We start from the raw sequence: 144,179 nt of genomic DNA on the forward strand, positions 1-144,179 counted from the left end.
ACGGACACAATAGTAAATTGATCAGAGTAAAATGTGCCGAATAGTACAGGTAATATGTGTGCCCAATTCGGTGTTCTTTTTCTCTTATAGGGATTAACACAGCAACGCGACAAAGGCTGTGAGGGATGCCTCTGTCGACATCTCGGAAAATTTGGACCATTATGGGTTCTTAATCTCAATTAGCGCCTCACATTTGAGACACGATTTTGGCCTCCATCTAAAAGCGGCCGCCGCCATCAGAATTGAATCTGCGTATTTATGTCCAGCAGCTTTAGTTCTTTGCTTACAGCAGACACTATGCTTCTTAGAGGGCTACTTTTGCGAAAAAACTTGTGTCAACGTGCCAATAAAAGAGCCCAACATGCAACCCACAACATATTTTGAATGTGTGCGAGATGGCTTGGTTTACGCGAATTAGGAAAACGATACCATCAGTTTGTGACGAGCCATTACGATTTCAAACAAAGCACAGCGTTGTCAAGCGGTCAGCACTTACCTAGGCACTTGGCCATCAGCAGGGTGTCGTGGCGCCAAAAACATCTCGTGCTCTTGATTCGCTTCTAAATGGCATCAATTATCCGCGGCGTTCTGGACTGCAAAAACTAGGAGTCGCAGTCGCCATAGTCCATTTTAACGGAGCTTCGACATCAGGGAGCTTTGGTCTGTTTTTGTTGTGACAAGAAAGGAAGAGCACTGAGGAGTACAACAAAATGAATTGGTACCATCCTAGGGCTGAGAAGGGGTTCTCATTCGTGACCATCGGGTAACGCGTTCATGGCTTACCGTGATGAAGCGCTTCGCGCCGCTTACGTTGTGCTGCGCGTGGCCGTGCACTCTTGGTGACGCCTCCTGTTGCGTGCGAAAAATTAAGTTCGTGTTTCATGGGCTAGACAGCTATCTTCGACGACTCTCGGGCTCGGCGTCATGGAACAAAGCGTGCAATCATGTCTGCCTGATGGCGGCAGATAAGCTGCAAGTTTACCTTATTTATCGAGAAATAACTTTCTGTGGCTACGTGCTGCATGATACAAGCGAAGCGTCTTTCCAAGCTTGTTTTGAGCGAACGCTGGTATACACATGCTATCAGTAATGTGGCTGGCGCTTGTCGTAGCGTGAACCACATGGTTGCGGAAACTTGTTCGCAAGCGTTCGTTCGCGCAGCATTGTGACCATGAACTTGTGGGGTAAAGACCTTTCATGTTTTCGCCGGCGTTCTTGCGCCAATTACGTTTATTTGGTTTGGATTATGAGGGTTTGCAATAAAGCAACTTGGCCTGTTTAGAAGGAGGGCTCCATTTACATGCACCCACGCACGCGGCGGCTTGCTTTAGCCTTCACCGACAAAGACCGCCGCCGCTACGAATGTGATAATGAGGGCCTCGTACACAACTGTCGGAGTGCCTCAGCCGGAGTACCAATTATTGTTCGAACCCAAGCAAGCCAGTCGCGTTTGCATATAGAGGTGAAGTGTAAAGGGTGCCGGTTTGCTGAGCCGTTTAAACCGCGGTTAGCTCTGGCAGCGCGCTCGGCGCTGACCGCAGATGCCATGGCTCTACATTGTCCTCGAGCATATATGCCGACCCCAGGCGGCGAAATGAGCGGAGCCCATGCAATGCTGAGGGTTTCATTATTTTAATTCGTTAGTATAACACACCATGTTTGCAGAATCTGTCCGCGAAACGTGTCATCAGAGTATTTGCCCGCACCCTCAAAATTCAACCGCCTGGCCACTCGAAATTTTACCTGGTTCGAACTTAACCAAAATAGTTCAATTTAGGTTAATATCAGCAATTCAACGGTGACCTCTAAATGTGGGTGACCCACCCAAATCTTGGCCACTTCGACCCCCAAATTTCCCCTTCGCGCAAATTTGATGAGCCTATGTTCATGACAAGTTCACCACCAAAAGAAAATATATAATAAAGCAAGAATCCATAGTGCAGTGAAGGTAAACAATCAGAAAGGAGTATAGAAAATGCAGTTACGAGGTATATGTTTTGTTTATGCCTTGTAGAGTGCTGGCTTGAAAATGAAATAATACACAAATAAAAAAGATCAAGCTAGGCTGATTAGAAATACAGATGCACTTTAAGAGGTGTAAGGGTCGTAATATAGGACATTCGGTAAAGGGCACCGTATCATCAGACCACCATATTAATTCGTGTGTATGGTACCTACCACGGTTTTCTTTTCCTTGCGTTATCAGCGATGTGACGTAATTTCACAGCACCAATTTCCTTGAGTTGAGGGCCGTTTTTTTCATCACTGTTTGATAGCATGATGCATGAACTTAATCATGTAGATAGGCCCTAGGTCAGGTTTTGAAATACTGTCCTCCTGCGTGCGTCACACTCAGCATATAAATGCACGCGCATTGCTGTTTTGTATATTAGTCATCTTGGCAGCGGTTATTGTGCTCCGAAGTAGAAATAGTTTAGTGGGGAAAAATGGTAAACGATAATTTTGTTTTGCGACAAGACGAATTCCAAGCGCGATAGTCATACGCTAAGCTCTCTTTTCCAGTTAGTCATCTGAGCTCCAAACTTCTAACACCATTTCGCTTGTGCATACATGCATGCAATTATGTACAGGAATATTTCTTCCCTGAATTCTCATTGAATCATGTATATTTACTTGGCCTTCTGAGACATAGAATCATCACCGCATTTCAAGTTATCTGGCAATAATATCGGAAGACAACAAACATTTATAAATTCAGCTGTCGAAGCGGCTTCTCGAATAGCACAGTTTCTTTTTCTATTACGCACAGCCATATCACAGCCACCACAAAATACAAAATTATGTAATAAAAAGTCAGCCCAGATAATAAGAGACACACGTGACATCAGTTAACCGGGTTAGAAGCTTGCACCAATAATCAAGAGAAAAAAAGAAACCATAATCAAGCCTAATATATTCATCTGCTTTGGTATAGCCTTCGCCAGTGTGTAATATTAAGCATATTTAATAAATACAACATTAATTTTTGCTCTAAATGTCAAGCAAGTAATAAAACATTTTGAAATTTGCAATCAAATCTATGCAGTACGGTGTGTAATGGTAACCATAATATGCGTTCTGCAGTAACCACCCAGTCGAAAAACGACAGCTGATTCCAAATTATTTTTAGTTGGACCAGTGGGCACTAATTGGCATTTGGTCCTAATTCCAAAGGGTGCCAACTGCTCTGAGAAAACCCACAACTGGAGATTGCCCATGCAATCTTTTTGTTTCTTTTTGGACATTGCCGGGTTTTATCTAGAACGCCACAATGTGTCTTTCGAGCCCGTTGTTGGTAAGTAGAATACGCGGAAGTTGGAAAAACGGCTGTTTCATTTAAAGAATATATATGTTCCAGTTAATATGAGCTCGTTCCAGTTAAAAAGACTGAAATACGCCATAAGTGTAGCGTTCCACGTAGCGCAAACTTATAACGTCTTGTTAAAGATAAATTATCTGGAATAAGTGATTTATCTGGAATCCATGTGGAACCTGTGGCGTTTATGTGGAACGAGAATTAAGTGTGTAAGGGCGCACCTTTGACAGCTGGTCAGGAGGGAGATTATCTCCGCTGTTACGCCAGACCACCACACAGATTCACGAACGAGGGCCTTGAAGCGACTGATGCCCTGAGCCCTTCATGCAGAAGCGTCCAGACTACTGGCCTCATTGCTGCAGGGATCACGAGGCGAGTGCTTTTGAGGAGAAGATCATCAAAAACAGAAAGTTCATCCTTGACTGATTCATACTTTCACACTTGAAGAGGAATGTTTGAATTCTTTGGCCAGCCGTGCTGGCAGAAAGAGATGAGCTTGGTGCATTATTAGTCACAACTTTGGGCATGCCTGATTTTCCGCATCTTCACAAGAAGCACATTTGGAGCAGAAGCCATGACTGCTGTAGCAAAATGTTCCACCGTGTCTACTGGATGCACTTTGGTAGGGATGCGGGACAATGCATTCGCTGTAGCCAACAATTTTCCGAGCACGCATATGATCTCAAACTGGTAAGGCATTGCCTTAAGCCTGAGTCTTTGCACTCTCGGAGGAAGCACGTCAAGTTTCATTTTACGAACAATGACATCAGCGGAAGGTTATCAGTCTCTATGGTGATGGTATTGCCTCTGATGAACTGGTCGAACTTCTGGATGGTCCACGCTGTAGCCAAGGCCTCTTTTTCTGTTTGACTGTACCTCTGTTCTGTGGTCGTCATTGACCTTGAGGAAAAGGCCTCCGCTCACCAGTCAATTGCGCTTGTTGCAATACTGCTCCGAGTCCAAACGAGCTGGCGTCGGCAGAGACTGTTGTGGCATCTGATGGGTGGTACTTGACCAAGCATCATTCGGACCTCAGAAGTTGCTTGACATTTTTGAATGCAGTTTGATGTTCATGCTGCCAAGTCCAACAAGCATTCTTGATGAGAAAGGTGCGTATCGGAGCAGTGATTTCCGAAATATGAGGCAAGAACCTAGCAAGATGATTTACCATCCCTATACTTTGTTGGGCGAGGTGGTACTTATTCGTTAATAATTTAAACAGTGCGAACAAGAACACAAAGGACAAATAAAAGAAAGCCACAGTACAAGTGCTTGTACTCGATCTGGCTTTCTTTTATCTTGTTTTTTGTCATCGTGTTCGCACTGTTTAAATTAATAAGGAATAACATTCCGAGTAAACGTCTGACACCTGCAACGTCTGTGGGAGGTCGCATTACATACACTGCATCAATCATGCCCGGGTCTGGCTTGATGCCTTGTGCTGAGCCGGCGACACCTAGGAAGGAGACTTCGGAGACCTCAAACCAAAACTTGTCTTTGTTTATTGTGACACCTGCCGTTGCGAGACAAGTCAACTCTCGCTCTAGTCTTTAATCGTGTTTCTGATTGGTACGTCCAAAAACAAGAAAATTGTCAATCCTGTTGACAACATCCTCCTGACCTCAAAGGATCCTGGCCATTTTATTTAAATACTCCAGAGCGGAAGTGATGCCGAAGGGCAGTCGGCAAGAACAATTGCGACCGAAAGGAGTGATGAAAGTTGTCAATGCTTGCGGGTCTGCTGACCGCTTGACTTGGTGGAAGCCTGCAGTTGCATCCAGCTTCGAAAAAATGGCTGCATCACCGATGAGACCAACAACTTGTTCAACGGTAGGCAAATATGTATTTCCCTTAGAACCACTTTGTTTAGTCGAGCCGGGTCCACACACAAACGGTACATTACATTTTTTTTACAATGCCACCAGTCCGGCGCACCATGGAGTTGATTTATCAATACGGCTAATGACGGCGTGGCTTTCGAGTTTTTCAAGTTCTTGCCGAACAACTGAACGCCACGGGATTGGTATCCGTCGAGGGGCACTGAGTGAGACAGCACATCTTGTTTCAAGCGAATGATGTACTCCTTTCTGAGCATGCCGAGGACGCAGAACAGTTCAGCATAAAGCTTTGGCTCAAGAGTGTTGACAGTACACAAAATGTTGACAGTACCCAAACTTCAAGAGCGTGGATCGCTGGTAGACCCAGTAAAGGTACTGAAAGTGAGTGAATGCCGTAAAGACGCTGGCAGAAGATCTTCCCTTGCCGAGATAGATGTGCCAAATACGATTTCCTACAAGCAGAGGTTAGGCACAGGGCCCTGTCAAAATAGCATCAACCTTGGCGAGCTCAGCCGGCCATCGGGGAAGTGACTTGAAACTGCGGAAACCTCGGCACCTGAGTCTACTTTGAAGTGAGTTGTGTAGTTGTCGACTGTGAAATGCACATTCTTGGCTTTAGCTGGCTTCTCGAAAGTGTGCAATTGGATAGGACTGAGTTTGACCTGCCTCGACTTCTTAGAGCGGCAAATCTCAGCAATATGACCTGTCTTACCACAGCAGTTGCAGACAGAGCTCTTTGGCAGGCAGTCTGAGCGTCTATAAAATGCGCGGCCGCAGAAGAAACACACCAGAATATCACGATAGCGTTCCGACTTCACATCCAGTGAGCGCGTTCTGGCATCGACCGGCCGTCGCGAAAAATTTTGAGTCGCAGTATTAGTGTTGACCATGCCTGGCGAGGTAGACTGTGCGAGTGAGCGTTCCTTGTCCGCATCCTCGGACTGACAAGATTGCGTCCAAGATTCTCTCAGAGTTACCTTCGGGAAGCAGCAAAGCTTATTAGAGAGACGCATGTCGAGCAATCCAATGACAAACCTGTCGCGGATCAAGCGTTCTTCCACTGCCGGTGACTGGTAGTTGCAACGTTTGATTATCTAGAACAGCTCGGCGTAAAATTCGCCGACACTCTTACCTGGTTGTTGAATGCGCTTGTGAAACCGAGACGACTCATAGAGCTCATTACAGAGATGTTCGAAGTTCTCGGAAAAGTGTTTGACAACTGCGTCGTAGGCGGCTAACGTGGCAGTGTCGAATGAAAAAGTGTCTAGCAGCGAGCGAGCTTCCTGCCCATACAGTACAGAATCGTATGTACTTGCGTGTCTAGCGGAGTGTTTCGTAGACCGGAGAAAGCGGCATAGTCCTCGAAGCGAGACTTCCATAAAGACCAACTTGCAGGGTTGCAGACGTCGAACGCGTCTAGCGGTTGCAGAGTGAGGCCTAGCAACTATGCCTACTGGGCGCTTTCGTTCGTGAGCATCTTTTTGCCGTTGAGGGTCGTTGAGAGCTGCTTCAATACGAGTTTAGCATGCTGCTGTCATTTCTGACACTATGTTGTGTGGGCGTTCCCGTGCTGTCGTGCCGGGAGGCCGACAGAGAAAGATAGCCAGGCAACCACGCCGCTCCTGAACCAAACACAAACTGATTCATTCCAATCCCCCTGACTGGGCTCCAGTTAAGACGGAAGTTCATATGTGGTGACCCCAACGAAAATAGGGATGACAAAAAAGAAGTGTCCGAAGTTTTTTTGTCGGAGAAAGAAAGAAAGATCAGTTGGTGCAATGGTATTGCACGAGCAATGGAGTGGGAAGTGGCAAAAGGGGTTAGAAGATTATTTTATGTATCACTTGAAAGGTCGTGAGTGGTATCATAATTTGATTATAAAGAAATTGTGCCCCAATAGAAAGCAAACATTAAGGAAAGGGGGTGTGCCAACTGAAAACGAATGGCCAAGCCCCATTATATGGACATTAAAAAGGGTAAGCTTCGTTTTCAAAAAATGAGGAGAAAGCCGCCATAAAGAACCACAGTCGTATAAAATGCTGGTATCTAGTTTATAAAGGACAAAGTTTCGGCTTGCTTGGAGAATGATAGTGTGATAGAAGAACTGCAGAATGGATCCCAAAAAACAAAGCAAGTGAGAGGACAATCAGTTCTCACTTACTCAGGGTACTCATATAAACAAAAGAAATGCCGGTTCCTGTGAGTAGCTTTTCTGAAATAAAGAGGCATGCGACAATGGAGTTCGATCATTTGTGGGACATACTGGGCGCACTGGAGACGGAGGCTGGAATTACTTTCTATTCGTTTAAAAAATATTTGTAAAGGTACAAAGAGATACAGCCATGGCTTATAGACGAGGATGTTCTTGTCATCTTTGTGTTTTTGGCACACCTACAAGGACTGCATTCCAAACCAGAGAACACAGCAATATTCTTCAAGCGTTTTTTCAATCAAGACGCACAAATTAATCAGTAATTACTAGGACTGAGGCGCCTTGATCATGTAGTCCTAATGACTGATAAATAAAAACCTTTCCGCCTGATAACAGACATCCGTGGTACAAGGACAGAGTAGATCCCAAGTTTACCAATAAACAATGAGCACTAAGGATTTTTATTGATAAAGAGGACGACAAATACAGGTTATTGGCAAGTAGTGGCGGTGACAAGGCCGTATACAAGAAAAGAGCACACAGGCGTGATAGTGCTGAAATTAAAATTGGCCTGGCCTGCGCCCGCGAAAGAACTAAGCAACTCGGCGGTGATATCAACAAACGTGCTCGTCGATCGTTGAACAAACAATACCTGTCGCACTCATCAACGCTCAATTTAAAGGCTGCTCAGAAGCATCTATAGATAAGGCCCCAAACTGTTGCTAGCGCTACAACTTGGAACATTGCAGAGACATACGCGAGTCATCGAAATCGTCGAGACACATCTCGGCGCACCTTGCGCGACAAAGAAACTGATAAAATGAGTCTCGCGACATCGAGATTTAGCAAACAAAGAATACAGAATTGATATACGTGCCAGAACCAGAGTGATAACGCCGCATGACAACGGCTCCTAAAGAACAACAAATACAGTTTTGAAGATTTCGCGCCTTTACTCCCCCCTTGAAAAACAACGCCTAGAACGCCTTTTTGTTCCAAAATACACAAAGCAACTTATTCATAGAGTTACAAAGTTTAAACACCACGGATTATTCAACGCGCGTAATAAGGCTTCAGACGAACAACATGTACAATTTCTGGGCGCGTCTGCCGACGTTGTGATGCTCTCGTACTGTCAGGAATGACTTGATAGTCGAGTTATTCAACACAGCGAAGTATTTGGTATGGCCCAAAGTATCGTGCGAATAACTTTTCGCTTAGCCCATGGCGGCAAATTAGAGTTCAAAAACATAACTGGTCTCCTGGCTTGTACTCTGCGCGGCATCGTCATAAGTTATATCGCCAGGTGTTGATGTCGCCGTTGATCTTTGATAAGCAGCCGTAGGAGTCGTCGGGCTTCCTCTACACGCGGCAGGTAGGCGGCGATGTCAAAGTTGTCCTCGTTGGTTACGTGCGGCAGCACTGCGTAGAGCGTCGTTGTGGGCTCCCTGCCGTGCACAAGCTTGAACGGAGTCGCTCTCGCCTTCTCCTCGACTGTCTTCTTATACGTGAATATCTCGTTCGGCAGGATGGGGTCCCAGGTCTTGTGTTCGGCGTCCACGTACATGGTGATTATGTCTGCGGTCGTTTTGTTGGGGCGCTGCGTAAGCCCATTGCCCTAGGGATGGTAGGCAGTTGTCCTAAGCGGACTCGTTAGACTGTAGTGCAAGATGACCTGCGTGAGCACCGCCGTAAATGCAGTTCCTCTGTCCGTGATGATCACCTCAGGAGCGCCTTCTCGCAGAAAACTTCTTTCGACAGAAAATTTAGCAACTGGTGCTACGGTACCATTAGGCACGGCTTTGGCTTCGGCGTGACTGGTGATCAAGCTGGGAAGGGGCCTAGAAGGTCCATCTCAATTTGTTGAAAGTGTTTACTCGGCGGCGGCATGGGGCTCAGCCAACCACCAGGTCTCGTCAGGGTTGCTCTGCGTCGCTGGCATTCACAGCACGGTCACACATATTTAACAAGGTTTGCAGGCAACCGCGACCAGTAATAATTTTCTTGTATCATGTGTAACGTGCGCGCCAATCCGAGATGCCCTGCTGTCGGTTCATCGTGCACCGCCTGCAGAATCTCATGTAAGAGGACTTTGGGTACTACAAGAAGCTGTGCTTTTATGTTGGTTGCGCAGTTATAAACGACGACGTCGTTGTACAGGGCGAGCGACAATAAATGATGCCGGAACACAGCAAGAGGGGTAGCGATCTTTCCTTCGAGGTAATCAGCAAGGTCTTTTACCTCAGGGTCCAAGTGCTCCTGCTGTACAAAACTGCTGGCGTTACCGGTCACAAGAAGGCATCTTCGCCTTGTTACTTCGGTAGCGCATCAAGGGGAGCTCGTCACAAGCAGTCTGCTTCAAAGGTCTTGCAGCTCTACTTATAGACGACTGTGACGTCGAGTTCTTGAACACGCTAGGCTCCATCCTGCAAGGCGTTCGGAGTGATCTTTTAAGTTCGCGAGCCAGCAGAGAGCATGGTGATCGGTCATAACCATGAATGGTCGTCCGTACAAATAGGGGCAAAATTTTTATGTCACCCAAATGATGTGAAGACATTCATTATCCGTTGTCGAATAATTGGCTTCAGCTTTCGAAATTGAACGGTTGGCATAGGCGATATCTTAATCCTGTCCTGCACTCTTCAGAACGAGAACCGCGCCTAGGCCCAAACCGCTTACGTCGGAGTGAAGTTCAGTTTCGACGTTTTCATCAAAGTGGACAACGACAGAAGGGGACTGTAGACGGCGCTTAAGCTTGACGAAGGCTTCTTCTTGCTTCCCTTCCAATTTAAAATCTACGTCAATCTTTGTAAGCTGCGTCAACGGCTTGGCGATGTGCGAAAAGTTCCTGACAAATTGTCGATAATTAGCGCATAGCCCAAAGAACCTGCGTAACGCTTTCTTGCCGGCGGGAGGTGGAAAGTGCGTGATCGCAACCTTTTTCTCTGGATGGGCGAACACCTTCCTTGCTAATGATAAAACCCAGGAATCGCAGTTCCTCGTAGGCAAAGTGGCCCTTCTCTGCTTTCAAAGTTAGCCCTGATGACTTGATAGCTTCTAGCACTGTCCGAAGCCTTTTTTAGTGGTTTTCGAAGCTACAGGAGAAGACAACGACATCATCCAAGTATACCTGACCAATCTGCCACTTCAAGCCCGCCAGAACAATTCCATTACTCGTTGAAACGAGGCTGGTGAGAGGCCATATGGCATCACATTGAACCCGAATAGGCCGTCCGGTGTGATGAATGCGGTCATCTAGCGATCTCTTTCATCGAAATCATCCCGCCGGGGTGGCGCAGTGGTTACGGCGCTCGACTACTGCTCCCAAAGACGCGGAATCAAATCCCGGTCTCGGCGGCCGCTTTTCAATGGAGGCGGAAAGCAAGGCGCCTATGTGCTGTGCGATGCAAGTGCACGTTAAAAACCCCTGGTGGTCGAAATTTCCTGAGTCCTCCACTAGGGCGTCTCTCACAGACTGAGTCGCTTTCGGACTTTAAACCCCACAAATCAACCAACCAACCAATATTTTGTCGAAATCAATTTGCCAATAGCCGCTATACATGTCAATCGATGAGACACACCTTGCACTACATGTCCTGTTCATGTAAATTTCTTCCTGACTTGCACTAAAATGTCAGTAACTTGAGGTATTTCTCTGACCCACTCTGCAGGTTTCGTATCTCTTAATACTGCCCGTACCATTTTACATTCCATAGCCCTCTGCTTATTCCTCAACTTTAGTAGAACCCCCTTGACCTCGACGTGTTAGCCCTATAGGTGAGTACATGTATATGCAACTATGTAAACGTTCGTCTTGAGCGATACCGAAAAGCTGCTAGTCATAAACTGCGAGTGCTAGCCAAATACTCTGCGTCCCGATCTTATTCTCCTTGTTATTTCCCTTTCAAGGTGCGGATCTGCGGTTACTACCTGCATTAAGTAGACATATTCGCCTAATATTTCCAGTGATTCGCTACCTAACGTAAACTGCTGTTTCTTCCCGAGGCTGTTGAACCTTACCTTAGTCTTCTGCAGATTGGTTTTTAAGCCAACTTTTGTAATTTTCGTATAAAGGCCATGAATTATTCTTTGCATTTCTCCCGAGTTACTGCATGGCAATGTCATCAGCAAATCGACAATTACTGTAGTAGTTTCTATCTACCCTTACCCTTAACTGCTCTCGTTGAAAATCTATGGATACTTCTTCCATTCAAGCTATGAATCGTACTGGGGAGATCGTGTCTCCTTGCCTAACACATTTCTTTATAAAAATTTTGTTACTTCCTAAAACAGGACTACAGTTGCTGTACAGCCAGTATATACATCGTCCAGCACTTTCACGTACGACTCGTCTACACCCTCATTTCGCAATGCCTTTATGACCGTCGAGCTTTCTACTGAATCAAATACGTCCTTCGTCACTGCGGGTAAGTCTGATTGGTTTTCCCTACCGCCAACCTCATCATTGTCCTGACCTCTCTGGCTACGGCAGAGAACACTATAGAACCCCTTGGCAACTTTGACTATCTTGACCATATTCATGTTGACATTGCCCGCCTTGTCCCTCAGCGGATACACCTGATTTTTGCCTATGCCTCTTTTCTCCTTCATCAACTTCAGGTTTCCCCTACTCTTTACAGCATGATCAATTTTCTCCATATTATGCTTCCTTACTTCGGATAATTTGGGCTTATGGATTAGCTTTGATATCTCTACCAAATGTATCTGGTCTGTTGAATTTGAAGCTTTCTTACTTTGGCGTTGCCTAAATAACTATTTCGTCTCCTTAGACAGCTTACCGGTATCCTCTCTAACTATCCTACTGCCTACTTCTAAAGCGCACTCAGTAATGATATCTGCGAAATTATTGGACATTGCTTCTAGGCTAATGCTGTCATCCTCGGTTAGAGCTTAATATCTTTTTTGTAGCGAGATCCTGAACTATTCTGCACTCCCCCTCACCAGTAATGCATTGATGGACTTCTTACTAATCTGTTTCGTTCCTTCTTCAGCTTTAGAATAAGTTCAGACCTTACCATCCTGTGGTCCCTGCATTGCACTTTCCCTATTACATCTACATCCTGCATAATGGCGGGGTTAGAACACACCAAATCAATTTTATTATTAATCTCCCCGTTAAGAATTTTTCATGTCCACTTCCGGTTTGCTGAAGAAAATGCTCATCATTCGTGAGTTATTGCACTCTTCAAACTTAATAACTGCCGCCCGCTATTCGTAGACCAATACCAAAGTCACACACTGCCTGCTCTCCTGTCTGCTTTTTCCTTACCTTGGCATTGAAGTCGCCTATTAGTAAAGTATACGGCGTCTTTCCTTTCCGCAGTTCGTAGACGATTTCAACTGCCTGGTCATCATGACCACATGTAGGTGAGTATTCCTGCACAATCTTTAATTACGAATAATTAAGCCTAATTACGATGCCCTTTTATTAATGCTATACGCCACGTGCGCTGTTATGAGGGCACTACCATTGCGGGAGCTCTAGCATCACCTACCGCACAGCCGTTCGCATTATGTCTGTTCCGCTTCCAGCGCGTATTTCGAGAATGGCAGAACGAAGCGGCAGTCGCGTGCTATTTCGCGGATTCAGGCGAATTGAAAACGTTGATGTGAGAGAGAAAAAACTTTATTGTTGAGACTAGTGTTACTGGGTCTTAGTGGAAGAGCAAAGTGGCCGTTAGCTGGTGGCTTGTGGCGGCTTCTTCAGTGCGGTTTACGGCGCCCAATTGTATATCGGGTCTCGCATTATGAAGCACTTGCTTCCAGGATTCAAATGAGGCAGCTTCTATGAGAGTCTTTCAAAGGTACCAGTGTGCAATCTGGCAAAGATATGTATGCTTCTCAGCCCGTTTACGGCGTTCGCGAAGAAATTTCCAGCGCCGTGGGGCTGTCCGATGTAATCGCAAAATTCGTGATCGAGATGAAGAGCGTCGACTACGACATGCGGCTAGAGGTAGCACCTTGCTTTAGCTATTGCAGAGTGTGTAATTTCGTATTGTGGTTCCTTATGCTTTTGGACATTTTCGGAAGATCGTGAAAGCCACCTGCACCTGCAAATCAAAATCGTGAAGACTGCTGCAAGCTCGCCGCTGCGTTGGCTGTTTATATTATAAAGCCACTATCATGCGTCGCGAACGCACCTGCCATGGGCGTGGAATAAGCAATCATCTCGCCCGAATCTTGACACGAAGAAGTTGATAAGGATTTATTTTCAGTTGAGAGCAATACTGATATTTACGACGCTTGCCAGGTCAATAATTGCCTCCTGCAGGTCCTTCACCTTCTTCCTTGCTGCTTCAAAATCGAGCTTGATCTTGCGCTGCACCTCTTTCTTCCAGATGTTCTTGAAGTCGTTGCAGAAGGGCACCCACGGTGCAAAGAACTCCTTGGGCCACTTGGACTCGTTCTTGGACTTTGGCTGCAGACTGAAGTACTCCTTGGTCTCCAGGAATTTTAGCCGGCATTCCTCAAGGTTCTCTTCCTGCTCCTTGTGCTCGTTGTAAGCCTTCTTGAGGAAAATGTTCATCTGCTCCTTGAAGGGTTCCTGGTGTTCGGCGTCGGAGTTTGCCAGCACTTTTTGTACCTTCGTCTCGCAACCTTCGACCTGGGAGTGAAGCTTCTTAAGATCTGCCCTGATGTCATCGAAACTGACTAACCCAGCCCGCTCCATGTGGCTCGGCTCAGGCAGAGGAAATTTCAACTTCTCCCGGGTGATGTCCGCTCTCTCTTGGAACTTGCTTATATAGACTCTGACAATGTAGTGAAGAAGAGTTAAAGAGTTGTCCTTGCTCTTGACGTCCTTCAGCTTGGCCAAGATCTCGAGGCCAAAGCCATCAGCCTGTCCACGACTCCTATTCCCTCCGTTCATGTAGTTACCGAGAGCCAATATAAGACCCAGAATGTTGTGGACCTCCTTGTTGTGCAGCAGCGTCTCGCATGTCATTTTGAGGTTGTTGAGCTTGTGTTCCACACTACTGATGGATTCTGTGTACGTCGACTGGAAGATAATGCAACCCACACGGTCGGCATACTCGGGGATGCGAGACAGATGGAGCAGAAAGCGCTCTGGCTTGTCCAAGGGAATGTCGGGCTTCAGGGCCAGATGGTCTTGGATCAAATTAAGCTCCTCACTCGTGGGGCGAATTTCGTACAGAACTTGCAGAGTTTCCAGGCTTACAATCGATGTGTCAAAGTTGTAGATAGCATTTTCGACGTCTGAGATTTCAAGACGAAGGCTCGATATGAGAATGCCTACATTTTGTGACCGCTTCTGGACAAGAAGCTTCGCCACCTCTTTCCCTTTCCTCTGGTTGGTCTTCGTTTTGGCAGTTGGCTTCTTCTCCTGGATCTGCCTTGAGAACAGGTTAGCAAACTCATCCCAGTCTGTAGGAGGAGTCTCCTCCAGACACTCCCACAATGTTTTGTGGTCTTTTTCCTTCTCGGGAGCTTTCTCTGGCTGCTGTGCGGGCACCTGAATTCTCGTCCAGTATAGGGGCTTCATTAGAGCCTTGGGGTTCACGGGTTGCTTGCGGGCTATGGCATATGCGCTGTGCCAGCCGCCCACAGGGGGCGCTGGCAGCGGTGCAGGCCCCATTCCTGGTGGGGGAGGAGGTGGTGGAGCTGGCATGCCATGGGCAGGCGCCATCAGCGGTGGTGGGGGCGGAGGAGGGGGCATGGAGGACATGGCTGGGAAAGGCCGTGGAGGTGGTGGTGGTGGTGGGGGCGCCATGCCCATGGGAGGAGGGGGTGGAGGATGAGGAGGCGGGGGTGCGGCCCCACCCAGAATGGATGGCGGAGGAGGAGGTGGAGAGGGAGGAGGCGGGGGTGCAGCCCCACCCAGAAAGGATGAAGGAGGAGGAGGTGGAGGAGGCGGTGGAGCGCAAGGAAAGGATGATGGTGGTGGTGGCGGAGGGGGAGGAGGCGGGGGCTGCACAGCAGCAGGGCTGGTCACAGAGACTGAAGTTGGACTAGGTTCTTTGCTTGTGGGCACTTCGTCTGTCTGGCACTCCCGGTGACAGGTGTCGACCTGCGCCTGAGACTCTTGCGTTGAGCGCTCCACCTCGTCCGTCTGAACCATGCCCACAGCAAACCTCCACTGCGCCTGCACCCCTTTTTCGCAGGTTGCCATTGCGGCAGTCTGTGCCTCGCATGACCGCAGGGACACGAGGGTGGTCTGGACTTCCCAAGACCGCTGTGGTACAGCTTGCAACACGGGGGCCCGTCGGGGCACCGCGACTGCCTGAGGTGCATCCAGATCACGAGCCTTTCGGGCCAGCTCCTCAATGCCAGCCAGAGTTTGGTACTTGTCAATCTGCTGCTCCAGGCGAACAACCTGGCCTTCGTAGTCAGTCGGTTTCGCAGCTTGCTCACCGCGCAGCGAGAAGAAGGCTAGCTCGTGTTCTTTCTGCAGTTTCTCCAGCTGCGAATTTCAAAAAAGGCTGTTTTTAAAAATAAATAACAAATCGCTGGATTTTTTCCGATGAGTTTTACTTTGAACGAATGCTCGGAAGCATTTGTTCTGCACATTGAAAACATTTGTCAGTGACCTTTCTAGCCGTTTCATGCCCCCTTTAACACTGAGGGGGCGGAGCGGCCGAATAGATGCACCCAGTGAGGGAGTAAGACCGTGAGAGAGGGACGTGTCTGTTGAGGGCGTGGCGACCGTCACTGGGCAGCGTTGCACAATGTGTGTTACTCCGGAGTATAGTTCACTATACTCCGGAGTGAGCAGTCGTGTGTCGCTCACGCGTCCTCAACTTCGGCATCTCCCTTCACATCAGTTACTCCCCGGCGTTCACAGATAGCAGACGTTCACGCGTAGTGCTCCCTGGATCTCGGCTCCGAGCTGCTCGCTGCGTCGTGAAGAAGCTTAACTGAGCTCACCTCCGAGCCTCAACTGGAGCTCACCTTCAAGCGCGCTTCCCTCTCTCTCTCTCTCTCTCTCTCCCCCACTAATCCCACCATCAGACCTTTCGGAAGGACATTGTAAAGAAATACGTTGTGCCTGTAATAATAATAATAATAATAATAATAATAATAATTATAATAACAACAATAATAATAATAATAACGGCTCACTGGAAGGGAAGGGCACAGTATTTGTCACACTTGCTCTGTCGACACCTGACCCGCGCTGTAAGGGAAGGGAGGCAAGGGCGAATGAAAGTAAATAGAGAGAAAGAAGAGCCGTAGTGCAAGGCTGCGGAGTAATTTCGATCACCTGGGGATCTTTACCATGCGCAGACATCGCACAGCCCCGAGATTCCTCTTCGATCGCCTCCATCAAAACGCAGCCGTCGTGGTCGGGATCGAACTCAGGTACTCCGGCACAATAGTCGGGCCTCTTACCACTGCACCACCGCGGCGGGGCTGCCTGTTTTCGCTCATTTCTGAAGACGGTAAAGGAAAAGTTCAGGACACGGCTGGACTGCGCGTTTGCTTCGCGTAGCAGTGGATGACGCCTGCCCGTCTGGCACAGCGGTGCAGGTTTGAAGGGCTGAAGTACAACGGTTACGAATAAAGTGGGAACGTGATTCTACTAATTAAATGGCGCAAGAACCTCATAACAAAGTGTAAAATGCATGAAAAGTACAGCAGGGATAAGGAGTGTTACGCACCTACTTCGCATTTGATTAAATATGCAAATCTGCAGTATTTTGTTTCTATTCCCTGTGCAGTTATCGCCTTCAGCTCTTCCTGCAGCTCAATAGGTCCTGGATATATCAGCAGATGATGTGGCCTCCACAATCATTTTTATTTTTCACACTCATTTAGAGCAATCCAGCAACAAGAATGTTTATGTGTAGACCTTCACCATTATGTGTGATATTTAAACAAAATTGCTTGAAACAACCAGACTTAAGCTCTGATGAAAGAGTTTGTTTTCAGACTATCGCCAGTTTGAAATTAAAAACAGTTGACAGTAGCATGCGGACATAAAGTGCACCATTATGTGAAAGAACACCTAACATGCATATACATAAACACACCCTCTTATCTCCGACCTACGAAGATTAGGAAACAGGCCTATGAAAGGTCGCTCTTCATGGCCTAGTCAGTGGATTCTGTTACTCGCAACTATGTGCCAATGGTTAAAATTATAATAAAATTTTTGGATGCTTCTACTTCTTTCTGGGAGTAAAATATAATTTTTAAATGAAAATTAGAAAGCGCTCAAGTTTTACCTTAAGAGCAGACGTGAGGCGACATTACACCATGTTTCATTACGAAATCTTTTTGTTTCTTTTCTTGTTTAGGTAAAATTTATTTCAAAAACGTTATTGCTGTAACATCAGTGCACATCTAAAACACAGGTTAATAAGCCATAGGCAGCAAAAGCGCTCTCTACATGCACCTCTAACTTGCGCGGCACCAAGGACCCTATGTGGAGGCACCTATCTCTTTTGTATCCAAAGCTACAACTGGATAGTCAGCGGCGAATTTCGCGTAATCGTCGCTAGTCACTACAACGCATGTACACGCCATAAACATGTCAGCGAGTTTCCCTGGGCTTCAAAAGATGAGGAGAAGGGAAGAATAATGAGCGAGGAGAAGAAGACTCTAGTAAACAGGAGCAAGAAGTCTCGGAAGACGCCTAGAACACGAGCAATCCCCGATCCCACTATAGGTCTTGCAGCCAGTGCATCGGGACTCAATTATCAGACCCTGGTGCAGTCTGCTTTCCGGCAGAGAGCACTATATGCATTTCTAGTGGTGTGATTAAACTATTATACGCTTCATTCACACTGCCACTTCTGGAAAGTTTTTTTCTTCAGCAATATTTTTATACTTTAAGAAAATGTTCGCGTATTGATGTGCTAAAATGTATTTGAAATATATTGTATTCATCTCCAAATCTGTGCTGTCTTACTCCCTGTATCCTGTCGAAAGTGCGCGCTTTCTTTAGTGATGATGTTTCAACCGACCCGGCTACTCTCCTTGATATCTTTAGTATCCAGTCGTTGCATCCATTCTCCTGAATGTATAGCATTAGGATTTGTATTTGGTTAACCTTTGGTACGGACATTCCTTCCACATTCATATCGATTTCTCGCACCTCAATGATTTTGCGTTCACGACTAGAAGTTACGATTTCTACGGTGACCATGAATGCCCCCTACTAGCCGCGTAGTCCGCTACAGTGTCTGCCGCTGCCTGCAGCTGTCTCTCAATGCTCGCATTAGACCCCTGGTTTTTCCAGAGATTGGTGTCGTACGCGTACATGCTAAATTTGAGCCCTTCGATGTTACTCAGCGCTTTTGGGAGACCCCTTATCGCCACGTTGTAGAAGAATTGGGAAAGAAGCGACCCTGCGGTATGCCCCTACTTCCTAGCTGCAATATGGGAGACTCAATATCTTGGAAACTAACGCAGGCTGTTCTATCTCTTAGGAAGTCTCTTATGTAGTCATATATTCTGGATCCCACTCCGATCTCCTAGAGACAGCAGAGAATAGCTTCTTGCCTGACGTTGTCGAAGGCTTTTGTTAGGTCTAGTCCCATGTGTACTTTGACGTTCCCAGATCGTTAGTCTAATATTTCGTGTTTTAGTCACAGTATCACGTCCTCTGCGCCAAGCCTGGCCGGAAAACATCCATCTCGTCCGCCCATAGGTTGGTTTGCTTCATGAAACACGCAAGTCTCGTTTGTGCCATGTGCTCCATAAATTTCCCAACACGCAAGGTTAAGGAATGGGTATACGTTTTTCCCGTTTTAGGGGCTTGCTCGGTTTTGGCTTTACGATTACGTTTGCCGCTTTCCATCGATTCTATTCCCACAGAAAGGCTCTTCAGTGCAAGAAAATCAGGCGATAGAAAGGTTTGGAAATGCAAACCTCCCCCGTTAGCGTGGCTCTCCAAGCGCAGTTAAAACGACTAACTCTGTTCCTCTGGGTCAAAAATACAAGACCACCAGATCTCCACATTACTCATATTTCGTAATGGTGGTTTGTAAATGCGGCACAAGTGCCAAATTGTGTCCAGCATAATTGTATAGTCAAAATACCGTCGCTAACGCAAAGCTAAATCATGATTGGGCCAATCGGGCGCGAACCTTGACACCCTCCGCAAAGGAAGACCACACTCCTTCCCAGACACAAAAGCAGTCAAGAATTATACCTAAAATGCTCATTCCTTCAAACAGAAAAAAAATTATTCGGGTATGCGCTTTTGCGTGAACTCTATGAGAAGCAGCTGCTTTTAGAGGTATTCTCAGAAACCTCCGGCTGAGGTATACATCCTGGACATAAAAGTTTTTAAGCTAACTCTTCTGGAACGTACAGCATGATGCCATCAAAATATGCTGTGATACGCACACTGCCGCAGCCTGGCATCAGCAGTCCTTGGAGATCTACAGCCACGAAGAAAGGCTTTAAAGGCTGCAATGCCAGGACAAAGGCAGAGGAGGGCAGAGTGGGAAACCAAGACGAATGGCGAGTGTTAAAAATCGGCCTTCGCGCGGCCATCAAAAGAAAATATGCTGCGAATTGTTCTATAAATCGCCTTTATTTAATCGCTGAACAGACTTCATGCTAGAAATTGTTCACACTGTTGTTTTACATCAAGTTACATGATGTTAGAGGTAGTTACGCCTTTCGATGTTCTGGTAATATTTGCAAACATTACGTGAGCGCGATGACCAAAGTAAGGAAAATTTTCGAACCGACTGAGCATGCTTACAATTAGTACACAAATCATTTATAACAGTAATTACAATTACAAATAATGAATAGCGAGAATTCACGACAGCATTATGCACACGTGTCAGGGTGTTGAGCCCTGATATGCCCAGTGTAGAATCGAACCCGCATCCAGGGGGTTTCTAGCCGTCGTATACATAACTATTCCTACGTAGGCAGCGTGCGGACACGTGACTGTGCTTCCATGAGCGCTAAGCAGATATAGGAACTTCAGCAAATGTGTGTGGGTAGCCTGCGTTGACCTAGATGACGTTTTCGCAGTTAGAGCACAGCTTTCTGTAGCAGGCGCCTTCAAATATTACATTGGGGACATTGGGGGGGGGGGGGGGGGTAGTAGGCATGAATGCCAGTCGTTCAGCCCCATCTCGTCTGATATGAGCGAAATCAGTAAAGCTTATGCGGCCTCATATGCACTTAAAGGTGGCTTTCCCATAAAGTGATCTCATAAAAGCTGCACCTGCCTCAAGTAACCTACAAGAAAGTGACTTGGATAGCATGCAGGCACGCAAGACTTTTTTTTCTTCCGCCACGGCCCCAGTTTTGCCGAGGCAATCTAATGAGGATGGCTTCATTTCTACTGCATCAGTTCTTTTCCACAGTGACCCCATCTTTACTGGATCTGCTGTCAGTTATCTCACAAGGAACCATTATTCTGAGTGTGTGCTTATTTGGTCGGCATTAGTCCGAGCAACCACCATATCGAATCCGTGGGGCATAAATAGAGCAGTGCCAAATAGTTCTTGCGTAGTAGAGTCCTGTTAGGGACTAATGCAGGTATTGCAACGATTGCCCAAATTCTAAATGCCCTCACAAAACCACAAGAGGTCCCCTGTCTGCATCGAGTTATGTACGCCGCGAGTCCCCATATTGCTAGTGTCAGAATGGTCAAGGACATGAGTGCTGACTCAAGGTAAGCGAGACCTGTCCCTGCAAAAATAAGCACTAAAGCATATTTAGCTGCCGCTTCAAGGCCGCTGCCTGTGCTACAGTGGTCACAGCGGGCTGAACACAGTGCATTGCCTGAGTATTATCTGCATGCAATTTTGCATCCCTTATTTCTGTTATATGTGCCCTAAATTATTATTACGGCCGATTTGTGTAACAGTTGGAAGCTTCTATATATTATAACGAAATTTCATTCGCCTTGATTATTGCGACCTTGTAAACGTTTCTGAAATGAGGGGGAATTACTCACACCTAATTGTTAATATATGAGAGGCTAGTTTAGGGAGCCTACTAATTTCCGTAGTGTAGTATAAATAGAACTATAGTTCTATTTAGTACACACAAGATAAGAGGTTGAACTAGGCATACGTGCTCTCCCGTGTGTTTGTTGTATCCATGTTTTCAATAAGTGTTCTTTACAGACATACTAAGTTCACCTACCATGATATCAATGCTGTTAAGATCGTGTGGCCGATATTATGTGCGAGCAAATTGGCTTGCACCAATAATTCGAGTCCAATGGGTCCGCATAGCTTCATCGTCCCTAGCGGACAATGTACTATAATTAGGCGGCGCCAAGAGGCTATGCTGCCTATCCGCGATATTTTGGAACGATAGGACGTTTCGCACTCAGTTTATGCCCGAACTACAAAGGTCCCGAAGTCTAGCAGTCCCGCAGTCAACACCTGTGGGGTGCGAATGTCGTCTGGCACGCAAGTAATACGGTATTCGTGGACATTGTATTGCTTTACTTGCTTCACGTGATTGTTTTCTCAATGACAGTCTCGCACGCCTCTCAGTAGTGTCAGGAACGTTCAGTTTATGGCTAAAGCATTGCGCACCTGTGTCGAATGAGTTTTGTCGCCGTGTCGTGCGACCAACACTGGATCGTCTAAGTCATGAACTGATGACTAATTTTCTGAACACTTTTATAGGAGCAGAAGAGTTTCAGATGCTATTAACCTGATGTTTATTGCTTTTGTCCACATCCTAACAAAAGCCCATCAATTGTCCACATAGGCACGATATGCTAACAACCTGAGCAAATATACTTGGACCCATCCTGGTGGAAGTTGGAACCCACGTCGGTCCATATTATTATGTGAGTAGCCCGCCGAAATCAAAAGGAAACTTTCATCCAGAGTGGCGACCCACATTGGTCCAAAGTAAAACCATCAAGGGAAATAGTCAGAATAGCACATTTGGAAATTGGAGGAAAATCGGCAGTCCAACATCCGCTTCCTCTATCTGTGTCAAATGGGACTCATTCGGATGTTTGTCGGCAGCCCACGTTAGGCCTTGACCAGTCTCCATTGAAGAAATTGCATTGATACACCAGGGCGCACCCGTGTTGTTCATATTAGAACGACCGGTGCCCTCACTTTACACCCTATGTTATGCTTTATGTGTCATAGGTGGGAATCTATGAAATTAGATAGGTGCAAACAGGCTGTAAGCCGCCAAAATGTCCCTAATGCAAATAAGTGTCGCCATGTGGGCCTCATGTACATTTTGTTATCTGTTCAGTTGTTGAAATTTTACATTTACCGGAAAAATGTTTTGACTGGATTTGGCTTTCTCCATAGTATACTGCAGATGGCAAAACAAAGGCAGTGGCTCCACCTGCTTACGTTTCGACCATTTTAAGCCACCTTTTGGGCTCTCATATTGAAGCGAATCCCGCTTGTCATGTTGAATTTATACATTTTTTTTTCCTTCGACGCTCATAACCAGTTGCTTTAAACGCAATTTAGCATCTTGATTTAGCAACACAAAATTTTCAGGTAAGAAATGATTTTAAAATTTAGGAAAGGTACCAAGTGAAATACAGGTTTTGTGTCCCGCCGATATTGAGAGACATATACAGAGGGAAAGACGTCTTTAAAGAAGCTATGATGAATGTTATCATGCTCTACGAATAATTTGAACTTAGCGTTAGGAAAAGGAATTTTTTTCTGCACACATGGTAGGTCACACACGGCATCTCTCATAGGGTAAGTCGTTTCGGGAGTGCGACCCTATAATCCTTTTCTAACCAAACAGTTTGCGTTCGTTTGGAGCCATATGCCACAAGAAAATAAATTGTATAATGCATTTCATGTTTAAAAAAACTGTTGACGTCTAATTTTAAGCACCATGTATATATATGCAACGCTGGTTGAAATGGGATGAAATATATTGAGAAATAAGGCTGCAAGAATAAATGCTATAGTATTGAGAACTGCAGTATGAAATGTATGCGCGATAATGTATGGGAACTTATTGTGCACAATACATATATAAAAACGCAGGTCGAGCTATTACGCGGGACCACGTTGTAATGGTCACTGATCCTGGTTTCGGAGAAAAATGTGGGCCTACATTGTAAGAAAGCCCCACATTCATACATAAACGGAGCTGAGAAGTTGCTTTTTAGAAAACAGCCACTCTTATTCACTGCGACCGCAGCTCCGAAGAGAATCCGCCGTGGTGGCCCAGTAGCTGAGTGCTCTGTTGCAGAGACAAGACATCCGCATTCAAACCTAGCCGCCGCGCCCGAGTCTCGATGGCGGCAACTCCGAAGTTCCTCCCATTTACTGCGCGATGTCAGGCCAAGCTAAACAACACAGCTAGTCAAGTTAACTCGCATTCCTCCCTTCAAAGCCTGAGCCGCTTCAGTATATTTAACCGCACATACGATTACCGATGCTGCCGCCTATTCTGGTACATTGCTCATATGCGGAGAACTGCAACTCATCATTCGAAGACATGAAGGTCGTATCAGATACTCAGATACCACAGCAGAGCCATAACGCGAAGGGAACATTAGCGCGGCCAGTAGCCTGTCTTTTTGATATAGGTGCGAATCCAAATCATAAAAGCGGTACCCGGAGGCAGCACACGCACCTTGGTTGGAGTGACCCAGGCTTCAGAGAATAATCAGCGTGAGAACAACCGATTTCGGATCAAGAGCTTTGACGATCGACCGTCGGTTGCCAGCGAGTTCTTCTTCTTCTGCTTCTTCCTTGATAAATGGCCCATACTCACGAACAGGGATTGACCAGTGTTCCGTGTGGACTTCCAATTGTCCTACAGATGCTGAATTAGTGTAATAAATTAATTGTCAACTAAACAAAAACTAAGATATGAGATCACAAATCTGAATTAAAGGAAAAAAATACGAAACTAAAAATTTGAAAATTTGGAATACATTAAGCAAGAAACTGTCCGTAGCCAAAATGTAGTTAAGTAAATACTGACAAATTTGAGGCAACGCAAATCCTTTCGCACTCGCACCGAAGGAGAGTAGAAGCGGGACCGACAACGTAAATCCCAATTGGGCTACTGGAATTTCTGAATGCGCCCTCCTCTCATGTCAAATCCTTCGCCAAGCGAGAAAGAAATGTTCAATGTTTTCAATCTCACCGCAAGCCTCACAGAGGTTGGTATGGCTGAACCCACATCTGCATAAGTGAAAATTTAGACGGGGAATCCTGCATCTCATGAGAGGCAGCGTTACCTCACACGGCCGTGATTTCAATGAACTTTACATAAGTATGTGAGATGTTTGTATTCTGTTGTAGATAGCAAAGAATCATTGCATGAGCCGGCTATGTATTGATAACGCTGAAAACGGGACATAACAAATACAATGATATTAGGAATGGTGCTTGGAGCAGGGGCATCAAGAGCTGATTTAGCCAAAAAGTCTGCCGCCTAGTTCTGGAAAATGCCGAAGCGACCGGTGACCCAGATGCAGCGTATCTGTTTCACCCATCCTTATAAGAAATACTTTAGTGAGCGCCAGAAAACAGCGTTCCGTGCTGACACCAGTGACAATAAAACAAAAAGAGAGTCTGGTAGAAAAATTATGTTTGACTTTTTGCCAGGAATTTTTAATAGTGAAAGCCCGATTGCCATAAACTCCGCTAAAAAGATCGGTGTGTAATCCGGGACTCACAGCGAAAGACTCCAGAAAAGAGCCTGAAAAGATTGCAATTGCTCCTTTTTACGCAGTCACAGATGCATCAGTGGCGATTACAGTGTGTTCAGGGAACTTCTCAATGTGATCAGATAGGAGACTGTAAATAGACTTGAAGGTAAGTACTTCACATAGGATGGAAGTAAAGAAAAAAAATTGATATCGACAATGGACGTTGAGCAACCAATAGGAGTTATAGTACCGAGGTTAACACCATGTTTGCTAAAATGCTTTGCGTAAAAACAACTTAGGGCAAACGGAACCTTGACCACTGGTGAGTGAGTAAGAGGGCCGGGTTTGACGCAAAAATAGGTACAGCCACCCTGGGAGTAGCCTCATATGACCGCGAGAATATTGTCACACTTAGGAGGAGGAAACGGGAGTTAAGGTCCGGAACGCGGACCCCCAAATATAGAACAGTGGTTGGTACTTATTGTGGAAGCCCTTGGCAGAGGCGCAGAGCATGTCGCTCTAAAAGCAGCAAAGGATACAGCTTATATTTCGGAGACAAGGAGAAAAAATAGCGCGGCCAAATTTCAGCATCGTTCTCACATAGGCTTTGTGCAGAAGCCAAAGAGTATCTCGATGCATTCGAAATTTACTGTTACCAATATGAGCCTACAAAGTGCATGCTCACCTTTCGGAGCATCAAACTTGATGTGAGGCCTCAAATCGATACTAGAAAATGCGTATTGCCTAAATACCTCACAGATTCCTCTTGAGGTGTGACCTCTGAGAGGTAGTTTAACGAAAATATAAGGGGGTTTCGGCACACTACTTTTGCACTCATTTAAAGCCAACGTAATTTTGTCAAAACCTGGCCTCAAGTGCTGTAGTGAACGATAGAGGGCATGAATATGATTTGCGGAGGCGACGAATCTTATGTCATCTGTATATACTTATATAGTGACATCAGGATGAACCGTAACAGCGCACATTATTATATTAAAAAGGAGTGAAGAGAGCACTGAGCCCTGGGAGACCTCTCTTGTCTGTGCATAGTTATCTGAGAGTAATGAGTCTGAGAGAGTCTTTGCTCATTATCTGAGAGTAATGAGCAAAGTTGTATCGAGTGAAAGCATTCCGGCGCGTGCTACATCGTCCAAGCGAGGCGCCAGCTAGCACCGATCAGATGACAATAAGGGAGGTGGAAGAAAACAAAGAACAGTTCTCAAACCCTCGGCTTACGTGGTGATGATCGTGGCTTGAGTCCACAGAAGCAAGCTACTGTAGTGCGCCCAAATGGCTCTGGGAAAAGCAGTTGCAGGTCGGGGTCTCTTTGCCACTCGCCGTCCTCTCCGTTGTCTCTTTTGTTAAATACCTTTCTCTCTCTGTTTTTGGTTATGCATAATGAATGTCAAAGGCCGAAGAAACTTGAAACAATTTAAACCGAAGTGTTAATACTGAAAGAAATTTAACGGAAAGAAACATAAAACTGCCGAAAAAAACTTGTGTCTAGGTATGTTATGGGACCAGCGAACGATATTATTACTTAGGAAATCTTTATCACTTCATTGTTTATTAATGGTTGAATTTTTTCTTGCAGGAAAAGGAAGGTGTGGCCTGTAATATTCCCTTGCCTCGAGTAAAGACATCAATCTTTCCTATGATAGGGGGTGGAAAGGCCGACTCTGGGAATCTGTTTTTCCCGTGGCAGAGCTAATAGTCACGTTCTGCAGAAAATATATATTCCCCGCTGTCGGTGTTGCAAGTGAAGTATCGCGGACATGGCTCTGGCAGGATTGTAGCTGGCACCTAACTGACACGTACGGCTATGCATCTATTCTTCGTAAGGTGACGCTTCGTCAAGCGACCACGTAACACAACTCATTTGGCAGGAGCTGAAAACTGTGGGCCCTCACCTCAAAGGGCATGCAGGGTTAGTGGATTCGAGCTCACAGGGCCCTTCCATCAACTCCAAATTATACCGACTGCTTCTAGGTCACGCAGGCACGTTAGTACGTCTTTGTAAAGCGGGTCTTTATATGTACGTTTTGCGGACTTTTACATAACGTCACTGCTTAGTACGATATGCTCAAAAGCATACGGATTAGAAACAAGTTCACAAATAACACGGCTAATTTTAGGAAAAATAAAAAAGAATAAAGGAGAAGCAGTGCGTCCGCACAGAAATTCACACCACTATTTTCGGCACGCCCATCGGAATGCGCCAACCACTGCCCCATGCCAAGACCTCCGAGACGATGTCGTACATCTCCTTGTCCAGCGGTCTTTCGCACTCAGCATACTTTTCACAATTGTAGAAATCCCGTTCCCAGTTAATCCATTGCTCTCTAAGCAGGCTGAACCATTTTGATGGGTAAAACGTGCCTTAAATGCCCCACATCGTTATTACGTATTTCTTTATGCGAGAAACGTTTATTATTATCCAACTTAATCAATCGTCATATTTTTGTCCTAGATTTATTACGGATATTGTACAAAGAGACGAAGATGATATCTACGCAAAGTAAACGAAAAACGAGAAAAGGTAAAAGCAGAGCCTCCGTTTGCAAGCCAGAGTTGGGCGAACAGAACCTGTCTTCGTCTTGACAGTCAAAGGCAGTCCTCTTCTCGAAGCTTTGGCCTGCCAATCTAGGCTCCACCTCTATCCTTGTTCTGTTTTCGTTTATGTTCCAACGCATGCGTAATTTCTACTACGTAAACGTATATCTAGCAAGCTAACGAATGTCAGATTGGCCTTTTAGCTTCACATGGGTCACCAGAGCAATGACACCAATAATACAGCTCCGACAATACTTTCACTGTTGTAAGCTATATGAACCAATCGTTGAACGCACTGCAGCTAGTCTGGTTCACACCTAAAACGGCCACAGTGAAGAATACGGAACATAGTGTGCAGAACACGCTGCATTTCTTTAGCAGCTCTTAAGCTTTACTCGGTGTTCATGTCGGTCTTCAGGTTGTGCATAAGCTTAGCCTTGCTTTGACCGTGAGATGCCGCATAGCAACAACACACTTGGAAAACGGGTACAATTCAGGCTAATGGAAGTGCGCACGCCCACCACCTGATGTGGCTTAACTAAGCTCCGAACGAGAAAATGGAAACTTGCACGCCGACACGGTGTTGATACCGAGCAGTTAATATCGCTGGATCTCATTGCTCTCGATTGAATCCTAACTTCTTCGCTATGGATGACACTGGGCTTCAAGGAAAGTACGCTATGCGACTGCCTTGGACCCCTGCGGCGACGACAAACAGAGCTAACGCTGTATAAACAGGTTCGGCTACGATTGAACAATACCTAACTTTTTATCATTTCCGTACTGCATGCTTCACCAGCTTTTACACCTCTTGGAGTGCTCATTACATTTGGCCGGTATGAAGCGATAGTGTGTTTGTCCTAGCTACTTCGTGCAGTGTGTAGCCTACTGTGGCTCAGACTGCCTATTTCGGAGATCACCGCTGTGTTATAGTTATGTCCTTGAATGTTTCTTTCTTAATGCTGATGACATTCGCGTAACAAGCTTTTCTTCTATAATCGACTAACTGATATGAAGCTGTACCACAAGATCTGATGACTCTACTAAAGAAGTCAGTAATGAACCATGCGGTCTCATCGGTTATCAGCGCTGTATAGAAGAATATATTGTTGGCCTTCTTGATGCAAGACTAGTAGATAAAAGGTTCAAGGGCAGACAGAACACGGCATATCCGTGTCCATTATTTCTTCTTCCTGTCCACTCTTGCCCCTGGTATCTACTAATCAGCGCTGTACAGGAAACAGGAAAGCCACTCCTGGCATGGTTTCAATTTTTTACAGGCAAATAGGAGCAGCATTGACCATCGCGGTTCTTTTAAGATCGGGCTTCCTTGAATACGGCTTATTTTTATTAAGGATGATTTTGTGAACACACATCTTAGAGACAAGGAGCAACCTCGCAGTGGTAAGTGTATGTATGCGAATATTGAAACAGTTAAGGGTAGCGTGAGTGAGAGAAGATGATGTATTCATCCCTCAGTCTATGAAGTGGCAAATACTTAAACAGGAGCTATGAATAGAATTAAAGACAAATTCGAGAGGAACAAGCATTCTTTATATTATTGTAGCCGTAACAAGAATGGAAGAGGAAAGCAAGAAAAGGATGGTAGAATGTATAGGTAGTGAAATCCACCACCTAGGTAGAGATAATTATAATAGGGGATATTAATGTGCACAGATACAATCCGGATGGGTGCATAAACTCGACCGGTAACATGCAGCTGGGTGTGTCTCGGATGTATATCGTAGCTGGATTTTTAAGTAGTGAGAACTATGAAAGGCTCATATCATGGAAGGTTATAGGCCTGCATTTGATGATATATTATGCGCTATAGCCACATAATATGAATATGTTATGAGTCTTTACCATAAATAAATATTGCTCCAGAACTTTAAGCAGTGATCAATAACGTATTCCATTCAGTTTCAGAGAAGTAACTAATGTAGGAACGGGAGATAATGAACAACCAGAATAAATATTTTACTTGAAGCATCAATAAAGTTGGAACAGGAAGCTGTTTTCGAGGTTGCTATTGCAGTATGGACTCACAGGAAGTTCACACGACTGTTTGATCTACAACTAGCTAATATATTGTTACGTGAAATATTCACAGTACGGCAGTGGTCCACACCACTGAGGATGATCACAGCACAGCACTCGTCTGCGTCTTCTTCTGGGAGTCTGTCGCACTCCTTTTTCGTCAGCACGGCCAGCGAATACCGCTCAGTAACACTACCCCCCCCCCCCTCGGGAAAAGCACAGTCCCGGTGCGTTCTACGTTTGTGAACCAGGACGTGCATAATAGGGCTTCCGGCGGGACACATACACTATTTCAGAGGATGGCGCTCTGGACAAGGATTTCGGAGGCACCGATTCAAATTCGTATGTGACGTCTGTCACGGGGCGCAAAACTCGGTAAGGGCCTGTGTAACGGGGCAAAAGGTTTTCACACAAGCCCACGCGACGGCACGGGAGCCACAGCAAGACGAGTGACCCAGGAGGGTAGTGGACATCACGGTGGGGACTGTCGTACCGGAACTTTTGAGAGTCTTGGGATGCAGAGAGCCTAGCATGAGCTATCCGGCGGGCATAATGAGCGCGGGCTACGGCCTCACTGGCGTAAGTACTGGTGGCGTCTGCCGCGGGTAGTGAGGTGTCGAAGGGCAGTAACGGGTGGCGGCCAAATATCAGATAAAATGGGGAGTATCCAGCGGTAGTATGGACAGATGAATTGTAGGTGAATGTCACAAAGGGTAGATGAACATCCCAATCCCGGTGGTCGTCAGATGCATACATGGACAGCATGTCTCTGAGGGTACGGTTTAGGTGTTCCGTGAGGCCGTTGGTCTGGGGGTGATAGGCTGTGGTGAATTTGTGACGGACGGAGCACGAACGGAGAATTTCGTCAACCACTCGCGAAAGAAAGCAGCGGCCGCGGTCAGTTAGTAGTTCACGAGGGGCACCATGATGTAGAATCACGTTTTCTAGGAGGAAGTCAGTGACGTCTGTGGCGCAACTGGTCGGGATGGCTCTGGTAATAGCATACCCTGTAGCATAATCGGTGGCGACGGCGATCCATTTGTTCCCTGAGGCGAAAACTGGAAAGGGCCCAAGGAGGTCAACACCTACACGGCAAAACGGGTCAGTGGGTATGGGGATCAGCTGCAAATGGCCTGAAGGTAAAATTTTGGGCTTCTTTCGACGCTGACACAATTCACATGCGGCGTTGTATTGCTGGACGGAGCGGTAGAGCCCCGGCCAGTAGAAGCGTCGGCGCAGGCTGTCGCATGTGCGAGAGACACCCAGGTGGCCAGCCGTTGGAGCATCATGAAACTGGTCAAGGATGGTGGAACGCAGATGTTGAGGAACGACGAGCAAAAGATCTGCGCCGTCTGGTCGTGTATTGTGTCGTAATAGGGTGTTCTCGTGGAGTACATATAAGGCAAGAGATGGATCAGGTCGGTCGCAGGTCAGACGGAGGATAATGGAATGGAGCAAATGATCTCGGCAATGTTAGAAAAGGCCGCCACAGACAAGACACAGGCGTCATCGTCAGAGTCGGTAGGACTAGGGGAGTCGACGGGATGACGGGACAAGCAGTCTGCATTTTGGTGAAGCCTGTCGGACGTGTACACGACGGAAAATGTATACTCTTGTAATCGAAGAGCCCAGCGCCCAAAACGGCCTGTAGGATCTTAGAGGGAGGAAAGCCAACACAAGGCATGATGGTCTGTTATAGCAGTAAAATGCCGGCCAAACAAATAAGGGCGGAATTTTGTAATAGCCCAAACAAGTGCCAGGCACTCTCGCTCTGTGATAGAGTAATTTTGTTCGGACGTAGATAAGAGGCGGCTGGCATACGCAATCACCCTTGTGCGGCCGTGTTGTCTCTGGGCAAGTATAGCTCCAATGCCATGGCCACTTGCGTCGGTGCGGAGTTCAGTATTGGCAGATGGGTTGAAATGGGCCAAGAAGGGTGGAGTTGTGAGAGCAGCAATGAGTTCCGAGAAAGCTGCAACTTGTTCAGGCCCCCAGGAGAATGAAACGTCTTTCTTTAGGAGATTGGTGAGAGGACGAGCTAGCGCTGCGAAATTCTGGACGAATCGTCGGAAATAAGAACATAGGCCTATAAAGCTTCGAACCTCGCTGGATGAACGTGGAGTGGGAAAATCTCTGACGGCACGAATCTTGTCGGGGTCAGGCTGAACGCCGGCAACATTAACCAAGTGACCAAAGACTTTGATTTGTCGGTGACAAAAGCTGCACTTTTTGGAGTTTAATTGCAGTCCTGCGCGGCGAAAAAGCGCTAGGATTGCAGAAAGGCGACGGAGATGGCTTTCAAATGTAGGCGAGAAAACTATTACATCATCAAGATAACACAAAGAAGTGGTCCACTTGAAGCCTCGGAGCAAAGAGTCAATCATACTTTCGAAGGTTGCTGGGGCATTGCAAAGGCCAAAAGGCATGACTTTGAATTGATAAAGGCCGTCAGTGGTTGTGAACGATGTTTTTTCACGGTCTCTATCGTCGACAGAGATCTGCCAATAGCCAGAACGAAGGTCGATGGACGAAAAGTAGCTGGCTCCGTGCAAAGTATCAAGCGCGTCGTCTATACGCGGAATAGGATACACATCTTTTCTGGTTATCTTATTTAAATGACGATAGTCAACGCAGAATCTCCAACTGTTATCTTTCTTTTTGACCAACACAACAGGGGAAGCCCAGGGGCTACTGGAAAGCTCAATTATTTCGTTCGCCAGCATTTTGTCGACCACTGTTTGGATGACGCGTCGCTCGGCAAGCGAAACACGATAGGGCCGCCTGTGAATAGGACTGGCGTCACCGGTGTCAATGCGGTCACTGACAATATGAGTCAACCGAAAGGGGGAAAGAAAATAAAAACCCGACAGCTAGTGGGATAGATTGCTTAAGAGGGCCACTGAGAAATATTTGGAAGCTTCCAGGAACATTGATATTCTATGCAGAGAGGAGAAACAACGGCTGACGTAAAGCGAGAGATGAGATGACTTCATAAACTGTTCAAAGAAACCATTCCTTTTAAGTCTAGGAAAGTTTAGAAAAATATTTTTTAACCGTTCTAAGGAATAAGCAAAAATCTTTAAAACAGCCTCAAGTGCTCTCGACATCTCAACTGCTAGAGTATTTAGACCAGCCTAGTTCTAAGTTCATAATTAGCACTCAAGAGAGATGATTGGGCTTGGAAGACTGAAACGGGAATTGTTGTGTGGCCGTTCCCGTGCTGTCGTGCCGGGAGGCCGAGAGAGAAAGAGAGAGCCGGGCTACCGCGCCGCTCCAGAACCAAACACAAACTCAATCACCCCTGGCTGGGCTTCAGCTTATTGAGCGTCACTTTTAGGTTCATAGGTGGCGACCCCAACATCTTCTTTCTCAGTCACAAGTTCCAGCTGTCCGATGGTACTACATGGCGGCCGCTACGGGCAGAGACAACACCATCACCAGGACGTGACGGTACCGCTGTAACAGGCGGCAGATGAGGTGTTGCAGCCTCTTGAGTTCGAGGGTGAGGCTGGAGAAGTGCGGAATCTGCTACCCTCAGCACAAAGGTACAAGGTGTCAACAATTCCGCTGCAAAATCGTTCCTCGCTCCGTTTCGACAACGAAGGACATTGGACGCTGTGCCTTGCTCAGAATTGTAGCACGCACCTAGTCGGTTCGAACCCAGACCTGTTCACCGTAATGATGTAATGGCGATCGCTGTGGTGATGACGTCGGTTGAATTCCTTTTCAGTCCTTTTCTTGAAAGAGTCATGTCTGGGGGCTACCAAATCACTTTCGGGCCAGTGTGGACGAAGCTTTTCATCCAGCTTTGGGACTCAAGTTCTCAGTCGCCTTCCCATTGGGAGCGGAGCTAGGCTGAAGCCACTCACAACTGGTGTATCCCTTTAGCTGAGAAGGGCCATGTAAGCATCGTTTTCCTTACGGAAGATGTGTTTCACAGTCCGGAATATTAGTTCTGCCTCTCCATAAGACTGTGGGTAATGGGGGCTACTGGCAATGGGGTCGAAATCATAAGATGCAGCGAATGCATCTAATTCGCGTTAAACAAAGGGCGGATACCTGTTGCGGTATCCCATGACGGGCGAAGAGACTTTTGAGCCCCTCAGTGACCACTGGAGCTGTTTTACTTTTCAGTGTCACCACCTCTAGGAACGGGGAGTAGTAGTCCACTACCATCAAGAGTGTTTGAGAGTTGTGGTGAAAGAGGTCCATGCTCAAAACTTCCCAGGGACGAAGAGAGAGGTTTGTAGGAAGTTCATACTAATCACGTAATATTATCGGAGTAGATAATATTTATGAATATCGCTTGTTACAAATACATATTTCGGTTCGACAGGTATGGGAAATTTCTTTGTAAAACTTGCATCTCTTGAACACCGCACTGCAATAGTACACACCAGATGCACTGACACGTGGTTTCTAACACATTTTAGTACAGACTACGAGTTACAATCTATGGCTCATAATGTTCCCGTTTTTCTCAGCAAATAGAGATACTGTTGGTTTAGTCTTAAGCAGTTTAGAACGTACTTAGTGCAAATATAAACTATTCGTATATGTATTTTTACTTTAAATATTATACTCGCCTTTACGAACTTTCTATCTTGTTTAGCTTTTTCCATTGATTTTATTATTGATCAACTTTTTTTTTTTTCATATCGTGCTGCAATGACGTATGCATGGTATAACACTTTTGTATGTCATGATCGTATTATTAATGAACTTCTAAAACTTGCTGTTTGCTCCTGCTATGTTGTGTACGGGTTTGCTGGGCCCTTGTCAAGCTGTTTGTATAGCTTTTAGCCCAGGCGACTCTACATTTGTTGGAAAATAAAATTTAATTTTATTCGATTTGAGTGGTTACCATGAATTCACTTGAGAACATCCTTAATCAGGTTCCACAAAAAGTTTCAGTTTGCGGATTTTTTTAAACGTTCCGCTTATATGTCTGAGGCAGTTTTTCAGATAAAAGTAAACTGAATATGTGGAACAACGTTCCCGTTAAATTCTAAAGGTTTCATGTTGAACATACATGTAACTGAAACATCGTTCCACGTTTTCTTCACGGTGCTTCAACCTATTTTATGGCTTTTCTCCTCGAAAGCCCGGCTCAACAGGGGTGCCCAATGTTCTTGGTGGTTGAGCTATTTGATGGCTGCACTGCTCGAAGTCGCTGCCGGCAAGAGTGCCCAGCTTCTTTCTTGGTTGAATTTCTTCATTGCTGCTCGACATCACCTAACAGAGAGCCAAACGTGCTTGGCTCAGGTTTGCAATCACACTGCAGTTTTTTTGTCTGCTGGGGACACGAATACTGATTCAGTCTCAGGCATTATTAAACTGCATTACCAGAGCTCTTGTACATGCTAGACAAACTTTTCCACCGTCGACATTACTTGGATAGCGAGAGGTATAGTGTTTAATGTTTACTCTCCCCCCCATCTGCTCAGAATTAACTATTGTTAGCGGCTGCTGAAGCACTTACAATGAGAGGTAACAAATGTGCAGGGGTTTTGTGAATAGCAGATTGAAATAATTAGAATTTTGTTGATCAAATAGAACGATCAGAATTTAGTGCACAGTTTTAAAGAAAAGCGAACAATTCTACAAAGTGAGCGTCAGTTCGCAAGCTAACGATTAGACATGGTACCTCTTTTGCTGGGCATGACAACCTACACTGGCATGGCTCTTGTACATTTTGCCTCAAAAAGAAGAAATGTGGTCGAGGGCAGACGAGCACGACAAAAAATGAAAGAATGTTTTCTTGTGGATGATATTTCATTACTGAGAACCCGTGGTTGAGTGACTTGGAAAATAAAAAAGCAACAGCATAAGAAAACGCGCAAGTCTAGATACACTGTGACGTAAAGGCACCGATAAAAGCTTACAGAATAGCAAAATTTGAACAAAATAAATTAGCCGCCAATCTAAGCTTACAGCAAAGACCTGAAGGGTGTTTTAATTGCTTCCTTGTGTGCGCTTTACAATTCACCTCTCAACGTCGGGCAGAGCTTTTAAATAAAATAAATGTATTTAGCTTTCCTTTGTTATACAAATTCCAAAAACATTTTACATTTCCATGCTGCTGTTGTCTTTTTATTTTCCTTTCTAAGTAATCACATTCTTCACCCGGCATAAAGTGAAGTAACAGGTTTTGGAAACAAGTTTTTGAGAACCTCTGAGTTCAAACTATTATTATTTCTATAGCTTTGACTTATATCTTGCAAACCACAGCGTCAACTATTACGAACCAGAACCGTTAAGTGTAGTGAGGCACTAGAGCTCGAAATAACGAAAGCTACATATAAGCTGCTATTTAATAAAAGCTATGCGGACAAAAACATTTGTCATACGACTAAAAATGCTTGCATGTGAATTATAACAAATATGAGCAAACGATTAAACGAATGCAATCTCAAATGCTCGTGTTTTCCGCTAACTGCAAGGAACGAAGAGGTTACACCAGGAATAAGCCTTGAATTGTGGCTTGTACTATCATTCAAGGAAATAATTTTTTCTTTCAATTACATTATTTATTTTTGCTATGCGGTAAAGCGATATTCACGGTACGTTTCGTGATTTAAAGGAAGGAGATGCGATATTTTTGAAAAGGCACAAGGCAAGCTGAAAAAGTGGCTTAACCATGAGGGATGTAACACTATAGGAATAACATGAGGAAACATGAAAATTGAGGAAGCAATGGGATACTATGCTGTGGCTGGCTGGCTAGTTCATGACACAGAAGTATACCGTGCAACTGTGGAAGGAAGAGAAAAGGGGATGTAAATACACTGCCTGTGTGTGTGGCCCATATTCTTTTTCCTGTGATTAGTTCGCTGTATGTTTTGAAAAGTAGGCAGTATGAATTTATTATAGTAGCTACACTTGCAAGAATTTGAGTAGGAATACAAAGATGTGCATGACACAAAAGTAGGTTACAAAGTATGTTACAAGTATCACTTACTTCAGCATTTTCATAGATTTCTGATCACATGCGATTTATACGCGCATGTCTTATACGCATTAAAGACCGTCACATTGCAGAGAAAAAACTGGTCTTTCTAACTAATCTGTAAACCAAGTTTTTATTTTAGCAAAACTGTGGCCTGCAGAAACTGCCGCCAAATTTTATTTTGGTGTCCATTTTCTGGCTCATAAAGCAATCAATACCTTACAAACAGCATATCAAAGATTGCAGACCTTGAATAAATAGAGCATTTAGCTTAGCAACAAAACTTCGAGGATAGCTTTTACTATTATACCTGAGAGGCACTTGAAGGTTTCGTAATCGGTGCGCACGTTGCACCTAGAGTAGTTCAGCTTCTCCAAAACTGATTCCAGCTTTAAGTCATGAGACATATTGACGTTCAGAGAAAACGGTTTGAAGCAATCCCAAATTTTGGCCAAATAAATTGCGGTACGCCAGGCCGAGGATGAAGTGCATGGTCAAACACAACAACTAAGCTTCTTCAATGCTAGTCTCCGCTGCCAAGCAAACAGTGTTTCTCACTCATGACAGAGTTTTCCTTTGTCATAGAAATACACGGATCAAGGTGAAGCTCCATGATCTGCCTTTTTTAATATCAAAAATTTAAAATTGCTTTTCCTAATTTGGCCGTTTCTGCCCAAAGCTCACAATACATTTTTAACCTCCTGTCACCAAAAAAATTAGCTGGAGTTTACCTTTAGTTAAACCCGGTAGGTTGCGTAGCAAAGCCGAAGTACCTTCTTTTTGTGTTCTTGCTTCTTTTTTTTGTTTTTTTTTTCTGTTTTCTTCTTCTTAAGGTGAAAGGTGAAACGTAGCTACCGGCCGGGTTCACGCGATGGGCTGAAAAGTCGCGTAGTATTGCTTACGCAATAAAAAATGTATTTCTTCAGGTAACATTTTTCTCCACGGTTACAACACGTGGTCAGTCGCAGCAGAGATGAATGTGTTCCCGTTTGACTTATACCAGCTGACTGTATAAAAATAATTTCATCCGTTACAATATAATAAACGGGAGTTTCGTTATTTCAATGCTAGATATGTATCTATACCAAATTATGAATATTATAGCGCTGTTAGTTTGCGAAACAAACAACAATGTAGAGTAGGAAATAAGTAATTGCCTGCATGAAAAACTTAGCTCTATACGCCATAGCATTGACAAGTTAGTATTGTTAAGGTGTTACCTATTGGTGTTGTGCCTACATACTTCTTCCATCCAACCTTCTGAATAGCTTCTTCCAACATGTTGTGAATAAGAGCAAGCAGATGCAGACATGAGAGAGAATCGCAATAAGCTCAAAAAAAGTAGCCGCAATGAATAAAACTGAGCCTAGACATGAAGTTCTCCTCCTAAAGAGAAACATTTACTTGATCCGCAATATTTCCCACTCTCTTGACAAAATTTTCTTTCATTGCGCGGCTTTCGAATTCATAACATGTTAGATGCTGATAAAAAAGTTTTAGTGACACTGAGCAGTCATAATTATTCTCTTTGCAAAGTTTCAAATATAGTTATGTAATACACTCCTCGCCCCAATATTTTCTCTATAGGTATTTTATATTTAGAGTAATAATGAATTCTTTCCATAACTTGTTCTTCACTACGACTCTGACAAGCATGACGATTTCCAGCCGCAAACGGATACAAAACGCAGACACACGCTACAGCGTTTCACACACAGGGATGATGGTTTTTGTCTTGAGTTTATACTTTGGTTTTTTTGTTATTTATTAATTTTTTTACACCAATACTTATACGGGCAAACATAGATTATCCATTCTGAGCAATTTGGCATAATGAGCAATCTTTCGTATTAGAATTTTTAAAATAGGTAGTTCATCAACTACACACTAAATTTTCTCATTTACCATAATCAAGCAGTGGCTTTTCATTGTGAACTTAATGACACATTTGATCCCTCCTTTTTGTTTTTATTTCCTCAATTATACCAATTATTTGATCAAGTAAACACTCAAAAGTTTGTTGTTTAGCATCCTTAAGTATTCGCTTTTCACTCTGATCATTTTGACCACTTTGATACCTATTTTTCAATTATTTCAATTTTATTGATTAATCAGATAGTTTAAATTTTTTTATTACCATCATCAATAATCCACTTTTGATTTTGTGCATTTCGACACATTTGAACCATACTTTTCGATTTGTTAACATTTTTATTTCCTTAATGGATCAATGCAGTATAATTATTTCATAAACATGGTCATTTCATATCAGCAAAATCAACCATAAATCAATACAACGACAAATTACTACAATACAATTTTTTTTTCAACGCAGCCCCCGATTATTTCCGAAAAGCGCTAACTACTACTACAACTACAACGCCCACGGCTTTTCGGCCAAACGGGTTGCGGAAGCTCTCGCTTAAAAATTACTTCCCTCGTCTGTTAAAAATTATCTCACCTGCTAAAGGTCCATGCGCCACAGGCGAGTGTCCTCAAAAAATACACCATCCCAAGGGCAATGCAGCATTGGTCACCAGTTTCATGGTGCGTTTGAAGCTACATGCATTGTCATTCACTGTAGCGGCTTCTTCGCTGGCCATTTATATTTTTTGCCACAGTCCAAGGATTAATTCTTCGATGAAGGGTGTTAGAATGGCGGATTGTAGCGAGATATAAAACACAGCTTTGAAAATGTACACAACCATATGGACACAATATCACTTATCGACTAATATTAGGAGTTGCCAAGGAAATATATCATATGCTGAGATAACGAGTTGTGCTTGAGTTGTACATGACCAATTCAAAAATAGATTGGAATCCTAACAGTGTACAACTTTATACCTACGGACACAATAGTAAATTGATCAGAGTAAAATGTGCCGAATAGTACAGGTAATATGTGTGCACAATTCGGTGTTCTTTTTCTCTTATAGGGATTAACACAGCAACGCGACAAAGGCGGTGAGGGATGACTCCGTCGATATCTCGGAAAATTTGGACCATTATGGGTTCTTAATCTCACTTAGCACCTCACATTTGAGACACGATTTTGGCCTCCATCTAAAAGCGGCCGCCGCCATCAGAATTGAGTCTGCGTATTTATGTCCAGCAGCTTTAGTTCTTTGCTTACAGCAGACACTATGCTTCTTAGAGGGCTGCTTTTGCGAAAAAACTTGTGTCAACGTGCCAATAAAAGAGACCAACATGCAACCCACAACATATTTTGAATGTGTGCGAGATGGCTTGGTTTACGCGAATTAGGAAAACGATACCATCAGTTTGTGACGAGCCATTACGATTTCAAACAAAGCACAGCGTTGTCAAGCGGTCAGCACTTACCTAGGCACTTGGCCATCAGCAGGGTGTCGTGGCGCCAAAAACATTTCGTGCTCTTGATTCGCTTCTAAATGGCATCAATTATCCGCGGCGTTCTGGACTGCAAAAACTAGGAGTCGCAGTCGCCATAGTCCATTTTAACGGAGCTTCGACATCAGGGAGCTTTGGTCTGTTTTTGTTGCGACAAGAAAGGAAGAGCACTGAGGAGAACAACAAAATGAATTGGTACCATCGTAGGGCTGATAAGGGGTTCTCATTCGTGACCATCGGGTAACGCGTTCATGGCTTACCGTGATGAACGCTTCGCGCCGCTTACGTTGTGCTGCGCGTGGCCGTGCACTCTTGGTGACGCCTCCTGTTGCGTGCGAAAAATTAAGTTCGTGTTTCATGGGCTAGACTGCTATCTTCGACGACTCTCGCGCTCGGCGTCATGGAACAAAGCGTGCAATCATGTCTGCCTGATGGCGGCAGATAAGCTGCAAGTTTAGCTTATTTAGCGAGAAATAACTTTCTGTGGCTACGTGCTGCATGATACAAGCGAAGCGTCTTTCCAAGCTTGTTTTGAGCGAACGCTGGTATACACATGCTATCGGTAATGTGGCTGGCGCTTGTCGTAGCGTGAACCACACACATTGTTGCGAAAACTTGTTCGCAAGAGTTCGTTCGCGCAGCGTTGTGACCAGGAACTTGTGGAATAGAGACCTTGCGTGTTCTCGCCGACGTTTTTGCGCCAATTACGTTTATTTGGTTTGGATTATGAGGGTTTGCAATAAAGCAACTTGGCCTGTTTAGAAGGAAGGCTCCATTTACATGCACCCACGCACGCGGCGGCTTGCTTTAGCCTTCACCTATGTGTACAAAGACCGCCGCCGCTACGAATGTGATAATGAGGGCCTCGTACACAACTGTCGGAGTGCCTCAGCCGGAGTACCAATTATTGTTCGAACCCAAGCAAGCCAGTCGCGTTTGCATATAGAGGTGAAGTGTAAGGGGTGCCGGTTTGCTGAGCCGTTTAAACCGCGGTTAGCTCTGGCAGCGCGCTCGGCGCTGACCGCAGATGCCATGGCTCTACATTGTCCTCGAGCATATATGCCGACCCCAGGCGGCGAAATGAGCGGAGCTCATGCAATGCTGAGGGTTTCATTATTTTAATTCGTTAGTATAACACACCATGTTTGCAGAATCTGTCCGCGAAACGTGTCATCAGAGCATTTGCCCGCACCCTCAAAATTCAACCGCCTGGCCACCCGAAATTTTACCTGGTTCGAACCTAACCAAAAAAGTGCAATTTAGGTTAATATCAGCAATTCAACGGTGACCTCTAAATGTGGGTGACCCACCCAAATCTTGGCCGCTTCGACCCCCAAATTTCCCCTCGCGCAAATTTGATGAGCCTATGTTCATGACAAGTTCACCACCAAAAGAAAATAGATAATAAAGCAAGAATCCATAGTGCAGTGAAGGTAAACAATCAGAAAGGAGTATAGAAAATGCAGTTACGAGGTATATGTTTTGTTTATGCCTTGTAGAGTGCTGGCTTGAAAATGAAATAATACACAAATAAAAAAGATCAATCTATAGGCTGATTAGAAATACAGATGCACTTTAAGAGGTGTAAGGGTCGTAATATAGGACATTCGGTAAAGGGCACCGTATCATCAGACCACCATATTAATTCGTGTGTATGGTACCTACCACGGTTTTCTTTTCCTTGCGTTATCAGCGATGTGACGTAATTTCACAGCACCAATTTCCTTGAGTTGAGGGCCGTTTTCTTCATCACTGTTTGATAGCATGATGCATGAACTTAATCATGTAGATGGGCCCTAGGTCAGGTTTTGAAATACTGTCCTCCTGCGTGCGCCACACTCAGGATTTAAATGCACGCGCATTGCTGTTTTGTATATTAGTCATCTTGGCAGCGGTTATTGTGCTCCGAAGTAGAAATAGTTTAGTGGGGAAAAATGGTAAACGATAATTTTGTTTTGCGACAAGACGAATTCCAAGCGCGATAAAGTCATACGCTAAGCTCTCTTTTCCAGTTAGTCATCTGAGCTCCATACTTCTAACACCATTTCGCTTGTGCATACATGCATGCAATTATGTACAGGAATATTTCTTCCCTGAATTCTCATTGAATCATGTATATTTACTTGGCCTTCTGAGACATAGAATCATCACCGCATTTCAAGTTATCTGGCAATAATATCGGAAGACAACAAACATTTCTAAATTCAGCTGTCGAAGCGGCTTCTCGAATAGCACAGTTTCTTTTTCTATTACGCACAGCCATATCACAGCCACCACAAAATACAAAATTATGTAATAAAAAGTCAGCCCAGATAATAAGAGACACACGTGACATCAGTTAACCGGGTTAGAAGCTTGCACCAATAATCAAGAGAAAAAAAGAAACCATAATCAAGCCGAATATAGTCATCTGCTTTGGTATAGCCTTCGCCAGTGTGTAATATTAAGCAAATTTAATAAATACAACATTAATCTTTGCTCTAAATGTCAAGCAAGTAATAAAACATTTTGAAATTTGCAATCAAATCTATGCAGTACGCTGTGTAATGGTAACCATAATATGCGTTCTGCAGTAACCACCCAGTCGAAGAACGACAGCTGATTCCAAATTATTTTTAGTTGGACCAGTGGGCACTAATTGGGATTTGGTCCTAATTCCAAAGGGTGCCAACTGCTCTGAGGAAACCCACAAGTGGAGATTGCCCATGCAATCTTTTTGTTTCTTTTGGACAGTGCCGGGTTTTATCTAGAACGCCACAATGTGTCTTTCGAGCACGTTGTTGGTAAGTGGAACACGCGGAAGTTGGAAAAACGGCTGTTTCATTTAAAGAATATATATGTTCCAGTTAATATGAGCTCGTTCCAGTTAAAAAGACTGAAATGCGCCATAAGTGTAGCGTTCCACGTAGCGCAAACTAATAACGTCTTGTTAAAGATAAATTATCTGGAAGAAGTGATTTATCTGGAACTCATGTGGAACCTGCGGCGTTTATGTGGAACGAGAATTAAGTGTGTAAGGGTGCACCTTTGACAGCTGGTCAGGTGGGAGATTATCTCCGCTGTTATGCCAGACCACCACACAGATTCACGAACGAGGGCCTTGAAGCGACTGATGCCCTGAGCCCTCCACGCAGAAGCGTCCAGAATACTGGCCTCATTGCTGCAGGGATCACGAGACGAGTGCTTTTGAGGAGAAGATCATCAAAAACAGAAAGTTCATCCTTGACTGATTCATACTTTCACACTTGAAGAGGAATGTTTGAATTCTTTGGCCAGCCGTGCTGGCAGAAAGAGATGAGCTTGGTGCATTGTTAGTCACAACTTTGGGCATTCCTGATTTTCCGCATCTTCACAAGAAGCACATTTGGAGCAGAAGCCATGACTGCTGTAGCAAAATGTTCCACCGTGTCTACTGGATGCGCTTTGGTAGGGATGCGGGACAATGCATTCGCTGTAGCCAACAATTTTCCGGGCACGCATATGATCTCAAACTGGTAAGGCATTGCCTTAAGCCTGAGTCTTTGCACTCTCGGAGGAAGCACGTCAAGTTTCATTTTGACGAACAATGACATCAGCGGAAGGTTATCAGTCTCTATGGTGATGGTATTGCATCTGATGAACTGGTCGAACTTCTGGATGGTCCACGCTGTAGCCAAGGCCTCTTTTTCTGTTTGACTGTACCTCTGTTCTGTGGTCGTCATTGACCTTGAGGAAAAGGCCTCCGCTCACCAGTCAGTTGCGCTTGTTGCAATACTGCTCCGAGTCCAAACGAGCTGGCGTCGGCAGAGACTGTTGTGGCATCTGATGGGTGGTACTTGACCAAGCATCATTCGGACCTCAGAAGTTGCTTGACATTTTTGAATGCAGTTTGAAGTTCATGCTGCCAAGTCCAACAAGCATTCTTGATGAGAAAGGTGCGTATCGGAGCAGTGATTTCCGAAATATGAGGCAAGAACCTAGCAAGATGATTTACCATCCCTATACTTTGTTGGGCGAGGTGGTACTTATTCGTTAATAATTTAAACAGTGCGAACAAGAACACAAAGGACAAATAAAAGAAAGCCACAGTACAAGTGCTTGTACTCTGGCTTTCTTTTATCTTGTTCTTTGTCATCGTGTTCGCACTGTTTAAATTAATAAGGAATAACATTCCGAGTAAACGTGTGACACCTGCAACGTCTGTGGGAGGTCGCATTACATACACTGCATCAATCTTGCCCGGGTCTGGCTTGATGCCTTGTGCTGAGCCGACGACACCTAGGAAGGAGACTTCGGAGACCTCAAACCAAAACTTGTCTTTGTTTATTGTGACGCCTGCAGTTGCAAGAGAAGTCAACTCTCGCTCTAGTCTTTAATCGTGTTTCTGATTGGTACGTCCAAAAACAAGAAAATTGTCAATCCTGTTGACAACATCCTCCTGACCTCAAAGGATCCTGGCCATTTTATTTAAATACTCCAGAGCGGAAGTGATGCCGAAGGGCAGTCGGCAAGAACAATTGCGACCGAAAGGAGTGATGAAAGTTGTCAGTGCTTGCGGGTCTGCTGACCGCTTGACTTGGTGGAAGCCTGCAGTTGCATCCAGCCTCGAAAAAATGGCTGCATCACCGATGAGACCAACAACTTGTTCAAAGGTAGGCAAATATGTATTTCCCTTAGAACCACTTTGTTTAGTCGAGTCGGGTCCACACACAAACGGTACATTACATTTTTTTACACTGCCACAAGTCCGGCGCACCATGGAGTTGATTTATCAATACGGCAAATGACGGCGTGGCTTTCGAGTTTTTCAAGTTCTTGCCGAACAACTGAACGCCACGGGATTGGTATCCGTCGAGGGGCACTGAGTGAGACAGCACATCTTGTTTCAAGCGAATGATATACTCATTTCTGAGCATGCCGAGGACGCAGAACAGTTCAGCATAAAGCTTTGGCTCAAGAGTGTTGACAGTACCCAAAATGTTGACAGTACCCAAACTTCAAGGGCTTGGATCGCTGGTAGACCCAGTAAAGGTACTGAAAGTGAGTGAATGCCGTAAAGACGCTGGCAGATGACCTTCCCTTGCCGAGGTAGATGTGCTAAATACGATTTCCTACAAGCAGAGGTTAGGCACAGGGCCCTGTCAAAATAGCATCTACCTTGGCGAGCTCAGCCGGCCATCGGGGAAGTGATTTGAAACTGCGGAAACCTCGGCACCTGAGTCTACTTTGAAGTGAGTTGTGTAGTTGTCGACTGTGAAATGCACATTCTTGGCTTTAGCTGGCTTCTCGAAAGTGTGCAATTGGATAGGACTGAGTTTGACCTGCCTCGACTTCTTAGAGCGGCAAATCTCAGCAATGTGACCTGTCTTACCACAGCAGTTGCAGACAGAGCTCTTTGGCAGGCAGTCTGAGCGTCTATAAAATGCGCGGCCGCAGAAGAAACAGACCAGAATATCACGATAGCGTTCCGACTTCACATCCAGTGAGCGCGTTCTGGCATCGACCGGCCGCCGCGAAAACTTTTGAGTCGCAGTATTAGTGTTGACCATGCCTGGCGAGGTACTGTGCGAGTGAGCGTTCCTTTTCCGCATCCTCGGACTGACAAGATTGCGTCCAAGCTTCTTTCAGAGTTACCTTCGGGAAGCAGCAAAGCTTATTAGAGAGACGCATGTCGAGCAATCCAATGACAAACCTGTCGCGGACCAAGCGTTCTTCCACTGCCGGTGACTGGTAGTTGCAACGTTTGATTATCTAGAACAGCTCGGCGTAAAATGCGCCGACACTCTTACCTGGTTGTTGAATGCGCTTGTGAAACCGAGACGACTCATAGAGCTCATTACAGAGATGTTCGAAGTTCTCGGAGAAGTGTTTGACAACTGCGTCGTAGGCGGCTAACGTGGCAGTGTCGAATGAAAAAGTGTCTAGCAGCGAGCGAGCTTCCTGCCCATACAGTACAGAATCGTATGTACTTGCATGTCTAGCGGAGTGTTTCGTAGACCGGAGAAAGCGGCATAGTCCTCGAAGCGAGACTTCCATAAAGACCAACTTGCAGGGTTGCAGACGTCGAACGCGTCTAGCGGTTGCAGAGTGAGGCCTAGCAACTATGCCTACTGGGCGCTTTCGTTCGTGAGCATCTTTTTGCCGTTGAGGGTCGTTGAGAGCTGCTTCAATACGAGTTTGGCATGCTGCTGTCATTTCTGACACTATGTTGTGTGGGCGTTCCCGTGCTGTCGTGCCGGGAGGCCGACAGAGAAAGATAGCCAGGCAACCACGCCGCTCCTGAACCAAACACAAACTGATTCATTCCAATCCCCCTGACTGGGCTCCAGTTAAGACGGAAGTTCATATGTGGCGACCCCAACGAAAATAGGGATGACATAAAAGAAGTGTCCGAAGTTTTTTTGTCGGAGAAAGAAAGAAAGATCTGTTGGTGCAATGGTATTGCACGAGCAATGGAGTGGGAAGTGGCAAAAGGGGTTAGAAGATTGTTTTTTGTATCACTTGAAAGGTCGTGAGTGGTATCACAATTTGATTATAAAGAAATTGTGCCCCAAAAGAAAGTAAACATTAAGGAAAGGGGGTGTGCCAACTGAAAACAAATGGCCAAGCCCCATTATATGGACATTAAAAAGGGTAAGCTTCGTTTTCAAAAAATGAGGAGAAAGCCGCCATAAAGAACCACAGTCGTATAAAATGCTGGTATCTAGTTTATAAAGGACAAGTTTCGGCTTGCTTGGAGAATGATAGTGTGATAGAAGAACAGCAGAATGGATTCCAAAAAACAAAGCAAGTGAGAGGACAATCAGTTCTCACTTAATCAGGGTACTCAAATGAACAAAAGAAATGCCGGTTCCTGTGAGTAGCTTTTCTGAAATAAAGAGGCATGCGACAATCGAGTTCGATCATTTGTGGGACATACTGGGCGCACTGGAGACGGAGGCTGGAATTACTTTCTATTCGTTTAAAAAATATTTGTAAAGGTAAAAAGAGATACAGCCATGGCTTATAGACAAGGATGTTCTTGTCATCTTTGTCTTTTTGCACACCTACAAGGACTGCATTCCAAACCAGAGAACACCGCAATATTCTTCAAGCGTTTGTTCAATCAAGACGCACAAATTAATCAGTAATTACTAGGACTGAGGCGCCTTGATCATGTGGTCCTAATGACTGATAAATAAAAACCTTTCCGCCTGATAACAGACATCCGTGGTACAAGGACAGAGTAGATCCCAAGTTTACCAATCAATGAGCACTAAGGATTTTTATTGATAAAGAGGACGACAAATACAGGTTATTGGCAAGTAGTGGCGGTGACAAGGCCGTATACAAGAAAAGAGCACACAGGCGTGATAGTGCTGAAATTAAAATTGGCCTGGCCTGCGCCCGCAAAAGAACTAAGCAACTCGGCGGTGATATCAACAAACGTGCTCGTCGATCGTTGAACAAACAATACCTGTCGCACTCATCAACGTTCAATTTAAAGGCTGCTCAGAACCATCTATAGATAACGCCCCAAACTGTTACTAGCGCAACAACTTGGAACATTGCAGGGACATACGCGAGTCATCGAAATCGTCGAGACACATCTCGGCGCACCTTGCGCGACAAAGAAACTGATAAAATGAGTCTCGCGACATCGAGATTTAGCAAACAAAGAATACAGAATTGATATACGTGCCAGAACCAGAGTGATAACGCCGCATGACAACGGCTCCTAAAGAACAACAAATACAGTTTTGAAGATTTCGCGCCTTTACTCCCCCCTTGAAAAACAACGCCTTGATGTTCCAAAATACACATAGCAACTTATTCATAGAGTTACAAAGTTTAAACACCACGGATTCTTCAACGCGCGTAATAATGCTTCAGACGAACAACATCTACAATTTCTGGGCGCGTCTGCCGACGTTGTGATGCTCTCGTACTGTCAGGAATGACTTGATAGTCGAGTTATTCAACGCAGCGAAGTATTTTGTATGGCCCAAAGTATCGTGCGAATAACTTTTCGCTTAGCCCATGGCGGCAAATTAGAGTTCAAAAACATAACCGGTCTCCAGGCTTGTACTCTGCGCGGCATCGTCATAAGTTATATCGCCAGGTGTTGATGTCGCCATTGATCTTTAATAAGCAGCCGTAGGAGTCGTCGGGCTTCCTCTACACGCGGCAGGTAGGCGGCGATGTCAAAGTTGTCCTCGTTGGTTACGTGCGGCAGCACTGCGTAGAGCGTCGTTGTGGGCTCCCTGCCGTGCACAAGCTTGAACGGAGTCGCTCTCGCCGTCTCCTGGACTGTCTTCTTATACGTGAATATCTTGTTCGGCAGGATGCGGTCCCAGGTCTTGTGTTCGGCGTCCACGTACATGGTGATTATGTCTGCGGTCGTTTTGTTGGGGCGCTGCGTAAGCCCATTGCCCTAGGGATGGTAGGCAGTTGTCCTAAGCGGACTCGTTAGACTGTAGTGCAAGATGACCTGCGTGAGCACAGCCGTAAATGCAGTTCCTCTGTCTGTGATGATCACCTCAGGAGCGCCTTCTCGCAGAAAACTTCTTTCGACGGAAAATTTAGCAACTGGTGCTACGGTACCATTAGCCACGGCTTTGGCTTCGGCGTAACTGGTGATCAAGCTGGGAAGGGGCCTAGAAGGTCCATCTCAATTTGTTGAAAGTGTTTACTCGGCGGCGGCATGGGGCTCAGCCAACCACCAGGTCTCGTCAGGGTTGCTCTGCGTCGCTGGCATTCACAGCACGGTCACACATATTTAACAAGGTTGGCAGGCAACCGCGACCAGTAATAATTTTCTTGTATCATGTGTAACGTGCGCGCCAATCCGAGATGCCCTGCTGTCGGTTCATCGCGCACCGCCTGCAGAATCTCATGTAAGAGGACTTTGGGTACTACGAGAAGCTGTGCTTTTATGTTGGTTGCGCAGTTATAAACGACGACGTCGTTGTACAGGGCGAGCGACAATAAATGATGCCGGAACACAGCAAGAGGGGTAGCGATCTTTCCTTCGAGGTAATCAGCAAGGTCTTTTAACTCAGGGTCCAAGCGCTCCTGCTGTACAAAACTGCTGGCGTTACCGGTCACAAGAAGGCATCTTCGCCTTGTTACTTCGGTAGCGCATCAAGGAGAGCTCGTGACAAGCAGTCTGCTTCAAAGGGCTTGCAGCTCTACTTATAGACGACTGTGACGTCGAGTTCTTGAAGACGCTAGGCTCCATCCTGCAAGGCGTTCGGAGTGATCTTTTAAGTTCGCGAGCCAGCAGAGAGCATGGTGATCGGTCATAACCATGAATGGTCGTCCGTACAAATAGGGGCGAAATTTTTATGTCACCCAAATGATGTGAAGACATTCATTATCCGCTGTCGAATAATTGGCTTCAGCTTTCGAAAGGGAACGGTTGGCATAGGCGATAACTTAATCCTGTCCTGCACTCTTCAGAACAAGAACGGCGCCTAGGCCCAAACCGGTTACGTCGGAGTGAAGTTCAGTTTCGACGTTTTCATCAAAATGGACCAGGACAGAAGGGGACTGTAGACGGCGCTTAAGCTTGACGAAGGCTTCTTCTTGCTTCCCTTCCAATTTAAAATCTACGTCAATCTTTGTAAGCTGCGTCAACGGCTTGGCGATGTGCGAAAAGTTCCTGACAAATTGTCGATTATTAGCGCATAGCCCAAAGAACCTGCGTAACGCTTTCTTGTAGGCGGGAAGTGGAAAGTGCGTGATCGCAATCGTTTTCTCTGGATGAGCGAACACCTTCCTTGCTAATGATAAAACCCAGGAATCGCAGTTCCTCGTAGGCAAAGTGGCCCTTCTCTGCTTTCAAAGTTAGCCCTGATGACTTGATAGCTTCTAGCACTGTCCGAAGCCTTTTTTAGTGGTTTCCGAAGCTACAGGAGAAGACAACGACATCATCCAAGTATACCTGACCAATCTGCCACTTCAAGCCCGCCAGAACAATTCCATTACTCGTTGAAACGATGCTGGTGAGAGGCCATATGGCATCACATTGAACCCGAATAGGCCGTCCGGTGTGATGAATGCGGTCATCTAGCGATCTCTTTCATCGAAATCATCTCGCCGGGGTGGCGCAGTGGTTACGGCGCTCGACTACTGCTCCCAAAGACGCGGAATCAAATCCCGGTCTCGGCGGCCGCTTTTCAATGGAGGCGAAAAGCAAGGCGCCTATGTGCTGTGCGATGCAAGTGCACGTTAAAAACCCCTGGTGGTCGAAATTTCCTGAGTCCTCCACTAGGGCGTCTCTCACAGACTGAGTCGCTTTCGGACTTTAAACCCCACAAATCAACCAACCAACCAATATTTTGTCGAAATCAATTTGCCAATAGCCGCTATACATGTCAATCGATGAGACACACCTTGCACTACATGTCCTGTTCATGTAAATTTCTTCCTGACTTGCACTAAAATGTCAGCAACTTGAGGCATTTCTCTGACCCACTCTGCAGGTTTCGTATCTCTTAATACTGCCCGTACCATTTTACATTCCATAGCCCTCTGCTTATTCCTCAACTTTAGTAGAGCCCCCTTGACCTCGACGTGTTAGCCCTATAGGTGAGTACATGTATATGCAACTATGTAAACGTTCGTCTTGAGCGATACCGAAAAGCTGCTAGTCATAAACTGCGAGTGCTAGAAAAATACTCTGCGTCCCAATCTTATTCTCCTTGTTATTTCCCTTTCAAGGTCCGGATCTGCGGTTACTACCTGTATTAAGTAGACATATTCGCCTAATATTTCCAGTGCTTCGCTACCTAACGTAAACTGCTGTTTCTTCCCGAGGCTGTTGAACCTTACCTTAGTCTTCTGCAGATTGATTTTTAAGCCAACTTTTGTAATTTTCGTATAAAGGCCATGAATTATTCTTTGCATTTCTCCCGAGTTACTGCATGGCAATGTCATCAGCAAATCGACAATTACTGTAGTAGTTTCTATCTACCCTTACCCTTAACTGCTCTCGTTGAAAATCTATGGATACTTCTTCCATTCAAGCTATGAATTGTACTGGGGAGATCGTGTCTCCTTGCCTAACACATTTCTTTATAAAAATTTTGTTACTTCTTAAAACAGGACTACGGTTGCTGTACAGCCAGTATATACATCGTCCAGCACTCTCAAGTACGACTCGTCTACACCCTCATTTCGCAATGCCTTTATGACCGTCGAGCTTTCTACTGAATCAAATACGTCCTTCGTCACTGCGGGTAAGTCTGATTGGTTTTCCCTACCGCCAATCTCATTATTGTCCTGACCTCTCTGGCTGCGGCAGAGAACAGTATAGAACCCCTTGGCAACTTTGACTATCTTGACCATATTCATGTTGACATTGCCCGTCTTGTCCCTCAGCGGATACATCTGATTTTTGCCTATGCCTCTTTAATCCTTCATCAACTTTATGTTTCCCCTACTCTTTACAGCATGATCAATTTTCTCGGCAGTCGCGTGCTATTTCGCGGATTCAGGCGAATTGAAAACGTTGATGTGAGAGAGAAAAAACTTTATTGTTGAGACTAGTGTTACTGGGTCTTAGTGGAAGAGCAATGTGGCCGTTAGCTGGTGGCTTGTGGCGGCTTCTTCAGTGCGGTTTACGGCGCCCAATTGTCTATCGGGTCTCGCATTATGAAGCACTTGCTTCCAGGATTCAAATGAGGCAGCTTCTATGAGAGTCTTTCAAAGGTACCAGTGTGCAATTTGGCAAAGATATGTATGCTTCTCAGCCCGTTTACGGCGTTCGCGAAGAAATTTCCAGCGCCGTGGGGCTGTCCGATGTAATCGCAAAATTCGTGATCGAGATGAAGAGCGTCGACTACGACATGCGGCTAGAGGTAAGCACCTTGCTTTAGCTATTGCAGAGTGTGTAATTTCGTATTGTGGTTCCTTATGCTTTTGGAGATGTTCGGAAGATCGTGAAAGCCACCTGCACCTGCAAATCAAAATCGTGAAGACTGCTGCAAGCTCGCCGCTGCGTTGGCTGTTTATATTATAAAGCCACTATCATGCGTCGCGAACGCACCTGCCATGGGCGTGGAATAAGCAATCATCTCGCCCGAATCTTGACACGAAGAAGTTGATAAGGATTTATTTTCAGTTGAGAGCAATACTGATATTTACGACGCTTGCCACGTCAATAATTTAGCGCATTTTCAAAAATGTTCACCTAAGACGCTCACTGCCAGCGCCGGTACTGCAACCACTCGACACAGATGTCGATCACGCGCAATTTCCGGTCCTCAGTTCGACATTTAGGGATGTCCTTGGTTGCAAAACTCGTGCTATACAAGGTGAAGGAACACCACCCTCAGTTGCGGTTGAGGAGACAGCAGAAGCAGAGTCAAACGGTCAGTTGATAAATGCGATCCTAAATAACAAGCGACCATGACTCACCACGTTTAGGGTGCTGTCCTTATCATTCCTAAGGCTGGAAAGGTGCAAAATGCTGACGGCGGTCTCCACGACCGAAACCACCTTTTATGAGAGGTTTGTGCAGAAAAGTCTCACTGAGAGCACCGAGATTGCTTCGATACCCTGGGCCAAGCAGATTTACTACATAGGTTTTGCTATCGGTTTACACTGAATGTGCGACATCTGGTTGCATGCACAGGCCTGTGCTAATTTACTATGCAAGCTTTATAACATGTGGCATCTAGAACGATAGCTCCGGGAGACCAGCTCCGAGGCTCAATGAAAAAAGAAAGGCGGAGTGAGTTTGAAGCCCTGGCAGACAGCCTTGTAAGGAGGAGAATTTTCTAAACTGCTGCTACTTTATATGATAGGGAACAGCGTGCAAAATATTTTAGCATCACACATGGCATCCTATTTTGAGCTAGTGTAGCTTTTGTAGTGCAGAAGAAGAGCTGAGTCGGCTATTAAACTGAAATGATTTTGTTTACAATCCTTAGGAACGCCATTAAAAAATATGGCGTACTGTATACTTTGCTAAAACAAGCGCACTGCGAGAACATACAGAAACCGGCGAGAAGACGCAGCAGAAGCCGCCAACATACTCTTCGGGTGATTCCAGACAGATGGCGAAGCCACCACATTGCTCAGCATAGAGCATTGATTTCAAAACACGCGCGACAACGATGTGAACACTTGCGTCAAAGTAGAGTAGTGATATAATAAAAACATGAATAATTCCGTAAGGAAAAAATATCCTATAGATAGAGATCCTCGACACTTATAAAGGAACTATATCTCACTGTGCAGTGAGATGACGTTTTCGACTTAAGCCCTGGCTGCATAGCCAGAAGTAGTTTTCCGGTGGTATAGGGTGAAAACAATGGGGTTTATCGCGTCGGGTCTACTACTCTGCGAGGAACTTGAGATTTTGTCAAATGTGAATGAACGTGAGTGGTTAGGGTGCTTTCGTTCCCCAAAAATTGACCTAAAGTAAAATATAAAACAAGTGCGTAAAGAAAAGGGGCAATTACATGCGCAATCGCGAGTACTTATACAGCAATCTCATTCGTAACCATAATTACAGCCATCATAGCTTTTGTAGCCTTGCGAAAGCGTGCAAAATTATTCTGGAAGAGCTTTCGCTAAAACCACCAATATTTGTGTAGGTCATCTGTACATCATCACTGCAACATCAAAGGGATTATAAAAGGTACGAGAAATATTGCATGGTTAACCCTATGTACTAAAACAACTAGCCAAAAGGAACATTGTGAGCCCGATGATATAAAAGCAAAGAAGTGGACAAAAAAATTAGCAGTGGTTTAGCTCAGCGATGCCAGGATATATGTAGCGAGAGGTATGTTCTTCTGGCATAACTGAGCTAAGCCACTAAGTTTTTTCGCTCACTTCGCTTGTATATCATCCGGCTCAGCTATGCCAGAATATACGTAGCGAGAAGTACCTTCTCGGGCATAGCTTGTTCTGGTTATCATAGTTTAGCAATAAGAGTCAGATCTTGTGTTGTTTCCCATTGACTGAACTCTTCCAAAGGCCCCATCTCGGCGGTTATGTCTCCGTATATTACGCTCGGCACTCTGGCATCTCTATTTGGCAAACCGTTCCTCTCTCTGTTCGGACGTCTCCGCTGCTCTCGTCGCCTTCTTGCTCTCATTCGCGCTTTGTCGCTGCTATGTGCCTCTTTTTACGCTCTGCCGGCGGCTGCGTTTCGATTCAGGCGAAATGAAGTTCATGTCCTATGCGATGTCAGTCAACGTTGATGTCTCTGCACATTAAATATCTCCAGGTGATTTAAATTACTTTGTATACTCCACTACGCCTCCTTTTTCTTTATTTCCATTTTCTTTCCCACCTTCCTCCCTTCCTTTAAAGCGTGGGTCAGGTATACACAGCAAGTGCGACAGATACTGCGCCTTTTATTTCCTGAGAAACAATTTTTTATTAATACTATGATTGTTTCGCTTTGATCTTGGCGTCTCCGCTTGGCAAGGCTTTCTTCGCTTTGTGTTTGTTCACCTTATCCTGGCTGCTATCATCTTCGACCACCTGCGGCCATGGCGAGGCTCACCATCCACGCGCAGTGACGTTACTCGCTCCTGGCGCATACTCAGTATGGTCGCCGTAGAGCCACGCGAAATCAGCGAGAATATGGCCAGTGTAGCGCACGCTACAAAAACACCCTGGTGCAATATTCTTTCTGCAGTGTAAGCCTTGGATAATGGTCTATGCTAATCGTGGCCAAAGGTTCACTTTTATGCCATTACACGATTATTTTTCTTGATTAGAACACGCTTTATCTCGTGTCCTATCCCGTGTACCTTCCGTACATGCACCAGGTGCTTCAATGGCAGATTGCAGGTACTGCTGGTAAATATCAGTGCCCCTGGCAGCCAGTGCACATTTACCAATCTAAAATATTTGGCAGGAATGTACAAAGTGTCTCAAACATTCCACCGTTCATTTCCATAAGGAGAATCTGTACAGAAGGAACATATACACGCAATTGTTTAAAAAAAATACAGCACAACTCGGCCTTTTGAAAGCTTATTTGTGACTGCTGGATAAAAAAATTCGCCGTAGCTTAGATCAGCTAGGTCAGAGTATACGTATCAAAAGCAAGTGTGGCCGGTGCTAGGCTGCCCACTCCTCACCAAAAGGTTCTATAACGATCCAATCAAGTCTAATCCGATCCAGTCCAATCAAGTACACTCCTTTCCAGTCGAATACAATCCAGTCCAATACTGCCCAATTCAATCCGAACCAGTCCAATTGAGTCCAATCTAATCCTGTCAATTTAATCTAGTCTAATCCTGTCCTGTCGAAAGCGTAGTACACGCTCGTCCGAAATGCGCTGCTGACAACTCTATCATCCTCACTCGAATCATCCACTCGCTGGAGAAGGGAATTGAGATGCCGTACTCAAGACCCGGGGTGTGGCGCAGTTCGCACAACGTTTGCTTGAAATCCGAGAGATGGAAGTTCGATTCCCGGTGTAGTCATTTTTTTTCATGCCGACATTGTCCCAGCAGTGTGACGTTATTTCAGAGTCGCTTTGAGCCCATGGCTTCCTCTAGTTCTGGTGGTTGCTAGGCAACGACTCAGTGACTCCTCGGAGTGTAGCGAAATGAAAGGTTGGGGGCCAGTGTATATTTCGTTTCAAAAACTTCTCAATGACTCTCTAACTTTAGGTTATCATTTTTATGAGTGAGAGCTGCGCTACGCTAGACAGAAGCGCATTTCGTCGTGTGTCAGTTTGACCGCACGTGGTCATGAACCAAACGATAGCTGCATCGCGAGTGAGGTTCGGCGCCCAAACAGAGTCTTAAGATATCTTGCCAAGCGGAGACGATAAGATGCAGAGCTGTAGAGACGCCCGAAGAAAGGGAACACCTTGCCAGAAGCAGATGTCAAGATGCAGGGCGTAACAATAATAATAATAATATTATTAATTACAATAAAAATTGGTTCATAGGAAAGGAGAGGCGCAGTATCTGTCACACTTGCTCTGTGGGCACCTGACACGCACTCTCAGGGAAAGGAGGAAGGTGGGAGAGAAAGTGGAAAGAAAAAAAGGAGGAGCCGTAGTCTAGGGCAACGGAGCAGTTTCGAACACGCAGAGATCATTAACGTGCACTGACATGGAACAACACATGACCGCCTTTCCGTTCCTCCTCCATTGAAACGCTATGGCCGGCAGAACATAAACAGAGGCGCAAGCTGCAGCAAGAGGAGAATGAGCGTAGCAAGGCTAAGCAAGAAGCGGAAATGCCCGCGCATAAAGAGGTAACGGTTTTCCAAACGGCGATGCCAGACTGCCGAGCCTAATAGAGGGAGCATAACCGCCTAGATGGGGCCTATAAAAGAGTTCAGTCAACGGGAACCAAGGGAAGGGGATCTGAAGGCACCTCGTGTGGCTGATCACTCCTATCGAGGTTCCGAAAGTGCAATGTGACCCATGCAGTCTTCGTCTCTGTCAAGCGAAATGAATAAAAGATGTGTATACCCAAGGGCTCTTATTGCTAAACATACATGACAGCAACAAGCTCAGCCGGGGAAACGCACCTCTCGTTGCGTATCTCCTGGCATAGCCGAGCTAGTCCGATGCGATTTGTTGTTGCAACGCTCACTGCGCAACACTTTGTTAACGCAAACAAACCTTCACCTCGCAACATTTGTCGCGGTTTCCGTGATTGTATAATCCAGTATTTGAAAAACAAAACATGCATAGCAGATAATACCAGCAGAAGAAATTGAGGGAATGTGAAACAGTGACAACAGTGCTGAGTCGGAAGTTCATCATCACGTATGAACCATTAAATATACATTAGGTTGCAACACTTCTCTTTATATAATCATGTAAACTGTAAAGAAGAAGTTCCGATTAAGTGGGTAGATTACCGAGAAGGAGGAAGAGGAAGTGATTTCGCGGACCAGCTGACTGCAAGTTAGGCCACCCCCGCCCCGGTCCTGCTCGCTACCAGTGCCCGCTACCAGTGCCTGGATCCCCGCTTAACACTTGGTGGAGGTCGCGGGATTTCTCTTCCATTTCCTCGTCCTGGAGCTCCGCAGCGGCCGAATTCCTACCTCAATGACAGACTCCAGCACTAACACCACCGGCCCCGCTACCTCGGCCCCTTCTATTCCATGCTCCGGGGTGCTTCGCCTGCGGGACCCGCCGGTCTTCAGCGGTACCGACGAACAGGACGTGGAGGACTGGCTTTCATCGTATGAACGTGTACGCACCCACAATAAGTGGGATGACATCTTGAATCTTAACAACGTGATATTCTACCTCACACAAGTCGCAAAGTTGTGGTTCACAAACTTGGGCCTCGTTCAGATCTCGCTTTGTGGATGTCTTCGGTCGCCCTGCGGTCCGCAAGCTTCACGCCGAACACCGTTTGCGCGAGCGGGTGCAGCATAAAGGAGAAACCTCCGGTAGCTAGATCGAAGAGGTTTTAGATTTGTGCCATCGTGTAAATGCATCGATGACTGAAGCTCAGAAGATTCGCCACATCATGATGGGCATCCATGAAGGCGTATTCAACATTCTCATGGCCAAAGAGCCCCGCACTGTAATGACGTTGTCACGATGTGTCAAAGCTACGACGACCTTCGTCGCCAACGCATCGTCCCTCGACAACCTGAAGGCACGATCGCGGTATGTCCGATGGCACTGTCAGCTCTGCACTTATTCAAGAAATTAAAGATTTCGTACCGGAAGAAGTTGCCCGGCAATTATCATTAATTTTAAACGTTCCGCAATGCAGCTCACACCACGCTTCGAACATACGCCAGGTTATTCAGGAACAAGTTGCCGAAGCACTTCCGCCCCCTCGACAACCAACTATTCATGCCGCACCACTGCCAGCTCCGCTCATTCATGCCGACGCTGTCCCGACGCCCGCACACACTCCACTCGTATGCTGAGGTTGCCGCAAGACCACCACCTCCTACGCCTTTTCCATCGTATGGTTCGCCAATTGAATAAATAATTTACGGCGGATGGCACACGTATTTTCGCATAAAGCAAAAAAGCGGAAAGGAAGGAAGGGGAAGCACAGCATAAAGCTCATTTGGTTAGTTGATAACCCTTATGAAAATGGACTTTGCCTTTTTACTTCCTTTGTTTTTCATTTTTGCTTCCTGAACAGCCTTCCTATAGACCTTTCCTTTCTTTTGAGTAAAGGAAGTTTCCTTTGAACTCACCTTGTTGAGACTTTCCTTTCTTTTGACAGAAGGAAGCTCATTTTTAAACTGGCTCTCTTTGGCAATACCAATAATGACCTTCCTTGGTTTGTCCCCAAGTAAAGAGGAAGTAAGTTCCCTTTATTCTTTATGCATCATAACCTTCTTTTTTGTTCTTAAGTGAAAACATACGAAGCTCATTCTTTTCAGCTCTACTTCTCGTTTTTTTTCTTTCATAAGTATCCCTTGCACTTTTAAACTTCTGAACTTTTTAGAATAAACCAATCATACATTTATCAAAATATACACAATCGCATTCCTTTCTTTGCTGTGCAAGTAAACATCATTTTCATTTTTTTTCATTTTTTTTTCATTTTTTTTTAAATCCATGGTATTTTTTTTTCATGCGCTAGATCTTATTTTTAGCGCGAGTTTCTTCTTAGTCACCACACAAGGACCAAGAATATTCGCCCCTTCCTCCCTTTGTCCTTAAGTGTAAAGATAACTTTCTTTTCATGCATTTCTTGTGCTTATTTTTGTGTGTGTGGCATTACTTGGTCTATGTCTTGCCCCTCTGAATTTTTTTTACATAAAATATAACACATTCAAGAATTTTCATACATGTTAAAGAATGCCAGGTGGTTCAAATTCATCGCTTTCGCAGCCCGCTGCTTCAATGGCGATGCATGCGCGAGACGGCGTCTACATCTGTGACCGCTGCTTCAGCACTCTGACACGGACCGCAACGAAGCTCGGCGTAGGGCTGGCAGGGTTCTTCAGTATTTGGGTCGTCACTGTAGCCTGGCAACGCTTAGCTCGCAGCGACGCTGTTAGCAAGCGCGGCCTGCTTCCGTCGTGATTTAGTGCACCTCGGTACGGCGCGACGTTGACGTCGCGCAAGTACGATTTTACCGTGGTGGCACTTCCAGTGCGTGCGACAGGTAGGCGACGGGTAGGCGGTTATCGCAGCACCATCGATAACGGCTTCAAAAGCCTGCGGTTAAATGCACTTCACGATATGTCTAGTGCCGGATGTCACACTATTCACGAAAGTCAAGCTCGTTTACCTCCTATCACAGTTTAAAGACCAGCAATTAATACGTCGGCGACGTCGGTACCATCGTGCACAAAAAGCCCACGCACCGAGGTTACCAAGTACTGCTAGTAAAACCAACGTTCTCACGTTAAGTAAAACCAATGAAGATTGACACGCACCACACGAATTCCGCTTCAAAAAAAAAAAGAGCGCTGCTGTTGCTAGTGTCAATAATTTGCTTAAATTATTTGCGTTTGTTACGCATCACATATTATTAGTAAAAAAACAAACTCTTAAGGTTGTTTTTAATTATAGTTTTTATTTTAAAAGTTTGTTAAATTTGCAAAAGTGAATTTAAAATTTTGATTCGTTCGAAATGGCGCTTGAGACTCTAGCGCTATCGTTTTCGTGAGAACAGCCGGCGGCATACTTCACTATGTATTTCATGACTGTAGGAAGTTGATTGTTCGCGTTCGTTGTGTTCGTCGTGTTTTCACAGCGTGAGTAGTGCAAATGGCCGATCACGTCTTGGTTAAATCGGCGACCGCTCAGAAGTGGTACGCATACCCCGTAAGATTCCTACAATCAAAAGAACTGCAGGCGTAACTGGTCGATAATCCAAAATACTGGAAGATTATTCTGAACCAAGGAGTGCTACATGTCCAATGGAAGGAGGGGTCGTACTCTTCTGCGTTCAGCCTCGGAGTGGGTAAGTAGTCAAACGTCTATTGTCTCTTTTCGTTTTCGTAATAATGTTCACCGGTGAAAACACCTTCCTTTGCTACTCGCGGTGAGTCGTGTCGCGAAGTCGTTTACATGCCCGCATTACGACCGCATTGTGTTAACCAGCAGGTGACAGTAGTCCACATGGTGCACGGGGTAGACAGACAGCTGATGCCGGGAATTACGTGAAATAATAATAAAAAAAAGCCTAATGAACAGAATTTGCGGAAATAACAAGTAGAATAAACGCGCCTGCTGTCGTTACGTGGACCTGATTCTCCCTGTTTACACAGCAAATGGCATTTCTAGGTGTTTCGTGATAACAGGAGTAGGCTTCCAATTTGGGCTCCGTAAAAAGAAAAAAAAAGGATTCTGTTCTTACCGTTGTCTCGGTACGGTGCGGCATAGGGAATGGCAGCTCCTTGATTATTGAAGCTGATTTAGAACAAGTTTTAAAGATGCCCAGGGTGCTCGTTCCGAGACAACTGGTAGTGTAGCAGCGAAACGGACGCTTTCACAGCTGCAGGCGACTGAAGTTTAGGCAGATAAAAGCGCCCAACGTTTTGTCGAATGGGTCGCTAGGTCAGAGCGTAGCAAGACAAGCAGTGATATCAGTTACCAACAGCATAGTGCTTAGTGGGTGGAACAGCACGAAAAGACGAAGCACACAAGAAGAGAGTGTGTTTCGTCTTTTCGCGCTGTTCCACCAACTATGCAATTGTATCAACTCGCCCAACTGTCCATCCTACTTCAAAGCATAATGCTGCAATGATTTTTAGCTGCCGATCTAAAAGTTGCTCCCAGTGCATGGGGTACGGCCAACAGGTGGAAGAGCACCGCTCTCTCCACTTCATTTTCAATGCTGCCGTTGCGCTTTGCCACTAGTTCAGGACGAGGTTGTCTGCCACGGGATCGCGTGCTCCCTTTCATAAAGCTCACGACTGTACATGGGTACAATCCCAGCATTCATGGCCGCATTTCAGTGGAGGTGAAATGCAAGTTGACTCTGTACTGTATGATGTCATTTGCACATTAAAAAACCCCAGGTGAGCCCACCACTACGGCATCCCTCATAGCTATAGCTTAAGTCGCTTTGGGACATAAAACACCATGAACCTACCATAAAGCAGAGTGGCTATGTTTTACGGTATGCGTGGGAGCTCAAACTGTTTTTCTGGAAATGCATCCTTTGTTTTGTCCACTACTGCTCAAGTGGGCATTCTGCCCACTTGAGCAGTAGTGATGCTGGATGGTGTCAGCTCGCAGTTAAACATTACCGTGTCCTTTTATGTGCCAAGGTTTGCTCAAGGGCTAATGTTCCTCCTTAAGAAGTGTTGCTTTGAACCCTAAACAGTGTCCATGCTACGTTTCTCTTGTCAGTGGTCTTCATTTGGTCACTATTTTGCTAATCTCATGTATGGAACCAGATATCTGCACAATGCGTTATACTGAATCATTTTTGTATGATGCATTTGAGTGCAAATACAATTTAGTGAATAGACCTTGCCACATGTCGTTTTGCAGGAAAACTGCAGCTGTGACGAAATGTCTAAGCCAACAGATGCAAAAAAGAGAGTCCTGGAGCTTGAGGATGAAGTGGAGTCTGCAAAAAAAAAAAGAATGAAGAAATATAAGGCCGCAAGAGATGAAGCACGTCAGATGCTTGGTATGTGATCGCTTTTTTCTGAAGCCATTGGAATGCTGATCTCCATTGCCATGAGAGTGAAATTATTTGCTGTGTCACCAGATGCTACGTGAAGCATAACAAATTCAAATGCTAACTCTTAAATGAATAAGACCTCTTGGTCTGTAGCACGTCCTAGTAAAAGCACCAGTAAGATTATGTTGCTGCAATAAGGTTCCCCCTGCACTGAGGATTAGGATTGGTGTTCTTCCTGTAGTTGTCTTTGCAACACATTATAGGTGGTGTACAGTAGTGCTCAGCTACACCTTGGCGCTGCTGCATGACGCCACCAACCACCATGCTTGCAGTGCACGTAGCAGATGAACTGCTGGTACTCCTGCTCTGCAAGCATGCATTGTTTGTGTTAGTGACTTGCGTGTCACATGTCATTGCTTGGGATCGGCATGCATCTGAGATTGAGCCTGTTGTCGTATGTGATAGCTGCATGAAAATGCATGGTAAACAAATGCCACTCAAGGTGAGCACCTGTGCTGGTTTGTGCTGCTCAAGCCGAGGCCGAAAAACAGGCGCGGGATCGGGTTCCTTTCTGTTCTGGAGTGGTCGGTGACAACAACGCTCCAGTGAACCCGGAGAGCTGCATTAGGTCTGTGGTGCTCTTGCATTACTGTGGACGGCGTATCTGAATGGAACCCTTGATTCCCTCAGATTTTAACCTCAGAGTCTCCTGCAAATGATGAGGTGCATCTAGAATGAACGCAGGAGGGACACCAAAAAATCTAAATTTGTATGAAATTATCATATGTGGCCTCGTCCTGTCTTGGACCTTGGAGTCCTTATGGCATGCGCTTCATTTTCCTGTGCCATTTTGGTCACTTAGGTGGTGTTTTTTTTTTTTCACAACAGGAATTTTATGCTTGTCCAAGCTCGGCACCTGGCTCAGCAATCTGCCTAACTTAACTCGGTCACTACACCATGTTAGCAAATGTCAACACGAAAGACAGACACGAGATAGGTGAAGCATGGGCTATCGAGTATCAGCTACACACTCGAGTGTCAGCCTTTGTCCAAATGTATGGCGTATTGCTGCCGCCATACATGTATATTGCATGCTGACCTCTTCAAGGCCCTTGCTACCGACAAACTGTTTCAGGGATGTGATCTGACTAACTTTGTTAAAGCGCTCACAGCTATCTCGTCATCATCATCCGCACCCATGAATTCATTCTAAGCTATAGCAGCACCCGTCAGTTGCACTGTAGTTACAACGTCCTCCGCAGTTAATTCAATCCAGGCATTTCCACAGCGAACAAAGAGATCAGAAGTGAGATGTCAGCAATGGCTTCATCAATTGCTATCAGCATCCCCTAGATTATGTACCGCTGATAGGGTGCCTTGAGTGCGTGAGTGATGCCATTGTCTAGCAGCTAAATTTTGAATGGCGCATTTGGTGACAGATAAGGGTTGGTCATGCAGTCAAGTGCGAAGAAAAGGCTTTTCTCCTGTGGTGAATGTTACATGGGCTGCTGCTGCTAGTGATGAAATAGTATGTTTTGTTTCAGCTTTCCTTTTATTGTTTTTTTTTTCAGATGTTGCTGAGCTGGTCAATCAACTGACGGAATCCGTTAATAATGCTGCGTGTACAACACAAGCAGTTGTGCCGCCAACCAAGGCTCAGGTTAGTTGCTTTAGTCTAGTGTCTGCATGGTTGTCCTCATTACTGCCTTTCTCGATGAAACGTTTTTAAGGGTCACACAAGAACTTGGTTCTAGCTTTATGATAGCACTGCCACAAGTCATGCACTTCCATTGAGAAGTGTGCAGGGATAGGGAAACGAGGAGCTCATTATCCATGTGAATGAAGTCAGCAGTCACTGAATTCAGAGATAGGCAAAAAGAAATGCTCTTTATGATTGGTTGGCTCTTAGGGTATAATGTCCAAAGCGACTCAGGCTATGAGAGATACTGTAGTGCAAGGCTCTGGAAATTTCGACCACCTGGGGTTCTTTAACGTGCACCGACAACACAGAGCACACGGGCACCTTGCGTTTCGGCTCCACTGAAAAGCGGCTGCCGTGGCCGGGATGCTCTTTATGAGGCTGGGCTCACAGACTGCATAATTAGTTGCATAATGATATTTTAAATGAATGTCAATTTAATAGAAACGACAAAAGACAGACAGTGCTATTTTCTTAAATTCGTCAAAACAACCATGAAAAAAAAATCCCAACTGCTTCCTTTCGTTTTAGTTACTGTTACTTCATTCGTGTGTACATTGATTTGGAAGAGTTTTTGTGAAAGCTGTATTGATCGGAAGTGCATGGTTACTTTTGTTTACGCTTCCTGTTGAGCATACTTCGCTTGGGCTATAGCAAAGCCCTTTTCATCAAAAAAGAGATTTCCATTAGCTTGTTTAATATTCAGCAATTTCTTAGGTTATCGATCTCGCAAGGCCATCTTTTTGCACTACAACTCGAATGACGCAGCTGGTGCTCCTCTAATCAGTCATTTTAGTGACTTGGGCCAGTCATCATAGTATTCAAGCTAATGTGCAGATAATCCACTTGCACCTGACAGCCACCTGCAATGTCACTCTGGCAAGTCAAAGGCAATTAACCACCATGGTATTGCCAGGACAGTCTCCTTTGAGAAGGAGTTGTGGCGTCTTAAGCTGATCCAACAATAGTTCAATTTCACTTTAACCCCTTGAGCACTATTATTTCCAGATTTCTAGCTAAAATTGCTTAAAATTACGATATCGTTAAAGGTCCCATTACATGAAAATTTGTTGTCTGTGTTGTGAGTGAAACATCAAGAGCATGGCGCTGGCAAGTGGCATGGCCGAACACACATTCTTCGATGATTTGTGTGGCTTAACGAGACCACATGATATCCAAAAGTTAGGAGGAGCTGCTAACTCCGGTCGTTCATTTGAGGTGGGAAGGTGAAATACGAATCAACATTCCAGTGCTCTTTAATGCTGAGTCAGGCTTGCTACACCTAGGCTACGCAGACATGTTGATACAGCTTGGTCAAAGCAGGGCTTTATATGTTGGGTGGTAGCCTACACTGGTCGCATCATACCCTTAAAGGCGGAGCTTAAGTATCCCTTTAGTTTTTATTTTTACTGCTGGTTTCTATTGGCAGTGTAATAAAAAAGAGGTATCCGAGACAGAAATATTTGAACCAGAAACTAAGTCAAATGAGCGCAGTGAAGTTTATTGCTCATTACGTGAAAAATCAACTGCCCGCCAATAAGCAGCAATCTAGTCGAGTAACATATAGCGAGGTAACTGGAAATGTTTTACAAGGGACGACCAAGAATGGAAGCCCAGGGGGTTTCATCGGAATGTTGTCAATTTTCATCCACTGACACAGAACTCGCAATAGTATCGTCTGAGCTGTCATCATCTTCGTCGGAAGAACTACTCATGTCATCACTGTCGTCTTCACTTCCCATAAGAATGCAAAACTTGGTGTCTGATCCTTCTTCGGATGGCGAGAATGGCAACGAAGAAAAGCTTCTTTCCCGCGATGACGGGCCAGCAGTGCATGCGTTGCCTCTACCAGGCACCATTTTTCTCATTAAGGCTGCTTAAAAGGGTTTCAAGCGGTAGAACAAAAAGCAGTTAACGGGTAAGTGGTGCCATCTGTCAAATGGCACATGACCTAAGCCACAGAGGAGCGCTGTACTCGCCTAAAACTCTCAGGGTGAGGATCTATCCTGCAAGGACAAGCTACACTCGTCCAAAATGGCTTGAGGGCAGCTTTACAAGGACGAGCTGCTTGTCCAAAGCGCTTGAGGGGTTAAATTATGAAAGCTACCTGTGCAAGCTGGAAACTAAATGTTGCCTCAAAGTAGCACATACAGAGCAGGGCGTGCATGCTTTTACTAAACCTTCATTGGCAGTTTTTTTAATTGGTTGAGCTTTGATGTACGAAAAGGATGTTAGTATTTTTAAACAGGAGGTGACAATGTGGACACTGTGCTCTGTCTAAACTGGCTTTTAATGGCCTTTGCAATGTTAATGATGAGTAAATCCCTTTATTTTCTGACTTAAAATCTGTTTTTTTTTTTTATTGTTGCAATGCAAGCATAAAATAGGTCATTACAAAATCTCTTATTTCTTGTTTTTCCTTCTGCTATAGCAATGCACTATTAGCGCTCAATCCTTTGCGGGGCATTATGTGCCCTCTTTTTGGCTAGTTACCTTAAATACATAGTACATAATTGTCAGGTGACGCTAATAAAAATGTTAAAAGATGTTTGGCATCATTCAAAATTAGATCAAAACACCGCTCGGGAAGGTGTCAAAAACATCCAATAGTTTTCGTATGCATTCATTGTTGTACATGTTAAAGTACGGCTTCTTGAATGTGTATTTTTTACTTGCAAACAAATGACCTTAATTATGCGTTTTGAGGTTTCTTTGAATGTTCTTTAGCTGGTCTAAGTTTTTTGTTGTTTGTAAAGCCCCTTCATTTTCTTATTGCATATCAAGGAATATTGTTGTATGTTACAATACTGGTCATAGTACTAATATTTGCTTTTTGTTCTTGCAGGTGCACATTGGCAGCAATATTATGGTAAATCAGCAGTTGATTGACCGCATGAAACTCAGTTCGGGCAATCAAGCAACAAAGTTTGCGTGTAACTTGGTGCGGGTTGTGTTCTCACCCCAAGAACTGGAAGAGAGCTCACTCTATGGTCGTGTCTGCAATGCCCGCAAGGAGAAAGCTCCAAAAAAGGCATTGGGCTGCCCGAAATTGGATGCTGTTATCTGTGAGTCCTCGAGCTCATAGCCTGTGCATGTGATGCAAGAGCATTCTGAAATATTGTCCAAACAGCTGACTTTTCAGTAATGATCAGGGCCATAATGCTTGCCTTAATGCATAATGCTGTGGTGCATGCATGGCGCTCACACTGTCCGTGCTCTATATATTTAATTTACAAAAGCTAAGGAAGGCTGGATGGACTCTAGCTTGTTCATTGCAGTCATGCTTCTAATGTATTTTTTTTTCTTTTTTTTACAGCCTACACCTGCTTGCTCAATGGAGTACTGGCCAAGGTGGTCAACGGCAGTTGCGCATGTTTGCACTTGGATTGTGGACAGTGATCCGATTTTTTGTCGCAGGGTCTTCGAAAGCAACCTAATTGCAAGGCCTAAACACAGGAAGTACATATATTCAAATAAATATAAGCTCATACAAACAAATGTCTCAGTCTGAACATACTTCCTTCGAACATCCACCAAATATCCCATAGTCATCATTCCTTCGAACTTCCTTTGAACCAATAATTGGCCACAGCCTGTGAACTCAACTCAAACTGACAAAGGTCTGTTCACTGGGAGTTCAAAGGAAATTCACAGGATGGTCAGAGAAAGTTAATTCACAGTGAATTCAAAATCAGTAGCCAATTTCAGTTCAGAGGAAGTTGCTTCCTTCTGACTTTTTTGAGTTCACATTGAACTCAAAGGATGCTCCCATTTTTATAAGGGAACGGCAATAATCCGTGTTTGTTTTCTCGTTGGTTTTGCCGTTGCTGGGTCCCACATGAGCAGCTATGTATGTTGCAGTTTCTTGAAGCCTCCCGGCTCGGAACAAATCTAAGGTGCCAAGAAGAGCAGAGGATCTATCCACTCACTCCTGCACCATTGCAGTACCAATTCTGTGAGCTGCAGGTAATGCGTGCGTCAAGGATACAAAATAGATATCCCGCGAAAGCGTGTGTTGCAAGGTTACGTTAGTGCAAAATTCGATTGATATTATTTGTCGTTTCAAGAAGTTACCGAATAAATGAATGATTACTTGAATTATAAAAAAAAAATTATAAACGCAAGGCGAAGAGTTACATTCAATAATAGGCTTGCGCCGGAGATCCTCCAGACAATTGTGTGTTTTGAAGATGCTCGGACGTGGATATCAGCCCGAAGCCCTTTTCGCAAGCGAGCAAGTCGCGAGCGTAGGCTTCAGGGTCGGCTGCCTCGTATAGGGTCCTCAGTAGACGTGCCTCTTCGGGAGAGCCCAGCTCGCGGTACTCGCACAGCCTGGCATGGCTGGCGTAGCTGTCCGCAGGTACGCGGGCAGTGCAACTGGCGTTGCGGCACTTGACCTGCGATTATCGATAGAGATTATTTCAGTGCGCGCAGTAGTGCATCTGCACTAGTTTCTCATTTTGAAAGCGAAAAGGAGGGTGACCTTATTCGAGAACCAATCAGAAAAGTTAAGCGTAATTTCTACCTCTTCGCCTTTCTTTGTTAACGGACACCAGCAGTCGACGTTTGTTCACATGTTTGAACCATGTAAGCTATGGAATTCCGCCGTTTGTTTGTGTATAACATGTTGTCAATTGGCTTAATAGTACTGATAGTTTGCTCCTAGTTTGCAATCAGCAAAATCTAAAAGACAAACTCTCAAAGTTTGCTAGAGCAAGATATTGGCGATTTGTACTGAGCTCATTCGCAAGTGTTTCACCTTATAAAGGCCTCGCAACAGGCTGCTGGACACCTTGTGGTCATTGAAAGAACGTTGAATCTCCGGCAGCACAAGGAACCACAACTGGTACCTCCAGAATACGAGGCGTACGCTCCATCCACAGACCACCATAAATTTGTTCCTTTTTAGCCGATAAAGGGGCAACGCTTCAGTTCACAAAATGGCTGCTTGTGCAATTTACACACTTGAAGTTGATAAAGGAACGCGTTACGGGATCCCTCATTGCGACGAATTTGTCCGGAACCCTTTCACCAAGCATTCTGAGAAGCACATTATCAGGACTAAGGATATTGAACCGATTGCAGATGTGGTAAGTAACCAGCGGCGCCTAGGTAGGAAGCTGGTGACTCCCGAATGCGAAGCGGATGCTATACTACATAGCCATCACTTCGGTTTAAAGAGGGCGACATATGTTCATTTTGCCGCACGAGCTGTATTTAGGAGTGGCTTACTCTGGAAAGAAACACTGAGCCGGAAGCAAAACGAGTTCGTTCGACACAATTTTCCCAAGTCCCCTCTGCAGTGCTTCAGTGCTTGGGCATCTAGACTGCTCAACGCAATGGCGCATGATAGAATGCCGGCAGCTTTTAGACAGAGGCGAATAGAGAGGCACTCGTATAGTGTGCGACGCCAGTGGGTGGTAATAACCAGTGCGATAGCAATTTCCGCAGCCCTCTACTACAGCATCTCTGAGAGCCTGAGTCTCTTTGGGAGATAAAAGATCATAAACCAAATAGGCCAATTATTTCCTAAGCCTTTAACCTCAGCCGAGGAGAACATCAGGTCCAAGGAAATAATATACCATTTTGATAGCCCGGCCCCACTTACCCACTGAGTGCAGGGTACCAGAATGGGGTGCCACCAACCACACTTCCGAACTAGTCTAGTTTAATGGACTAAAAATATTCACCTATATTATTTTCGAGTGTCTGAAGGCCATAATTAGCGCCGAAATACTCTGCCGTATTGTCTGCATTGATATCTCAAAAAAATAATCAAATGGAGCTCATGAGGCTCTCTTGCGGGAATATGAACACAGTTCCGTGTCTAGTAACGCTAAGACCTCATTCTAATTTCATTTTATTAAAATATATAAATATTTTTTTTGTATAATTTATTAAAATTTTTCATTCCAATTTATGTCTTCGAACGACTATTACTAAAACAATTCTGTGCACTTTACTTTCGCCCATATTTACAATATAAATATGTTTCATGAGTACTGAAGCATATATAAAGCATGCACACACACACGTTATTCGAAAGCATGCAGATATGGAAAATATGGAACCACTGGAAACATTGCATCCTGCAGCACACCCTTTCCGTAAGTATTAGTTTAATCTGGTAGTTTACTGGACTCATGTATGGCTAGAAATTGTCAACACACTACCAATATTTTCAGCTTATTAATGCTGCTTGGGTGACTTAACATTTTGCTTAGCCTTGTGATCTCAAGTTAAGTTTTACTCCATGCCTCCATGGTATACTCCATGGTATACTCCATGGTATACTCCATATCTATACCATGGAGTTTTACTCCATGGTATAGATATCGTATTGTTTTGCACAAGCATCAAAGCGCAAGAAATTAACGCGCTCTTGATTACGGCTGTACACCATAATGCATGACTATTCTATAAAATAAAACTTTAATAGATCAGAGTACTAACTCTTTGATTTGTTTTTCAGCAGTGACGGCTTGCACTAATAGCCAAGAAAGGTTTCATCTAATCAATGGCCCATTTATGTTAAGCCACGGCAGTAGTGCATATTAGTTGCTATAATTTTGTCAGCCTGCACACAAAAGCAACTGGCGCTGAAAAGATATGCCTGCAAAGAACTCTTTATGCGCTGTTTGTTACCACTCTCATCAGCACTCACGGGGCAGCAGTGAGCAGGTATCAAATAGCGCATATGATTCTCCCTCTAATCGTCATCTCCAGCCAGCATTAGTTGCTTATTTTTTCTTTGAACATTCAATTTAGTCACATTTTATAGTAGAGCCATATCTGAACGTGCAATCGTACATATAGTTATTCTATACACAGGGCGAGTGTACAAGACGAAGATGCAATCGTAAACCAAGAAACCGAACACCTCCAAATCAAGTAGGGTAACTGCAGACAGGAAAATGGTTCAAGAAGGCTACAAGCAGCTCCTCGAAAGGAACGATGAATACGTCACAAAAAAGGCATCCCATTTGTTGTAAATTGTCTGATATAAGAGATTTGAAGGAGCCTCTAATTTGTCATTTAGGAGCATATTGCGCCCTTTTAGAAACTAAGTTCATGTACCATATCTTGTCTCTATATCTATGTTTGTTCACAGTTTGCACGCAAATATTCTACTGGGTCAATTGAGTTTGCATCATAGATTCACTTGGTTCACATTGATTCCTATAAGTCAACCGACGTCAATGGTCTATTGGATGCATGGAAGTATTGCAGCCACACGTTCAATTCCCACTCCAACAATGGCAATCAAAATTACTGTTTGGTTTGCGGGGTTTAACCTCCCAAAGCGACTCAGGCTATGGGAGATGCCGTACTGGAGGACTCTGGAAAATTCGACCACCTGGGGTTTTTTAACGCGCACTGACATCGCACAGCACACGGACGCCACTCCCTTTTGCTTCCATCGAAACGCAGCAGCCGAGGCCGGGATTCGATCCCGCTTCCTTGGGCACAGCAGGCGAGGGCCGTAACCACTGCGCCATCCCGGCGGGGTCGAGAAACAAAGAGGCTCCAGCACATAACAATGGCAATCAAAATTTCTTTCAGGTGAATTAGTTTCACTTCGGCACAGGAAACTTGGAGCGAAATGAAAATGTTTAACCTCATATTGTAATTTATTTCGCTCCTTCGAGGTTCTGGCTCACGCACAAACGTAGCCATTGATTGCTTTGCTTCTTTTAACTCGGGAGCGCAAAGCACATGTAAAAGAAGATCCAGAGACATTTCAAAATTGTTTGGAAAGGTCAAGAGCGATAAAAGAATAGTTTCACGTTCATCTGGCATGATACGCTTAGCTTCCATTCATGTACCGAGCATCGATTTCATCATTGTGCATTGTTTTTTTCCTAAAAATCTAGAATACATAAGCAGAAATAAATGCCCCATAAATATCTGCTTTAAAAACGGCATTTACACCATTCTTTTAGTGTTAAACCAGGATGCATATTTAAAATAAAATGTACTTTAGTAAGGTTAGGTGCACCAGGTGCTGTTACCTTTCGGTTCTTCCGCCTATTCTGAACGAGTGGAAGATCGGGATTGAAGACTCCGATGTCCCGCTCGCGGCACACGGGGCAGCTGTTGTCTGTGCGAAGCCATTTCTCGATGCACTGGCGGCAGAAGATATGCCGGCAGTGGCGCTCCACCTGCTCCCGCAGCACCGAGCGGGAGATGGCGCAGATTAGGTCGTCGTCGGGCATCGGGTCGTAATCTTCCAGAGTCAGTTCCGCCATTGGGGCCCAGTTTGAGGCTAGTGAGTAGAATCGGGTGCAGTGTTATGAAATATTTCTACAAAATTTGTCACATTATAAATGCCAGAAGGAGAGCAAGTCTTTGGTGGAGCACACTCGATCAAGAAGACACAAAAGGGAAAACAACGGTAACATCTTCAATAAATTCAGAAAAACCCATTTGCTGAAACCTCAGCTTCTTAACACGGAAGAATACGAAATATACCAAAGTCTATAAAAGAATATACACAACAGAAAACGATATACCATAAAAAAAGATGCCGACGATTACGATAATTTCTAATGAGAAATTTGAGCGCAGCTCATTAGCTGTTTGAGCTTTTCGATAAATCGAGGCAAAGAATTCGAGCAAGTTACGCATGTCCAATTACAGACAACTTTTTTTTCGTACATATTTTATGCCAACTACGTTCTCTTCCGCGAGTTACCGAAATTGGGCATTTCCTTTTCTGTAAACTAATTTAATGGCTCTAAGTTTCGATAGGGGCAAAACGATGGGACGTCCGTCTCATACGGACGTCTCATACGGGCAATACGGAGTCCTCAGCTACTGCACCCCTTTCACTCATCTCGCCTTCAGTCTCATCTGCCTCCCTACCTTTACGGCGTGGTTAAGGTGTTCACAGAGTGGGATGGATATTGCGCCTTTCTTGTTCTGTTAACTATTTATACTATTATTGCCCCTCATTGAGTTTATTTTGATTTAGACAAAACTGTCTGGGTGAAGAGGGCTAAAGGTGACACGCGTGGTCACCTGACTGGGCCCTAGACACCCTGCATTCAATCAGACAGAGTTTGGAACACAGCAAGAACACAGCAAGTTTGGAGCATAGCAAGAACACAGCAAACGATTTCATGTTGCAATATATACATAGGAAAAAAAAAACACCTTTGTTACAAAACAAACTGAAGTATCATGTGATCGCATTGTGCGCGATTGGTATGTAGTGTCACGTGATACTGTGACGTGTGTGAATGGCAACAAGGTCTCGATGTTTATTACGGCAATAGGCAAGAGGGCTTACAAGACGCTGAAGACTTTGCTAGAGCCTAAAACGCCAGAGGACAAGACTTATGCGGAACTCGTAGAAGTGCTGGGAAGTCATTTCACCCCAAAGCCCATGGTCATCGCAGAACGATTCAAGTTTAATCGGCGGTACCAGCATCAGGGAAAGTCCATAGCAGCATATGCAGTGGAGTTGAGGCGTTTGGCAGCTTCATGCGAATTCGGGGAATTCCTCGATGAGGCTCTTCGAGACCGCTTTGTAGTGGGCCTCTGCGACAGTGCAACGCAAGCAGAGTTGCTGAAGAGAAGCAAGTTGACGTTTTCGGACGCCTGCGATGTTGCGAAAAGCATCGAGCTAGCGCGGAAGGAAAGTCGGGAATTTCAACCGACCGGGACGCAAGGTACAGTCGACGCAGTACGTCATAAGCCAGGCGGTGGGAAACGCCAGCAGCAGCGTTCAACCGGTGCAGGACTAGCAAGGGACCGAGTGTCTGAATCGCCGGTCTGTTTTCGGTGTGGCTCAGCGCACGAAGCATCGAACTGCAAATTTCGCAAGTATCGTTGTCGTGCATGCAAGCGTTACGGACACTTGGCGAAAATGTGCAAGTTCAAGTCTAGAGACGCGGCTAATTCGGTAGCTGTGGAGGACGCGGATTGTGACCAAGTGTTGTTGTACAATGTCTATTCTTGTGCAGAACGCCCAGGGCATTATGAAATCTGTCTCAAGGTAGCCAAGAAGGATGTTAACATGCAAATAGACACGGGTGCGTCTGTTTCCATTGTGCCAGAAACGCTATACAGGAAATTGTGGCCCAGTCTACCAAAGGGCCTTGCCACATAAAGCTGAGGACATACGGTGGGTCGCCGCTAACAGTCACAGGGAAGTTGACGGTTCCAGTCGAACATAATGGTCAGTGCAAGCAACTTCCGCTCATTGTCGTTAAAACCGACAACAATAGCGACATTGCGTTGCTAGGGCGTGACTGGCTGGAGGCTCTTAAGCTAGACTGGTCAAGTGTGCATGGCGTGTGTTTAGACAAAGTTGCGGCGCTACTTGAGAAGTACGCAAAGGTGTTCGAGCCCACTCTGGGGCTGATCAAAGGTAGTCCAGTCAGGCTGGTTTTGAAGGAGGGGAGAACCCTGTATTTTGCAAAGCGCGATAGGTGCCATTTTCTTTGAGGGAAACCGTGTCACTTGAATTGCAGTCTCTTGTGAACAGGGGAGTGTTAGTCCCTGTACAGAAAAGCGACTGGGCGACGCCCCTAGTTGTTGTGCCTAAGGCGAACAACAAAGTCAGAGTGTGTGGGGACTTCAAGGTTACATTAAATCCGTGCCTGCGAACTGACCATTATCCACTTCCCGTGATGGAAGATTTGTTTGCAAAGTTGTCAGGATGCAAGTATTTCACAGGGCTTGATTTGTCGACAGCGTACCAACAGCTGGAACTGCATCCGGAGGCACAATCAATGGTGGTTGTTAATACACACCTGGGGCTTTTCAAGTACACGCGCTTGCCCTATGGCATCACAAGTGCACCTGCTATTTTCCAGTCTGTCATGGATGATGTGTTAAAAGGGCTTGAGCGGGTAAGCTGCTACTTGGATGTTGTGCTTATCGCAGGTTCAACATTTGACGAATGTTTTCATCGAGTGGAAAGGGTGTTGACACGTTTTCTAGAAAGAGGCATGCGATTGCAAAAGGAAAAGTGTAAATTCTTTCAGACATCTGTCTCTTACCTAGGCCACATTCTGGACGACAAGGGCGTTCGGCCATCAGATGAAAAGGTGAAAGCGATAAAAGAGGCACCAAGTCCAAAAGATGCGGCACAGTTGCGAGCTTACCTGGGCTTGATTAACTTCTACGAGAAGTTTGTACCGAACATGTCAGCTAAGCTTAAGCCTCTGTATAATGCTCTAAAGAAAGAAAAGGGATTTCAGTGGTCACAGGAAGCTGAGCAAGCGTTTCAAGAAAGTAAGAGCTGGTTGACACAAAGCAATGTGCTGACATACTACGACCAGAAAAAGCCGATAGGACTAGTGTGCGACGCTTCGGCTTACGGCGTAGGAGCCATTCTTTTTCATAAGATTGGAAGCGACGAAAGGCCAATTGCGTATGCTTCCAGAACGTTAAGTAAAGCAGAGCAGGGGTATGCTCACATCGAAAAAGAAGCCTTGGCTGTTGTTTTTGGGCTGAAAAAGTTCCACAAATATCTGTTCGGGCATCGCTTTGAGATTTACTCCGACCATCAGCCATTGGTAGGCTTGCTCGCTCATGGTAAGCCCGTACCAGTGATGCAGCCCGCATGCAGCGCTGGGCTTTACTGCTTGCAGCGTACGATTATCGTTGGGTTTACCGCAAAGGTCGAGAGGTTGGAAATGCTGACGGTTTTTCAAGGTTACCACTTGCAAATCGCAATGATGTCTCGGATTATGCACATTTCTTTTCAGTTGTTGATGAAGTGCCATTGTCTGCTGTTGAAATTCAGAAGTGCACTCGAACTGACAGAGTATTGTCGAAAGTGCTGTGTTATACTATGAGTGGTTGGCCGCCGCATGTTAAAGATGATGAGTTAATGCCTTATTTAATTCGTCGACATGAGCTATCTGTAGATCAGCAGTGTGTTACATGGGGAAATCGAGTGATTATACCTCGTGGGTTGCGCAAACAGGTGTTGCATCTTTTGCACGAAGGACACCCCGGGATGACGCGCATGAAAATGCTCGCCCGTAGCTTTGTGTGGTGGCCTCAGCTCACGGAGGACATTGAGCAGATTGTGAAAAGCTGTGACACGTGTCAGTTAACACAAAATGCTCTGCCACGTATTCCACTGATAACTTGGGGTTGGCCAACTCGCAGATGGCAAAGAATCCATCTGGACTTTGCTTTTACCGATAACCAGTGGGTCCTAGTCCTAGTGGATGTGCATTCCAAGTGGACAGAAGTGTTCGTCATGTCATCCACCTCTACCGAGAAGACCATTGAAAAGCTGCGGAGTGTCTTTGCGTCCTACGGCCTGCCAGAAGAAGTAGTTACGGACAATGGTCCACAGTTCTGTGCCAAGAATTTCGCAGACTTTCTCCGCAGGAATGGGGTGCGGCATACCAGGACGCCACCGTACCACCCCGCATCAAATGGAAGCGCAGAGCGGTACGTACAGACCTTTAAGCGGGACCTTTTGCGACAGGTTCTCGACGAGAGAAGAACAGGGATCAAGAAAACCTTGCAACATCGGGTTGACCAATTTCTGTTCACGTACCGAAACACACCAACCGCAACCACGGGGCTGACACCCGCGGAATTGTTTCTGTCATGGAAGCCGCGCACACGCCTGACCTTTCTCCAACCGAACTTGGAAAAACGTATGGACGACAGGTTCTACCAGACGAAAGAGAAGGCTAACGAGAGAGGGCGGTCATGGAGATCATTTGAGGAAGGCGACCATGTGTTCGTCCAAGGACTACGTCCTGGGGAATCGAAGTGGTTGCGAGGCGTTATAGAACAGCGGTGCAGTTCATCCACCTAAAATGTTAGAATAGGGCAGGAACAGAGGTTTGTGCATGCTGACAGCCTACGTCCGTGTTCGTTCCAAAGTGTTGAATCCGGGCCAACTGTGTATCCTTCTGTGCCTAGTTCAATGCCTGATTCTGTACCGGAAGAGTCGTCTACTAAGACCCCTTCCTTAGATACGTCTGAGCCACAGGATTCCTCAGCACCACAGCCTGCCCAAGCATCTACGTTGCGGGAACAGAACGCCAGTTCGCCTGCAAGGTCCACGCTGCCTGCACCACCGCTCCGGGAGCATGCGCCACCTCCGGACACGCCACCTCTTCGGCGCAGTGCTCGTTCTCGGAAGCCTCCTGATCGTTATACCCCATAGAGCTGGTGTAAAACAGTTAGGGGAAAAGGGAATGAAGTATCATGTGATCGCATTGTGCGCGATTGGTATGTAGTGTCACGTGATACTGTGACGTGTGTGAATGGCAACGCCGAGAGTGGGAGCGGCACTTGTTAAGAAGTCAGCGAGCAGATCGCTCGTACGGGTCTCTCAATCTGTACGGCCCAGCATGCCGAATTAACATGTTGCTTAGTCGCTCTGCCTCTGCTTCGCTCGCCGCGGCTACAACACAAACAATATCCACAGATAGGTTTGCTTGACAAAAAAACACCTTTGTTTCAAAAAAATAATACAAACAGATACGTTAATTTGACACAGCGAAAGGAAAGACATTCCAGAAGAACTTGATCTTCCAAACAGTGTATAATATGCGAACATTGCATTGCTTACACACACCAGCTGGTTTAAACTTATTCACGTGGCATTCACTGAAGAAAATGACTAAAGAAGAAAATCTTTGCCTGTTTCCGAAAGGCAGGCAGAGAGGAACAGGTTTTCATGATATCAATCAGGTCAGAATAGAGGTTCAGGTGGTTAGGAATTTGCCAACTGAATAATTGTCTACCATAATTCGTCCGGCAGTTCTTCTTGATAAAAATGGTTTTCCTAAATTCGTAATGTGGCTCATGTTTTGTATATTTTAATATGAATAGTGCTGGATTGCTTTTAAAATCTGAAAAGGCAACCTCTGACAATCGCAGCTTAAATAATGATTCAATGTCCAGAATTCGATTTGGCCTAAAATGTAATGATGTCGAGTCACGTCGTGATAGATTTTCAATAAAGCGGACACCTTTCTTCTGTAATAAATAGAGGCTTTCCATATTTGTCCTCGAAGTGCTGCCCCATACAAGCAGGCAGTAATGTAGCCGCGAGTGAACAGTGCTGAAATAGAGCTGATGCCGCAGATAACGAGGCAACAGTAAACGGAACCGATTGAGCATACCAATGCATTGTGCAACACTGCGTTTAATGAAGCGAACATGACAAGACTAACTCAGGTTTTCCTGAAACTGAACGCCTAAAAATTTGATTTCTGAAACCCGTTCTAGTGGTCGCGACTGAAATATCACTTCATTACTAATATGAACAGCCTTGTTAACTGGAGTAAACACAATGTACTTTATTTTGTCAACATTTAATGCTAGCTCATTTGCAATAAGCCAATCAGATAAATTCTCAAGCCATAAATTTACGTGTGGAATTAAGGAGTCTAAGCTTTCTGCTGAAAAAAATACACTTGTATCGTCGGCGTAAAGGATGATAGGAGGAGTTTCTGGTAGAGATACAATGTCGTTAATGTACAGAAGAAACAAGGTAGGTCCAAAAATTGACCCTTGGGGAACCCCAAATTTAATCAACTCAGACTCGGAGGTGAAACCATTGACAACAACATACTGAGAACGGCATGAAAGGTATTTCTGCAATAGTTTAAGTGGATCCCCTCGTATTCCATAAAATGGCAGTTTGTTAAGAAGTATATCATGTTTAATTGAATCGAATGCTTTACTAAAATCTAGAAAAACACCTAATGTGTACAGATGATTTTCTATGTTTTTGATAAGCTTTTCCTTGATACTAAGCAACGCAGATTCAGTCGATTTATTTTTTTGAAATCCGTATTGGCTAGAAGAGATTAACTCATGTTTATTAAGGTAGTTAGTGATTCTAATATTAATCACTTTCTCTACTAATTTGGAAAACAACGGGAGAACTGATATAGGTCGGTAATTACTGATGATATTTGCAGCACCGCATTTAAACAAAACAGCCACTCTTGCTATCTTCATTTTGTCGGGGCAAACACCTGTTGTCAAGATTAGATTTGTCAGATGACAAAGTAGATTAACTATTAAGTCAGCAATTGCTTTAATTGGTGCTACCTTAATGCCATCAAAACCACAGGAACAGCTGTTTTTGAGGCCAAGTATTATGTCATTAACCTCTGAAGGAGTTGTGGGATATAGGAAAAGGCTATGTTGTACATTAGATTCTACGTATTGTCCAGTATTTCTGGACGTTGTTGCACGAAAGGCTCCAAGTGCCAAAAAGCGCCTGTTAAACTCATTAGCAAGATCTTTACCGCTAAGATCAGTTCCTCCAATTGTCATTTGAGTTGGTACGTTCTTCTCCGGTTTCTGTAGAAGATCTTTTACTGTACGCCAGGTTTTTTGAGGGTCAAAATAAACATCCGAGAACTTCAGAGCGTAATAGTTAATTCTAGACTTTTTTATATCAGCACCTAACTTATTTCTAATTTTTCTATACTCTTTCAGGACTGACAAATCTTTCGATTTTATAAACTGGCTGAAAAGTCTATTTCGTGCATTGATTCGTCTAAGCAGGTCTCGCGTAATCCAAGGCTTCCTTTTCTGCATTTGGCTGTTGCTACAACTGGGAAAGCACATTCATACAACTTTATTATTTTATCCAAGAATCTGTCGTACAAAATATTAGGATCCTCCTCGCATAGTAATTCGCTCCAGTTTATAGAGGAAACGAGTTGACGAAAATGGTCAATTTTGATCTTGCTTATAATCCGCAAATTCTGTGGCCGATCGGTACGTTCGACGATCTGTTTATATGACCTTTGAATGAAGCAGAAAGTTGATAGGTGATCACTGACGTCACTCAGGAGTACTCCTGCTATTGCACCGTTAATATCGCTGTTAGTTATACAAAGATCAATAAGTGTTTCGCTGGAGTGTGTGATGCGGGTAGGTTTTGTGATTATGTTATAAAACCCATTGGCCGATACTATATCAACGAATTCATTCACAGAGTGTGACTGTTCTAGCATGTTAATATTGAAATCACCCATTATTACCACAGGTTTACTTTGCAAGGCAAAATCATCTAATACAGCGTCGAAAAAATGAAAAAACTCTTGAAGGGACGAAGAAGGTGGCCGATAAATTACGCCAAAGATGAATGCACCTGTCTGAATAAAAAGTGACTCGTATGCGGGGCTCAAAACTGTGCATTGCGGGAGCAGTTCATAAGGAATACTGTTTTTTATGTAAAAAGCTACACCACCCCCTTTTTTGTTTTTCCTGAACAGTGCTTCACGTCTGTAACCCGGAAAGCAGACAACATCGTTCAAATCAGTGTACCACGTTTCAGTGAAAGAAAGCACGTCAAAATCATGATCTAATGTCGACAAAAAAGTACCTACTTCTTCTTTGTTCTTTAAGCTACATGCATTCAGATGATAAAAAGAAAAGCATCCAGATTTAGTTTTTGCAATCTTGATACATCTAAAGGAGTTGGCATCGTGATAACGGCTGCTCTCCATTGCGACTGTCATTCACAGTAGAAATTCACTACCGATGCAGCAAATCATGCCATCTTATCAAAGTCACTTTCATCACGGATGCGGATTGCACTGACGCCCTCGGTTTTCCGCACAAAAATGTGACCATTTTTTTGCCATACAAAGCGATAGTTCTTTTGTTTGCCTTTTCTATTCGCTAACCAAAGAAGGCGCTTATTGAAAGGGGTGAGGTTGTCCAAAAATTTCAGGTCAGATGCTTCATCCTCAAGGCGTGAGCGGTTCCGCATCCACTCTTCTTTTATTTCGGACAGATGCAAACCGAGCAAGAACGATCGACTTTTTCCCCTTTCGTGCTGGTAGCCTATGAAGTGCGTCCAGGTTACTGTTTTCAAGCAGGGGTAGCTGAAGTTTGCAAGCCAGGTCATTCATTTTTCTTAGCAGGTTTTCATTTGCTTCCTCTGCGAGTCCATGTACCTCCATGTTTTGCCTGCGACTGTACTGTTCAAGTTCATTTAGCTTTAGTTTGACTTCGTTCGTGCTCGGTGACGTTCCTGACTCTATGCTCTCGACTCTACTTTCTAAGGCTGCAATGTCAGAGTCCTGCTTGTCTAACTTGTTCAAAATCGTGTCGTATTTGTCAGAAAGCAATTCTATCGAGGTTTGAATGTCACTGACTGTTTTCAATAGTTGTGTCAAATTGTCAACTTTGGACACATGGGGGAGGATAAGGGTAACCTTTTTATCTACCTCTTTTAACCTCTTCAAAATATTTGAGTCTTCAGTTGGCGTGAGGACGGTGCTACATCTTTTCTGTCCAAGTTCACAGGTTGGACAGATCCAACTAGACGTCAGTGAAGCACCCTTGGTACGGAAGTTAGTGGTCTTCACCCCAGAGCATTTGCCTAGATGGTCCGAGTATTTGCAACCAGTGCACGTAATATACATGCCATCTTCAGGCAACGGGCCATGACATGACAAACACTCTTTTGCATCTTCATCCGGCATCGTCAAGAAATCTAAAAAAAACCCTTCAAAGTGGCAGCAGTGGACAAGATAAAATTTGTTTTTTTATAAGAAAGGCTAGAAGCACCACCAACCTGTGAACAAGTGCAGAAAAACTTAAAAGACGCGTTCTGGTTGCTGTCCACTGCTGCCGCGTGAATGACAGCAGGCCTGTAGTGTCGGTCCTTTTTGTAGCCAACTTGTGGTCTCGTGGCTCCGTGGCTATCGATGCGAAGATCGACACGATGGTCTTTCGACTGTCAGCCGGACGTACTGGCGCAGATCAGACGATAGCGCAGCAGGGTTCCACGATATCCCAGCGGCTTCCTGTGAACAAGTGCAGAAAAACTTAAACGACGCGTTCTAGTTGCTGTCCACTGCTGCCGCGTGAATGACAGCAGGCCTGTAGTGTCGGTCCTTTTTGTAGCCAACTTGTGGTCACGTGGCTCCGTGGCTATCGATACGAAGATCGACACGATGGTCTTTCGACTGTCAGCAGGAAGTACTGGCGCAGATCAGACGATAGCGCAGCAGGGTTCCACGATATACCAGCGGCTTCCTGTGAACAAGTGCAGAAAAACTTAAAAGACGCGTTCTGGTTGCTGTCCACTGCTGCAGCGTGAAAGTTACCTAAATAAACCACTTCAGAGCTTTTGTCACTTCCACATGTTTCTTTGACGCTCTATCATGTGGTACCATAGGATAGAGCGGAGGCGGTTACGAAAGGCAGTATTTGCGCCTGCGAATATATTACTGCTTACTGCGAAACACAGGAACGGGCGCCAAAGAGCTTAGCTCTAAAATTTCGAAAGCACTGCGGAACCAACACTGCAGAAATGTGAAAGGTTAAACGTTGCTGGCGCATAAGGTGCATCACCCTTGTTCTCATGTTCATTATCACAAGTGCAGCGTCATAGTAATTGCTAATGTCATAGTTGTCTTTTTTACTAATTGCAACGTCATTGTCATCGCTACTATCATCATCACGATGGACAAGGAAACTTATGATGTATGTTGTATGATGCTGTTTTACAAGCAATTATTGCAAACTACTATATAGATATTGTATTATATTTCATTGTATATTATTGTGCTATAGTATTCTATTCTATACTGCATTGTTTAGTATTGTACTGAGCGTTCTGTTATATTGTATCCTACAGCCTCAAAGGCAATAAAGATTTAAAAAATCCCGCGTGCGGCAAAATTGCTCGACTTGGGGTTCCAAGGGATGGAGAATCGATGCCCGGTGGAGACAGGATTTATTTATTTATTTGATTTAGTTTTTTACGCTACTGCTTACAAGAGACAAGGAAACGCCGGCGGTAACGCCACGAAACGCCACAACGGGCGCCAAAGGGGTGAGCACTAATCAGATCTTTGCAATTCCAGAGACTACGCCCCATCTTGTGGATCGCACATATTGTAACGATGGCGTGAAGCTAAATCAACCTTTTCTCTTTACCTGAAGTGTACCATCGTTAGCTGCCGTTCTGCAGATACGTAAACACCGTTTTTGTAACCTTTAGTCCGAAGAATAATATGATAAGCAGTTCAAAATGACGGGTGGCCTCAATCTATTCAGATAGGGTGTACCAACAGGTTTTACATTAGCCTGCACTGGTATGAGCCGCAGCACTTGAAATCATTACCATGCCTTCCAGCTATAATGTGTGCTTAAAATTATTACAACAAAACGTTAAAACATTTCAAGGGTTTCCGCCCATTTGCCAAAGGTACAACGAAAGATTGAACACCTTTCCACACCTAAAGCAATTATTCATGTTAGTGCTTGTATTAACGCAATGCTTTAGTCTGTAACCTGTAATAACATGGCGCAGTTTCCTACTAGTGATGTCCGTGCCACCTAAATTTCACAGATTTGTCTATCATAAAAGGAGAGGAAAAATAAAATTCACATCACGATTCGGATAAACTGCAATGCATGATTGCTGATCAGGTGTTGTGCGCTTCTGGAGGTAACGAAATATCTTAATTTGTTTCATGTTTTATAAATTAGAATATCATCTTGAAATTATGTCTATGTTATGTTTTATTTTATTATTAAAGTACTTCTCAGAAAAGTTTCATGTGTGATGATGTAATTACCTGGAGGTTTATTAAAATCGATGTGGTCCTTCGCAAGCATATATGCGAACTTTTAGCAGATTGGAGCAGGTATATGTTAGCGGCTTCCATTCATGATGCTTGTATAAAACTCAGATGGATTAATCGTACATTCCAGGAAAATAAATTCCAGGCGATATTGGGCCTATACATTACCGCATTCCTAAGAGCAGTGTTTAGAGAGTCAGGAGAGAAAGCAATCCATTTTTAACTCCAAAGTATTTCACGTCATCAGCAAAAACTACTTTCTTTATTTTATAATGCATTTACATGGCTGTCATTCATATATTTTAATAATATAGCAGGTGCTATTAATCAATCCGAACAATGACAATACTGTATGATAATGCTGTATTATGTGTAGTTTCAACAGATGCCCTTTTATGCTCTTCCAGTGCGAAATGGCATAATATTTTGAGTAGGGAAGTGGTCCGGTAATATTACCATCACTGGCCATATTCTCAGGGAAACTGAAAAGGCCAAATACATGAATATTTAAAAAGTACTCATTTGAAGTACCTCGATAAAATGTTTCCGGTTTAGTATCGTTTTTCTTTAAAAAGTAACTGTGGGGTTCAGAAAGTAAGGTAACAACGTGATAATTATACTCTAAAAAGAAATGCGACATAAAGCACAGTATTCAATAGATTGACGCGTATATTGTATAGTTGGTATGAAAAAAATACTCATGAAAATACATTGTCCATTAGACGTTCTGTTCAGTCGTTCAGTCGTGTCCGACTCTTCGTGACACTATGGACCATGTCACGCCACGCTTTCCGGTCTCTCACTATCTTCCTAACATCACATAACTTCATTTGCAGTGCCTCGAGGATGCCATCTAACTGTCGTGTTCGCTGCCTACCCCTTCTCCGGCGACCCTCAATCTTTCCCAACATCAAATCTTTCTCCAGCGACTCCTCTCTTCTCATCAGATGACCAAAGTAGCTGAGCTTTACCTTTAGAATTTCACCTTCCAATGAGCCGTCAGGGTTTATGGTCGACAATATCGACTGATTTGATCTTCTGGCAGTCCAAGGAACTGGTAAGTGTCTTCGCCAGCACCACAATTCAAACGCGTCAATTCTTCGGCGGTCAGCCTTTTTAACAGTCCAACTCTCGCATCCATACATCACAACTGGAAAGACCATAGCACGAGTTATACGGATCTTCGTTGGCAGAATACTGTCCCTGCTCTTTACTAGGCGGTCAAGGCTAACCATTCCTCTCTTTCCCAGAAGCAGGCGTCTCCTAATTTCATGGCTGCAGTCTCCTTCCGAGGTAATCTTGGAGCCTAAGAACAGAAAAACTGTCACGGCTTCCACTTCTTGTCCATTGAAGCTCCAGGACTTGATAGGGCAAGACGCCATGATCTTTGTCTTTTTAATGTTCAGTTTAAGCCCAAACTTCTCACTGTCTTCTTGTACGCGTATCAGAAGTCTCTTGAGTTGCGCTTGACTTTCTGCCATTAAAGTGGTATCATCCGCATATCTAAGGTTGTTGATACGTTTTCCAGCAATCTTCACTCCAGCTGAAGACTCGTCCAGATCGGCCTTCCTCATGATGCACTCTGTATATAGGTTAAATAGGCAGGGCGACAGTATGCAGCCTTGCCTCACTCCTTTCTCGATCGGAAACCAAGCAGTAAGACCATGCCCAGTTCTGACTGTGGCCTCTTGCCCTTCATACAGGTTCCTGAGGAGACAGATGAGGTGAATTGGAACTCCCATCTCTTGGAGAGCTTGCCACAATCTGCTGTGATCTACGCAGTCAAACGTTTTTGCATAATCAATAAAACAGAAGTAAATGGGTTTCTGGAACTCTCTTGCTTTTTCCATGATCCAGCGAAGGTTAGCAATTTGGTCTCTAGTTCCTTTGCCCTTGCGAAACCCAGCTTGCACGTCCGGAAGCTCCCGATCCACATACTGCTGCAGCCTACCGTGGAGGATTTTCAACATCACCTTGCTAGCATGCGAAATAAGCGCAATCGTGCGGTAGTTGGAACAATCTTTGGCACTGCCATACTTTGGAATGATGATGTAATCTGACCTCCTCCAATCCTGTGGCCACTGCAGGGTTGTCCAAATCTTCTGATATAATGTATGCAGAATGTTAACAGCGTCATGGTTGAGGTTTTGCAGCAACTCAGCTGGAATGCCGTCAATTCCGCTAGCTTTGTTCTTAGCAAGGCTGTGTAAGGCCCATTCAACTTCACTCTTCAGAATGCCCGGCTCGAGATCAGTAATCACAATCGTCTTATGTTGGGTTTGCACATTCGGGTCCTTCTTGTACAGATCTTCTGTGTATTCCTGCCACCTCTTCTTTATCTCTGAGGCTTCAGTGAGGTCCTTGCCTCGTTTGTCCTTCATCACGCCCAGCTTAGCACAGAATCTTCCTTTGATATCTTTGATTGTCTTATACAAAGCTCTTGTGTTCCTTATTTGGCTGTTGTTCTCCACTGCTTGGCACTGTATGTTCAGGAAGGCATTCTTATCTCTCCTTGCTATTTTCTGAAAATCCGCATTGAGAACCTTGTATCTTTCTCTTTCCCCCATAACTTTTGTCATCCTCCTTTCCTCAGCTATTTGCAAAGCCTGTTCAGATAACCAGTTTGCTTTCTTGCATTTCTTTTGCTTTTGAACTACCTTAGTAGCAACTACCTTAGCAGCAACTTCTTGTATTATATCACGAACATCAGTCCACATCTCTTCGAGCTCTCTGTCTTCTAGATCTAATTCTTGAAATCGATTCCTCACTTACACAGCATATTCTAATGGAATTTGATCCAGATTATACCTGAAAGGCCTTCTAGTTTTCTGGGTTTTCCTCAATCGAAGCTTAATTTTGGCAACAAGAAGCTGATGATCGGTGCCACAATCGGCTCCAGGCCTTATTTTAACTGCTTGTATAGTGCATCTCCATCTCTGCCGGCAAAGAATATAATCGATCTGATTCCTGTACAGACCGTCCGGTGAAGTCCATGTGTACAGGCGCCTCTTGTGCTGTTGAAAATGAGTATTCGCTATGGTCAGGTTGTTTTCTTGACAAAACTCTACTAGCCTCTGCCCAGCTTCATTTGGCTCACCAACACCAAACTTGCCAGTAATTCCGGATATTTCTTCACTCCCGACCTTAGCATTCCAGTCTCCTATGAGAAAAATTACGTATGATGATGGGGTGCGGTCTAAAAGGCATTGTAGGTCCGCATAAATTCTCTCAACGTCAGCTTGTTCAGCAGTAGTGGTCGGTGCATAGACTTGGATAACTGTTATGTTGAAAGGGTGACCTTGGATCCGAAGTGAAATCATTCGGTCGTTTTTGGGGTTGTACCCTAGCACTGCTTTGCCCATTCTTCTGTTTACTATGAGAGCGACCCCATTCCTTCTCTTGGATTCCTGCCCACAATAAAAGACATAATGGTCACCGAAGTTAAATTCACCGATTCTGGTCCACTTTAGCTCGCTGATACCCAAAATATCAATGTTCAATCTGTCCATTTCTCGCTTGACGACATCCAGTTTACCTTGCGTCATAGATCTTACATTCTATGTTAATATGTGATATATCTCCTTGCAACATCAGACTTTCCAGTCGCTTCCGGTCACATCCACAACTGAGCGTCCTTTTGGCTTTAGCCAAGCCGCTTCTTTCGTCCTGGTGCTACTAGGAATCGCCCTTTGTTCATCCCCAGTAACATGTGGGATGCCATCCAACCTGGGGGGCTCATCTTCCGGCGCCATATCATTAATGGTATTGTGACTGGCCATAGGGTTTTTCGGGAGGAAATACTGGAGTGGGTTGCCATTACCTTCTCCAGTGAATCACATTTTGTCAGAACTCTCTGCCGTGACCTGTCTATCTTGGGTGGCCCTACACAGCAGAGCTCACGACTTCATCGAGTTTCGCAAGCCCCTCCGCCACGACAAGGCAGTGATCCATAAGGGGCGAGTCCTCACTAAAAACGAATCGAAAAACGCGTTAGCAAAAAAAATACGGGATGATTAATGTCGGATTGGGTGCTCAGGTGCTTCAGTAAATGAGATGTAGACAAAATATGGGAGCTCCAAGCTAATTATTAAGGCGAAAGCTTTTAATGGCCCATACTGTCGTGGACAAAGTGTGTCCCGCTCTTGTGGCGGCTCTCGCGTGGCTTTCTTTGCCGCGCGTTCAAGTGTGGGATTGCAGGTGGCAGGAACGCTAGACAAGATGAGACTTCTCGTGCTTTCGTCTTTCACAACTTTAGTTGCTAAAGTCCCTCGCTATTTTCGTTTCACGACCACCCCGGTTGAAATATTATGTGCATCTTCACACGTTTTTTCTCCACCAATAAACATTTGGGCTTGTCATGACTTCATACAACAGTTCCTACTATGACTATTCTCATGACAATACTGAGTGAGCTTGCTCCTTCTGAATAGGAAGCGAAATTTGCTGGCAATCTTGTCGATTGCAACAGCTATTGCTTAAAATCATTCATGAAATGTTGTCCAGCAAGACTAAAGTGCGTACCATTTGTACTGCCAGCGTCGAACTCATTACGCATATTTAAATAACACGAAAATACGCAATGGAAAATACTTTTATCGAACTCTAGCCTTGAAGTGTTCTCCACAATTTGAAGGGCACTTCCTAGTTATCAGCCAGGAAACTCTACCAATGCCTTAAGAGTGCAAAGCTATCCAGTGCTGATATCGCAAAAAAGAAATATTGCAGAGAGAAATAGCGTAGATGCAACACCAAATAGCTCTACCGGGAAACATCACTCATAATGTTAGCTCTCACAAATTGTTACATATTTGCCGCATAATCTATCTTCCGGAAAACTCTTGTGTATCCATATTTTCAAAGATGTTATAAATAGGTATCTCTATTGCTTATTACATAACCGACCACTCAAAACAGTATAATTGCGGACATTGCGAAAAACATATCCCCCACAAATTGCTTCACTGCTTACGTGATGTAGAGGGAAAAGGAGTCGAATGGGCCATTCTTCTGAGCTTTTTAGCTCGCAGAATCATCCAATCCGAATTCGCTCAGGTGGGCAGGGTCCGTCAGATGGATCCTCTTGCGTACCTCTTGCTGCAAAGCCCTGTAATGCAGTGCAGACTACTGTCGCCTAATGGACAGAATGCTGGTGAGGGATATAGGAGCTAATATCGATGGGTTCTCCGAGAAGCACAAGCAGAGGGAGTCTTGCCTCCTAAAGTAGTCAGTGGCATAGCCAAACTAAAGCCACCATCTCGCAAGGGCAGATGTTTCAAGCAACAATGCAACAAGGCACGAGTCCATAAGCGTTTTTACCTTCTCTTTTTCATTGGAACAACGGATTTTGAAAACCTCGTCTTAAGGAGGCGCTGAATATGCAATATAAAAAAACTGTGTCGAATTACAAACAAAGCGGGAAGATCTTTCTTACACTTAGTATCATTTTAGTGCATAGTACTACTAGCCGCAATCACTGATTTTGCCGATGTCTGTCCGAAGCCGTTCACTATCTCTATTTTCGTGAACATGAAGTGGAGAAAGAGAAGGTGGCAACGCGCGCGTCGCGCGGCTCAGCACTGAGGAAGCGGAGCGGCCGCACAGCAGCAGCAGGAGCTGCTCTCTCTCCATCCATCTCCGTGAACTTGAAAAGGAGGAAGGGAATGGGGCGACGCCCCCATCACGCGTCTTAACACTGAGGGAGCGGAGCGGCCGAATAGATGCACCCAGAGAGGGAGTATGACATTGAGAGAGGGACTTGTTTGTTGAGGGCGTGGGGACCGTAACTGGACAGCGTTGCACAAGCGTGTGTTGCTCCGGAGTGTAGTTCACTATACTCCGGAGTGAGCAGTCGTGTGTCACTCCCTCGTCCTCAACTTCGGCATCTCCCTTTACATCAGTTGCTCCCCAGCCTTCACAAATAGCAGATGTTCACGCGCGAGCCTCTCTGGAAATCAACTCCGAGCTGCTCGCTGCGTCGTGAAGAAGCTTGTGTTCACCTCCGCGCATGACCTGGCGCTCACATTCAAGCGCGTTTCTCTCTCTCTTTCTCTCCCCCCATGATCCCAGCCCCCGACCTTTCGGCAGGATATTGTAAACAGATACGTTGTACTGTAATAATAGTAATATTAATATTAATAACGGCTCACACGAAGGGAAAGGGACAATATCTGTCACACTTGCTCTATGGACACCTGACCCGCGCCGTAAGGGAGGGAGGCAGGGGGAAGTGAAAGTAAAATGAGAGAAAGAGGAGTCCTAGTGGAAGGCTGCGGAGTAATTTCGATCACCTGGGGATCTTTAACATGCGCTGACATCGCACAGCCCCGAGATTCCTCTTCGTTTAGCCTCCATCGAAACGCAGCTGCCGCGGTCGGTATGAAACCAGGTACTCCGGCACAATAGTCGGGCGTCTTACCACTACACCACTACGACGGGGCTGTCTGTGCAGACGGTGCAGGAAAAGTTCAGGACGCGGCTGGACTGCGCGTTTGCTTCGCGTCGCAGTGGATGACGCCTGCCCGTCTGGCACTGCGGTGCTGGTTTGACGTGCTGAAGTACAACGGTTACGAATAAAGCGGGAACGTCATTCTACTAATTAAACGGCGCTAGATCCTCATATAATCTGTAAAATACATGAAAAGTAAAGAGGGGATAAGGAATGCTACGCACCTACTTCGCATTTGATTAAATATGCAAATCGGCAGTATTTTGTTTCTATTCCCTGCACAGTTATCGCCTTCAGCTCTTGTCGCTGCTCAATAGGTCCTGGATATATCAGCAGATGATGTGTCCTCCACAATAATTTTTCTTTTTCACACTTATTGAGCGCAATCAAGCAACAAGAATGTTTATGTGTAGACCTTCACCACTACTCTCTGATGTTTAAACAAAATTGCTTGAACAATCAGACATAAGCTCTGATGAAAAAGTTTGTTTTCAGCCTATCGCCAGTTGAAATTAAAAACAGTTGTCAGTAGCATGCGGACATAAAATGTCCCATTACGTGAAAGAACACTTAACATCCATCTACATAAACCCCCTTTTATTTAAGACCTATGAAAGTTTGGAAACAGGCCTATGAAAGGTCGCTTTTCATGGCCTAGTAAGTGGCTTCTGTTACTCGCACCTATGTGCCAATGATTAACATCATAATAAAATTTTTCGACGCTTCTTTCTGGGAGTAAAAAATATTTCCTAAATGAAAATTAGAAAACGCTCAAGTTTTGCCTTAAGAGTAGACGTGAGGCAACATTAACACCATGTTTCAGTACGAAATCTTTTTCTTTTTACTTTTCTTGTTTAGTTAAAATTTATTACGAATTAGGTAATGCTGTAACATCGGTGCACATCTAAAAGAGCGGTTAATAAGCCATAGGCAGCAAATGCGCTCTCTACATGCCCCTCTAACTTGCTCGGCACCAAGAACCCTTTGTGGCGGTAATTATCTTTTTTGTAGCCAAAGCAACAACAGGATTGTCAACGGCGAATTTCGCGTAATCGTCGCTAGTCACAACAACGCATGTACACGCCATAAACATCTCCACGAGTTCCTCTGGGCTTCAGAAGATGAGAAGAAGGGAAGAGTATTGAGGGAGGATAAGACGCTAGTAAACAGGCGCAAGAAGGCTCGGAGGACGTCTATAGAACACGAGAAATCCCCGATCCCACTATAGGTTTTGCAGCCAGTGCATCGGGGCTCAATCATCAGACCCTGGTGCAGTCTGCTTTCCGGCAGAGAGCACTGTATGCATTTCTTGCAGTGTGATTAAGCTATTATACGCTTCATTTACACTGCCACTTCTCCAAAGTTTTTTTTTCGGCAATATTTTTATACTTTAAGAAAGCGTTCGCGTACTGATGTGCTCAAATATATTTGAAATATATTTTAATTATTTTCAAATGGTGTGCTGTCTTACTCCCTGTGTCCTGTCGAAAGTGCGTTCTTCATTTAGTGATCATGTATCAACCGGCCCGGCTACTCTCCTTGATATCTTTAGTATCCCGTTGTAGTATCAATTCTCTTGAATGTATAGCCTTAGGATTCGTATTTGGTTAACCTTTGGTACGGACATTCCTTCCACAATGATATCGATTTCTCCGATTAGCTTGCACCTCAATGAGTTTGGGTTGTCGACTAGTAGTTACGATTTCTGCGGTGACCACGAAAGCCCCCTACCAGCCGCGTAGTCCACAACTGTGTCTGCCGCTGCCTGCAGTCATGTCTCAATGCTCGCATTACACCCCTGGTTTTTCCAAAGATTGATTTCGTCCGTTTACATTCTAAATTGGAGAAACCTCGATGTTACCAGCGCTTTTGGGAGACCCATCATCGCCACGTTGAAGAGGAATTGCGAGAACACCGATGCCTGTGGTGTGCCGCTACTTCCGAGCTGCAATGTGGGAGACTCAATGTCTTGAAAATTAACGCAGGCTGTTTTATCTTTTAAGAAGTCTCTTATGTAGTTATATATTCTGAATCCCACTCCAATCTTCTGGAGACCACTGAGAATCGCCTCTTGCCTGACTTTGTCGAAGGCTTTTGTAAGGTCTAGTCCCAAGAGTACTTTGACGTCCCTAGATCGTTAGTCTAAGACGTCGTGTTTTAGTCAGAGTATCACATCCTCTGTGCCCAAGCCTGGCCGGAAAACAACCATCTCGTCCGGCCACAGGTTCTTTTGCTCCATGAAACGTGCTAGTCTCGTTTGTGCCACGTGCTCCATTAATTTCCAACACGCAAGGTTAAGGAATGTGTGTTAGTTTTTCCAGTTTAAGGGGCTTGGTCGGTTCTGGTATTAGGATTACGTTTGCCGCTTTCCATTGATTCCCTTCCCCCAGAAAGGCGCCAGAAATCAGGCGATAGAAAGGTTTGGAAATGGAAACCTCCCGCATTAACTTGTCTCTCCAAGCACATTTACCGCGACTAACTCTGTTACCCCGGGCCAAAAATACGCGACCACCAGATCTCCACATTACTCATATCTCGTAATGGTGTTTTGGAAATGCGGCACAGGTGCCAAATTGTATCCAGCATAATTGAATAGCCAAAATACCGTCGCTAACGCAAAGCTAAACCAAGATTGGGCCAATTGGGCGCCAGCCTCCATACCCTCCGCAAAGGAAGTCCACATTCCTTCCAAGGCAAGGAAGCAGTCAAGAATTATGCCTAAAATGCTCATTCCTTCCAAACAGAAAAAATATCTTCGGGTATGCGCTTTTGCGTGAACTCTATGAGAAGCAGCTGCTTTTAGAGCTATTCTCAGCAACTCCAGGCAAAGAGGTATACATCCTGGACATAAAAAAGACTTTAAGCTGATTTTTCTTCTCGAATCTACAGCTTGATGCCATCAGAATATGCAGTGACACGCACACTGCCGCTGCCTGCCATCAGCATACCTTGCAGATCTACCTCCACGAAGAAATGCTTTGAAGAATGCAATGCCAGGACAACGACAGAGGGCAGAGTGGAAAACCAAGACGAATGCAAGTGTTATAAATCGGTCTTTGCGCGGCCATGAAAAGAACGTATGCTGCAAATATTTCTACACATCACCTTTATTTATTCGTTTAACAGACTTGACGTTAGGAATTGTTCACACTGTTGTTTTACATCAAGTTACATGTTTTTCAAGGCGAATTATTAAAGAGGTATACGCCTTTCGATGTTCTGGTAATATTTGCAAAAAGTTACTTGAGCGCGATGACCAAAGTAATGAAATTTTTCGAATCCACTTAGCTTGCGCACAATTGGAACACAAATCAATTATAAAAGTAATTAAGAGTAATTTCAATTACAAATAACCAAAAGCGATAATGCACGGACAGCATTATATACACTTGTCAGGGTGTTGAGCTCTGATATGCCTCGTGAAGAATCGAAAGGTGGCATAAATATGCAGCTCCATATTCTCCAGTGCTACTTTTACCTATGTGAACCGGCATCCAGGTTGTTTCAGCCGTCATATACATAACTATTCCTACGTAGGCAGCGTGCGGACCCGTGACTATGCTTCCATGAGCGCCAAAAAGATATGGGAACTTCAGAAAATGTGTGTGGGTAGACTGCTTGACCTCGATGATGTTTTCGCAGTTAGAGCACAGCTTTCTGTAGCAGGTGCCTTCAAGTATTACATTGGAGACCGATATGGGTAGTAGGCATGCACGCCAAACGTTCAGCCCCATTTTGTCCGACCCCGCCGGGGTGGTGCAGTGGTTACGGCGGTCGACTACTGTGCCCAAGGACGCGGGATCGAATCCCGGCCTCGGCGGCCGCTTTTCGATGGAGGCGAAAAGCGAGGCGTCCGTGTGCTGTACAATGTCAGTGCACGTTAAAGAACCCCAGGTGGCCGAAATTTCCGAAGTCCTCCACTGCGGCGTCTCTCATAGCCTGAGTCGCTTTGGGACGTTAAACCTCACAAACCAAACCAAACCAACCATTTCGTCCGATAGGAGCCGAAACCAATAAAGCTTATGCGGCCTCATATGCGCTTAAAGGTGGTTTTCCCATAAAATGATCTTATAAAGGCTAAACCTGCCCTCAAGTAATCTTCAAGAACTGATTTGGATAGCATATAGGCACGCAAGACGTTTTCTTCTGCCACGGCCCATCTAGTGCCGACGCAATCTAAGCAGGACGGCTTCATTTTTACTGCATCAGTTCTTTTCCACAGTGGCCCCACCTTTACTGGATCTGCTGTCAGTTATCTCACATGGCACCGTTTTTCTGTGTGTGTGCTTATTTGGTTGGCATTAGCCCGAGCAACGCCTATATCGAATCCGTCTAGCATAAATAGGGCAGGACAAAATAGTTCTTGCGTAGTGGAGTCCTGCCAGGGACTAATACAGGTATTGCAATGATTGCCCCAATTCTAAATACCCTCACAAAACCACTACAGGTCACATGTCTGCATCGGGTTAAATACGCCGCGAGTCCCCATATTGATAGTCAGAATGGTCAAGGACGTGTGTGATGGCTCAAGGTAAGCGAGACCTCTCCCTGCAAAAATAAGCACTGAACCATATTGAGCTGCGGATGAAAGGCCGCTGCCTTTGCTACAGTGGTCACAGCGGGCTGAACACAGTGCATTGCCTGAGTATTATCTGCATGCAATTTTGCATCCCTTATTTGTGCTATATGTGCCCTAAATTATTATTACGGCCGATTTGTGTAACAGTTGGAAGCTTCTATATATTATAACGAAATTTCATTCGCCTTGATTATTGCGACCTTGTAAACTTTTCTGAAATGAGGGGGAATTGCTCACACCTAATTTTTAATATATGAGAGGCTAGTTTAGGGAGCCTACTAATTTCCGTAGTGTAGTATAAATAGAACTATAGTTCTATTTAGTACACACAAGATAAGAGGTTGAACTAGGCATACGTGCTCTCCCGTGTGTTTGTTGTATCCATGTTTTCAATAAGTGTTCTTTACAGACATGCTAAGTTCACCTATCATGATATCAATGCTGTTAAGATCGTGTGGCCGATATTATGTGCCAGCAAATTGGCTTGCACCAATGCTTCGAGTGCAATGGGCCCGCATAGCGTCATCGTCCCTAGCGGACCAGGTACTATAATTAGGCGGCTCCAAGAGGCTGTGCGGCCTATGCGCGAAGTTTGCAACGCTAGGAAGTTTCGCGCTCAGTTCATGCCCGAACTACAAAGATCGCGGAATCCAGCCGTCCCGCCGTCAACGCCTGTGTGATGCGCCTCTCTTCTGGCACGCAGGTCATATGAAATACGTGGACAGTGATAGCTTTACTTGCTTCACGTGACTGTTTTCTCAATGGCAGTCTCGCACGCCTCTCAGTAGTGGCAGGAACGTTCAGTTTATGGCTAAAGCATTGCGCAGCTGTGTCGAATGAGTTTTGTCGCCGTGTCGTGCGGCCAACACTGGATCGTCTAAGTCATGAACTGATGACTAATTTTCTGAACACTTTTATAGGAGCAGAAGAGTTTCAGATGCTATTAACCTGATGTTTATTGCTTTTGTCCACATCCTATCAAAACCCAATCAATTGTCCACATAGGCACGATATGCTAACAATCTGAGCAAATATAATTGGACCTATCCTGGTGGAACCCACGTCGGGCCATATCAATATGTGAGTAGCCCACCGAACTCAAAAGGACACCTTCATCCAGAGTGGAGACCCACATTGGTCCAAAGTAAAACCATCAAGGGAAATATTCAGAACAGCACCTTTGGCAATGGAAGGAAAGTCGGCAGTCCAATATGCGCTTCCTGCATCTGTGTCAAATGGGACTCATTCGGATGTTTGTCGGCAGCCCACGTTAGGCCTCGCCGTTGAAGAAACGGCATTGACACACCATGGCGCACCTGTGTTGTCCATAATGCAACTACCGGTTCCCTTACTTTACACCCATTTTATGCTTTATGGGTCATAGGTGGGAATCTATGAAATTAGATAGGTGCAAACAGGTTGTAAGGCGACAAAATGTGCCTCATGCAAATGAGTGTCGCCATGTGGGCCTCATGTACATTTTGTTATCCGTTCACTAGTTAAAATTATACATGTACCGGAAAATATGTTTTGACTGGTTTCGGTTTTCTCCATAATATACTGCAGATCACAAAACAAAGGCAGTGGGTCCACCTGCTTACGTTTCGAACATTTTAGGCAACCTATTGGGCTCTCATAGTGAAGCGAATCCCGCTTGTCAGGTTGAATTTATACATTTTATTTTTCTTGGACGTTCGCAACCAGTTGCTTTAAACACAAACCTGCATCTTGATGACAAACACAAAATTTTCAGGTAAGAAATGATTTAAAATTTAGGAAAGGTACTAAGTGAAATACAGTTTCTGTGTCCCGGCCGATATTGAGAGACATATTCAGAGGGAAAGACGTCTTTAAAGAAGGTATGATGAATGTAAGCATGCACACTACGAATAAATTGAAAGTAGCGTTAGCAAAAGGAATCTTTTTCTACGTACACATGGTAGGTCAAACACGGCATCTATCATAGCGTTAGGCGTTTCGGGACTGAGACCCCACAATCTAATTCTAATCAAACAGTTTGCTGACGTTTGCAGCCATATCCCACAAGAAAATAAATTGTATAATGCATTTCATTTGAAAAAAAAAAAAAACTGTTGAGGTCTAATTTTAAGCACCATGTATATTTACATGCAACGTTGGTTGAAATGGGATGAAATATATTTAGAGATAAGGCTGCAAGAATAAATGCTATAATTTTATTGAGAACTCCAGTATGAAATGTATGCGCGATAAAGTATTGGAAATTACTGTGCACAATACAGATATAAAAACGCAGGTCGAGCTATCATGCGGGCCCACGCTGTAATGTTCAGCGGACTTGGTTCCGGAGAAAAATGTGGGCCTACATTATAAGGCCCCACATCCATACATAAATTGTGTTGAAGGAGCCGCTTTTTAGGAAACTGCCGCGCTTATTCACTGCGACCGCAGTTCCGAAGAGAATCCACCGCGGTGGTTCAGTAGCTGAGTGCTCGATTACAGAGCCAATACATCTGCAGTCTAACTTGGCCGTCACGTCGCGTTTCGATGGCGGCAAAACCCTGAAGTTCCTCCCATTTACTGCGCGATGTCAGGCCAAGCTAAACAACAAAGCTAGTCAATTTAACTCGCATTCCTCCTTTCATAGCCTGAGCCGCTTCAGCATATTGAACCGCACATGCCAATACCGATGCTGCCACCATTGCTGATACGCGGAGAACTGCCACGCATCATTCGAAGACATGAAGGTCCGATCAGATCCTCAGATACCACAGCAGAGCCATTACGCGAAGGGAACGTCTGCGCGGCCAGTAGCCTGTCTCTCTGATATAGGTGCGAATCCAAATCATAAAAGCGGTACCCGGAGGCAGCACACGCACCTTGGTTGTAGTGACCCAGGCTTGAGAGAATAATCAGCGTGAGAAAAACCGATTTCGGATCAAGAGCCTTGACGATCGACCGTCTGTTGCCAGCGAGTTCTTCTTCTTCAGCTTCTTCCTTGATAAATGGCCCATACTCACGAACAGGGATTGACCAGTGTTCCGTGTGGAATTCCAAGTGTCCTACAGATACTGTATTAGTGTAAAAAATAATTATCAACTAAACAAAAACCTAAGATATGAGACCACAAAACTGAACTAAAGGAAAAAAAATACGCAACTAAAAATTAGTTTGAAAATTTGGAGTACAATAAGCAAGAAACTGTCCGTAGCTAAAATGTAGTTATGTAAATACTGACAAATTTGAGGCAACGCAAATCCTTTCGCACTCGCACCGAAGTAGAGTAGAAGTGGGACCGTCAACGTAAATCCCAATTGGGCTACTGGAATTTCTGAATGCGCCCTCCTTTCTTGTCAAATTCTTCGCCAAGCGAGAAAGAAATGTTCAATGTTTTCAATCTCACCGCAAGCCTCACAAAGGTTTGTGGGGCTGAGCCCGCATCTGCATAAGTGAAGATTTAGACGGGGAATCCTGCATCTTATGAGAGGCAGCGTTACCTCACACGGCCGTGATTTCAATGAACTTTCCATAAGTATGAGATGTTGGTATTCTGTTGTAGATAGCAAGGGATCATTGCATGAGGCGGCTATGTATTGATAACGCTGAAAATGGGACATAACAAAAACAATGATATTAGGAATGGTTCTTGGAGCAGGGGCATCAAGAGCTGATTTAGCCAAAAAGTCTGCCGCCTCGTTTTGAAAAATGCCGAAGCGACCGGTGACCCAGATGCAGCGTATCTGTTTCACCCATCCTTATAAGAAATACTTTAGTGAGCGCCAGAAAACAGCGTTCCGTGCTGACACCAGTGACAATAAAACAAAAAGAGAGTCTGGTAGAAAAATTATGTTTGACTTTTTGCCAGGAATTTTTAATAGTGGAAGCCCGATTGCCATAAACTCCGCTAAAAAGATCGGTGTGTAATCCGGGACTCACAGCGAAAGACTCCAGAAAAGAGCCTGAAAAGATTGCAATTGCTCCTTTTTACGCAGTCACAGATGCATCAGTGGCGATTACAGTGTGTTCAGGGAACTTCTCAATGTGATCAGATAGGAGACTGTAAATAGACTTGAAGGTAAGTACTTCACATAGGATGGAAGTAAAGAAAAAAAATTGATATCGACAATGGACGTTGAGCAACCAATAGGAGTTATAGTACCGAGGTTAACACCATGTTTGCTAAAATGCTTTGCGTAAAAACAACTTAGGGCAAACGGAACCTTGACCACTGGTGAGTGAGTAAGAGGGCCGGGTTTGACGCAAAAATAGGTACAGCCACCCTGGGAGTAGCCTCATATGACCGCAAGAATATTCTGACACTTAGGAGGAGGAAACGGGAGTTAAGGTCCGGAACGCGGACCCCCAAATATAGAACAGTGGTTGGTACTTATTGTGGAAGCCCTTGGCAGAGGCGCAGAGCACGTCGCTCTAAAAGCAGCAAAGGATACAGCTTATATTTCGGAGACAAGGAGAAAAAATAACGCAGCCAAATTTCAGCATCGTTCTCACATAGGCTTTGTGCAGAAGCCGAAGAGTATCTCGATGCATTCGAAATTTACTGTTACCAATATGAGCCTACAAAGTGCATGCTCACCTTTCGGAACATCAAACTTGACGTGAGGCCTGAAAGCTATACTAGTATCATACGTAATGCTTAAATACCTCAAAGATTCTTCTTGAGGTGTGACGTCCGAGAGGTAGTTTAACGAAAATATAAGGGGGTTTCAGTTTTAAAAACCAGCACGCTACTTTTGCATTCATTTAAAGCCAACTTAATTTTGTCAAAACGAGGCCTCAAGTGCTGTAGTGAACGATAGAGGGCATGAATATGTTTTGCGGAGGCGACGAACCTTATGTCATCTGTATATACTTATATAGTGACATCAGCATGAACCGTAACATCGCACATTATTATATTAAAAAGGAGTGAAGAGAGCACGGAGCCCTGGGGGACTTCTCTTGTCTGTGCATAGTTATTTGAGAGTAATGAGCCATCAGTGGAAAGTTGTATCGAGTGAAAGCATTCCGGCGCGCGCTACATCGTCTACGCAAAGCGCCAGCTAGCAGCGATCAGATGACAATAAGGGAGGTGGAAGAAAACAAAGAACAGTTCTCAAAATCTCAGCTTTCGTGGTGATGATCGTGGCTTGAGTCCACAGGAGCGAGCAATTGCAACAATTGTAGAGCGCCCAAATGGCTCGTTGAAAAACAGTTGCAGGTCGGGGTCTCTTTGCCACCCGCCGTCCTCTGCGTCGTCTTATTTGTAAATACATTTCTCTCTCTGTTTTTGGTAATGCATAAAATTAATGTCAAAGGCCGAAGAAACTTGAAACAATTTTAACCGAAGTGTTTAATACTGAAAGAAATTTAACGGAAAAAAAAATAAAACTTCAGAAAAAAACTTGTGTCTAGGTATGTTATGGGACCAGAGGACAATATTATTACTTAGGAAATCTTGTAACACTTCAATGTTTATTAATGGTTGAATTTTTCCTTGCAGGAAAAGAAAGGTGTGGCCTATAATTTTGCCTTGCCTCGAATAAGAACATCAATCTTTCCTATGAAAGGGGGTGGAAAGGCCGACTCTGGGAATCTGTTTTTCCCGTGGAAGAGCTAATAGTCACGTTCTGCAGAGACGCGTTGTCGGTGTTGCAAGTGAAGTATCGCGGACATGGCTCTGGCAGGATTGTAGCTCGCACCTAACTGACACGTACGGCTATGCATCTATTCGTCGTAAGGTGATGCTTCGTCAAGCGGCCACGTAACACAGCCCATTTGGCAGGAGCTGCACACTGTGGCCCCTCACCTCAAAGGGCATGAAGGGGTAGTAGATTCGAGCTCACAGGACCCTTCCATCAATTCCAAATTATACCGACTGCTTCTAGGTCACGCAGGCACGTTAGTACGTCTTTGTAAAGCAGGTCTTTATATGTACGTTTTGCGGACTTTTACATAACGTCACAGCTTAGGACGATATGCTCAAAAGCATACGGATTAAAAGCAAGTTCAAAAATAATACGCCTACTTTTCGGAAAAATAAAAAAGAATAAAGGAGAAGCAGTGCGTCCGCACAGAAATTCACACCACTATTTTCTGCACGCCCATCGGAATGCGCCAAAAACTACCCTCAGTCAAGAATTCCGAGACGATGTCGTACGTCTCCTTGTCCAGCGGTCTTTCGCACTCATCACACTTTTCACATTTGTAGAAATCCCGTCCCCAGTTAATCCATTACCCTCTAAGCATGCTGAACCATTTTGATGGCTAAAACGTGCCTTAAATGCCCCACATCGTTATTACGTATTTCTTTATGCGAGAAACGTTTATTATTATCCAACTTCATCAATCGTCATATTTTTGTCCTAGTTTTATAAAGGATATGGTACAAAGAGACGAAGAAGATATGTACACAAAGTATACGAAAGACGAGGCAAGGGAGAAGCAGAGCCTCCGTTTGCAAGCCAGAGTTGGGCGAACAGAACTTGTCTTCATCTTGCCAGTCAAAGGCAGTCCTCTTCTCGAAGCTTTGGCCTGCCAACCTACGCTCCACCTCAATCCTTCTTCGGTTTTCGTTTATGTTCTGGTTCACATCTAAAACGGCCACAGAGAAGAATACGGAACATAGTGTGCAGAACACGCTGCATTTCTTTAGCAGCTTTTAAGCTTTACTCGGTCTTCATGTCGGTCTTCAGGTTGTGCATATGCTTAGCCTTGCTTTGACGGTGAGATGCCGCATAGCAACACAATTGGCAAACGGGTACAATTCCAGGCAAATGGAAATGCGCACGCCCCCCACCTGATGTGGCTTAACTAAGCTTCGAACGAGAAAATGGAAACTATTGCACGCTGACACGGTGTTGATACCGAGCAGTTAATATCGCTGAATCTTGTTGCTCTCGATTGAATCGTACCTTCTTCGCTATGAATGATACTGGGCTTCAAGGAAAGTACGCTCTACGATTGCCTTTCAGCCCTGCGGCGACGACAAACAGAGCTAACGCTGTATAAACAGGTTCGGCTACGATTGAACAATACCTAACTTTTTATCATTTCCGTACTGCATGCTTCACCAGCTGTTACACCTCTTGCAGTGCCTATTACATTTGGCCGGTATGAAGCGATAGTGTGTTTGTCCTAGCTACTTCGTGCAGTCTGTTGCCAACTGTGGCTCAGACTGCCTATTTCGGAGATCACAGCTGTGTTACAGTTGTGCCCTTGAGTGTTTCTTTATTAATGCTGATGACATTCGCGTAACAAGCTTTTCTTCTATAACCGACTAACTGATATGAAGCTGTACCACAGGATCTGATGACTCTACAAAAGAAGTCGGTAATGAACAATGCGATCTCATCGGTATCTGCGCTGTATAGAAGAATATATTGTTGGCCTTGTTGATGCAAGACTAGTAGATAACAGGTTCAAGAGCAGACAGAACACAACATATTCGTGTCCATTATTTCTTCGTCCTGTCCACTCTTGCCCCTGGTATCTACTAATCAGCGCTGTACAGGAAACAGGAAAGCCACTCTTGGCGTGGTTTCAATCTGTTACAGGCAAATCGGACCAACTTTGACCATCGCTTTTCTTTTAAGATCGGGCTTCCTTGAATACGGCATATTTTTATTAATGATGATTTTGGGAACACAGATCTTAGAGATAAGGAGCAACCTCGCAGTGGTAAGTGTGTGTATGCCAATAGTACAACAGTACTAAGGGTAGCATAAGTGAGAGAAGATGATGTATTCATCCCTCAGCCTATGAAGTGACAAATACTTAAACAGGAGTTATGAAAAAGAATTAAAGCGTAAAGACGAATTCGAGAGGAACAAGCATTCTTTATATTTGTGTATCCGTAACAAGAATGGAAGAGGAAAACAAAAAAGAATGGTAGAATGTATAGGTAGTGAAATCCACCACCTAGCTAGAGATAATTATAATAGTGGATATCAACGTGCACAGATAAAATCCGGATGGGTGCATAAACTCGACTTTTAACATGTGTCTGGGTGTGTCTCGAACGTATATCGTAGCTGGATTTATCAGTGGTGAGAACTATGAAAAGCTCATGTCATGGAAGGTAATGAGTCTACATTTGTTGATATACTGTGCGCTATAGCCACATAATATGTATAGGTTATGAGTTTTTACAATAAATAAATATGGCTCCAGAACTTTAACCAGTGATCAATAGCGTATTACATTCAGTTCCAGAGAAGTGACCAATTTAGGAATGGGAGATAATGAACAACCAGAATAAATATTTTACTCGAAGCAACAATAAAGTAGGAACAGGCAGCCGTTTTCGAGGTTGCTATAAGAGTATGCACTCACAGGAAGTTCACACGACTGTTTGATCTACAGCTAGCTAATATATGAGTCAACAGAAAGGGGGAAAGAAAATAAAAACCCGACAGCTAGTGGGATCGATTGCTTAAGAGGGTCATTGAGAAATATTTGGAAGCTTCCAGGAACATTGATATTCTATGCAGAGAGGAGAAACAACGGCTGACGTAAAGCGAGAGATGAGGTGACTTTATAAACTGTTCAAGGCAACCATTTCTTTTAGGTATAGGAAAGTTTAGAAAAATATTTGTTAACAGTGCTAAGGAATAAGCAAAAATCTTTAAAACAGCCTCAAGTGCTCTCGACATCTCAACGGCAAGAGTAATTAGACCAGCCTAGTTCTAAGTTCATAATTTAAACTCAAGGGAGATGGTTGGGCTTGGAAGACTGAAACAGAAATTGTGGTGTTGCCGTTCCCGTGCTGTCATGCCGGGAGACTGAGAGAGAGAACCAGGCAACCACGCCGCTCCAGAACCAAACACAAACTGATTTATTCCAATCACCCCTGGCTGGGCTTCAGCTTATTGAGCGCCACTTTTAGGTTCATAGCTGGCGACCCCAACATCGTCTTCCTCAGTCACAAGTTCCAGCGGTTCGATGGTACTACATGGCGGCCGCTACGGGCAGACACAACACCATCACCAGGACGTGACGGTACCGCTGTAACAGGCGGCAGATCAGATGTTGCAGCCTCTTGAGTTCGAGGGTGAGGCTGGAGAAGTGCGGAATCTGCTACCCTCAGCACAAAGGTACAAGGTGTCAACAATTCCGCTGCAAAATCATTCCTCGCTCCGTTTCGACAACGAAGGACATTGGACACTGTGCCTTGCTCAGAACTGTAGCACGCACCTAGTCGATTCGAACCCAGACCTGTTCACCGTAATGATGTAATGGCGATCGCTGACGTGATGACGTCGGTTGAATTCCTTTTCAGTCCTTTTCTTGAAAGAGTCATGTCTGGGGGCTACCTCCTCACTTTTGGGCCAGTGTGGACGAAGCTTTTCATCCGGCTTTGGGACTCGAGTTCTCAGTCGCCTCCCCATTGGGAGCTGAGCTGGGCTGAAGCCACTCACACCTGGTGTATCCCTATATTTGAGAAGGGCCCTGTAAGGATAGTTTTCCTTACGGACGATGTGTTTCACAGTCCGGGATATTAGTTATCCCTCTCCATTAGAATGTGGGTAATGGGGGCTACTGGCAATGGGGTCGAAAACATAAGATGCAGCGAATGCTTCTAATTCGCGTTAAACAAAGGGCGGATGCCTGTTTCGGTGTGCCATGATGAGCGAACAGGCTTTTGAGCACCTCAGTGATCACAGAGCTGTTTTACTTTTCAGTGTCACCACCTCTAGGAACCGGGAGTAGTAGTCCACTACCATCAAGAGTGTTTGAGAGTTGTGGTGAAAGAGGTCCATGCCCAAAACTTCCCAGGGACGAAGAGAGAGGTTTGTAGGAAATTCATACTAATCACGAAGTATTATCAGAGTGGATAATATTTATGAATATCGCTTGTTACAAATAACATATTTCGGTTCTACACGTATGGGAAATTTCTTGCTAAAACTTGCATCTCTTGAACAACGCATTGCAATAGTACACACCAGATGCACTGACACGTGGTTTCTTAGACATTTAAGAACAGACTACAATTACAATCCCTGGCTCATAATTTTCCCGTTTTTCTCAGCAAATAGAGATACTGTTGGTTTAGTCTTAAGCAGTTTAGAACGTACTTAGTGCAAATATAAACTATTCGTATATGTATTTTTATTTTAAATATTATACTCGCCTTTACGAACTTTCTATCTTGTTTAGCTTTTTCCATTGATTTTATTATTGATCAACTTTTTTGTTTTCATTTCGTGCTGCAATGACGTATGCTTGGTATAACAATGTTCTATGTCATGATCGTATTTTAATGAACCTCTGAAATTTGCTGTTTGCTCCTGCTATGTTGTTTGCGGGTTTGCTGGGCCTTTGTCAAGCTGTGCAGCTTTTAGCCCAGGCGACCATACCACTTGTTGGAAAATAAAATTTAATTTTATTTGATTTGAGTGGTTCCACTGAATTCACTTGAGAACATCCTTAATCAGGTTCCACAAAACGTTCCAGTTAGTAGGCAGACTTTCAACCGTTCCGCTTATATTTGTGAGGCAGTGTTTAAGATAAAAGTAAACTGAATATGTGGAACAACGTTACCGTTAAATTCTAAAGGTTTCATGTTGAACATACATGTAACTGAAACATCGTTCCACGTATTCTTCACCGTGCTTCAACCTATTTGATTGCTTTTCTCCTCGACAGCGCGTCTCAAAAGGGGTGCCCAACGTTCTTGGTGGTTAAGCTATTTGATGGCTGCACTGCTTGAAGTCGCTACCCGGCATGAGTGCCCAGCTTCTTTCTTGGTTGATTTTCTTGATTGCTGCTCGACATCACCTAACAGAGAGCCAAACGTGCTTGGCTCAGGTTTACAATCACACTGCAGTTGTTTATTGTGCTGGGGACAAGAATACTGACTCAGTCTCAGGCATTATTAAACTGCATTACGAGAGCTCTTGTACATGCTACACAAACTTTTCCACCGTCGACATTACTTGGATAACAAGAGGTATATTGTTTTGTTTACTCGCCCCCACATCTGCTTAGAATTACCTTTTGTTAGCGGCTGCTGAAGCACTTACAATGAGAGGTAACAAATGTGCAGGGGTTTTGTGAATATCAGATTGAAATAATTAGACTTACGTTGATCAAGTAGAACGATCAGTAGAATTTAGTGCACAGTATCAAAGAAAAGCGAACAATGTTACAAAGTGAGCGTCAGTTCGCAAGCTAAAGATTAGACATGATACCTCTTTAGCTGGGCAGACAACCATCACTGGCATGGTTTTTGTACGTTTTGCCTCAAAAAGAAGAAATGTGGTCGAGGGCAGACGAGCACGACAAATAATGAAAGAATGTTTTCTTGGGGATGATATTTCATTACTGAGAACCCGTGGTTGAGTGACATGGAAAATAAAAAAGCAACAGCAGAAGAAAACGTGCAAGTCTAGATACACTGTGACGTAGAGGCGCCGATAAAAGCTTGAAGAATGGCAAAATTCGAACAAAATAAATTAGCTGCCAATCCAAGCTTACAGCAAAGACCTTAAGGGTGTTTTAATTCTTTCCTTGTGTGCCCTTTACAATTCACCTCTCAACGTCGGGCAGAGCTTTTAAATAAAATAAATGTATTCAGCTTTCCTTTGTTATACAAATTCCAAAAACATTTTACATTTCCATGCTGCTGTTGTCTTTTTATTTTCCTTTCTAAGTAATCACATTCTTCACCCGGCATAAAGTCAAGTAAAAGGTTTTGGAAACAAGTTTTTGAGAACTTCTGAGTTCAAACTATTACTATTTCTATAGCTTTGACTTTATCTTTATCTTGCAAGACAACAGCGTACAAATATTACGAACCAGAACCGTTAAGTGTTGTGAGGCACTAGAGCTCGAAATAATGGAAGCTACATATAAGGTGCTATTTATTAAAAGCTATGCGGACAAAAACATTTGTCATATGACTACAAATGCTTGCATGTGAATTATAACGAATGTGAGCAAACGGTTAAACGAATGCAGTCTCAAATGCTCGTGTTTTCCGCTAATTGCAAGGAACGAAGAGGTTACACCAGTAATAAGCCTTGAATTGTGGTTTGTACTATCATTCAAGGAAATAATTTTTTCTTTCAATTACATTATTTATTTTTGCTAAGCGGTAAAGCGATATTTACGGTACGTTTCGTGATTTCAAGGAAGGATATACGATATTTTTGAAAAGGCACAAGGCAAGCTGGAAAAGTGGCTTAACCATGAGGGACGTAACACTGTAGGAATAACATGAGGAAACATGAAAACTGAGGAAGCAATGTGGATACTATGCTGTGGCTGGCTAGCTAGTTCATTACACAGAAGTATACCATGCAACTGCGGAAGGAACAAAAAAGGGGATGTAAATACACTGCCTGTGGGTGTGGCCCATATTCTTGTTCCTGTGACTAGTTCGTTGTATGTTTTGAAATGTAGGCAGTATGAATTTATTAAAGTAGCTACACTTGAACGAATTTGAGTAGGAATACAAAGATATGCATGACACAGAAGTTGGTTACAAAGTATGTTACAAGTATCAGTTACTTCAGCATTTTCAAAGATTTCTGATCACATGCGATTTATTCGCGCATGTCTTATACGCCTAAAGACCGTCACATTGCAGAGCAAAAACTGGTGTTGCTAACGAATCTGTAAACCAAGTTGTTTATTTTAGCAGAAACTGTGGCCTGCAGAAACTGCCGCCAAATTTTATTTTGGTGTCCATTTTCTGGCTCACAAAGCAATCAATACCTTACAAACAGCATATCAAAGTTCGCAGACCTTGCATAAATAGAGCATTTAGCTTAGCAACAAAACTTCGAGGATAGCTTTTACTATTATACCTGAGAGGCACTTGAAGGTTTCGTAATCGGTGCGCACGTTGCACCTAGAGTAGTTCAGCTTCTCCAAACCTGATTCCAGCTTTAAGTCATGAGACATATTGACGTTCAGAGAAAACGGTTTGAAGCAATGCCAAATTTTGGCCAAAAGAAATGGGGAACGTCAGGCCGAGGATGAAGTGCATGGTCAAACACAATAACAAGGCTTCTTCAATGGTAGTTTCCGCTGCCAAGCGAACAGTGTTTCTCACTCATGACAGAGTATTCCTTTGTCATAGAAATACACGAATTCAGGTGAAGCTCCATGATCTGCGTTTTTTAATATCAAAAATTTAAAATAGCTTTTCCTAATTTGGACGTTTCTGCCCAAAGCTCACAATACATTTTTAACCTCCTGTCACCAAAAAAATTACCCTGAGTTTACCTTTAGTTAAACGCCGTTAAGCCGAAGTACCTTCTTTTTCTATTCTTTCTTCTTCTTTTTTTCTTTTTCTTTTGTTTTCTTCTTCTCAAGGTCAAAGGTGAAACGTGGCTACCGGCCGGGTTCACGCGACGGGCTGAAACCTGGCGTAGTATTGCTTACACAATAAAAATTGTTTTTCTTCAGGTAACATTTTTCGCCGTGGTAAAAACGTGTGGTCAGTCGCAGCAGAAATGAATGTGTTCCCGTTTGACGTATACCAGCTGACTATATTGTTATGTCGCGTAGCGGCGCACTGAGAAGCAGGAGGAGCGGCAGAAGAAGAAGCGGAGGAAGCGAGGCGCGCGCAGACTGTTCCGGGGTTTTTCTGAGCCGTGTGCGTCCGTTCACCTGTATAAAAACCATTTCATCCGTTACATTTGGTGGAGGTGCGGGGTGAAAACGTTCTGAATCCGCCAGTACCTCGTCGCAGCCATCGTGTAGCAGGTTTGCCACCTTTATCTCCTCAACAGTACATTTCAATGGCTACCACCCGCACGACGCAGACTCATGAACAGCGACCTGAAGAGACGACGGCCTTTCCCCACCAGCGAGAGCCGTGTACGTTCCACGGTAAGCCCGAAGATGACGTTGAGGAATGGCTCCGACATTACGAAAGATGCTGCAAGTACAACTGCTGCAATTCAATCGTACGTCTGTACAATGTTGTCTTCTTCCTCGCTGGCACGGCCCTGACGTGGTTTGATAACCACGAAGAAATCCTGACGACCTGGGATCGATTTGTTGAAGAAATTACGAAATCCTTTGGGGATACCCTTGCGAAGACGGAAAGCGCTGAGCATCAGTGTTCCCAGAGAGCCCAGCTGCCCAGTGATGCATGCACACGTTATATCGAAGAAATATTGAAACTTTGTCGCATTGTAAACCGGCAGATGTCAGAAGAAGACAAGGTAGGGCACCTTCTCAAAGGGATTGCTGAGGATGTGTACAACTTCCTTATTTCGCGGGACACCCTTGCCACAGTTGCAGATGTCATCAAGCAGTGCCGGGCATTTCAGGCGTTAAAGGCATGTCGCATAGCGTCAAAATTTGGCCGTCTTTCAAATGTGACAACTGTTGCCGGTATCGATATTCCGGAGGCTGAAGACATCGCTTCTATGGTCAGGAGGATTATACGCGAGGAGCAGGATATTCAGCGGCAACGCACAAATATCGATGTACCCTACCACCAGACATCGAGGTCCGTATGGTGTCACGAAATCGGCGCACATTTTTATTAAACAGCACGGCGCGTGGCCCGCGCGGCGTCGCTTGGAAGGCTCGAGAGAAGCCTCCTCCCCCGCGCGAGAGAGTGCGTAACTTTGTACGCGTCGCCGCCGCCCTCTTTCCCATCACCCGGCGATCACGCGTACTCGTCAAGCTGGAATATGCCAGAAAAATCCAGAATCATCTAAGGGACCTAGCCGATGACGACGCGCGGCTCGACGGGAGGAGAAGGCAGCACTATAACCAGGGAAGCTAAGTGTGTGTGCGCGCTAGCTTTAGCACGTTTTAACAGACAGACGCGGCGCGTCCTTTTTAAAGAGACCGCGCCGCTTGTGAGTCAGTCAGTCAGTCAGCGGTTGCGGCGTGTTCGCCAGCGCTTCTTCTGGACTCCCGGGGATCAGCCGCTGCTGGCAAGCCGACGGACCTGCAAGGGAGCGGCACTAGTCTTGTATGGCGGCCACACCATGACTCTTGAGGCGTCGGACTGTAACAGTGCCCGGTGAACAATTTGGGGTTTGTTTATGTAACTCTCTCGTGTTTCATCTTTGTTGTAAAGCATCTATGTTATTGAATACCTCTGTAATTGCATGCTTAGCGTTTGTTTTTCTGTGAACCTCTCGTCTGTGTATTTCAAGTATTCTTGTGTATTCCTTAGTATCGTCTCTTGCTGTGCATAAATTGTGTTTTGTTTGTTACTTCTGACACCGATCCTTACTCTGGTTTGAACCGGCGACAGCTGGGCACCAAACGGCCACCCCCTTCTGTCACTACAAGGTAGTTGAATTCCGGCTGAGCTTGCCACGCAAGTCGAGGGTGTCTCCTTTGCGACCGGAACAGCTCCCCCTCTCACTCTAAGGGCGTCTGAGAGTGTGCGCACCGTTATGGGCGCATCGTTAATAATACCTCCATAATTATTAACGGGTGACAATTATTCTGGCGTCCGCGACAGGACGTTTGGTGCACTCAGGCTCAGAGGACGGATAACGAGTTTGAAGAGTTTGCGAAGAGTTCGTCAACTGTGTAGCAGCATAGCGATAGCGAGAGGTACCGCGCTGAAGCGGTCGTGCAGGTCCCTTGTGTAGTGCTATGTGTTAGCATTAGGCAGTTCAGATTGAAGATGAATCTCAAGGAGATTATTGCGTTGGGCCTAGAGAAAGGTCTTAAAGGAGCTGAACTGCGAGATTGGGTGGACCGAAAAGAAAGGCAGGTTCTATAACAGGCTAAGAAGGAAAGAGAAGAGGCTGAGAAAGAAAGAGAGAGACAAGAAGAAGAACGAGAGAAAGAATTGCTCAGGTAATGAGCACAAAGGGAGAAAGAATGGCTCAAGAAGCAGGCAGAAAAAGAAAGAGAATTCTTAAAAGAGAGAGATATTCTTCTGAAGAAGCTGGCTGAGGTTCGGCGTTTGAACGGTATTACCGAGCCTCCGGAGGTTACCTTTCCTTATATTAGGAGGTACAGTGAAACAACCGATTCATTGACAGCCACAGGACTGTAGAAACTAGCTCCAGCAGCCAGAATGAGGTTGTGGAAAAGCATGTTCCGGCAACAGAGATTTCAGAAGAAGACTTTAGTGGAACTAAAATTTCTCAGGAAATTGAGAATGTGCCCTCCGAAACGACAGGTTGCACAGATGCTGTAGAGTTTGTTAAGCCAGAATGCTCATTCATGTACTCTTCGCCAGAAGAGAAAGGGCAGGATTCTAGCTCCATGTCTGGTTGCATGACTGAAGGAAAAGAAGAGCTGTTGAATAACAGCGATCCCGAAAGCTCAGATGGAGCTGAAACTGAAGACAGCAATCTTCCACGAATGCAAGAACTGGTTTCAAGGAACGGTTCAACTGACGAAGAGGCTCTACTCATTGAGGACGAAATATTTCCCTCCGTTGGGAATGACAGTGCAGATAAGAAACGGAAACCGCCAGAAAGAGATGACTGCACTGCGAGAAAAGAGTTTAACAGAAATTTTAAGGAACAGGAAGTAACCAAACATGAGCAGAATGAGTGTCTAGTTGAAAATGAGCCCTGCTTTAAGAAAGCACGACTGAAGGTCATAAAGAAAAGAAAGAAAATAAAAGGATTGAGGGAGAACAAAGTTCTCAAAAAGACGCTCCTTCCGGACAACAATGTTCTGATTATTCCTGCAAAACAGGAACAGACGCGCCTCTGTCAGCTGTGCGGGCGAAAGCAAGAAAGAAAAGAAAACTCAACACTGCTGATGTAGGCAAAGTCGAGCTGAAAGGGTCCAAAAGAAAAACAAGGAAAAAGTACCTGAAGGATTGGAAACGTAAGCTCCAGACGACCTGCGCTGACCGATATCGACAACCCCAAGGCGTTATGAGAGATCAATGTCAAACCTCCAGTCGGAAATGACACCTAGGTGTGAGCAACAGGAGAATTGGGAAGCGCGCCCGTAAGAGAAACTCAGAAGAGACTGGAAAAGGGAGCAGGACGCGCGAACGAAAGAAAAGCCAGTGCTTTGTGAGAAAGAAAACTGGCATGTATGAAAGATGGAGAGGAACTGATACGTTCCGAGGAAGAACTGCAACACGAGTTTGGAAATATAGGCGAAAGCATGCTTTAGGTTTGTGAGCTTCACATTTGAATAACTGTGTGTTTCTGTGTTGTTGATTCCTATGTGTATCTGACGACAGTGTGGTGCTATGTTTGTGAACATCATGGCATTGATGTGTGAATTTTGTAATGTGTTACTACAGTTTGTGAAATTTGTGCGATGTGTGTGATGTGGACATTTGCCCCATATAATGTGTGAGCGCATGCATGTGCGCGCGATGTTCGTGTGGTGGTGCATATTGTAGGACAATATTCTTTAAGGGAGGGGCAGTGTCACGAAATCGGCGCACATTTTTATTAAGCCGGCACGGCCCGAGGCCCGCGCGGCGTCGCTTGGAAGGCTCGAGAGAAGCCTCCCCCGCGCGAGAGAGCGCGTAACTTTGTACGCGTCGCCGCCGCCCTCTTTCCCATCACCCGGTGATCACGCGGACCCGTCAAGCTGGAATATGCCAGAAAAATCCAGAATCTTCTATGGGACCTAGCCAATGACGACGCGCTGCTCGACGGGAGGAGAAGGGAGCACTATAACAAGCGAAGCTGGAAGTGTCTTCCTGCTAAGGTGGCTTCATCGCTCCTCTGAAAATTCTTGCCGTCCTTGTAAGCACCTGTCCTGTCTCCAGTGAAGTGGATCTTCTATTTCCGAGGAAACTTCAGACGTCCTCTCCGCGTCAGGTTGCGAGACCTCCGGCGCATGCTACTCATGCATGATTGCAGCTCAGGTCGGCACGGTCTGAAAATTCTTGCCGTCCTTGTAAGCACCTGTCCTGTCTCCAGAGAAGTGGATCTTCTATTTCCGAGGAAGCTTCAGACGTCCTCTCCGCGTCAGGTTGCGAGACCTCCGGCGCATGCTACTCATGCATGATTGCAGCTCAGGTCGGCACGGAGGCTAGGCCTAGTGCTGCCGCTGCCACGCTGGCAGAGGTAGCTTCGCCGGAGTTGCTCGCTGCAACTCCTGCCCTGCCGTCGACACCTCAACCTGACCATCGGCCTCAGGTCCAGCTTGGTGCTCCCGGTTCTTCAGCACCAGCGCCCATTCAGCCTTCCCAAAATGGACAACAGCCCGTAAGTGAACTGTTCTCTGGGCGGAGCACGGCTATGGCCACTCAGCTAACGCGACGAGATGCACATCCAACAGTGCGACCTGAGGAGACAAGCTCTCCAATGGACCTATCGGCTCCACCATCCGTATCAACGAGCACCCGTGCCCCTCACAAGCGTCATTCAGAAGATAATCAACCGAATTTGTCCTCGACAAGTGGTGGCTATCAAGGAAAGCGCTCCTGTTTCACTATCGAAAACCAGGTTGCACCTACACCGGGATCGTCATCTTATAAGGTGGCGATTAAATCTCTAGCCAACAAAAGCCTCACTGATATACCAAACAGGATCATCCAGACCAACTTGTACGCGTGTCTCGGAACCAGAGGTTTTCGGGGCTTCACGGCAAGGAAGAAGTCAAACACTAGCTGTATGGCTCCCGACACTTACTGCGGTGGAACGCGTCCAAGCGCTTAGTTATATTTCAGTCACAAGTGAGATCTCAGTGCCTGTGCAAGTGTATCTAGTTGAAGGCTCCGACTTGCAGCGTTGCGTCGTTTACAACGTCGACATAAACGAAGATCAAACCACCCTTCAACGTGAGCTGTATTGCGCCCAACGCACCGAGTCATACAGGCCCGACACATAGGAAAGGGGCGTTCCTGCATGATCACCTTGCAATGCCCTCCGACACTCCCAGCCTGTCTGTACTACTACGGCTGCATATTAAGGCCACGGCCGTATAAACCGAGTGTGGTTTACTGTTATAACTGTTTTCGGGCAGGGCACATGCGCAAATCTTGCCCCTTTGCTACTGCCGATGAAGGTGCGTCTGAAGGAAAAGTTACGTACCGATGCGGCCTCTGCAAATCGGACGACCACGAGATAACATCTCCAAGTGTCCGACAAAGCAAAAGGCAACGCAGAAGGCTCGTCTTCGGAACACTAAGCGTTGGCCAGTAGAGGACATGACACCGGTGCAGACATCCAATCGCTTTGCAGCTCTTCAGTGTGATGATGACGAGTGGCCAGAGCTTCCTGAGCCCGCTTCGAATGCACCTCCAGCTAAGACAAAGTCTAATGATACGGTACTCAAGAAACGCCGTCGACAACAGCCAATACAGCAGCGTACTGATCTACCAGACGACGATATGGCTGTAGTGGATGAGCAAATCAATCGTCTCTTAGCAGAAGTCTCTAAGCTCCGACAACACCGCGAAATGCTTGCTCGACGTCGGCGAGCTGCAGAAGTAACCGCCAAATCTAGTAATTGCTCTACACAACCGCCTTCATCCCGCGCAACAGGGCCATTTGCTGCCTCTTCCCAGAGTACCACAATACCCAATGATAACTCTGCAACATCGCTGCTCCGCTATATCGTCAACCAGTTGTCCAACCTGACATCTGTGATACTACAGCGCTTGGACTAGCACACAAAAATGGCGAAATCCGGTCGTCCTAGTGTACTACAGTGGAACTGTAGAGGCATTTCCACGAATGTGGCCGAGCTCAAGACCCGACTGCAATTCAACAAGCTTCGGGTGTGGGCTATGTTACTTCAGGAAACGAACGCCTTGCCATCTATTCCTGGCTTCAGCGGCTACGTGTCTCCTTCAATGACCGACCGTCGCGTGCAGACTGCTTCTCCCCCGGGAAAGGCGGCGATATATGTTGAAACGCGTATTCCTCATGCACGCCTTTCTGTCGAAGACTGGTGCACATCATACCAAGAGGTAGTAGCAGTTGCTGCGAAATTTCTGAAAGGAACCGTTGTTCTTGTTTCTTATTACGTTCGACCAGCTGGAGGCGCCTCTTGCCGTATTAATCTTGGCTGGTTATTAAGTGTTCGTCGGCAATACCCCGGGTGTCCAATTTTAGTCGGAGGCCACTTTAACGCCCCTCACCCAGATTGGGGGTATCCGACTGCAAGCCCTCGTGGTAGGCGTGTGCGGGACGCCTTCACTGATGCCCTGTTTGTTCTGCTTAATCACCCTGGGACAGCAACACGGCCTGTGCGTCAGATACGTAGTGCTGCCTATGCTCCAGACTTGACGTGGTGGTTGGGCGCAGGAACTCCCTCATGGCACATGGAGCCGGACTGCTGGGGAAGTGATCACCACCCTATCCTCATCGGTCTCCATCCCTCCCGTCTCCGCCCTTTACGCCGCAAATGTTCTGTGATAAACTGGGAAAGCTTTCGCTCATGTCTCGACAGTATGTCTTCAGATTCGCCGTCACTCCTTGTTGACCGTATACAGAGAGCACTAAACAGCGCTACGACTACTACCTGGATTGATGTAGGTCGACCGGCACCAGATCTCGGCCTGCTTAACTCGTGGGCAGCCCGCCGTCAAGCTGAGCTGGCTGCTGCGCGAGACCCTACTTCGGGGCAGGCACGTACACGACTAAATTATCTTACCGCGAAGGCTCGGAGATATGAACGCGATCTCTCGCGACGCCAGTGGCATGCATGGTGTGAACAATTTTCTGATAAATCATCGAATGCCTCACTCTGGAGAACGTTTCGTGCAATGGAACACGGTCGTCGTTCTACTGACGCAGCATCAACAGCATGCTTTGCGGCTAATCTGTCGCCGGGCGATTTCGCCAAAGAAGCTGCTCGAAAATTTTTCCCAAAATACGATATATTGCCTCCTTCAGCTGTAAACCTAATTTGGCAGGTATCCCTGCAGACGCATGGAAACTGCCATCTGCTGCCGACGCTGATGGAATTGCGAGCCCCTTTTCGATGTGCGAGCTGCTGGCTGCAATTGACGATGCGAAACGGAAAACAGCGCCCGGCCTGGACAAAATTCAGTATGAGGTTTACAAGAACCTCAGTACTGCTGCATTTCCTCAACTACTAGACACCATAAACAAAGTGTGGCTAAATGGTGTCGTACCCGAGAGCTGGAAAACCGCTGTCGTGATCCCTATTCCCAAACCTGGGAAGCCTCCAACGGACCTCGCCAACCTACGACCAATCTCCTTAACATCAACGCTTTGCAAGCTCGCAGAGAAAATGCTAGCCACACGACTTTCTTGGTGGCTTGAACAGCACGGTTTTTATCACCCTGCTCAAATTGAATTTCGTCCATACATAGGTACAGAGGACGGGTTGGCTGTCTTGGCATCAGCAGTTCTATCATCTACCCGCAGCCGCAATGTACGTACCATATTAGCAATGGATATTGAAAAGGCATATGACAACATCAGTCATGCTGCAATCCTGAATGCCATTGACATGCTTCAGCTCCCTCCGAGAGTACGCACTTTTGTCGCATCATTTTTGGACGGAAGAAAATTTGCAATACGCCTCAGCGTTGACACTGTTGGTTCATTCGTTTCACTACGTGGCGTGCCCCAGGGATCAGTATTGTCTCCGACGTTGTTCAATATTACTTTCATCCCATTGGCGTGGCGCTTACATAATATCCCTGAAATCAAGTTTTTGCAGTACGCAGATGATATGACGGTATGCAGCACTCACCATGATCTCCTCACTCAAGAGGCCGCCCTTCAGTCAGCATTAGACATAACCTCTGATTACGCATCCTCCATTGGCCTTCAACTTTCTTTGTGTAAAACTTCATACACGTCAGTCGCCAACCGCTGGGGACGCCGTAAACTTGCCTCAAATCCAATTCGTCTCCCTCTATCAGGCACCCCAATACAAGAAAGTTCGAGCCTGAAAATTCTGGGCTTAACAATTCACCAATCAGGATCAGCGACTCCTTGGCTCTCTCAGGAAAAAAAGCAAGCACTTCAAACTATAACTTTAATAAGAATTGCACCTAAAACGGGTGGCGCTGGCTCGTCTGTTGCACGCCAGTTAGTGAGGGCGGTTCTGCAGCCCCGTATTGTTTATCAGGCCCAGTTCCAGCATCTTACAAGGGCACAATGGGATCGCCTTGAAACCGTAAATCGAGAAGCTATGAGGACCATAACATGCCTCCCACGAATCACACCGGTCGTAGCGTTACTGGAGAATGCGCAGCTCAACACCATCGATGAACTGGTGCAGCAGCATCGTCATGCTCGCAGACTCAAGGCCACTTTGTCACATTCCACGCAAGCACTGAGGGCGTATGCAACGTCACACATTATTCTTCAGCCACCTGCGCCAGTTCTCCCTCCCTGGAAATTTATACAGTTAGGAGACAACAAGCCAACTGACACCCGCAGACCGACGTCTGCCAACTCTGCATCGTTGCTACGCCAGAGATTTGAAGAGCAAGATACTAACCTGCCTCAAGATTCCATAGTAGTGTACGTAGATGGAAGCCTGCAAGGCTGTGAAGCCAAAACGGCAATCTACTGTCCACGGAGACCTAGCCTGAATCAGACAACTACGTTTCAGCTTTCGGAACCACTTACATCTTTCTGCGCTGAGCTTGTGGCAGTTCAGGAGGCACTCTGCTCCGTGACTTCTATAACCATGCTCCCTACAGCCAACGTTGTCGTCCGCACGGACGCACTTCAAGCAGTACGTCTGCTCCGACGTGTCAGCCGCTGCCCTAAAATTTGCCAGGACATCCACCAGCTTGCGGCGCGCATCCCACAATCAATACGCATTGAGTGGGTCCCACGGGATCTGCTGCCTTCCCAAAGTCAAGCTGATTTTGCAACCCGCCTCGTGAACCGAGACGCATCAATCCCACGCCTTCTCGAAGTCGACGACGCTACCCTCCTTTTGTCAAGAAAGGAGCACCTCGGGCGCCGCACACGTGCACTTATCCCTCCGTGTGCGATATCCCTTCCCCGCGGTCTCACCCGTGCAGAGGAGGTTGCGCTTAGGAGGATCCGGGTCGGTGTTGCCCTTACACCAGCTGTAACTAGGACGTGGTCATACTTCCAACACTTATATCCTCGCCCAGGATGCCCGATCTGTAACAACGAAGATGTCGAGGCCGACATCCACCACTTGCTGTGGGACTGCCCAGCACTCAAGCCAACACGAATCCGGCACCTGAGCATAGCTGGCCTTTCAGCAACCGATCCTGCCTCATACGTCACTTGGACGCAGGGACCTCATCATCGCTCACTTCTGGACTTCATAAAATCAGCCAACCCTTTTCCATTCATTTAATCATTTATTCATCCTTCATCTCATAACCCACTGATGCCCTGAGGCAATAAATATCGACTAAAAAAAAAAAAAAAAAAACAAGCGAAGCTAAGTGTGTGTGCGCGCTAGCTTTGGCGCGTTTTAACAGACAGACGCGGCGCGCCCTATTTAAAGAGACCGCGCCGCTTGTGAGTCAGTCAGTTAGTCAGTCAGCGGTTGCGGCGTGTTCGCCAGCGCTTGGACTGGACTCCCGGGGATTCCCCACTGCTGGCAAGCCCACGGACCTGCAAGGGAGCGGCGCTCGTCTTTTATGGCGGCCACATCGTGACTCTTGAGGCGTCGGACTGCAACAGTGCCCGGTGAACTATTTGGTGTTTGTTTATGTAACTCTCTCGTGTTTCATCTGTGTTGTAAAGCATCTATGTTATTGAATACCTCTGTAATTGCGTGCTTAGCGTTTGTTTTTCTGTGAACCTCTCGTCTGTGCATTTCAAGTGTTCTTGTGTATTCCTTAGTATCGTCTCTTGCTGTGCATAAATTGTGTTTTGTTTTTTACTTCTGACTGCGATCCTTACTCTGGTTTGAACCGGCGACAGCTGGGCACCAAACGGTCACCCCCTTCTGTCACTACAAGGTAGTTGAATTCCGGCTGAGCTTGCCACGCAAGTAGAGGGCATCACCTTGGTGACCGGAACAGCTCCCCTACTCACTCTAAGGGTGTCTGGGAGTGTGCGCACCGTTAAGGGCGCATCGTTAATAATACCCTCAAATTATTAATTGGTGACATATGCGAACAGCGCACGCCATGGGCTGCACAAAATAACGGCCAATCATCTTACAACAACGGCGTGGAGCTGACCCTGCAACCAAAATCGCACCCTTATTTCCAGCAGCGTCCAGCCCATCCGGATGAAGGGCCTCGTGGTGTTCCTCGTCGCTCTTCTGTCGCGCCATCTCGGCCTCCAAGGGATCCTGAGGTGAACTACCAGAGCCGCCAGGTACCCGTATGTTACGGCTGTGGGGGCAGCGGACATATCTTCCGCTTTTTCCCGCGTCGTCAGTTTTCGACCCCCTGTCCAGCGAGCACCGCGCTTCACGAATGGTGCTCAGTGGGAGCAGCAGGCATGCGCTATCTTCAATCGGCCCTCTTGCCCTCAACGCCACGTACGGAATGACTCTCCTGTATCCAATCGCAGCATCAACCCCGTTCGCCATCCCCACGTCGCCGCTTTGCTTCTCCACCGCTTGGAAACTAGGTGGTGCAACCGATGTAGGTAAGGTCGCCGGATGGTCAATTTCATGCATACCTCTACCTATCTTCATGCTAAAGAACAAAGTGTCAGTGGGTGTAGACAATATTAAAACGAATGCTTTGGTTGACACTGGTGCCGCTGTGTCCGTTATGAGCCTTCCATTCAAAAACCGCCATCGACAGAAAGTTATGTTTGTGTGAGACAAAAACACTACGTTTTGTGGATTTGGGGGCGAAACGTTAATTCCGGTTGGCCTGTGCTCAGTTTCAGTGGTAATTGGTGGCGAGTACCATAGGACAGAATTCGTTGTATTGAGACGTGCCACGCATGGCGTTATTTTGGGTGTTGACTTTTTGCGCGAGTGTGGTGCGGCTTTAGACTTTAGTGCCGGTGAAATTTATATGCAGCCGAACATTATCCCCGCATTAGTAGATAACATGTCTCAGAGTCATCAAGGAGTGCTCGCCTTGAAGGAAGATGTGCTGCTGCCTGCGATGACGGCGAAGTTTCTCCCCGTGAAGTCATTTAAATCATTCATGGGTAAACATTCATAATCATCGAGCCAGATGTCTAGAATGGAGGAAAAAAAATATTTTGGTGCCACGCTCTGGTCGTGGAGGCGGATGATGGTCGCGCATACCTCAGGGCTGTGAACCTGTCAGAAGAGCCTGTTCGTCTTCCATCTGGTTTGACACTCGCGAGATTTGAGAATTATGTGACTCATACCGTTGGAATTATTTCTGATTGCAGAGGAGCCGCGAAAGGCAAGTCTGAATATTGTGCTAAGTTTGAGGGCATGGTCAACAAATCGCTCCCATCTAGTGAACGTCGTATTCTGCAAGACATTTTGACAACTCATGCCCAAGTGTTCGACTTTGACTCAAATGGATCAGGTAGCCATTTTCCAGCTTCTCGGCTACAGCACAAAATTAACACAGGAAGCACACCCCCTATTCCCCAAAAACCTTACAGTCTCCCCGGCAGAGCGCAAGATAATTCAAGAACAGGTGGACGAAATGCTGCACAACGGAATCATCCGAGAAACTTCCAGTCCTGGGCCGCACCTGTGATCCTTTTGCAAAAAAAAGACAATCCTTGGCGATTTTGTGTAGATTACTGTCGTTTGCATGCGGTAACAAAGAAAGACGTATACCTGTTACCTCTAAATTGATCACGCTGTCGACTGTCTGAATTCCGCGTCATATTTTTCCTCTGTTGATTTGCCATCTGGTTATTGGCAACTTCCTCTACATCCATCCGACCGTGAGAAGACTGCTTTTGTCAAACCAGATGGTTTATACGAATTTAATGTAATGCCCTTCGGATTATGCAACGCTCCCGCGACATTCGAGCGATTTATGGACACTATCCTTCGTGGCCTCAAATGGGAAATATGCATGTGTTATCTTGATGATGTTATCATTTTTGGAAATACCTTCCAAGAGCACAATGAGAGGCTCCATAAAGTACTTGAATGCATTGGCAAAGCGGCCTCATTTTGAATTCGAAGAAGCGCCATTTTGGAAAGCGACAATATTTAGTTCTTGGGATCCTCGTCAACGAGGATGGTATCAGGCGGAATTGGCAGAAGATTTGCTGCAGTACGCGACTTGGAAACTCCACGCAACCTGAAAAGTTTTCGGAGCTTTTTTGGCCTTCATTCTTGTTTTACGCAAATTGTCCACCCCCTTACTTCTCTACTGCACAAGGATTCTCAATTTGTGTGGAATCCAGAGTGCGAATCCACTTTCAATCGGCTCAAATCTTCTCTAACTTCGGCACCACTGCTGCGCCACTTCGACCCTTCTGCTGTGACTGAGGTCCACACTGAAGCCAGTGGCGTCGGTCTTGGAGCAGTGCTTGTGCAGCTGCATAGTGGGGCTGAACACGTTGTTGCATATGCCAGCCGCACGGTGACGAAATGTGAACGGAACTACACAGTTACCGAATTGGAGTGCCTCGCAGTTGTCTTCGCTGTGCACAAGTTCCGACCATACCTATATGGACGCTACTTCACCATAGTTACTGACCACCATTCGCTATGCTGGCTCATCGGACTTCGCGATCCATCTGGTCGTCTGGCGCACTGGGCATTACGCCTGCAAGAATACAACTTTGGTGTCGCGCACAAGAGTGGACATCACAGTGATGCAGACTGCTTGTCACGGCACCCATTGCCGACTTCCGGTAACGATGAAGACGGCTTCGACGGGTGTTTAGCCTCAATCGCGTCGACGTTTCCTACTATGGCGACCTTTAGGCGAGAACAACGCAACGACCGGTCACTACAGCCTCTTATACAAGAGGCAGAAGGAAGAGCAGAGTCAACGCCGTTAACTATCGAAGATGGTGTTTTGTTCCAGAAGAACTACTCAGTTGACGGTGCTGCCCTCCTTTTGTCGTCCCAAAAAGTCTCCGTGCACAAGTTTTGCATGCCATGCACGATGATATTACCTCTGGACATCTAGGCTTCTGTCGTACCCTATACCGAATTCGCCAGCGTTTTTATTGGCCACAAATTTATAAGACCACCAAGCAAAACGTTGCGACATGTGAAAAATGCCAACGACTTAAGGCACGCACCACCACGCTGGTCGCACCTTTACAACCCATCAAGCCACCTACCTCACATTTTGAAAAGATTAGAATTGACCTGCTCGGTCCTTTTTCCAAAGCCTGTGGAGGGCTGCCGCTGGGTTATTGTCTGCATTGACTATCTTACCAGATACGCGGAGACCGCTGCTCTCGCTACCGCAAAAGCTGCTGATGTTTCGTGGTTTCTTTTGCATTCCGTTATTCTTCGCAACGGCGCACCCCGTGTTATTATAAATGATCGTGGTCGGCAATTCACTGCTGATCTCGTGGAAGAGATGCCCCGACTTTGTGGTTCACACTACCGACACTCGACACCGTATCATCCGCAGACCAAAGGTCTCACCGAGCGCACCAATAGCACCTTGACAACCATGCTGTCCATGTACGTCTCGTCTGGTCATTGCAACTGGGATTCAGTGCTTATATGACGTACGCTTATAACACTGCAAAGCATGAAGTTACCGGCTATTCTCCTTTCTATTTACTCTATGCAAGAACTCCCCACGTGTTCTTAGACACCATCTTCCCAGTTTCGCCCAACGACGATGCGTCTGTTTCCCAGATACTATGCCGTGCCGAAGAAGCCCGTCGTATAGCTCGCTTACGCACACTGGCTTCTCAAAATCGCTCAAAAGAACACTACGATCTGCATCATCGTGCAGTTTCTTACTACCCTGGAGACTACTTCTGGCTTTCTACGCCTATTCGCAAGCGAGGATTATATGAGAAGTTCCTCAGCAAGTACGATGGCCCCTTCGTAGTGCTGGACCAACTGAATGACGTGAATTACGTTATCGCCAAAGTCACAACGGATAACCGCCGATCCCGCAAGACACATTTGTTCACGTGGCTCGCATGAAGCGCTGCCATCTTCGATCTACCTAATTTTCTCGAGGACGAGAATCGTTTGCCCGGGAGAAATTTTTACGCCGCGTAGCGGCGCACTGAGAAGCAGGAGGAGCGGCAGAAGAAGAAGCAAAGGAAGCGAGGCGCGCGCACACTGTTCCGGGGTTTTTCCGAGCCGTGTGCGTCCGTTCACCTCTATAAAAATCATTTCATCCGTTACAATATAATATACGGGAGTTTCGTCATTTCAGTGCTAGATATGTATCTATACCCAATTATGAATATTATTATGAATTATATTAGTTTGCAGAACAAACAACAATGAAGAGTAGGAAATAAGTAATTGCCTGCATAAAAAAACTTAGCTCTATACGCCATAGCATTAACAATTGAGCATTGTTAAGGTTTTACCTATTGGTGTTGTGCCTACATACTTCTTCCATCCAACCTTCTGAATAGCTTCTTCCAGCATGTTGTGAATAAGAGCAAGCAGATGCAGACATGAGAGAGAATCGCAATAAGCACAGGAAAAGTATCCCCAATGAATAAAACTGAGCCTAGACATAAAGTTCTATTCTAAAGAGAAACATTTACTTGATCGGCAATATTTCCCACTAAATTGACAAAATTTTCTTTCATTGCGCGGCTTTCGAATTCATAACATGTTAGATGCTGATAAAAAAGTTTGTGACACTGAGCAGTCATAATTATTCTCTTTGCAAAGTTTCAAATTTTGTTATGCAATACACTCCTCGCCACAATCTTTTCTCTATAGGTATTTTAAATTCAGAGTAATAATGAATTCTTTCCATAACTTGTCCTTCACTACGACTCTGACAAGCATGACAATTTCCAGCTGCACACAGATACAAAACGCAGACACACGCTACAGCGTTTCACACACACGGATGATGGTTTTTGTCTTCAGTTTATAATATGAGTTTTTTGTTATTTAATATTTTTTTGTACACCAATACTTATACGGGCAAACATTGATTTATTATTCTGAGCAGTTTGACATAATGAGCAATCTTTCGTATTAGAATTTTTAAAAGAGGTAGTTCATCAACTACACACTACATTTCCTCATTTACCATATTCAAGCAGTGGCTTTTCATTGTGAACGTAATGACACATTTGATCCCTATTTTTTTATGTTTTTATTTCCTCAATTATAGAAATTATTTGATCAAGTAAACACTCTAAAGTTTCTTGTTTAGCATCCTTAAGAATTCGCTTTTCACTCTGATCATTTTGACCACTTTGATACCTCTTTTTCAATTATTTCAATTTTATTGATTAATCAGAGAGTTTAAATTTTTTTATTACCATCATCAATCATCCGCTTTTGATTTTGCGCATTTTGACACATTTGAACCATACTTTTCCATTTGTTAACATTTTCATTTCCTAATTGATCAATTCAGTATAATCACTTCATAAATATCGCCATTTCATATCAGCATAATCAACCATAAATCAATACAACGACAAATTACTACAATACCATTTTTTTTCAACGCAGCCCCCGATTATTTGCGGCAAGCGCTGACGACAACTACAACTACAACGCCCACGGCTTTTCGGCCAAACGGGTTGCGGAAGCTCTCGCTTAAAAATTACTTCCCTCGTCTGTTAAAAATTATCTCACCTGCTAAAGGTCCATGCGCCACAGGCGAGTGTCCTCAAAAAGTACACCATCCCAAGGGCAATGCAGCATTGGTCACCAATTTCATGGTGCGTTTGAAGCTACATGCATTGTAATTCACTGTAGCGGCTTCTTCGCTACGCATTTATATTTTTTGCCACAGGTCAAGGATTAATTCTTCGAAGAAGGGTGTTAGAATGGCGGATTGTAGCGAGATATAAAACGCAGCTTTGAAAATGTACACAACCACATGGACACAATATCACTTATCGACTAATATTAGGAGTTGCCAAGGAAATATATCATATGCTGAGATAACGAGTTGTGCTTGAGTTGTACATGACCAATTCAAAAATAGATTGGAATCCTAACAGTGTACAACTTTATACCTACGGACACAGCAGTAAATTGATCAGAGTAAAATGTGCCGAATGTACAGGTAATATGTGCGCACAATTCGGTGTTCTTTTTCTCTTATAGGGATTAACACAGCAACGCGACAAAGGCTATGAGGGATGCCTCCGTCGACATCTAGGAAAATTTGGACCATGATGGGTTCTTAATCTCACTTCGCGCCTCACATTTAAGGCACGATTTTGGCCTCCATCGAAAAGCGGCCGCCGCTATCAGAATTGAACCTGCCTACTTGCGTCCAGCAGCTTTAGTTTTTTGCTTACAGCAGACACTATGCTTCTTATGGGCTGCTTTTGCGAAAAACCTTGTATCAACTGCAAATAAAAGAGCCCAACATGCAACCCACAACATATTTTGAATGTGTGCGAGATGGCTTGGTTTACGCGAATTAGGAAAACGATACCATCAGTTTGTGACGAGCCATTACGATTTCAAACAAAGCACAGCGTTGTCAAGCGGTCAGCACTTACCTAGGCACTTGGCCATCAGCAGGGTGTCGTGGCGCGAAAAGCATTGCGTGCTCTTGATTCGCATCTAACTGACATCAATTATCCGCGGCGTTCTGGACTGCAAAAACTAGGTGTCGCAGTCGCCATAGTCCATTTTAACGGAGGTTCGACATCAGTGAGCTTTGGTCTGATTTTGTTGTGACAAGGAAGGAAGAGCACTGAGGAGCGCAACAAAATGAAATCGTACCATCGTAGGGCTGATAAGGCGTTCTGATTCGTGACCATCGGAAAACGCGTCCATGGCTTACCGTGACGAAGCGCTTCGCTCCGCTTTCGTTGTGCTGCGCGTGGCCGTGCACGCTTTGTGACGCCTGTTGCGTGCGAAAAATTAAGTTCGAGTTTCATTGGCTAGACTGCTATCTTCGACGACGCTCGGACTCGGCGTCATGGAACAAACAGTGCCGTCATGTCTGCCTGATGGCGGCAGATAGGGTGCAAGTTTAGCTTATTTAGCGAGAAAAAACCTTCTGTGGCTACGTGGTGCATGATACAAGCGCAAGCGTCGTGCCGAACTTGTTTAGGCGAACGCTGGTATACAAATGCGATCGCTGTGGTGGCTGGCACGTGATCGTTGCGTGAACCACATGGTTGCGGAAACTTGTTCGCAAGCGTTCGCTCGCGCAGTATTGTGACCATGAACTTGTGGGGTAAAGACCTTTCATGTTCTCGCCGGCGTTTTTGCACCAATTACGTTTATTTGGTGTGGCTTGTGAGGGTTACCAATAAAGCAACTTGGTCTGTATAAAAGGAGGGCTCCATTTACATGCACCCACGCACGCGCCGGCTTGCTTTAGCATTCACCAATCTGTACAAAGGCCGCCGCCGCCGCCGCTACGAATGTAACAATGACACTGAGGGCCTCGTACACAACTGTCGGAGTGCCTCAGCCGGAGTACCAATTATTGTTCGAACGCAATCGAGCCAGTCGCGTTTGCATTTAGAGGTGAAGTGTAAAGGGTGCCGGTGTGCTGAGCCGTTTAATCCGCGGTTAGTTCTGGCAGCGCGCTCGGCGCTGACCGCAGATGCCACGGCTCTACAGCGTCCTCGCGCACATATGCCGACCCCAGGCGCTGAAATGAGCGGCGCCCATGCAATGCTTAGGGTTTAATTATTTTAATTCGTGAGTGTAACACACCATGTATGCAGGCTCTGTCCGCGATACGTGTCATCAGAGTATTTGCCCGCACCCTCAAAATTCAACCGCCTGGGCATCCGAAATTTTGCCTAGTTTGAACCTAACCAAAAAAGTGCAATTTAGGTTAATATCAGCAATTCAACGGTGACCTCTAAATGTGGGTGACCCACCCAAATCTTGGCCACTTCAACCCCCAAATTTCCCCTTGCGCAAATTTGATGAGCCTATGCTCATGACAAGTTCACCACCAAAAAAAAGAGATAATAAAGTAAGAATCCATAGTGCAGTGAAGGTAAACAATCAGAAAGGAGTATAGAAAATGCAGTTACGGGGTACATGTTTCGTTTATGCCTTGTAGAGTGCTGGCTTGAAAATGAAATAATATACAAATAAAAAAGATCAATCTAGGCTGACTAGAAATACAGATGCACTTTAAGAGGTGTAAGGTTCATAATATAGGACATTCGGTAAAGGCTACCGTATCATCAGACGACCATATTAATTCGTCTCCATGGTACCTACCACGGTTTTCTTTTCCTTGCGTTATGAGCGATGTGACGTAAATTCACAGCACCAATTTTCTTTAGTTGAGGGCCGTTCATTTGATCACTGTTTGATAGCATGATGCATGAACTTAATCATGTAGAAGGGCCCTAGGTCAGGTTTTGAAATGCTGTCCTCCTGCGTGCGTCACACTCAGCATGTAAATGCACGCGCATTGCTGTTTTGTATATTAGTCATCTTGGCAGCGGTTATTGTGCTCCGAAGTAGAAATAGTTTAGTGGGGAAAAATGGTAAACGATAATTTTGTTTTGTGACAAGGCAAATTCCAAGAGCGATAAAGTCATACGCTAATCTCTCTTTTCCAGATAGTCATCTCAGCTTCAAACTTCTCACACCATTTCGCTTGTGCATACATGCATGCAATTATGTACACGAATATTTAATCCCTGAATTCTCTTTGAATCATGTATATATATTTGGCCTTCTGAGACGGAATCATCACCGCATTTCAAGTCATCTGGCAATAATATCGGAAGACAACAAGCATTTCTAAGTCCAGCTAACGAAGCGGCTTTTCCAAAAGCAGAGTTTCTCTTTGTATTACGCATAGCCAGCACAAAATAAAAAATATGTAATAAAAACTCAGCCCAGAATATACGTGACACACGCGACATCAGCGCACGGGATTAGAAGCTTGCCCCAGTAATTAAGAGAAAAAAAAAGAAACCATCACCAAGCCTAATATATTCATCTGCTTTCGTATAGCCCTCGCCAGTGTGTAATATTAAGCAAATTTAAGAAATACAACATTAATGTTTGCTCTAATTGTCAAGCATGTAATAAAACATTTTGTAATTAGCAATCAAATCTATGCAGTACGCTGTATAATGGTAACCATAATATGCGTTCTGCAGTAACAACCCAGTCGAAAAACGAGAGCTGATTCCAAATGGTTTTAGTTGGACTAGTGGGCACTAATTGGCATTTGGTCCTAATTCCAAAGGGTGCCAACTGCTCTGAGCAAACCCACAACTGAAAATTGCCCAATGCAATCTTTTTGTTTCTTTTTTTGGAAAGTGCCGGGTTTTATCTAGAATGCCACAATGTTTCTTTCGAGTACCTTGTTGGTAAGTGGAACACGCGGAAGTTGGAAAAACGGCTCTTTCATTTAAAGAACATATGTTCCAGTTAATCCGAGCTCGTTCCAGTTAAAAAGACTGAGATACGCCATAAGGGTAGCGTTCCACGTAGCGCCAACTAATAGCGTTTTGGTAAAGATAAATTATCTGGAAGAAGTGATTTATCTGGAACTCATGTGGAACCGGCGGCGTTTATGTGGAACGAGAATTAGGAGTTTAAGGGCGCACCTTTGACAGCTGGTCAGGAGGGAGATTATCTCCGCTGTTATGCCAGACCACCACACAGATTCACGAGCGAGGGCCTTGAAGCGACTGATGCCCTGAGTCCTTCATGCAGAAGCGTCCAGAGTACTGGCCTCATTGCTGCAGGGATCACGAGGCGAGTGCCTCTGAGGAGAAGACCATCAAAAACAGAAAGTTCATCCTTGACTGATTCATACTTTCACACTTGAAGAGGTATGTTTGAATTCTTTGGCCAGCCGTGCTGGCAGAAAGAGATGAGCTTGGTGCATTCTTCATCACAACTTTGGGCATTCCTGATTTTCCGCATGTTCACAAGAAGCACAGTTGGAGCAGAAGCAATGACTACTGTAGCAAAATGTTCCACTGTGTCTACTGGATGCACTTTGGTAGGGTTGCGAGACAATGCATTCGCTGTAGCCAACACTTTTCCGGGCACGTATATGATCTCAAACTGGTGAGGCATTGCCTTAAGCCTGAGTCTTTGCACCCTCGGAGGAAGCACGTCAAGTTCCATTTTGCCGAACAATGACACGAGAGGAAGGTTATCAGTTTCTATGGTGGAGGTATTGCCTCTGATGAACTCGGCGAACTTCTCGATGGTCCATGCTGTAGCCAAGGCCTCTTTTTCTGTTTGACTCTACCTTTGTTTTGTGGTCGTCATTGACCTTGAGACAAAGACTACTGCCTCCGCTCACCAGTCGGTTGCACTTGTAGCAGGACTGCTCCGAGTCCAAAAGAGCTAGCGTCGGCAGAGATTGTTGCGGCATGTGATGGGTGGTACTTGGCTAAGGACCATTCGGACCTCAGAAGTTTCTTGACTTTTTTTCATGCAGCTTGATATTCATGCTGCCAAGTCCAACTAGCATTCTTGTTGAGAAGGGTGCGTATCGGAGCAGTGATTTTCGAAATATGAGGCAAGAACATTGCAAGATGATTTACCATCCCGATACTTTGTTGGGCGAGTTGGCACTTATTCATTATTATTTTAAACAGTGCCAACACGAACACAAAGGACAAGGTAAAGAAAGCCACAGTACAAGTGTTGTACTGTGGCTTTCTTTTATCTTGTCCTTTGTCTTTGTGTTCGCACTGTTTAAATTAGTAATGAATAAATAACATTCCGAGTGAACGTCTGACACCTGCAACGTCTGTGGGAGGTCGCATTGCATACACTGCATCAATCTTGCCCGGGTCTGGCTTGATGCCTTGTGCTGAGCCGACGACGCCTAGGAAGGAGACTTCGGAGACCCCAAACCAAAACTTGACTTTGTTCAACGTGGAACCTGCATTTGCAAGACAAGTCAACACTTGCTCTAGTCTTTAATCGTGTTCCTGCTTGGTACGTCCAAAAACTACAAAATTGTCAATCCTGCTGACAACATCCTCCTGACCTCCAAGGATCCTGGCCATTTTTATAATACTCCAGAGCGGAAGTGATGCGAAGGACAGTCGGCAAAAACAACGCGACCGAAAGGAGTGATGAAAGTTGTCAGTGCTTGCGGGTCTGCTGACCGCTTGACTTGGTGGAAGCCTGAAGTTGCATCCAGCTTCGAAAAAATGGCTCCGTCACCGATGAGACCAACAACTTGTTCAACGGTAGGCAGATATGTATTTCCCTTAGAACCACTTTGTTTAGTCGAGTCGGGTCCACACACAAACGGTACATTACATTTTTTTACACTGCCACCAGTCCGGCGCACCATGGAGTTGATTTATCAATACGGCAAATGACGACGTGGCTTTCGAGTTTTTCAAGTTCTTGCCGAACAACTGAACGCAGCGGGATTGCTATCCGTCGAGGTGCACTGAGTGAGAACAGCACATCTTGTTTCAAGCGAATTATGTACTCATCTCTGAGCATGCCGAGGACGCAGAACAGTTCAGCATAAAGCTTTGGCTCGAGTGTTGACAGTACCCAAAATGTTGATTGTACCCAAACTTCAAGAGCTTGGATCGCTGGTAGACCCAGTAAAGGAACTGAAAGTGAGTAAATGCCATAAAGACGCTGGCAGAAGGTCTCCCCTTGCCTAGATGGATGTGCCAAATATGAATTCTCTACAAGCAGAGTTTGGCCACAGGGCCCTGTCAAAATAGCATCTACCTTGGCGAGCTAAGCCGGCCATCAGGGAAGTGACTTGAAACTGCGGAAACCTCGGAACATGAGTCTACTTTGAAGTGAGTTGTGTAGTTCTCGACAGTGAAATCCACATTCTTGGCTTTAGCTGGCTTCTCGAGAGTGTGCAATTGGATAGGATAGAGTTTGACCTGCCTCGACTTCTTGGAGCGGCAAATCTCAGCAATATGACCTGTCTTACCACAGCAGTTGCAGACAGAGTTCTTTGGAGGGCAGCCTGAGCGTCTATGAAATGCGCGGCCGCAGAAGAAACAGACCGGAATATGACGATAGCGTTCCGACTTCACATCCATTGAGCGCGTTCTGGCATCGACCGGCCGTCGCGAAAACTTTTGAGTCGCAGTATTAGTGTTGACCATGCCTTGCGAGGTAGACTGTGCGAGTGAGCGTTCCTTGTCCGCCTCCTCTGACTGACAAGCTTGCGTCCAGGCTCCTTTCAGAGTTACCTTCGGGAAGAAGCAAAGCTTATTGGAGGGATGCGTGTCGAGCAATCCAATGAAAAACCTGTCGCGGACCAAGCGTTCTTCGACTGCCGGTGACGGGTAGTTGCAACGCTTGATTATGTAGAACAGCGCCGACACTCTCACCAGGTTGTTGAACGCGCTTGTGAAAGCGAGACGACTCATAGAGCTCATTACAAGGATGCTCGAAGTTCTCGGAGAAGTGTTTGACAACTGCGTCGTAGGCGGCTAACGTGGCAGTGTCGAATGAAAAAGTGTATAGCAACGAGCGAGCTTCCTACCAATACAGTACAAAAGCGTACGTACTTGCATGTCTAGTGGAGTGTTTCGTAGACCGGAGAAAGCGGCATAGTCCTCGAAGCGAGACTTCCATAAAGACCAACTTGCAGGGTTGCAGATTTCGATCGCGCCTGGCGGTTGCAGAGTGAGGCCTAGCAACTGTGCCTGCTGGGCGCTTTCGTTCGTGAGCATCGTTTTGCCGTTGAGGGTCGTTGAGAGCTGCTTCAATACGAGTTTCTCGTGCTGCTGTCACTTCTGACACTATGCTGTGTGGGCGTTCCCGTGCTGTCGTGCCGGGAGGCCGACAGAGAAAGAGAGCCAGGCAACCACGCCGCTCCAGAACCAAACACAAACTGATTCATTCCAATCCTCCATGGCTGGGCTCCAGTTAAGACGGCACCACTATAAAGTTCATATGTGGCAACCCCAACGGAAATAGGGATGACAAAAAAGAAGTGTCCGAAGTTTTTCGTCGGAGAAAGATCAGTTGGTACAATGGTATTGCACGAGCAATGGAGTGGGAAGTGGCAAAAGGGGTTAGAAGAGGGTTCTATGTATCACGTGAAAGGTCGTGAGTGGTATCACAATTAGGTTATAAAGAAATTGTGCTAAAATAAAAGTAAACATTAAGGAAAGCGGGTGTGCCAACTGAAAACGAATGCCCAAGCCCCATTATATGGACACTAAAAAGGGTAAGCTTCGTTTACAAAAAATGAGGAGAAAGCTTACATAAACAACCACAGTCTTATAAAATGATGGTAACTAGTTTTTAAGGGACAGAGTTTTGGCTTGCTTGGAGAATGATAGTGTGATAGACGAACTGCAGAATGGATTCCAAAAAACAAAGCAAGTGAGAGGACATCTGTTCTAAGTTACTCAGGATACTCAAATTAAGAAAAGAAATGCCGGTCCCTGTGAGTAGCTTTTTTGATTATAAACAAGCATGCTACAATGAAGTTCGATACTTTGTGGGACATACTGGTCACACTGGCGACGGAGGCTGGAATTACTTTCTATTCGTTTAAAAAATATCTGTAAAGGTAAAAAGAGATACAGCATTCGCTTATAGACAAGGATGTTTTTGTCATCTTTGTTTTTTTGGCACACCTACAAGGACTGAATTCGAAACCAGAGAACACCGCAATCTTCTTCAAACGTTTTTTCAGTGAAGAAGCATAAATTCAACAGTATTTTACTAGGACTCAGGCGCCTTGATCATGTAGTGCTAATGACTGATAAATAAAAAGCTTTCCGCTTGATAACGGACATCCGTGGTACAAGGACAGAGTAGATCCCAAGTTTACCAGCAAGCAAACAATGAACACTAAGGATTTTTATTGATAAAGAGGACGACAAATACAGGTTATTGGCAAGTAGTGGCGGTGACAAGGCCGTATACAAGAAAAGAGCACACAGGCGTGATAGTGCTGAAATTCTTCGCCATGTTACTTCGGTAGCGCATCAAGGGGAGCTCTTGCCAAGCTGTCTGCTTCTAAGGGCTTGCAGCTGGACTTGCAGACGACTGTGACGTCGAGTTCTTGAAGACGCTAGGCTCCATCCTGCAAGGCGTTAGGAGTGATCTTTTAAGTTGGCGAGCCAGCAGAGAGCATGGTGATATTTCATAACCCTGAATGGTCGTCCGTACAAATAGGGGCGAAATTTTGATGTGACCCAAATTATGTGAATACATTCATTCTCCGCTGTCGAATAATTGGCTTCAGCTTTCGAAAGGGTACGGTTGGCATAGGTGATATCTTAATCCTGTCCTGCACTCTTCAGAACGAGAACGGCGCCTAGGCCCAAACCGGTTACGTCGGAGTGAATTTCAGTCTCGGCGTTTTCATCAGAGTGGCCCAGGACAGAAGGGGACTGTAGACGGCGCTTAAGCTTGACGAAGGCTTCTTCTTGCTGCGCTTCCAATAACTACGTCAATCGTTGTAAGCTGCGTCAACGGCTTGGCGAAGTGCGAAAAGTTCCTGACAAATTGTCGATAATAAGCGCACAGCCCAAGGAACCTGCGCAAAGCTTTATTGTCGGCGGGAGGTGGAAAGTGCGAGATCGCCACAGTTTTCTCGGGGTGGGCGAATACCTTCCTTGCTAACGATAAAACCCAGGAACCGCAGTTCCTCGTAGACAAAGTGGCCTTTCTCTGCTTTCAATGTTAGTCCTGATGATTTGATAGCTTCTAGCACTGTCCGAAGCCTTTTTTGGTGGTCTTCGAAGCTACAGGAGAAGACAACGACATCATCCAAGTATACCTGACCAATCTGCCACTTCAAGCCCACCAGCACAAGTCCATTACTCGTTGAAACGATGCTGGTGAGAGGCCAAATGGCATCACATTGAACCCGAATAGGCCGTCCGGTGTGATGAATGCGGTCATCTAGCGATCTGTTTCGTCGAAATCATCCCGCCAGGGTGGCGCAGTGATAACGTCGCTCGACTACTGCTCCCAAGGACGCGGAATCAAATCCCGGTCTCGGCGGCAGCTTTTCAATGCAGGCGAAAAGCAAGGCGTCCATGTGCTGTGCGATGTCAGTGCAAGTTAACTCCTGGTGATCGAAATTTCCTGAGTCATCCACTAGGGCGTCTCTCATAGCCTGAGTCGCTTTGGGACGTTATACCCCACAAATCAACCAACCAACCAATCTTTCGTCGAAATCAATTTGAAAATAGCCGCTATTCATGTCAATCGATAAGACGCACCTTGCACTACATGTCCTGCTCATGTAAATTTCTTCTTGACTTGCACTAAGATGTCAGTAACGTAAGGTATTTCTCTGACCCACTCTGCAGGTTTCCTACCTCTTATTACTATACCCTACCATTTTACATTCCATAGCCCTCTGCTTATTCCTCAACTTTAATAGAACCCCGTTGACCTCTATGTTTTAGCCCTATAGGTGAGTACATGTATATGCAACTATGTAAACTTTAGTCTTGGGCGATACCGAAAAGCTGCTGTACAGCAAGTATATATATCGTCCAGCACTTTCACGGACGACTCGTCTACACCCTCATTTCGCAATGCGTTTATGAGCGCCGAGCTTTCTACTGAATCAAATGCGTCCTTCGTCACTGCGGGTAAGTGTGAATGGTTTTCCCTACCGCCAATCTCATTATTGCCCTGACCTCTCTGGCTACGGCAGAGAACAGTATAGAACCCCTTGGCAACTTTGATTATCTTGATCATATTCATGTTGACATTTCCCGCCTTATCCCTCAGCGGATACACCTGATTTTTGCCTATGCCTCTTCTTCTTCATCACCTTTAGGTTTCCCCTATTCTTTACAGCATGATCAATTTTCTCCATGTTATGCTTCCTTATATTGACTAATTTGGGCTTATGGATTAGCCTTGATATCTCTACCAAGTGTATCTGGTCTGTTGAATTTGAAGCTTTTTTACTTTGGTGTTGCCTAAATAACTCTTTCGTCTCCTTAGACAGCTTACCGGTATCCTCTCTAACTATCCTACCGCCTACTTCTAAAGCGCACTCAGTAATGATATCTCTGAAATAATTGTTTATTGCTTTTAGGCTAATGCTGTCATCCTCGGTTAGAGCTTAATATCTATTCTGTAGCGAGATCCTGAACTATTCTGCCCTCCCCCTCACCAGTAATACATTGACGGACTTCTTTCTTACTAATCTCTTTCGTTCCTTCTTCACCTTTAGAATAATTTCAGACCTTACCATCCTGTGGTCCCTGGATTTCACTTTCCCGATTACCTCTACATCCTGAACAATGGCGGGGTTAGAACACACTAAATCAATTTTATTATTAATCTCCCCGTTAGAAATTTTCCATGTCCACTTCCGGTTTGCTGAAGAAAATGTTCATCATTCGTAAGTTATTGCGCTCTGCAAACTTAATAACTGCCGCCTGCTATTCGTAGACCAATACCAAAGTCACACACTGCCTGGTCTCCTGTCTGCTTTTTTCCTACATTGGCATTGAATTCTCCTATTAGTAAAGCATACGGCGTCTTTCCTTTCCGCATTGCCAATTCTAGATCTTCGTAGAAGCTTTCAACTGCCTGGTCATCATGACTACATGTATATAGGCCTGTACAATATTTAGTAAATACCGCTTATTAAGCCTAATTACGATGCCCTTTTATTAATGCTATACATCACGTGCGCTGTTATGAGGGCACAACCATTGCCGGAGCTCTAGCGTCACCTACAACACAGCCGGTCGCATTATGTCTGTTCCGCCTCCAGCGCGCATTTCGAGAATGGCAGTGCGAAGCGGCAGTCGCGTGCTATTTCGCGGATTCAGGCGAATTGAAAACTTCGATGAGAGAGAGAAAAAACTTTATTGTTGGGACTAGTGTTACTGGGTCTTAGTGGAAGAGCAAAGTGGCCGTTAGCTGGTGGCTTGCGGCGACTTCTTCAGTGCGGTTTACGGCGCCCAATTGTATATCGGGTCTCGCACTATGAAGCATTTCCTTTCAGGATTCAAATGAGGCAGCTTCTATGAGAGTCTTTCAAAGGTACCAGTGTGCAATTTGGCAAAGATATGTATGCTTCTCAGCCCGTTTACGGCGTTCGCGAAGAAATTTCCAGTGCCGTGGGGCTGTCGGATGTAATCGCAAAATTCGTGATCGATATGAAGAGCGTCGACTACGACATGCGGCTAGAGGTAAGCACCTTGCTTTAGCTATTGCAGAGTGTGTGATCTCTTATTGTGGTTCCTTATGTTTTTGGAGGTGTTCGGAAGGTCGTGAAAGCCACCTGCACCTGCAAATCAAAATCGTGAAGGCTGGTGCAAGCTCGCTGCTGCGTTGGCTGTTTGTATTAAAGCCAGCGTCATGCGTCGCGAACGGACCTGCCATGGGCGTGGAATAAGCAATCATCTCGCCCGAATCTTGACACGAAGAAGTTGATTAGAATTTATTTTCAGCTGAGAGCAATACTGATGTTTACGACGCTTGCCAGGTCAATAATTTAGCGCATTTTCAAAAATGTTTACCTACGACGCTCACTGCCTGTGCCGGTACTGCAACCACTCGACACAGATGTCGGTCACGCGCAATTTCCGGTCCTCAGTTCGCCATTTAGGGATGTCCTTGATCGCAAAACAATGGGGTTTATCGCGTTGGGTCTACTACTCTGTGAGGAACTTCAGATTTTGTCAAATGTGAATGAACGTGAGTGGTTAGGGTGCTTTCGTTCCCCAAATATTGACCTAAAGTAAAATATAAAACAAGTGCGTAAAGAAAAGGGGCAATTACATGCGCAATCGCGAGTACTTATACAGCAATCTCATTCGTAACCATAATTACAGCCATCATAGCTTTTGTAGCCTTGCGAAAGCGTGCAAAATTATTCTGAAAGAGCTTTCGCTAAAACCACCAATATTTGTGTAGGTCATCTGTACATCATCACTGCAACGTCAAAGGGATTATAAAAGGTACGAGAAATATTGCATGGTTAACCCTATGTACTAAAACAACTAGCCAAAAGGAACTTTGTGAGCCCGATGATATAAAAGCAAAGAAGTGGACGAAAAAATTAGCAGTGGTTTAGATCAGCGATGCCAGGATATACGTAGCGATAGGTATGTTTTCCTGGCATAACTGAGCTAAGCCACTGTTAGTTTTTTCGCTCACTTCGCTTGTATATCATCCGGCTCAGCTATGCCTGGGATACGTAGCGAGAAGTACTTCCTCGGGCATAGCTTCTTCTGGTCATCATAGTTTAGCAATGAGAGTCAGATCTTGTGTTGTTTCCCGTTGACTGAACTCTTCCGTAGGCCCCATCTCGGCGGTTATGTCTCCGTATATTACGCTCGGCACTCTGGCATCTCTATTTGGCAAACCGTTCCTCTCTCTGTTCGGACTTCTCCGCTGCTCTCGTCGCCATCTTGCTCTCATTCGCGCTTTGTCGCTGCTATGTGCCGCTTTTAACGCTCTGCCGGCGGCTGCGTTTCGATACAGGCGAAATGAAGAGAAGTCCATGTCCTATGCGATGTCAGTCAACGTTGATGTCTCTGCACGTTAAATATCTCCAGGTGATTTAAATTACTCTGTATACTCCACTACGGCTCCTCTTTCTTTATTTCCATTTTCTTTCCCACCTTCCTCCCTTCCTTTAAAGCGTGGGTCAGGTATACACAGCAAGTGCGACAGATACTGCGCCTTTTATTTCCTGAGAAACAATTTTTTATTAATACTATGATTATTTTGCTTTGATCTTGGCGTCTCCGCTTGGCAAGGCTTTCTTCTCTTTGTGTTTGTTCACCTTATCCTGGCTGCTATCATCTTCGACCACCAGCGGCCATGGCGGGGCTCACCATCCACGCGCAGTGACGTTACTCGCTCCTGGCGCATGCTCTGTATGGTCGCCGGAGAGCCACGCGAAATCAGCGAGAATTTGGCCAATGTAGCGCACGCTACAAAAACAGCCTAGTGCAATATTCATTCTGCAGTGTAAGCCTTGGATAATGGTCTATGCTAATCGTGGCCAAAGGTTCACTTTTATGTCATTACACGATTATTTTTCTTGATTAGAACACGCTTTATCTCGTGTCATATCCCGTGTACCTTCCGTACATGCACCAGGTGCTTCAATGGTAGATTGAAGGTACTGCTGGTAAATATCAGTGCGCCTGGCAGCCGGCGCACATTTTCCAAGCTAAAATATTTGGCAGGAATGTACAAAGTGTCTCAAACATTCCACCGTTCATTTCCATAAGGAGAATCTGTACAGAAGGACCATATACACGCAATTGTTTAAAAAAATACAGCACAACTCGGCCTTTTGAAAGCTTATTTGTGACTGCTGGAGAAAAAATTCGCCGTAGCTTAGCTCAGCTAGGTCAGAGTATACGTATCAAAAGCAAGTGTGCCCGGTGCTGGGCTGCGCACTCCTCACCAAAAGTTTCTATTCCCATCCAATCAAGTCTAATCCGATCCAGTCCAATCAAGTACACTCATTTCCAGTCAAATACAATCCAGTCCAATACTGTCCAATTCAATCCAAACCAGTCCAATTGAGTCCAATCTAATCCTGTCAGTTTAATCTAGTCTAAACCTGTCCTGTCCAAAGCTTAGTACATGCTCGTCCGAAATGCGCTACTGACAACCCTATCATTCTCACTCGAATCATCCACTCGCAGGAGAAGGGAATTGAGATGCCTTACTCAAGATTCGGGGTGTGGCGCAGTTCGCACAACGTTTGCTGGAAATCCGAGAGATGGAAGTTCGATTCCCGGTGTAGTCATTTTTTTCATGCTGACATTGTCCCAGCAGTGTGACGTTATTTCAGAGTCGCTTTAAACCCATGGCTTCCTCTAGTTCTGGTGGTTGCTAGGCAACGACTCAGTGACTCCTCGGAGTGTAGCGAAATGAAAGGTTGGGGGCCAGTGTATATTTCGTTTCAAAAAGACTTCTCAATGACTCTCTAACTTTGGGTTATCATTTTTATGAGCGAGAGCTGCGCTACGCTAGTCAAAAGCGCATTTCGTCGCGTGTCAGTTTGACCGCACGCGGTCATGCACCAAACGATAGCTGCAACGCTAGTGAGGTCCGGCGCCCAAACAGAGTCTTAAGATATCTTGCCAACCGGAGACGATAAGATGCAGAGCTGTAGAGACGCCCGAAGAAAGAGAACACCTTGCCAGAAGCAGATGTCAAGATGCAGAGCCTAATAATAATAATAATAATAATAATAATAATAATAATAATAATAATAATAATAATAATAATAATAATAATAATATTTAAATAAAAATTGGTTGATAGGAAAGGAAAGGCGCAGTCACCTGACACGTACTCTCAGGGAAAGGAGGAAGGTGGGAGAGAAAGTGGAAAGAAAAAAAGAGGAGCCGTAGTCTAGGGCAACGGAGCAATTTCGACCACGTCGAGATCATTAACGTGCACTGACATGGAACAACACATGAGCGCCTTTCCGTTCCTCCTCCATTGAAACGCTGTGGCTGGCAGAACGTAAACAGAGCCGCAAGATGCAGCAAAGGGAGAAAGAGCGTTGCAAGGCTAAGGAAGCAGCGGAAATGGCCGAGCATAAAGAGGAACGGGTTGCCAAACGGCGATGCCAGACTTCCGAGCCTAATAGAGAGAGCATAACCGCCTAGATGGGGCCTATGAAAGAGTTCAGTCAACGGGGACCAAGGGAAGGGGATCTGAAGGCACCTCGTGTGGCTGATCACTCCTATCGAGGTTCGGAAAGTGCAATGTGACCCATGCAGTCTTCGTCTCTGTCAAGGGAAATGAATAAAAGATGTGTATACCCAAGGGCTCTTATTGCTAAACATACATGACCGCAACAAGCTCAGCCGGGGAATTGCACCTCTCGTTGCGTATCTCCTGGCATAGCCGAGCTAGTCCGATGCGATTTGTTGTTTCAACGTTCACTGCGCAACACTTTGTTAACGCAAACAAACCTTCACCTCGCAACTTTTGTCGCGGTTTCCATGATTGTATAATTCAGTATCTGAAAAACAAAACATGCATAGCAGATAATACCAGCAGAAGAAATTGAGGGAATGTGACAGTGACAACAGAGCTGAGTTGGAAGTTCGTCATCACGTATGAACCAATAAAAAACATGAGGTTGCAACACTTCTCTTTATATAATCATGTAAACTGTAAAGAAGAGGTTCCGATTACGTAGGTAGATCACCGAGGAGGAAGAGGAAGTGATTTCGCGGACCAGCTGACTGCAAATTAGGCCACCCCCGCTCCGGTCCTGCTCGCTACCAGTGCCCACTACCAGTGCCTAGATCCCCGCTTAACACTTGGTGGAGGTCGCAGGATTTCTCTTCCATTTCCTCGCCTTGGAGCTCCGAAGTGGCCGAATTCCTACCTCAATGACAGACTCCAGCACTAACACCACCGGCCCCGCTACCTCGGCCCCTTCTATTCCATGCTCCGGGGTGCTTCGCCAGCGGGACCCGCCGGTCTTCAGCGGCACCGACGATCAGGACGTGGAGGACTGGCTTTCATCGTATGAACGTGTACGCACCCACAATAAGTGGGATGACATCTTGAATCTTAACAACGTGATATTCTACCTCACACAAGTCGCAAAGTTGTGGTTCACAAACTTGGGCCTCGTTCAGATCTCGCTTTGTGGATGTCTTCGGTCGCCCTGTGGTCCGCAAGCTTCACGCCGAACACCGTTTGCGCGAGCGGGTGCAGCAGAAAGGAGAAACCTCCGGTAGCTAGATCGAAGAGGTTTTAGATTTGTGCCATCGTGTTAATGCATCGATGACTGAAGCTCTGAAGATTCGCCACATCATGATGGGCATCCATGAAGGCGTATTCAACATCTTCACGGCCAAAGAGCCCCGCACTGTAAGTGACGTTGTCACGATGTGTCAAAGCTACGACGACCTTCGTCGCCAACGCATCGTCCCTCGACAACCTGAAGGCACGATCGCGGCTATGTCCGATGGCACTGTCAGCTACGCACTTATTCAAGAAATTAAAGATTTCGTAGCGGAAGAAGCTGCCCGGCAATTATCATTAATTTCAAACGTTCCGCAATGCAGCTAACACCTCGCTTCGAACATACGCTAGGTTATTCAGGAACAAGTTGCCGAAGCACTTCCGCCCCCTTGACAACCAACTCTTCATGCCGCACCACTGACAGCTCCGCTCATTCATGCCGACGCAGTCCCGACGCCCGCACACACTCCACTCGTACGCTGAGGTTGCCGCAAGACCACCACCTCCTACGCCTTTTCCATCGTATGGTTCGCCAATTGAATAAATAATTTACGACGGATGGCACACGTATTTTCGCATAAAGCAAGAAAGCGGAAAGAAAGGAGGGGGAAGCATAGCATTAAACTCATTTGGTTAGTTGATAACGGCAATAATCCGTGTTTGTTTTCTCGTTGGTTTTGCCGTTGCTGGGTCCCACATGAGCAGCTATGTATGCTGCAGTTTCTTGAAGCCTCCCGGCTCTGAACAAATCTAAGGTGCCAAGAAGAGCAGAGGATCTATCCACTCACTCCTGCACCATTGCAGTACCAATTCTGTGAGCTGCAGGTAATGCGTGCGTCAAGGATACAAAATAGATCTCCCGCGAAAGCGTGTGTTGCAAGGTTACGTTAGTGCAAAATTCGATTGATATTATTTGTCGTTTCAAGAAGCTATCGAATAAATGAATGATTACTTGAATTATAAAAAAAAAATTATAAACGCAAGGCGAAGAGTTACATTCAATAATAGGCTTGCGCCGGAGATCCTCCAGACAATTGTGTGTTTTGAAGATGCTCGGACGTGGATATCAGCCCGATGCCCTTTTCGCACGCGAGCAAGTCGCGAGCGCAGGCTTCAGGGTCGGCTGCCTCGTATGGGGTCCTCAGTAGACGTGCCTCTTCGGGAGAGCCCAGCTCGCGGTACTCGCACAGCCTGGCATTGCTGGCGTAGCTGTCCGCAGGTACGCGGGCAGTGCAACTGGCGTTGCGGCACTTGACCTGCGATTATCGATAGAGATTATTTCAGTGCGCGCAGTAGTGCATCTGCACTAGTTTCTCAATTTGAAAGCGAAAAGGAGGGTGGCCTTATTCGAGAACCAATCAGAAAAGTTAAGCGTAACTTCTACCTCTTCGCCTTTCTTTGTTAACGGACACCAGCAGTCGACGTTTGTTCACATGTTTGAACCATGTAAGCTATCGAATTCCGTCGTTTGTTTGTGTATTACATGTTGACAATTTGCTTAACAGTACTGGTAGTTTGCTCCTAGTTTGCAATCAGCAAAATCTAAAAGACATAACAAACTCTCAAACTTTGCAAGACCAAGGTATTGGCGATTTGTACTGAGCTCGTTCGCAAGTGTTTCACCTTATAAAGGCCTCGCAACAGGCTGCTGGACATCTTGTGGTCATTGAAAGAACGTTGAATTTCCGGCAGCACAAGGAACCACAACTGGTACCTCCAGAATGCCAGCCGTATGCTCCATCCACAGACTACCATATATTTGTTCCTTTTTAGCCGATACAGGGGCGACAGTTCAGTTCAAAAAATGGCTGCTTGTGCAATTTACACACTTGAAGTTGATAAGGGAACGCGTCACGGGATCCCTCATTGCGACGAATTTGTCCAGAACCCTTTCATCAAGCATTCTGAGAAGCACATTATCAGGACTGAGGATACTGAACCGATTGGAGATCTGGTAAGTAACCAGCGGCGCCTAGGTAGGAAGCTGGTGACTCCCGAATGCGAAGCGGATGCTATACTACATAGCCTTCACTTCGGTTTAAAGAGGGCGACATATGTTCATTTTGCCGCACGAGCTGTATTTAGGAGTGTCTTAGTATGGAAAGAACCACTGAGCCGGAAGCAAAACGAGTTCATTCGACACAATTTTCCCAAGTCCCCTCTGCAGTGCCTCAGTGCTTGGGCATCTGGACTGCTCAACCCAATAGAATGCCGGCAGCTTTTAGACAGAGGCGAATAGAGAGGCACTCGTATAGTGTGCGATGCCAGTGGGTGGTAAGAACCAGTGCGGTAGAAACTTCCGCAGCCCTCTACTACAGCATCTCTGAGAGCCAGAGTCTCTTTGGGACATAAAACATCATAAACCAAATAGGCCAATTCTTTCCTAAGCCTTTAACCTCAGCCGAGGAGAACATCAGGTCCTAGGAAATAATATACCCTTTTGATAGCCCGGCCCTACTTACCCACTGAGTGCAGGATACCAGAATGGGGTGTCACCAACCACACTTCTGAACTAGTCTAGTTTAGTGGGCCAAAAATATTCACCTATATTATTTTCGAGTGTCTGAAGGCCATCATCAGCGCCCAAATACTCTGCCGTATTGTCTGCATTGATATCTAAAAAAAAAAGAATCAAACGGAGCACATGAGGCTCCCTTGCGGGAATATGAACTCATTCACAGTTCCGTGTCTAGTAACGCTAAGACCTCATTCTAATTTCATTATATTAAAATATATAAATATTTTTTGTATAATATATTATAATTTTTCATTCCAATTTATGTCTTCGAACGACTATTACTTAACAATTCTGTGCACTTTACTCTCGCCCATATTTACAATATAAGCGTTTCATCAGTACTGAAGCATATATAAAGCATACACACACACGTTATTCGAAAGCATGCAGATATGGAAAATATAGAACCGCTGGAAACATTGCATCCTGCAGCACACCTTTTCTTTAAATATTATTTTAAGCTGGTAGTTTACTGGACTTATGTATGGCTAGAAATTATCAACACACTACCATTATTTTTTCAGCTTATTAGTGCTGCTTGGGTGACTTAACATTTTGCTTAGCCTTCTGATCTCAAGTTAAGTTTTACTCCATGGTATAGATATCGTCCCCTTCATGGATCGCTGCCTTGTCTTGGCGAAGGGGCTTGCGAAACTCGATGAAGTCGTGAGCTCTGCTGTGTAGGGCCACCCAAGATAGACAGGTCCCGGCAGAGAGTTCTGACAAAATGTGATTCACTGGAGAAGGTAATGGCAACCCACTCCAGTATTTCCTGCCAAGAAAACCCTATGGCCAGTCACAATACCATTAAAGATATGGCGCCGGAAGATCAGCCACCCAGGTTGGTAGGCGTCCCACATGTTACTGGGGATGAACAAAGGGCGATTCCTAGTAGCTCCAGGGCGAATGAAGCGGCTGGGCTAAAGCCAAAAGAACGCTCAGTTGTGGATGTGTCGGGAAGCGACCGGAAAGTCCGATGTTGCAAGGAGATATATCACATAGCAACATGGAATGTAAGATCTATGTCGCAAGGTAAACTGCATGTCGTCAAGCGAGAAATGGACAGATTGAACATTGATATCTTGGGTATCAGCGAGCTCAAGTGGACCGGAATGGGATAATTTAACTCCGGCGACCATTATGTCTTTTATTGTGGGCACGAATCCAAGAGAAAGAATGGGGTCGCTCTCGTAGTAAACAGAAGAATGTGCAAAGCAGTGCTAGGGTACAACCCCAAAAACGACCGAATGATTTCACTTCGGATCCAAGGTCACCCTTTCAACATAACAGTTATCCAAGTCTATGCACCAACCACTACTGCTGAAGAAGCTGACGTTGAGAGGTTTTATACGGACCTACAATGCCTTTTAGACCGCACGCCATCATCAGACGTCGTTTTTCTCATAGGAGACTGGAATGCTAAGGTCGGGAGTGAAGAAATATCCGGAATTATAGGCAAGTTCTGTCTTGGCGAGCCAAATGAAGCTGGGCAGAGGCAAGTAGAGTTTTGTCAAGAAAGCAAGCTGACCATAGCGAATACTCATTTTCAACAGCACAAGAGACGCCTGTACACATGGACTTCACCGGACGGTATGTACAGGAATCAGATCGATTATATTCTTTGCCGGCAGAGATGGAGAAGAGCTATACAAGCAGTAAAAACAAGGCCTGGGGCCGATTGTGGCACCGATCATCAGCTTCTTGTTGCCAAAATTAAGCTTCGATTGAGGAAAATGCAGAAAACTAGAAGGCCTTTCAGGTATGATCTGGATGAAAATTCAATTAGAATAGGCTGCGGAAGTGAGGAATTGATTTCAACAATTAGATCTAGAAGACAGAGAGCCCGAAGAGATGTGGACTGATGTTAGTGTAATAATACAAGAAGTTGCTACTAAGGTAGTTCCAAAGCAAAAGAAATGCAAGAAATCAAGCTGTTTACCCGAAGAGGCTTTGCAAATAGCTGAGGAAAGGAGGATGGCAAAAGTTATGGGGGAAAGAGAAAGATACAAGGCTCTCAATGCGGATTTTCAGAAAATAGCAAGGAGAGATAAGAATGCCTTCCTGAACATACAGTGCCAAGCAGTTGAGTACAACAGCCAATTAAGGAACACAAGAGCTTTGTATAAGACAATCAAATATATCAAAGGAAGCTTCTTTGCTAACCTGGGCGTGATAAAGGATAAACGAGGCAAGGACCTCACTGAAGCCTCAGAGATAAAGAAGACGTGGCAGGAATACACAAAAGAACTGTACAAGAAGGACCCGAATGTGCAAACCCAACATAAGATTGTTGCGATCACTGATCTCGAGCCGGGCATCCTGAAGAGTGAAGTTGAATGGGTCTTAGCCAGCCTTGCTAAGAACAGAGCTAGCGAAATTGATGGCATTCCAGCTGAGTTGCTTCAAAATCTCAACCATGACGCTGTTAACATTGTCCATACATTATGTCAGAAGATTTGGACAACCCTGCAGTGGCCACAGGATTGGAGGAGGTCAGTTTACATCCCCATTCCAAAGAAAGGCAGTGCCAAAGATTGTTCCAACTACCGCAAG

The 144,179-nt window shown here is 45.2% G+C and overlaps 4 protein-coding genes and 1 pseudogene across 4 annotated transcripts in view; 1 reads left to right on the forward strand and 4 right to left on the reverse strand.

Moving 5' to 3' along the window:
- Window positions 1-13,538: 13,538 nt before the first annotated feature.
- On the reverse strand, window positions 13,539-43,496 carry LOC146184490 (uncharacterized). Its single transcript, XM_084608566.1, has 2 exons — window positions 43,149-43,496; window positions 13,539-15,746 (listed from the first exon to the last, which is right to left on the reverse strand). The coding sequence occupies exons 1-2, from the start codon at window positions 43,494-43,496 to the stop codon at window positions 13,539-13,541; spliced, it is 2,556 nt and encodes an 851-aa protein (XP_084464692.1).
- A 31-nt stretch (window positions 43,497-43,527) lies between these two features.
- On the reverse strand, window positions 43,528-51,833 carry LOC146184491 (uncharacterized; annotated as a pseudogene).
- Window positions 51,834-59,583: 7,750 nt separating this feature from the next.
- Window positions 59,584-64,784, forward strand: LOC146184492 (uncharacterized). The gene is made up of 4 exons (XM_084608567.1): window positions 59,584-59,645; window positions 61,184-61,325; window positions 62,891-62,979; window positions 64,764-64,784. Exons 1-4 carry the CDS (start codon window positions 59,595-59,597, stop codon window positions 64,782-64,784), a joined length of 303 nt encoding a protein of 100 aa, XP_084464693.1. The 5' UTR covers window positions 59,584-59,594.
- A 219-nt stretch (window positions 64,785-65,003) lies between these two features.
- Window positions 65,004-71,406, reverse strand: LOC146184493 (RING finger protein 151-like). The gene is made up of 2 exons (XM_084609396.1): window positions 71,031-71,406; window positions 65,004-67,415 (listed from the first exon to the last, which is right to left on the reverse strand). The coding sequence occupies exons 1-2, from the start codon at window positions 71,265-71,267 to the stop codon at window positions 67,158-67,160; spliced, it is 495 nt and encodes a 164-aa protein (XP_084465522.1). The 5' UTR covers window positions 71,268-71,406; the 3' UTR covers window positions 65,004-67,157.
- Window positions 71,407-140,106: 68,700 nt separating this feature from the next.
- LOC146184494 (RING finger protein 151-like) overlaps window positions 140,107-144,179 on the reverse strand; it is a 7,234-nt gene continuing 3,161 nt past the window's right edge. Inside the window, exon 2 of the mRNA XM_084608568.1 lies at window positions 140,107-140,364. Coding sequence (XP_084464694.1) covers window positions 140,107-140,364 — 258 coding nt within the window. The remainder of the gene's footprint in view (window positions 140,365-144,179) is intronic.

The sequence above is a fragment of the Amblyomma maculatum genome, chromosome 7 (genome assembly GCF_055883805.1).
Source record: "Amblyomma maculatum isolate TAMU_Amacu chromosome 7, ASM5588380v1, whole genome shotgun sequence".
In the NCBI taxonomy this organism is placed as follows: Eukaryota; Metazoa; Arthropoda; class Arachnida; order Ixodida; family Ixodidae; genus Amblyomma; species Amblyomma maculatum.

What these genes read in the sequence shown, in the direction of transcription:
- LOC146184490 (XM_084608566.1), bottom strand. Translation starts at nt 43,496, where the DNA reads ATGACGACCACAGAACAGAGGTACAGTCAAACAGAAAAAGAGGCCTTG. An exon ending in CTGCTCCAAATGTGCTTCTT is followed by an intron (nt 15,747 to 43,148) that starts GTGAAGATGCGG and finishes TGAAATTCGCAG; the next exon opens with CTGGAGAAACTGCAGAAAGA.
- LOC146184492 (XM_084608567.1), top strand. Translation starts at nt 59,595, where the DNA reads ATGTCCAATGGAAGGAGGGGTCGTACTCTTCTGCGTTCAGCCTCGGAG. An exon ending in TGCGTTCAGCCTCGGAGTGG is followed by an intron (nt 59,646 to 61,183) that starts GTAAGTAGTCAA and finishes GTCGTTTTGCAG; the next exon opens with GAAAACTGCAGCTGTGACGA. An exon ending in TGCCGCCAACCAAGGCTCAG is followed by an intron (nt 62,980 to 64,763) that starts GTTAGTTGCTTT and finishes ACTTCCCATAAG; the next exon opens with AATGCAAAACTTGGTGTCTG.
- LOC146184493 (XM_084609396.1), bottom strand. Translation starts at nt 71,267, where the DNA reads ATGGCGGAACTGACTCTGGAAGATTACGACCCGATGCCCGACGACGAC. An exon ending in ATAGGCGGAAGAACCGAAAG is followed by an intron (nt 67,416 to 71,030) that starts GTAACAGCACCT and finishes CGATAATCGCAG; the next exon opens with GTCAAGTGCCGCAACGCCAG.